General features: G+C 47.4%; 1 protein-coding gene and 2 long non-coding RNA genes across 4 annotated transcripts; all 3 read left to right on the top strand.

Annotated features, from left to right (window-relative positions):
- Nucleotides 1-43,758: 43,758 nt before the first annotated feature.
- LOC123492206 lies at nt 43,759-45,812 on the top strand. The gene is made up of 3 exons (XR_006661683.1): nt 43,759-43,918; nt 44,694-45,167; nt 45,350-45,812. It is a non-coding gene; the product is annotated as an uncharacterized LOC123492206 (long non-coding RNA).
- Nucleotides 45,813-47,989: 2,177 nt separating this feature from the next.
- Nucleotides 47,990-48,684, top strand: LOC121580121. The gene is made up of 3 exons (XR_006002973.2): nt 47,990-48,165; nt 48,283-48,354; nt 48,567-48,684. It is a non-coding gene; the product is annotated as an uncharacterized LOC121580121 (long non-coding RNA).
- Nucleotides 48,685-51,601: 2,917 nt separating this feature from the next.
- Nucleotides 51,602-106,283, top strand: c13h11orf1 (chromosome 13 C11orf1 homolog). 2 transcript variants are annotated; one of them, XM_045224536.1, is made up of 4 exons: nt 51,602-51,750; nt 75,708-75,960; nt 105,612-105,681; nt 106,152-106,283. In XM_045224536.1, the coding sequence occupies exons 2-4, from the start codon at nt 75,712-75,714 to the stop codon at nt 106,265-106,267; spliced, it is 435 nt and encodes a 144-aa protein (XP_045080471.1). In that variant the 5' UTR covers nt 51,602-51,750; nt 75,708-75,711; the 3' UTR covers nt 106,268-106,283. The 2 variants fall into 2 exon arrangements, with proteins under 2 accessions (XP_045080471.1, XP_045080472.1); XM_045224537.1 differs by having other exon boundaries at nt 75,708-75,939.
- The last annotated feature ends 3,802 nt before the right edge of the window (nt 106,284-110,085 follow it).

Below are 110,085 nucleotides of genomic sequence, written 5' to 3' on the forward strand. Positions count from 1 at the left end.
GCATTAGATGGCAACAAGATCATATTGTACAGAAATTTCATCAGGTAACATGAATACAAAGTCAGTGTAACCCATAGAGAGTCAGAGTCCCGATAGAGAGTCAGAGTCCCGATAGAGAGTCAGAGTCCCGAGTGTGGGAACAAACATAGTCTGTCCCATGGTGGGGTAAAATAGCCAGTTCATAGTCAACAAAGGAGGCAGGAGTCATGAGGCAAATAGCATAAAGCACAAGAAAAAAATATAACGACTTGGGGCTAGCCAAGTTCAGAGTCACTCGCTCCAACAGAGCTGTGAGAGTGTGCTGGAGGCGAGCGAAAGCTCGGGAGAGAGGGGGGAGTGTGGCGGGGGTACCTGTCCAAGACCGGGAGACAGGGGGAGACAGGGGGAGTGTGGCGGGGGTACCTGTACAAGACAGGGGGAGACAGGGGGAGTGTGGCGGGGGTACCTGTACAAGACAGGGGGAGACAGGGGGAGTGTGGCGGGGGGTACCTGTACAAGACCGGGGGAGACAGGGGGGAGTGTGGCGGGGGTACCTGTACAAGACCGGGGGAGACAGGGGGAGTGTGGCGGGGGTACCTGTACAAGACCGGGGGAGACAGGGGGAGACAGGGGGAGTGTGGCGGGGGTATCTGTACAAGACCGGGAGACCGGCCAGGGCAGACGGTGAACTGATCGCTATGTGGAATCCAAGCAGCAGGCAGCGAGAGTAGGTCTCACACCCACTTGGGAGAAGCTTTTTTCGGGAGGCAGATTCCTTGTAGAAAATCCCAGCTAGCTAGCTAACATCTTTACATCTTTAGTCATTTAGCAGACGCTCTTATCCAGAGCGACTTACAGTTAGTGAGTGCATAATTCTTTTTTAACATACTGGCCCCCCGTACACTCAAAAGGTTGGACACACCTAGTCATTCAAGGATTTGTCTTTATTTGTACTATTTTTTACATTGTAGAATAATAGTGAAGACATCAAAACTATGAAATGACACATATGGACTCATGTAGTAACCAAAAAAATGTTATTTTATATTTGAGGTTCTTCAAATAGCCACCCTTTGCCTTGGTGACAGCTTAGCACACTCTTGGCATTCTCTCAACCAGCTTCCAGGTGTGCCTTCTTAAAAGTTCATTTGTGGAATTTCTTTCCTTCTGAATGCGTTTGAGCCAATCAGTTGTGTTGTGACAAGGTAGGGGGGGTATACAGAAGATAGCCCTATTTAGTAAAAGACCAACTCCATATTTTGGCAAGAACAGCTCAAATAAGCAAAGAGAAACGACAGTCCATCATTACTTTAAGACATGAAGGTCAGTCAATACGTAACATTTCAAGAACTTTGAAAGTTTCTTCAAGTGCAGTCACAAAAACCATCAAGCGCTATGATGAAACAAGCTCTCATGAGGACCGCCACAGGAATGGAAGACCCAGAGTTAACTCTGCTGCAGTGGATAAGTTCATTAGAGTTACCAGCCTCAGAAATTGCAGCCCAAATAAATGCTTCACAGAGTTCAAGTCACAGACACATCTCAACATCAACTGTTCAGAGGGGACTGCGTGAATCAGGCCTTCATGGTGAAATTGCTGCAAAGAAACCACTACTAAAGGACACCAATAAGAAGAAGAGACCTGCTTGGGCCAAAAAACATGAGCAATTGACATTATACCAGTGGAAATGTGTCCTTTGGTCTGAGGTCCAAATTTGAGATTTTTGGTTCAAACCGCCGTGTCTTTGTGAGACGCGGTGTGGGTGAACGGATGATCTCTGCATGTGTATTTCCCACCGTAAAGCATGGAGGAGGAGGTGTTATGGTGTGGGGGTGCTTTGCTGGTGATACTGTCTGATTTATTTAGAATTCAAGGCACACTTAACCAGCATGGCTACCACAGCATTCTGCAGCGATACGCCATCCCATCTGATTTGGGCTTAGTGGGACTATCATTTGTTTTTCAACAGGACAATTACCCAACACACCTACAGGTTGTGTAAGGGATATTTTACCAAGAAGGAGAGTGATGGAGTGCTGCATCACATGACCTGGTCGTATAGGTGGTCCTCTGTAGCTCAATTGGTAGAGCATGGCGCTTGTAATGCCAGGGTAGTGGGTTCAATCCCTGGGACAACCCATACATAAAAATGTATGCACGCATGACTGTAAGTCGCTTTGGATAAAAGCGTTTGCTAAATGGCATATTAATTAATTAATTAAATGACCTGGCCTCCACAATCCCCCGGCCTCAACCCAAATGAGATGGTTTGCGATGAGTCGGACGGCAGAGTGAAGCAGCCAACAAATGCTCAGCATATGTGGGAACTACTTCAAGACTGTTGGAAAAGCATTCCAGGTGAAGCTGGTTGAGAGAATGCCAAGCTGTCATCAAGGCAAAGGGTGGCTATTTGTTTAACACTTTTTTGGTTACTACATGATTCCATATGTATTTTTTCATAGTTTTGATGTCTTCACTATTATTCTACAATGTAGAAAATAGTAAAAATTAAGAAAAACCCTTTTGACTGGTACTGTAGCTAACAAGTCTCTGTCCACTGTCTTTTTATCCCATCAGTTCCAGGTTGGATGGTGTTTTCAGACTAAACATTACTCACCCAGTTCCAGGTTGGATGGTGTTTTCAGACTAAACATTACTCACCCAGTTCCAGGTTGGATGGTGTTTTCAGACTAAACATTACTCACCCAGTTCCAGGTTGGATGGTGTTTTCAGACTAAACATTACTCACCCAGTTCCAGGTTGGATGGTGTTTTCAGACTAAACATTACTCACCCAGTTCCAGGTTGGATGGTGTTTTCAGGTTTCTGCTGTGCTTCTTTTGCTGGCCTTTGGTTTGCCAGAGCATTTGCTGTATAGTCCTTGGAAATAAGAATCTTTGGTAGTAGGAATCCTTCCAGGTAATTTTGTCCAAAAATCAGGTTGTATGTTCGGTATCACCTATATGATATGGTCATTATTTCAACTGGCTAGCCAGCTAACCTAACATTAGCTAGCTAACAAGCTAGAAATGAACCAAAACATTGTTTAGAAAGCTGCTTTTAGTTGCCTGGTTTGCTAGATTTTCATATACTAAATTCATTTTTAAACGGGTGGGTTTATTGGTGTTAATACATTAGTTATGCTATTTTGGACCACTAGGCTGCTGATGTCATGCAGCTTGTAGTTTTTGTGTTTATACTTTTTCATAACAACAACGTCATCAGACGACAATAGAATGTTCATGATGTCACTGCGACAACTGTCGATAGACGTAGTATAAACCAGCCTTTAGTCTTGAAATCTTTGGTTGTTTGATACACTACCTTACTCTGTTTAGCACATGGCCTCAGATGAATCCTTAAAGAGATGGGTGGGTCTAAGGCTTAAGAGGGTGTGAACGATGCTGAATGGGTGTAGACAAAGAAGAGCTCTCCAGTAGGTTTACCAAAACATTCAAGGTCCATTTTCTCAAAAGTGAGGTTACAAGTTTATCAACTTTCAAAGCAGAATTACTTTCCCATTGTTCCTCAACTGTAGTGTATGATATACAATTTTCTAACTCTGAGTCTCTACTTTTATCCAATGTAAAAAACACAATTTCAAACGTTGCTACATAAGACCGACTCGAGCCGGTCGGTCACATATGGTGTTGAGCTCTAGACTGGCCTTTATCCGGCTTCAGTACTGTTGGGCTGGGGAAGCTGAGAGTCCCGAATGGTCTTTATCCGGCTTCAGTACTGTTGGGCTGGGGAAGCTGAGAGTCCCGAATGGTCTTTATCCGGCTTCAGTAATGTTGGGCTGGGGAAGCTGAGAGTCCTTGTGTTTGTCCCGAATGGTCTTTATCCGGCTTCAGTAATGTTGGGCTGGGGAAGCTGAGAGTCCCGAATGGTCTTTATCCGGCTTCAGTACTGTTGGGCTGGGGAAGCTGAGAGTCCCGAATGGTCTTTATCCGGCTTCAGTACTGTTGGGCTGGGGAAGCTGAGAGTCCCGAATGGTCTTTATCCGGCTTCAGTACTGTTGGGCTGGGGAAGCTGAGAGTCCCGAATGGTCTTTATCCGGCTTCAGTAATGTTGGGCTGGGGAAGCTGAGAGTCCTTGTGTTTGTCCCGAATGGTCTTTATTCGGCTTCAGTAATGTTGGGCTGGGGAAGCTGAGAGTCCCGAATGGTCTTTATCCGGCTTCAGTACTGTTGGGCTGGGGAAGCTGAGAGTCCCGAATGGTCTTTATCCGGCTTCAGTAATGTTGGGCTGGGGAAGCTGAGAGTCCTTGTGTTTGTCCCGAATGGTCTTTATTCGGCTTCAGTAATGTTGGGCTGGGGAAGCTGAGAGTCCCGAATGGTCTTTATCCGGCTTCAGTACTGTTGGGCTGGGGAAGCTGAGAGTCCCGAATGGTCTTTATCCGGCTTCAGTAATGTTGGGCTGGGGAAGCTGAGAGTCCTTGTGTTTGTCCCCGAATGGTCTTTATCCGGCTTCAGTAATGTTGGGCTGGGGAAGCTGAGAGTCCCGAATGGTCTTTATCCGGCTTCAGTAATGTTGGGCTGGGGAAGCTGAGAGTCCTTGTGTTTGTCCCGAATGGTCTATATCCGGCTTCAGTAATGTTGGGCTGGGGAAGCTGAGAGTCCCGAATGGTCTTTATCCGGCTTCAGTAATGTTGGGCTGGGGAAGCTGAGAGTCCTTGTGTTTGTCCCGAATGGTCTTTATCCGGCTTCAGTAATGTTGGGCTGGGGAAGCTGAGAGTCCCGAATGGTCTTTATCCGGCTTCAGTAATGTTGGGCTGGGGAAGCTGAGAGTCCTTGTGTTTGTCCCGAATGGTCTTTATCCGGCTTCAGTAATGTTGGGCTGGGGAAGCTGAGAGTCCCGAATGGTCTTTATCCGGCTTCAGTAATGTTGGGCTGGGGAAGCTGAGAGTCCTTGTGTTTGTCCCGAATGGTCTTTATCCGGCTTCAGTAATGTTGGGCTGGGGAAGCTGAGAGTCCCGAATGGTCTTTATCCGGCTTCAGTAATGTTGGGCTGGGGAAGCTGAGAGTCCCGAATGGTCTTTATCCGGCTTCAGTAATGTTGGGCTGGGGAAGCTGAGAGTCCCGAATGGTCTTTATCCGGCTTCAGTAATGTTGGGCTGGGGAAGCTGAGAGTCCCGAATGGTCTTTATCCGGCTTCAGTAATGTTGGGCTGGGGAAGCTGAGAGTCCCGAATGGTCTTTATCCGGCTTCAGTAATGTTGGGCTGGGGAAGCTGAGAGTCCCGAATGGTCTTTATCCGGCTTCAGTAATGTTGGGCTGGGGAAGCTGAGAGTCCCGAATGGTCTTTATCCGGCTTCAGTAATGTTGGGCTGGGGAAGCTGAGAGTCCCGAATGGTCTTTATCCGGCTTCAGTAATGTTGGGCTGGGGAAGCTGAGAGTCCCGAATGGTCTTTATCCGGCTTCAGTAATGTTGGGCTGGGGAAGCTGAGAGTCCCGAATGGTCTTGTCCGTTCTGCGGTCTACGGTCAGCTGGATCAGAATACAGCTTATTCACCACCCCCTGCTTGGACCGCATGTCTCCTGTAAATACATGGTTGTGGTGTTAGCAGCTTATTCACCACCCCCTGCTTGGACCGCAAGTCTCCTGTAAAGACATGGTTGTGGTGTTAGCAGCTTATTCACCACCCCCTGCTTGGACCGCAAGTCTCCTGTAAAGACATGGTTGTGGTGTTAGCAGCTTATTCACCACCCCCTGCTTGGACCGCATGTCTCCTGTAAAGACATGGTTGTGGTGTTAGCAGCTTATTCACCACCCCCTGCTTGGACCGCAAGTCTCCTGTAAAGACATGGTTGTGGTGTTAGCAATTTTAATCTGAAACATTATCTGAGCCTATGCGCTTACACTAACTTGGGGAAGAAACATAGGGCAACACACCTTTGTTGACTCTCCTGAGTGGCGCAGTGGTCTAAGGCACTGCATCGCAGTGCTAGCTGTGCCACTAGAGATCCTGGTTCGAATCCAGGCTCTGTCTTAGCCGGCCGTGACCGGGAGACCCATGGGGCGGCGCGCAATTGGTCCAGGGTAGGGGAGGGAATGGCCGGCAGGGATGTAGCTCAGTTGCTAGAGCATGGCGTTTGCAACGCCAGGGTTGTGGGTTCGATTCCCACTGGGGGTATGAAAAAAAAAAAAAATGTAAGTCGCTCTGGATAAGAGCGTCTGCTAAATGACGTAAATGTAAATGGTAAAGGTGTCAACAGGATGGAACCTAAGTGATTAGAGACTGGATAGTGTATTATTCAGGGTTATTAGGGACATTGGGAGATGCTTTTGAGAGAAACAATCACAACAAGATCAATCACAGAAGATGTGAAAAGTCTTAGGAGGGCAGTTGTTAGACAGTAAGTATGTATTGTTGTGTATGACAGACATTGAGGAGAAATGGCACCTCACAATCTCTCATACACAACAATGCATTTCTTGTCTCTGCGAAAAAACCCATCTATGACGTTTACCAAGAACCCCATTCCTCATCTCAAAGAACTGTCTGTAAACCTCCCCAGCCCATCGACTTTGTCAATAGTAGCCCTTGGCAGGGAGCCTTTTGTAGACGTCTTTGTATTGAGAAAAAAATTACCTTTAAGTGTCCTTTCTTGTTTCCGTCCCACATTCTCGTTGTGTTTCATAACGCCACTGTGTGTCCGCTCCTTCATGCCCAGGTACCTAAAATTAATGATGATTGAAGACAGGTCATTAGAATGATTGAAGACAGGTCATCATACACAGCTGAGTCACTGGACAGCCACATCTTCTTGTCCCTGTCAACATTGCTTAGTTCAGTGTGGTGACAACTGACTTCCTCCCCATCCTTGGTCCAGCTATGGATGTCAGAGATGAAGAATTGAAGTCCAACGGCGCTTAAATTCCTCCAAAGACAAGACAAAAATGACAAGGTAGTAAAACACGTCAGCTGACTGATTGTTGACATTTACAAAAGTAGTCAGAAAGACATTGGAGAGTACAGGCCTTGGGGGTGGGGCTACACAAACCACGGACACAAACCACGGACACAAACCACGGACACAAACCCTTGTTCCCTCGCTTCTTGGACTTCAACACCAGCTTCTTTTGGAGACCTGTTGGAAAAACATTTAAAATCAAGACACTAAATAGCCTGTCTTGAAACATTGAATGAAACATTTTATTTATTTAGAAAGTAGACTAGTACTAACATTTTACTGTATGCCATACATCAATCAGAGAAGGTCTCGCGCATCATTTTGCGTCTGTTGTAACCGTATCCACTTGACAAGAAGTGGTTTTTTTTTACTCTTGTACCTGTATCAGCTCAGTGTGGACAATCTCGTTTGTGTTGTCTGTCATCAGGGTGTAGTTTGTAAACTTTGCATTGAAGCCAGGGGAGTCAGTCCAGGGGAATCAGTCCAGGGGAATCAGTCCAGGGGAATCAGTCCAGGTGAGTCAGTCCAGGGGAGTCAGGCCAGGGGAGTCAGTCCATCCCCGGACAGCTGTCCTCCAATGCCATGTAGCTGTCAATCATCAATCACATGTATTTAATGGCCTTTTTTACATCAACAAATGTCACAAAGTGCTTATACAGAAACCCAGCCTAAAACCCCAAACAACAAGCAATGCAGATGTAGAAGCACGGTGGCTAGGAAAAACTCCCTAAAAAGGCAGAAACAAGGCTCTGAGGGAAAAGTCCCTAGAAGACAGGAACCCAAGAAGAAACCTAGAGAGGAACCAGGCTCATCGCGCTCTAGCGACTCCTTGTGGCGGGCTGGGTGCCTGCAGGCTGACCTCGTCGTCAGTTGAATGGTGTTTCCTCCGACACATTGGTGCGGCTGGCTTCCGGGTTAAGCGATCGGGTGTTAAGAAGTGCGGTTTGGCGGGTCATGTTTCGGAGGACGCATGACTCGACCTTCGCCTTGCGAGCCCATTGGGGAGTTGCAGCAATGAGACAAGATCGACATTAGGGAGAAAAATTGGGTAAAATACAAAAAATAAAATAATAATAATTGTTTAAATGCACAACACACAATTTAACCACCTTGCCAAATTCCTTGGCCTCTATTTGGGTTGCATCGGCTACTTTAGCAAACCTAACCAGGCCATTGTTTCAACAGAGATATTATCAGCTTGCTGCTAGTTAGTTAGCTAGATAGCTCCACTAAACCTGTAGCAAGATTGCTATCCAGCTGATAAACCAACCAATCATTTATAAAGTTTCCAACACACAGAGTGGGTTAGCTAATATCAACCTGGCAATTCTTTTTTTTTTTAGAAACAGTGATTTACAGAGTGTAATAGATGGCTACATGCTACTATCATTTGCTGTTAGCTAGTCAAAGATGGAACCATAGAGATCCTAGTTCTAATTCCTAATTCTATGGATAGAACAAACTAGTCAAGTTACCATTCTAGCAGTGACTAAAAAGGTTAGCTAGCTAGCATGGCATAGGCAAAAATTATGGATAATGTGAATCCAAAATATAGCTATCTACGTGATTTAGCTGATGGCTTTCAGAGTTTAATACAAGCTAACTTTGGCTAGCTAGGCTTACCTCTGATCGAGATGTGGTTGGTTGGTCGGATGTTTTCCGTTTAGTTGTTTAGTAAAAAATGGTTGGTGTCACTTCACGTTTCAGGGGTCGAATTGGATTTCCTGGCATCAATTCAGACCGCAGATCCCTATCATAATCTTCTGGACAAAAATGCAGACTACAAACATGAACGTTTTGATGCTTGTGCACAGGTGTGTTGACATCATAACTGTTGTTTCTTGATAGCAGCAAGCCTCTGGAATATCACTACTTTTTGCAATCGTTTGTAACGACTATAGCCAGGCACAGAACACCACACTGGCATTTTTTATTTTATTTTTTCACCTTTATTTAACCAGGTAAGCCAGTTGAGAACAAGTTCTCATTTACAACTGCGACTTGGCCAAGATAAAGCAAAGCAGTGTGATAAAAACAACAACACAGAGTTACATATGTATAGGCCCTCTCCTATTCTCGCTATACACCAAGTCACTTGGCTCTGTCATATCCTCACATGGCCTCTCCTATCATTGCTACGCTGACGACACACAACTAATCTTCTCCTTTCCCCCTTCTGATAACCAGGTGGTAATCGCATCTCTGCATGTCTGGCAGACATATCAGTATGGATGACGGATCACCACCTCAAGCTGAACCTCAGCAAGACGGAGCTGCTCTTCCTCCCGGGGAATGACTACCCGTTCCATGATCTCGCCATCACGGTGGACAACTCCGTTGTGTCCTCCTCACAGAGTGCGAAGAGCCTTGGCGTGACCCTGGACAACACCCTGTCGTTCTCCGCTAACATCAAGGCGGTGACCCGATCCTGTAGGTTCATGCTCTACAACATTCGGAGAGTACGACCCTGCCTTACACAGGAAGCGGCACAGGTCCTAATCCAGGCACTTGTCATCTCCCGTCTGGATTACTGCAACTCGCTGTTGGCTGGGCTCCCTGCCTGTGCCATTAAACCCCTACAACTCATCCAGAATGCCGCAGCCCGTCTGGTGTTCAACCTTCCCAAGTTCTCTCACGTCACCCCGCTCCTCCGCACACTCCACTGGCTTCCAGTTGAAGCTCGCATCTGCTACAAGACCATGGTGCTTGCCTACGGAGCTGTGAGGGGAACGGCACCTCCGTACCTTCAGGCTCTGATCAGTCCCTACACCCAAACGAGGGCACTGCGTTCATCCACCTCTGGCCTGCTGGCTCCCCTACCCCTGCGGAAGCATAGTTCCCGCTCAGCCCAGTCAAAACTGTTCGCTGCTCTGGCACCCCAATGGTGGAACAAACTCCCTCACGACGCCAGGACAGCGGAGTCACTCACCACCTTCCGGAGACATTTGAAACCCCACCTCTTTAAGGAATACCTGGGATAGGATAAAGTAATACTTCTACCCCCCCAATAAAAAAATAGGAAAAAAAAGAATAAAAACATAGAAATAATGTTTTTTTGAAAAAATAAAATTAAAATTAAAAAAGCATCATAACAAAACAAAACAAAAACAACACATTGTAAAGTGGTTATCCCACTGGCTATAAGGTGAATGCACCTATTTGTAAGTCGCTCTGGATAAGAGCGTCTGCTAAATGACGTAAATGTAAATGTAAATGTAAATAAAGTCAAAAATACAAACAGAAAATATATATACAGTGTGTGCGAATGTAGTAAGTTATGGAGGTAAGGCAATAAATAGGCCATAGTGCAAAATAGTTACAATTTTGTATTAACACTGGAATGATAGATGTGCAAAAGATGATGCGCAAATAGAGATACTGGGGTGCAAATTAGCAAAATAAATAATATGGGGATGAGGTAGTTGGGTGGGCTAATTTCAGAATGGCTGTGTACAGGTGCAGTGATCGGTAAGCTGCTCTGACAACTGACGCTTAAATTTAGTGAGGGAGATAAGGGTCTCCAGCTTCAGAGATTTTTGCAGTTCGTTCCAGTCAATGGCAGCAGAGAACTGGAAGGAATGGCGGCCAAAGGAGGTGTTGGCTTTGGGGATGACCAGTGAGATATACCTGCTGGAGCGCAGACTACAGGTGGGTGTTGCTATGGTGACCAGTGAGCTAAGGTAAGACAGGGATTTGCCTAGCAGTGATTTATAGATGACCTGGAGCCAGTGGGTTTGGCGACGAATATGTAGTGAGGGCCAGCCAATGAGAGCGTACAGGTCACAATGGTGGGTAGTATATGGGGCTTTGGTGACAAAACGGATGGCACTGTGATAGACTACATCCAATTTGCTGAGTAGAGTGTTGGAGGCTATTTTGTAAATGACATTGCCGAAGTCAAGGATCGGTAGGATAGTCAGTTTTACGAGGGCATGTTTGGCAGCATGAGTGAAGGAGGCTTTGTTGTGAAATAGGAAGCCAATTCTAGATCTAACTTTTGATTGGAGATGCTTAATGTGAGTCTGGAAGGAGAGTTTACAGTCTAACCAGACACCTAGGTATTTGTAGTTGTCCACATACTCTAGGTCAGACCCGCCAAGAGTAGTGATTCTAGTCTGGTGGGCGGGTGCAAGCAGCGTTCGATTGAAGAGCATGCATTTAGTTTTACTAGTGTTTAAGAGCAGTTGGAGGCTACGGAAGGAGTGTTGTATGGCGTTGAAGCTCGTTTGGAGGTTTGTTAACACAGTGTCCAATGAAGGGCCAGATGTATACAAAATGGTGTCGTCCGCATAGAGGTGGATCCGAGCGTCACCAGCAGCAAGAGCAACATCATTGATATACACAGAGAAAAGAGTCGGCCCGAGAATTGAACCCTGTGGCACCCCCATAGAGACTGCCAGAGGTCCAGACAACAGGCCCTCCGATTTGACACATTGAACTCTATCTGAGAAGTAGTTGGTGAACCAGGCGAGGCAGTCATTTGAAAAACCAAGGCTATTTAGTCTGCCAATAAGAATGCAGTGGTTGACAGAGTCGAAAGCCTTGGCCAGGTCGATGAAGACGGCTGCGCAGTACTGTCTTTTATCGATCGCGGTTATAATATCGTTTAGAACCTTGAGCGTGGCTGAGGTGCACCCATGACCAGCTCGGAAACCGGATTGCATAGCGGAGAAGGTACGGTGGGATTCGAAATGGTCGGTGATCTGTTTGTTAACTTGGCTTTCAAAAACATTCGAAAGGCAGGGCAGGATGGATATAGGTCTGTAACAGTTTGGATCTAGAGTGTCACCCCCTTTGAAGAGGGGGATGACCGCGGCAGCTTTCCAATCTCTGGAGATCTCAGACGTTACGAAAGAGAGGTTGAACAGGCTAGTAATAGGGGTTGCGACAATTTCAGCGGCTAATTTTAGAAAGAAAGGGTCCAGATTATCTAGCCCAGCTGATTTGTAGGGGTAGTGGTAGCCAGGTGGAAAGCATGGCCAGCCGTAGCAAAATGCTTGTTGAAATTCTCTATTATTGTAGATTTATCGGTGGTGATAGTGTTTCCTAGCCTCAGTGCAGTGGGCAGTTGGGAGGAGGTGCTCTTATTCTCCATGGACTTTACAGTGTCCCAAAACTTTTTGGAGTTAGTGCTACAGGATGCATATTTCTGTTTGAAAAAGCTAGCCTTTGCTTTCCTAACTGATTGTGTATATTGGTTCCTGACTTCCCTGAAAAGTTGCATCTCGCGGGGGCTGTTCGATGCTAATGCAGTACGCCACAGGATGTTTTTGTGCTGGTCAAGGGCAGTCAAGTCTGAGGAGAACCATGGGCTATATCTGTTCTTAGTTCTGAAGTTTTTGAATGGGGCATGCTTATTTAAGATTGAGAGGAAAGTACTTTTAAAGAACAACCAGGCATCCTCTGCTGACGGAATGAGGTCAATATCCATCCAGGATACCGGGGCCAGGTCAATTAGAAAGGCCTGCTCGCTAAAGTGTTTTAGGGAGCGTTTGACAGTGATGAGGGGTGGTCGAAAAAGAAACATGACCGCACTGCTACGCCATCTTGGATTTTATATGCATGCATATCAACCAGGAATATATATACTACATTAAATTAATCCACCATTGTAATATTAGTAATGCCTTTCTCTCTCCAGGGGATTAGTCAGATGAACTGCAGACCCCAGACGGCCAAGCCTCAAAACCAAAACCGGGAGGAGACATCAACACCTTTCATTTTTAATAAACATTAAGACTTTTATTGGTTTTCCTGTATCTGTGCATGAATCCTTAGAACACAGTCCATTGTAAAAAATAAGTAATCCTCAAGTGGGCAACATCTCAAGGAGATGAACGTCCAACATTCAAAAGCTTGTTTTATACATGAGGGACATTTTAGTCATAACAGCCACAGGTGTTTTGTTTACACAGGACAGGAGTTTGCAGGTTTTTGTTCCAGCCCTTCACTAACACCTCATTCATCTAATTGTGGTCTCAGTTGTAGGGCAGTAGGTAGCGTAGCATTTAGTAGCTGTGGACCAGTAGCCGAAAGGTCGCTGGTTCGAATCCCCAAGCTGACTAGGTGAAACATCTGTCTATGTGCCCTTGAGCAAGGCACTTAATGTAAAAATGTAGACCATGACTAGTTTAACAAGGTGTTTGTGCTGGGCAGGAATAAAAACTTGCACACCATGCAGTACCCTGGGACAGAAATCACCTGTATTTTAGAAATGCTAATTCGAGGTGTTGAGAATCACAACTGCTTTTAATAATGTGCAACGGTGTGGTAAAATGTTTTGATCAAGTTGTCACCGATTTACTTTAATTGATCATTTCATAATTCAAAACATTTGCTTTATATGCAATGGGGAGGGGAAGGTCACAAGAAGCAAGTTAACGTTAACAGACACTGCATCCATGTATTGGCTGATCATGTTAGGTAAACAGACACTGCATCCATGTATTGGCTGATCATGTTAGGTAAACAGACACTGCATCCATGTATTGGCTGATCATGTTAGGTAAACAGACACTGCATCCATGTATTGGCTGATCATGTTAGAATGCACAAATAACTTGGCTGGCTAGCAAGTCTAGATTGAACAGAACACAGCCAGATATATTTCCTGCATTTTTAATCCGATGTTAAAATATCTTTCCTCCAAACCTGTCGGGCATGAGTGTTTTGTACTGCCAATGCCATGGAGTGAAATGAACACATCAGTTACCATGTCCCTGAAAAACAAATTGAAAAAACAACAACAATTTGCTACATTTGTCATTAGCTGGCTAGCAAGCTCACCAACTGTATTTAAAAAACAGTCCGGGTCTCCATAATTTACACCTTGCTGACTTAATGATTAGTTAGTTTAGTTGTTAATCTCTTAACAGCTGATAAGCAAGACAAGGTCACCTGCTAGCTAACGTTAGCTATCGCGTCTGTAGCTAGCCAGTAAGCTAACAAATCTAGGCTAGTGGGCTGATTAAAAACCAGTGACTCAACATTTGAATCCATAAATCATCTGAAAGTAATTTGTTGAACATTTCACCATAATTTGGTGAATAAATAAACGTGACAATTACATTTCACAAAGTTTTTCCTTATTACTTAGAAAAATATTTCTCCCAAGCGGGTACTTCTGTCCGCCATTAATTCAGAAGTTTTGGGGAATTTTCGCTGCGTCGCAAAGTGTTATGGAATGTGCTCCCCGGCGAAGGGTTTTGACTAGAAAGGATACATCTTTTGTCAAATGTGACTTTTCGTAGCAGGATAGAACTTACACAGCAGTTTAGGACAATTAATGTAGCAGGTTAGGAGAATTGGGTTAAGGTTAGGAATACCCCGGCGAAGGGAACAAAAAAGTGTGGTCCCTTGCGTGTTTTTGTTTTCCAAACCTCCCAAGTACGCTTGTAGGGTTAGGGTTGGGGTTATGTACATCTAATGTACATAAATGTGTGTACAGGAATATATGAAGATCAATGAAACTGAAAAATTAGTTGAATGCGTGCACCATGATTGACAGTCCATTCTGGAGTATGGATCATTAAGTATATTTTGCATTGCATCAACCTAACTTTTCAATCCATTTCTCCTTGCGCATGTAATATATTTTTGTGTACCCACACGGTCCCCTCGTGTTTTCCCAAGTGGGCTTCATCTGGGTTAAAGATAGAACATATAGTGAGACACATTATGGGTAGTAAGATGATGAACATGGGTTCAGTTTGTGCTATACCACCCCATTTCCTCCTCATGCAGGCCCTGTGTTTCAGGCTTTTCCTCCTCATGCAGGCCCTGTGTTTCAGGCTTTTCCTCCTCATGCAGGCCCTGTGTTTCAGGCTTTTCCTCCTCATGCAGGCCCTGTGTTTCAGGCTTTTCCTCCTCATGCAGGCTCTGTGTTTCAGGCTTTTCCTCCTCATGCAGGCCCTGTGTTTCAGGCTTTTCCTCCTCATCCAGGCCCTGTGTTTCAGGCTTTTTCCTCCTCATGCAGGCCCTGTGTTTCAGGCTTTTCCTCCTCATGCAGGCCCTGTGTTTCAGGCTTTTCCTCCTCATGCAGGCCCTGTGTTTCAGGCTTTTCCTCCTCATGCAGGCCCTGTGTTTCAGGCTTTTCCTCCTCATGCAGGCCCTGTGTTTCAGGCTTTTCCTCCTCATGCAGGCCCTGTGTTTCAGGCTTTTCCTCCTCATGCAGGCCCTGTGTTTCAGGCTTTTCCTCCTCATGCAGGCCCTGTGTTTCAGGCTTTTCCTCCTCATGCAGGCCCTGTGTTTCAGGCTTTTCCTCCTCATCCAGGCCCTGTGTTTCAGGCTTTTCCTCCTCATGCAGGCCCTGTGTTTCAGGCTTTTCCTCCTCATGCAGGCCCTGTGTTTCAGGCTTTTCCTCCTCATGCAGGCCCTGTGTTTCAGGCTTTTCCTCCTCATGCAGGCCCTGTGTTTCAGGCTTTTCCTCCTCATGCAGGCCCTGTGTTTCAGGCTTTGGTTTTTCCATTCATGTTTTGAGGTTGGACTTTAGCACGTATAGCTCATTAGCACGTAGGGCGCACTGATTGGTGTTACCTCGTTAGTCAGTATGTATTTGTATTTGTAACAAATATTACAACAAATATTATGGTTAAACTCAAATATACTAATTGATAAACCAATATATATTTTTTAATGGTATAATCTTTGTAAATTATATCATAAATAGGACTATTGGACTTGTCAAACATGCAGCTAACAAGAATATATGGAAACGTCTGCTCTGCTCAACATTACAACCAACTGTCTGCTCTGCTCAAAATTACAACCAACTGTCTGCTCTGCCCAACATTACAACCAACTGTCTGCTCTGCTCAACATTACAACCAACTGTCTGCTCTGCTCAAAATTACAACCAACTGTCTGCTCTGCTCAAAATTACAACCAACTGTCTGCTCTGCTCAAAATTACAACCAACTGTCTGCTCTGCTCAAAATTACAACCAACTGTCTGCTCTGCTCAAAATTACAACAGACTGTCTGCTCTGCTCAAAATTACAACCAACTGTCTGCTCTGCTCAAAATTACAACCAACTGTCTGCTCTTCTCAAAATCACAACCAACTGTCTGCTCTGCTCAAAATTACAACCAACTGTCTGCTCTGCTCAAAATTACAACCAACTGTCTGCTCTGCTCAAAATTACAACCAACTGTCTGCTCTGCCCAACATTACAACCAACTGTCTGCTCTGCTCAAAATTACAACCAACTGTCTGCTCTGCTCAACATTACAACCAACTGTCTGCTCTGCTCAACATTACAACCAACTGTCTGCTCTGCTCAAAATTACAACCAACTGTCTGCTCTGCTCAAAATTACAACCAACTGTCTGCTCTGCTCAAAATTACAACCAACTGTCTGCTCTGCTCAACATTACAACCAACTGTCTGCTCTGCTCAAAATCACAACCAACTGTCTGCTCTGCTCAACATTACAACCAACTGTCTGCTCTGCTCAAAATTACAACCAACTGTCTGCTCTGCCCAACATTACAACCAACTGTCTGCTCTGCCCAACATTACAACCAACTGTCTGCTCTGCTCAAAATTACAACCAACTGTCTGCTCTGCTCAACATTACAACCAACTGTCTACTCTGCCCAACATTACAACCAACTGTCTGCTCTGCTCAAAATTACAACCAACTGTCTGCTCTGCTCAACATTACAACCAACTGTCTGCTCTGCTCAACATTACAACCAAATGTCTGCTCTGCCCAACATTACAACCAACTGTCTGCTCTGCTCAAAATTACAACCAACTGTCTGCTCTGCTCAAAATTACAACCAACTGTCTGCTCTGCTCAAAATTACAACCAACTGTCTGCTCTGCTCAAAATTACAACCAACTGTCTGCTCTGCTCAAAATTACAACCAACTGTCTGCTCTGCTCAAAATTACAACCAACTGTCTGCTCTGCTCAAAATTACAACCAACTGTCTGCTCTGCTCAAAATTACAACCAACTGTCTGCTCTGCTCAAAATCACAACCAACTGTCTGCTCTGCTCAAAATTACAACCAACTGTCTGCTCTGCCCAACATTACAACCAACTGTCTGCTCTGCTCAAATTTACAACCAACTGTCTGCTCTGCTCAAAATTACAACCAACTGTCTGCTCTGCTCAAAATTACAACCAACTGTCTGCTCTGCTCAAAATTACAACCAACTGTCTGCTCTGCTCAAAATTACAACCAACTGTCTGCTCTGCTCAAAATTACAACCAACTGTCTGCTCTGCTCAAAATTACAACCAACTGTCTGCTCTGCTCAAAATTACAACCAACTGTCTAGTCTGCTCAAAATTACAACCAACTGTCTGCTCTGCTCAAAATTACAACCAACTGTCTGCTCTGCTCAAAATTACAACCAACTGTCTGCTCTGCCCAACATTACAACCAACTGTCTAGTCTGCTCAAAATTACAACCAACTGTCTGCTCTGCTCAACATTACAACCAACTGTCTACTCTGCTCAAAATTACAACCAACTGTCTGCTCTGCTCAACATTACAACCAACTGTCTGCTCTGCCCAACATTACAACCAACTGTCTGCTCTGCCCAACATTACAACCAACTGTCTGCTCTGCTCAAAATTACAACCAACTGTCTGCTCTGCTCAACATTACAACCAACTGTCTACTCTTTCCAACATTACAACCAACTGTCTGCTCTGCTCAAATTTACAACCAACTGTCTGCTCTGCTCAACATTACAACCAACTGTCTGCTCTGCTCAACATTACAACCAAATGTCTGCTCTGCCCAACATTACAACCAACTGTCTGCTCTGCTCAAAATTACAACCAACTGTCTGCTCTGCCCAACATTACAACCAACTGTCTAGTCTGCTCAAAATTACAACCAACTGTCTGCTCTGCTCAACATTACAACCAACTGTCTACTCTGCTCAAAATTACAACCAACTGTCTGCTCTGCTCAACATTACAACCAACTGTCTGCTCTGCCCAACATTACAACCAACTGTCTGCTCTGCCCAACATTACAACCAACTGTCTGCTCTGCTCAAAATTACAACCAACTGTCTGCTCTGCTCAACATTACAACCAACTGTCTACTCTTTCCAACATTACAACCAACTGTCTGCTCTGCTCAAATTTACAACCAACTGTCTGCTCTGCTCAACATTACAACCAACTGTCTGCTCAACATTACAACCAAATGTCTGCTCTGCCCAACATTACAACCAACTGTCTGCTCTGCTCAAAATTACAACCAACTGTCTGCTCTGCTCAAAATTACAACCAACTGTCTGCTCTGCTCAAAATTACAACCAACTGTCTGCTCTGCTCAAAATTACAACCAACTGTCTGCTCTGCTCAAAATTACAACCAACTGTCTGCTCTGCTCAAAATTACAACCAACTGTCTGCTCTGCTCAAAATTACAACCAACTGTCTGCTCTGCTCAAAATTACAACCAACTGTCTGCTCTGCTCAAAATTACAACCAACTGTCTGCTCTGCCCAACATTACAACCAACTGTCTGCTCTGCCCAACATTACAACCAACTGTCTGCTCTGCTCAACATTACAACCAACTGTCTGCTCTGCTCAACATTACAACCAACTGTCTGCTCTGCTCAACATTACAACCAAATGTCTGCTCTGCCCAACATTACAACCAACTGTCTGCTCTGCTCAAAATTACAACCAACTGTCTGCTCTGCTCAAAATTACAACCAACTGTCTGCTCTGCTCAAAATTACAACCAACTTTCTGCTCTGCTCAAAATTACAACCAACTGTCTGCTCTGCTCAAAATTACAACCAACTGTCTGCTCTGCTCAAAATTACAACCAACTGTCTGCTCTGCTCAAAATTACAACCAACTGTCTGCTCTGCTCAAAATTACAACCAACTGTCTGCTCTGCTCAAAATTACAACCAACTGTCTGCTCTGCTCAAAATTACAACCAACTGTCTGCTCTGCTCAAAATTACAACCAACTGTCTGCTCTGCCCAACATTACAACCAACTGTCTGCTCTGCCCAACATTACAACCAACTGTCTGCTCTGCTCAAAATTACAACCAACTGTCTGCTCTGCTCAAAATTACAACCAACTGTCTGCTCTGCTCAAAATTACAACCAACTGTCTGCTCTGCTCAAAATTACAACCAACTGTCTGCTCTGCTCAAAATAACAACCAACTGTCTGCTCTGCTCAAAATTACAACCAACTGTCTGCTCTCCCCAACATTACAACCAACTGTCTGCTCTGCCCAACATTACAACCAACTGTCTGCTCTGCTCAAAATTACAACCAACTGTCTGCTCTGCTCAACATTACAACCAACTGTCTACTCTGCCCAACATTACAACCAACTGTCTGCTCTGCTCAAAATTACAACCAACTGTCTGCTCTGCTCAACATTACAACCAACTGTCTGCTCTGCTCAAAATTACAACCAACTGTCTGCTCTGCTCAAAATTACAACCAACTGTCTGCTCTGCTCAAAATTACAACCAACTGTCTGCTCTGCTCAAAATTACAACCAACTGTCTGCTCTGCTCAAAATTACAACCAACTGTCTGCTCTGCTCAAAATTACAACCAACTGTCTGCTCTGCTCAAAATTACAACCAACTGTCTGCTCTGCTCAAAATTACAACCAACTGTCTGCTCTGCTCAAAATTACAACCAACTGTCTGCTCTGCTCAAAATTACAACCAACTGTCTGCTCTGCTCAAAATTACAACCAACTGTCTGCTCTGCTCAAAATTACAACCAACTGTCTGCTCTGCTCAAAATTACAACCAGCTGTCTGCTCTGCTCAAAATTACAACCAACTGTCTGCTCTGCTCAAAATTACAACCAACTGTCTGCTCTGCCCAACATTACAACCAACTGTCTGCTCTGCCCAACATTACAACCAACTGTCTAGTCTGCTCAAAATTACAACCAACTGTCTGCTCTGCTCAACATTACAACCAACTGTCTGCTCTGCTCAACATTACAACCAACTGTCTGCTCTGCTCAAAATTACAACCAACTGTCTGCTCTGCTCAAAATTACAACCAACTGTCTGCTCTGCTCAAAATTACAACCAACTGTCTGCTCTGCTCAAAATTACAACCAACTGTCTGCTCTGCTCAAAATTACAACCAACTGTCTGCTCTGCTCAAAATTACAACCAACTGTCTGCTCTGCTCAAAATTACAACCAACTGTCTGCTCTGCTCAAAATTACAACCAACTGTCTGCTCTGCTCAAAATTACAACCAGCTGTCTGCTCTGCTCAAAATTACAACCAACTGTCTGCTCTGCTCAAAATTACAACCAACTGTCTGCTCTGCCCAACATTACAACCAACTGTCTGCTCTGCCCAACATTACAACCAACTGTCTGCTCTGCTCAAAATTACAACCAACTGTCTGCTCTGCTCAACATTACAACCAACTGTCTGCTCTGCTCAACATTACAACCAAATGTCTGCTCTGCCCAACATTACAACCAACTGTCTGCTCTGCTCAAAATTACAACCAACTGTCTGCTCTGCTCAAAATTACAACCAACTGTCTGCTCTGCTCAAAATTACAACCAACTGTCTGCTCTGCTCAAAATTACAACCAACTGTCTGCTCTGCTCAAAATTACAACCAACTGTCTGCTCTGCTCAAAATTACAACCAACTGTCTGCTCTGCTCAAAATTACAACCAACTGTCTGCTCTGCTCAAAATTACAACCAACTGTCTGCTCTGCTCAAAATTACAACCAACTGTCTGCTCTGCTCAAAATTACAACCAACTGTCTGCTCTGCTCAAAATTACAACCAACTGTCTGCTCTGCCCAACATTACAACCAACTGTCTGCTCTGCTCAAAATTACAACCAACTGTCTGCTCTGCTCAAAATTACAACCAACTGTCTGCTCTGCTCAAAATTACAACCAACTGTCTGCTCTGCTCAAAATTACAACCAACTGTCTGCTCTGCTCAAAATTACAACCAACTGTCTGCTCTGCTCAAAATTACAACCAACTGTCTGCTCTGCCCAACATTACAACCAACTGTCTGCTCTGCCCAACATTACAACCAACTGTCTGCTCTGCTCAAAATTACAACCAACTGTCTGCTCTGCTCAAAATTACAACCAACTGTCTGCTCTGCTCAAAATTACAACCAACTGTCTGCTCTGCTCAAAATTACAACCAACTGTCTGCTCTGCTCAAAATTACAACCAACTGTCTGCTCTGCTCAAAATTACAACCAACTGTCTGCTCTCCCCAACATTACAACCAACTGTCTGCTCTGCCCAACATTACAACCAACTGTCTGCTCTGCTCAAAATTACAACCAACTGTCTGCTCTGCTCAACATTACAACCAACTGTCTACTCTGCCCAACATTACAACCAACTGTCTGCTCTGCTCAAAATTACAACCAACTGTCTGCTCTGCTCAACATTACAACCAACTGTCTGCTCTGCTCAAAATTACAACCAACTGTCTGCTCTGCTCAAAATTACAACCAACTGTCTGCTCTGCTCAAAATTACAACCAACTGTCTGCTCTGCTCAAAATTACAACCAACTGTCTGCTCTGCTCAAAATTACAACCAACTGTCTGCTCTGCTCAAAATTACAACCAACTGTCTGCTCTGCTCAAAATTACAACCAACTGTCTGCTCTGCTCAAAATTACAACCAACTGTCTGCTCTGCTCAAAATTACAACCAACTGTCTGCTCTGCTCAAAATTACAACCAACTGTCTGCTCTGCTCAAAATTACAACCAACTGTCTGCTCTGCTCAAAATTACAACCAACTGTCTGCTCTGCTCAAAATTACAACCAGCTGTCTGCTCTGCTCAAAATTACAACCAACTGTCTGCTCTGCTCAAAATTACAACCAACTGTCTGCTCTGCCCAACATTACAACCAACTGTCTGCTCTGCCCAACATTACAACCAACTGTCTAGTCTGCTCAAAATTACAACCAACTGTCTGCTCTGCTCAACATTACAACCAACTGTCTGCTCTGCTCAACATTACAACCAACTGTCTGCTCTGCTCAAAATTACAACCAACTGTCTGCTCTGCTCAAAATTACAACCAACTGTCTGCTCTGCTCAAAATTACAACCAACTGTCTGCTCTGCTCAAAATTACAACCAACTGTCTGCTCTGCTCAAAATTACAACCAACTGTCTGCTCTGCTCAAAATTACAACCAACTGTCTGCTCTGCTCAAAATTACAACCAACTGTCTGCTCTGCTCAAAATTACAACCAACTGTCTGCTCTGCTCAAAATTACAACCAGCTGTCTGCTCTGCTCAAAATTACAACCAACTGTCTGCTCTGCTCAAAATTACAACCAACTGTCTGCTCTGCCCAACATTACAACCAACTGTCTGCTCTGCCCAACATTACAACCAACTGTCTGCTCTGCTCAAAATTACAACCAACTGTCTGCTCTGCTCAACATTACAACCAACTGTCTGCTCTGCTCAACATTACAACCAAATGTCTGCTCTGCCCAACATTACAACCAACTGTCTGCTCTGCTCAAAATTACAACCAACTGTCTGCTCTGCTCAAAATTACAACCAACTGTCTGCTCTGCTCAAAATTACAACCAACTGTCTGCTCTGCTCAAAATTACAACCAACTGTCTGCTCTGCTCAAAATTACAACCAACTGTCTGCTCTGCTCAAAATTACAACCAACTGTCTGCTCTGCTCAAAATTACAACCAACTGTCTGCTCTGCTCAAAATTACAACCAACTGTCTGCTCTGCTCAAAATTACAACCAACTGTCTGCTCTGCTCAAAATTACAACCAACTGTCTGCTCTGCTCAAAATTACAACCAACTGTCTGCTCTGCCCAACATTACAACCAACTGTCTGCTCTGCTCAAAATTACAACCAACTGTCTGCTCTGCTCAAAATTACAACCAACTGTCTGCTCTGCTCAAAATTACAACCAACTGTCTGCTCTGCTCAAAATTACAACCAACTGTCTGCTCTGCTCAAAATTACAACCAACTGTCTGCTCTGCTCAAAATTACAACCAACTGTCTGCTCTGCTCAAAATTACAACCAGCTGTCTGCTCTGCTCAAAATTACAACCAACTGTCTGCTCTGCTCAAAATTACAACCAACTGTCTGCTCTGCCCAACATTACAACCAACTGTCTGCTCTGCCCAACATTACAACCAACTGTCTGCTCTGCTCAAAATTACAACCAACTGTCTGCTCTGCTCAAAATTACAACCAACTGTCTGCTCTGCTCAAAATTACAACCAACTGTCTGCTCTGCTCAAAATTACAACCAACTGTCTGCTCTGCTCAAAATTACAACCAACTGTCTGCTCTGCTCAAAATTACAACCAACTGTCTGCTCTGCTCAAAATTACAACCAACTGTCTGTTCTGCTCAAAATTACAACCAACTGTCTGCTCTGCTCAAAATTACAACCAACTGTCTGCTCTGCTCAAAATTACAACCAACTGTCTGCTCTGCTCAAAATTACAACCAACTGTCTGCTCTGCTCAAAATTACAACCAGCTGTCTGCTCTGCTCAAAATTACAACCAACTGTCTGCTCTGCTCAAAATTACAACCAACTGTCTGCTCTGCCCAACATTACAACCAACTGTCTGCTCTGCCCAACATTACAACCAACTGTCTAGTCTGCTCAAAATTACAACCAACTGTCTGCTCTGCTCAACATTACAACCAACTGTCTGCTCTGCTCAACATTACAACCAACTGTCTGCTCTGCTCAAAATTACAACCAACTGTCTGCTCTGCTCAAAATTACAACCAACTGTCTGCTCTGCTCAAAATTACAACCAACTGTCTGCTCTGCTCAAAATTACAACCAACTGTCTGCTCTGCTCAAAATTACAACCAACTGTCTGCTCTGCTCAAAATTACAACCAACTGTCTGCTCTGCTCAAAATTACAACCAACTGTCTGCTCTGCTCAAAATTACAACCAACTGTCTGCTCTGCTCAAAATTACAACCAGCTGTCTGCTCTGCTCAAAATTACAACCAACTGTCTGCTCTGCTCAAAATTACAACCAACTGTCTGCTCTGCCCAACATTACAACCAACTGTCTGCTCTGCCCAACATTACAACCAACTGTCTGCTCTGCTCAAAATTACAACCAACTGTCTGCTCTGCTCAACATTACAACCAACTGTCTGCTCTGCTCAACATTACAACCAAATGTCTGCTCTGCCAAACATTACAACCAACTGTCTGCTCTGCTCAAAATTACAACCAACTGTCTGCTCTGCTCAAAATTACAACCAACTGTCTGCTCTGCTCAAAATTACAACCAACTGTCTGCTCTGCTCAAAATTACAACCAACTGTCTGCTCTGCTCAAAATTACAACCAACTGTCTGCTCTGCTCAAAATTACAACCAACTGTCTGCTCTGCTCAAAATTACAACCAACTGTCTGCTCTGCTCAAAATTACAACCAACTGTCTGCTCTGCTCAAAATTACAACCAACTGTCTGCTCTGCTCAAAATTACAACCAACTGTCTGCTCTGCTCAAAATTACAACCAACTGTCTGCTCTGCCCAACATTACAACCAACTGTCTGCTCTGCTCAAAATTACAACCAACTGTCTGCTCTGCTCAAAATTACAACCAACTGTCTGCTCTGCTCAAAATTACAACCAACTGTCTGCTCTGCTCAAAATTACAACCAACTGTCTGCTCTGCTCAAAATTACAACCAACTGTCTGCTCTGCTCAAAATTACAACCAACTGTCTGCTCTGCTCAAAATTACAACCAGCTGTCTGCTCTGCTCAAAATTACAACCAACTGTCTGCTCTGCTCAAAATTACAACCAACTGTCTGCTCTGCCCAACATTACAACCAACTGTCTGCTCTGCCCAACATTACAACCAACTGTCTGCTCTGCTCAAAATTACAACCAACTGTCTGCTCTGCTCAACATTACAACCAACTGTCTGCTCTGCTCAACATTACAACCAAATGTCTGCTCTGCCCAACATTACAACCAACTGTCTGCTCTGCTCAAAATTACAACCAACTGTCTGCTCTGCTCAAAATTACAACCAACTGTCTGCTCTGCTCAAAATTACAACCAACTGTCTGCTCTGCTCAAAATTACAACCAACTGTCTGCTCTGCTCAAAATTACAACCAACTGTCTGCTCTGCTCAAAATTACAACCAACTGTCTGCTCTGCTCAAAATTACAACCAACTGTCTGCTCTGCTCAAAATTACAACCAACTGTCTGCTCTGCTCAAAATTACAACCAACTGTCTGCTCTGCTCAAAATTACAACCAACTGTCTGCTCTGCTCAAAATTACAACCAACTGTCTGCTCTGCTCAAAATTACAACCAACTGTCTGCTCTGCCCAACATTACAACCAACTGTCTGCTCTGCCCAACATTACAACCAACTGTCTGCTCTGCTCAAAATTACAACCAACTGTCTGCTCTGCTCAACATTACAACCAACTGTCTGCTCTGCTCAACATTACAACCAAATGTCTGCTCTGCCCAACATTACAACCAACTGTCTGCTCTGCTCAACATTACAACCAACTGTCTGCTCTGCTCAACATTACAACCAAATGTCTGCTCTGCCCAACATTACAACCAACTGTCTGCTCTGCTCAAAATTACAACCAACTGTCTGCTCTGCTCAAAATTACAACCAACTGTCTGCTCTGCTCAAAATTACAACCAACTGTCTGCTCTGCTCAAAATTACAACCAACTGTCTGCTCTGCTCAAAATTACAACCAACTGTCTGCTCTGCTCAAAATTACAACCAACTGTCTGCTCTGCTCAAAATTACAACCAACTGTCTGCTCTGCTCAAAATTACAACCAACTGTCTGCTCTGCTCAAAATTACAACCAACTGTCTGCTCTGCTCAAAATTACAACCAACTGTCTGCTCTGCTCAAAATTACAACCAACTGTCTGCTCTGCCCAACATTACAACCAACTGTCTGCTCTGCCCAACATTACAACCAACTGTCTGCTCTGCTCAAAATTACAACCAACTGTCTGCTCTGCTCAAAATTACAACCAACTGTCTGCTCTGCTCAAAATTACAACCAACTGTCTGCTCTGCTCAAAATTACAACCAACTGTCTGCTCTGCTCAAAATTACAACCAACTGTCTGCTCTGCTCAAAATTACAACCAACTGTCTGCTCTGCCCAACATTACAACCAACTGTCTGCTCTGCCCAACATTACAACCAACTGTCTGCTCTGCTCAAAATTACAACCAACTGTCTGCTCTGCTCAACATTACAACCAACTGTCTACTCTGCAAACATTACAACCAACTGTCTGCTCTGCTCAAAATTACAACCAACTGTCTGCTCTGCTCAACATTACAACCAACTGTCTGCTCTGCTCAAAATTACAACCAACTGTCTGCTCTGCTCAAAATTACAACCAACTGTCTGCTCTGCTCAAAATTACAACCAACTGTCTGCTCTGCTCAAAATTACAACCAACTGTCTGCTCTGCTCAAAATTACAACCAACTGTCTGCTCTGCTCAAAATTACAACCAACTGTCTGCTCTGCTCAAAATTACAACCAACTGTCTGCTCTGCTCAAAATTACAACCAACTGTCTGCTCTGCTCAAAATTACAACCAACTGTCTGCTCTGCTCAAAATTACAACCAACTGTCTGCTCTGCTCAAAATTACAACCAACTGTCTGCTCTGCTCAAAATTACAACCAACTGTCTGCTCTGCTCAAAATTACAACCAACTGTCTGCTCTGCTCAAAATTACAACCAACTGTCTGCTCTGCCCAACATTACAACCAACTGTCTGCTCTGCCCAACATTACAACCAACTGTCTGCTCTGCTCAAAATTACAACCAACTGTCTGCTCTGCTCAACATTACAACCAACTGTCTGCTCTGCTCAACATTACAACCAAATGTCTGCTCTGCCCAACATTACAACCAACTGTCTGCTCTGCTCAACATTACAACCAACTGTCTGCTCTGCTCAACATTACAACCAAATGTCTGCTCTGCCCAACATTACAACCAACTGTCTGCTCTGCTCAAAATTACAACCAACTGTCTGCTCTGCTCAAAATTACAACCAACTGTCTGCTCTGCTCAAAATTACAACCAACTGTCTGCTCTGCTCAAAATTACAACCAACTGTCTGCTCTGCTCAAAATTACAACCAACTGTCTGCTCTGCTCAAAATTACAACCAACTGTCTGCTCTGCTCAAAATTACAACCAACTGTCTGCTCTGCTCAAAATTACAACCAACTGTCTGCTCTGCTCAAAATTACAACCAACTGTCTGCTCTGCTCAAAATTACAACCAACTGTCTGCTCTGCTCAAAATTACAACCAACTGTCTGCTCTGCCCAACATTACAACCAACTGTCTGCTCTGCCCAACATTACAACCAACTGTCTGCTCTGCTCAAAATTACAACCAACTGTCTGCTCTGCTCAAAATTACAACCAACTGTCTGCTCTGCTCAAAATTACAACCAACTGTCTGCTCTGCTCAAAATTACAACCAACTGTCTGCTCTGCTCAAAATTACAACCAACTGTCTGCTCTGCTCAAAATTACAACCAACTGTCTGCTCTGCCCAACATTACAACCAACTGTCTGCTCTGCCCAACATTACAACCAACTGTCTGCTCTGCTCAAAATTACAACCAACTGTCTGCTCTGCTCAACATTACAACCAACTGTCTACTCTGCAAACATTACAACCAACTGTCTGCTCTGCTCAAAATTACAACCAACTGTCTGCTCTGCTCAACATTACAACCAACTGTCTGCTCTGCTCAAAATTACAACCAACTGTCTGCTCTGCTCAAAATTACAACCAACTGTCTGCTCTGCTCAAAATTACAACCAACTGTCTGCTCTGCTCAAAATTACAACCAACTGTCTGCTCTGCTCAAAATTACAACCAACTGTCTGCTCTGCTCAAAATTACAACCAACTGTCTGCTCTGCTCAAAATTACAACCAACTGTCTGCTCTGCTCAAAATTACAACCAACTGTCTGCTCTGCTCAAAATTACAACCAACTGTCTGCTCTGCTCAAAATTACAACCAACTGTCTGCTCTGCTCAAAATTACAACCAACTGTCTGCTCTGCTCAAAATTACAACCAACTGTCTGCTCTGCTCAAAATTACAACCAACTGTCTGCTCTGCTCAAAATTACAACCAACTGTCTGCTCTGCTCAAAATTACAACCAACTGTCTGCTCTGCTCAAAATTACAACCAACTGTCTGCTCTGCTCAAAATTACAACCAACTGTCTGCTCTGCTCAAAATTACAACCAACTGTCTGCTCTGCCCAACATTACAACCAACTGTCTGCTCTGCCCAACATTACAACCAACTGTCTGCTCTGCTCAAAATTACAACCAACTGTCTGCTCTGCTCAAAATTACAACCAACTGTCTGCTCTGCTCAAAATTACAACCAACTGTCTGCTCTGCTCAAAATTACAACCAACTGTCTGCTCTGCTCAAAATTACAACCAACTGTCTGCTCTGCTCAAAATTACAACCAACTGTCTGCTCTGCCCAACATTACAACCAACTGTCTGCTCTGCCCAACATTACAACCAACTGTCTGCTCTGCTCAAAATTACAACCAACTGTCTGCTCTGCTCAACATTACAACCAACTGTCTACTCTGCCCAACATTACAACCAACTGTCTGCTCTGCTCAAAATTACAACCAACTGTCTGCTCTGCTCAACATTACAACCAACTGTCTGCTCTGCTCAAAATTACAACCAACTGTCTGCTCTGCTCAAAATTACAACCAACTGTCTGCTCTGCTCAAAATTACAACCAACTGTCTGCTCTGCTCAAAATTACAACCAACTGTCTGCTCTGCTCAAAATTACAACCAACTGTCTGCTCTGCTCAAAATTACAACCAACTGTCTGCTCTGCTCAAAATTACAACCAACTGTCTGCTCTGCTCAAAATTACAACCAACTGTCTGCTCTGCTCAAAATTACAACCAGCTGTCTGCTCTGCTCAAAATTACAACCAACTGTCTGCTCTGCTCAAAATTACAACCAACTGTCTGCTCTGCCCAACATTACAACCAACTGTCTGCTCTGCCCAACATTACAACCAACTGTCTGCTCTGCTCAAAATTACAACCAACTGTCTGCTCTGCTCAACATTACAACCAACTGTCTGCTCTGCTCAACATTACAACCAAATGTCTGCTCTGCCCAACATTACAACCAACTGTCTGCTCTGCTCAAAATTACAACCAACTGTCTGCTCTGCTCAAAATTACAACCAACTGTCTGCTCTGCTCAAAATTACAACCAACTGTCTGCTCTGCTCAAAATTACAACCAACTGTCTGCTCTGCTCAAAATTACAACCAACTGTCTGCTCTGCTCAAAATTACAACCAACTGTCTGCTCTGCTCAAAATTACAACCAACTGTCTGCTCTGCTCAAAATTACAACCAACTGTCTGCTCTGCTCAAAATTACAACCAACTGTCTGCTCTGCTCAAAATTACAACCAACTGTCTGCTCTGCTCAAAATTACAACCAACTGTCTGCTCTGCCCAACATTACAACCAACTGTCTGCTCTGCCCAACATTACAACCAACTGTCTGCTCTGCTCAAAATTACAACCAACTGTCTGCTCTGCTCAACATTACAACCAGCTGTCTGCTCTGCTCAACATTACAACCAAATGTCTGCTCTGCCCAACATTACAACCAACTGTCTGCTCTGCTCAAAATTACAACCAACTGTCTGCTCTGCTCAAAATTACAACCAACTGTCTGCTCTGCTCAAAATTACAACCAACTGTCTGCTCTGCTCAAAATTACAACCAACTGTCTGCTCTGCTCAAAATTACAACCAACTGTCTGCTCTGCTCAAAATTACAACCAACTGTCTGCTCTGCTCAAAATTACAACCAACTGTCTGCTCTGCTCAAAATTACAACCAACTGTCTGCTCTGCTCAAAATTACAACCAACTGTCTGCTCTGCTCAAAATTACAACCAACTGTCTGCTCTGCTCAAAATTACAACCAACTGTCTGCTCTGCTCAAAATTACAACCAACTGTCTGCTCTGCTCAAAATTACAACCAACTGTCTGCTCTGCTCAAAATTACAACCAACTGTCTGCTCTGCTCAAAATTACAACCAACTGTCTGCTCTGCTCAAAATTACAACCAACTGTCTGCTCTGCCCAACATTACAACCAACTGTCTGCTCTGCCCAACATTACAACCAACTGTCTGCTCTGCTCAAAATTACAACCAACTGTCTGCTCTGCTCAAAATTACAACCAACTGTCTGCTCTGCTCAAAATTACAACCAACTGTCTGCTCTGCTCAAAATTATAACCAACTGTCTGCTCTGCTCAAAATTACAACCAACTGTCTGCTCTGCTCAAAATTACAACCAACTGTCTGCTCTGCCCAACATTACAACCAACTGTCTGCTCTGCCCAACATTACAACCAACTGTCTGCTCTGCTCAAAATTACAACCAACTGTCTGCTCTGCTCAAAATTACAACCAACTGTCTGCTCTGCTCAAAATTACAACCAACTGTCTGCTCTGCTCAAAATTACAACCAACTGTCTGCTCTGCTCAAAATTACAACCAACTGTCTGCTCTGCTCAAAATTACAACCAACTGTCTGCTCTGCTCAAAATTACAACCAACTGTCTGCTCTGCTCAAAATTACAACCAACTGTCTGCTCTGCTCAAAATTACAACCAACTGTCTGCTCTGCTCAAAATTACAACCAACTGTCTGCTCTGCTCAAAATTACAACCAACTGTCTGCTCTGCCCAACATTACAACCAACTGTCTGCTCTGCCCAACATTACAACCAACTGTCTGCTCTGCTCAAAATTACAACCAACTGTCTGCTCTGCTCAAAATTACAACCAACTGTCTGCTCTGCTCAAAATTACAACCAACTGTCTGCTCTGCTCAAAATTACAACCAACTGTCTGCTCTGCTCAAAATTACAACCAACTGTCTGCTCTGCTCAAAATTACAACCAACTGTCTGCTCTGCTCAAAATTACAACCAACTGTCTGCTCTGCTCAAAATTACAACCAACTGTCTGCTCTGCCCAACATTACAACCAACTGTCTGCTCTGCCCAACATTACAACCAACTGTCTGCTCTGCTCAAAATTACAACCAACTGTCTGCTCTGCTCAACATTACAACCAACTGTCTGCTCTGCTCAACATTACAACCAAATGTCTGCTCTGCCCAACATTACAACCAACTGTCTGCTCTGCTCAAAATTACAACCAACTGTCTGCTCTGCTCAAAATTACAACCAACTGTCTGCTCTGCTCAAAATTACAACCAACTGTCTGCTCTGCTCAAAATTACAACCAACTGTCTGCTCTGCTCAAAATTACAACCAACTGTCTGCTCTGCTCAAAATTACAACCAACTGTCTGCTCTGCTCAAAATTACAACCAACTGTCTGCTCTGCTCAAAATTACAACCAACTGTCTGCTCTGCTCAAAATTACAACCAACTGTCTGCTCTGCTCAAAATTACAACCAACTGTCTGCTCTGCTCAAAATTACAACCAACTGTCTGCTCTGCTCAAAATTACAACCAACTGTCTGCTCTGCCCAACATTACAACCAACTGTCTGCTCTGCCCAACATTACAACCAACTGTCTGCTCTGCTCAACATTACAACCAACTGTCTGCTCTGCTCAAAATTACAACCAACTGTCTGCTCTGCTCAAAATTACAACCAACTGTCTGCTCTGCTCAAAATTACAACCAACTGTCTGCTCTGCTCAAAATTACAACCAACTGTCTGCTCTGCCCAACATTACAACCAACTGTCTGCTCTGCCCAACATTACAACCAACTGTCTGCTCTGCCCAACATTACAACCAACTGTCTGCTCTGCTCAACATTACAACCAACTGTCTGCTCTGCTCAAAATTACAACCAACTGTCTGCTCTGCTCAAAATTACAACCAACTGTCTGCTCTGCTCAAAATTACAACCAACTGTCTGCTCTGCTCAAAATTACAACCAACTGTCTGCTCTGCTCAAAATTACAACCAACTGTCTGCTCTGCCCAACATTACAACCAACTGTCTGCTCTGCCCAACATTACAACCAACTGTCTGCTCTGCTCAACATTACAACCAACTGTCTGCTCTGCTCAAAATTACAACCAACTGTCTGCTCTGCTCAAAATTACAACCAAACGTCTGCTCTGCTCAAAATTACAACCAACTGTCTGCTCTGCTCAAAATTACAACCAACTGTCTGCTCTGCTCAACATTACAACCAACTGTCTGCTCTGCTCAAAATTACAACCAAACGTCTGCTCTGCTCAAAATTACAACCAACTGTCTGCTCTGCTCAAAATTACAACCAACTGTCTGCTCTGCTCAACATTACAACCAACTGTTTGCTCTGCTCAAAATTACAACCAACTGTCTGCTCTGCTCAACATTACAACCAACTGTCTGCTCTGCTCAAAATTACAACCAACTGTCTGCTCTGCTCAAAATTACAACCAACTGTCTGCTCTGCTCAAAATTACAACCAACTGTCTGCTCTGCTCAACATTACAACCAACTGTCTGCTCTGCTCAAAATTACAACCAACTGTCTGCTCTGCTCAAAATTACAACCAACTGTCTGCTCTGCTCAAAATTACAACCAACTGTCTGCTCTGCTCAACATTACAACCAGCTGTCTGCTCTGCTCAAAATTACAACCAACTGTCTGCTCTGCTCAACATTACAACCAACTGTCTGCTCTGCTCAACATTACAACCAACTGTCTGCTCTGCTCAAAATTACAACCAACTGTCTGCTCTGCTCAAAATTACAACCAACTGTCTGCTCTGCTCAAAATTACAACCAACTGTCTGCTCTGCTCAAAATTACAACCAACTGTCTGCTCTGCTCAAAATTACAACCAACTGTCTGCTCTGCTCAAAATTACAACCAACTGTCTGCTCTGCTCAAAATTACAACCAACTGTCTGCTCTGCTCAAAATTACAACCAACTGTCTGCTCTGCTCAAAATTACAACCAACTGTCTGCTCTGCTCAAATTTACAACCAACTGTCTGCTCTGCTCAAAATTACAACCAACTGTCTGCTCTAAATTAACAACTGTCTCTTGCTCAAAATTACAACCAACTGTCTGCTCTGCTCAAAATTACAACTAACTGTCTGCTCTGCTCAAAATTACAACCAACTGTCTGCTCTGCTCAAAATTACAACCAACTGTCTGCTCTGCTCAAAATTACAACCAACTGTCTGCTCTGCTCAAAATTACAACCAACTGTCTGCTCTGCTCAAAATTACAACCAACTAATTGCAGCAAAAATAGAAGAGGCCAGTGGAAGGGGGAGAAGGTATGGAACTTGTCTATCGGCCCTGCATTAAAGACCAAAATTGCCTAAAGAAAATTGTGATAAATAAAAAAGTATACCAGTTTAATTTAAGGACCAAAAAATTGACATCTGTGCCATATAGATTGGAAAATAGTTGGGAAGAGATTTTCAATGTGCCGATTCCATGGCACATGGTTTATGAACTGATACACAAAACTACGCTGGATTCAAACTTAGTTTTTCAATTTAAATTATTATACAAGATTCTTGCAACCAGTAGAATGTTACCTATATGGGTGATGCAACCATTCCAGCTCTGCAGATTTTTCTGCAACGAGACAATCATTAGATCATTTGTTTTGGTACTGTCCATATGTAGCTCGTTTTTGGTCGCAGGTTCAGCAATGGCGGAAGAATTAAAACATTTCAAATCAAATCACATTTTTTTGTCACATGCGCCAAATACAACAGCTGTGGACCTTACAGTGAAATGCTTACTGACAAGCCCTTAACCAACCATGCAGTTTTAAGAAAGAATACCCCAAAAAATCACAAAAAAATACAATATAAATTCATATGAAATAAAAGTAACAAATAATTAAAGAGCAGCAGTAAAAATAACAATAGCGAGGCTATATACAGGGGGTACCGGTACCGAGTCAATGTGCGGGGGCACCGGTTAGTCGAGGTAGCTGAGGTAATATGTACATGTATGTCAAGGCCGGGCGTAGGTGTGGTGTGGAATCAATTGCAGGATGCAGATGCAAGTCCAAAAACACTTTAATAAAGTCCACAGAAACAACGGCTATAAACAGAGCCGGTTGAACAAGGGAAAAATAAACGCACTCAGCGTAAAAGTACAACAAACGCACAACGTGCAGACTCTCTAATAACATAGAGCACAAACCAAACACACACAGACACAACGAACGGTGGCAGCTAGTACTCCGGGGACGACGACCGCCGAAGCCTGCCCGAACAAGGAGAAGGAGCAGCCTCGGCCGAAACCGTGACAGTACCCCCCCCTTGACGCGCGGCTCCAGCCGTGCGCCGACCCCGGCCTCGGGGACGACCAGGAGGACGCGGAGCAGGGCGCGTGGGATGACTACGATGGAACTCAGTCAGAAGAGACGGGTCTAAGATATCTCTCCTCGGCACCCAGCACCGCTCCTCCGGACCGTACCCCTCCCACTCCACGAGATATTGGAGACCCCCCATCCGGCGTCTCGAATCCAGGATGGACCGAACTGTGTACGCCGGAGCCCCCTCGATGTCCAGCGGGGGCGGAGGAGTCTCTGCTATCTCACACTCCTGGAGTGGACCAGCTACCACCGGCCTGAGGAGAGACACATGGAACGAGGGGTTAATATTCTTATACTCAATAGGAAGTTGTAATCTGTAACACACCTCGTTCAACCTCCTCAGGACTTTAAAAGGCCCCACAAACCGCCGACCCAGCTTCCGGCAGGGCAGGTGGAGGGGCAGGTTTCTGGTCGAGAGCCAGACTCGATCTCCCCGTGCGTACACCGGTCCCTCACTGCGGTGGAGATCGGTGCTCGCCTTGTGTCGACGGATGGCCCGCTGCAGATGTACGTGAGCAGCGTTCCACGTCTCCTCCGAGCGCCGCACCCACTCATCCACCGCAGGGGGCCTCGATCTGGCTCTCATGCCAAGGTGCCAGAACCGGCTGGTACCCTAACACACACTGGAAAGGGGTTAGTTTAGTGGAGGAGTGGCGGAGAGAGTTCTGTGCCATCTCGGCCCAGGGAACATATCTCGCCCACTCCTCCGGCCGGCCCTGGCAATACTACCTCAGAAACCTACCCACATCCTGGTTTACTCGTTCAACCTGCCCATTGCTCTCCGGGTGGTACCCCGAGGTAAGGCTCACCGAGACCCCCAAGCGCTCCATGAACGCTCTCCAGACTCGAGAGGTAAACTGGGGGCCTCGATCAGACACTATATCCTTGGGTACCCCGTAATGCCGGAAGACGTGAGTGAATAGTGCCTCAGCGGTCTGTAGGGCAGTGGGAAGACCCGGCATGGGAAGGAGACGACAGGCCTTCGAGAACCGATCCACAACGACCAGGATGGTGGTATTTCCCTGGGAGAGGGGAAGATCAGTAACGAAATCCACCGAGAGGTGAGACCAGGGTCGTTGTGGAACGGGCAGGGGTTGTAACTTACCCCTGGGCAAATGTCTGGGTGCCTTACACTGGGCACATACCGAACAGGAGGAAACATAAACCCTCACATCCCTGGCTAACGTTGGCCACCAGTACTTAGTGCTAAGGCAGTGCACCGTCCGGCCAATCCCTGGATGTCCAGAGGAGGGTGACGTGTGAGCCCAATATATAAGTCGATCCCGAACCTCGAACGGCACGTACGTCCGACCCACAGGACACTGTGGAGGGCTAGGATCGGTACGCAACGCCCGCTCGATTTCGGAATCGACCTCCCACACCACCGGTGCCACCAGGCAAGACGGCGGGAGTATGGGCGTGGGCTCAACGGACCTCTCCTCCGTGTCATACCGCCGGGACAGAGCATCTGCCTTACCATTCTGGGACCCAGGGATGTACGTGATCTTAAAAACGAACCGGGCCAGAAACATATTCCACCTAGCCTGGCGAGGGTTCAGTCTCCTAGCTGCCCGGATGTACTCCAGGTTTCGGTGGTCTGTCAAAATGAGGAAAGGGTGTTGAGCCCCCTCTAGCCAATGCCTCCACACCTTTAGGGCCTGGACCACGGCTAGCAGCTCCCTGTCCCCCACGTCATAATTTCGCTCCGCCGGACTGAGCTTTTTAGAGTAAAAAGCACAGGGGCGGAGTTTCAGGGGCGTGCCAGATCGTTGCGAGAGCACGGCCCCTATACCGGCTTCAGACGCGTCTACCTCGACCTGGAATGGGAGTGCGGGATCCGGATGCGCCAACACCGGCGCCGAGGTAAACAGGTCCTTCAGTCTCCCAAAAGCCCTATCCGCCTCAGCAGACCACTGCAAGCGCACCGGACCTCCCTTTAGTAGAGACGTTATGGGAGCTGCCACCTGTCCAAAACCCCGGATAAACCTCCTGTAGTAATTCGCAAAACCCAAGAACCGCTGCACCTCTTTAACAGTAGTTTGAGTTTGCCAATTACGCACGGCCGACACACGGTCAACCTCCATCTTAACCCCTGACGCAGACAACTGATAACCCAAAAAGGAGACAGACTCCTGGAAAAACAGACATTTCTCTGCCTTGACATACAGATCATGCTCCAACAATCTCCTCAACACTCGGCGCACCAGGGCTACATGCTCGGCTCGGGTAGAAGAATACACTAGAATGTCGTCAATGTACACGACCACTCCCTGCCCATGCATGTCCCGGAAGATCTCATCAACGAAGGATTGGAAGACTGAAGGAGCATTCATTAACCCGTATGGCATGACGAGATACTCGTAATGACCTGAGGTGGTACTAAATGCTGTCTTCCATTCGTCTCCCTCCCTAATACGCACCAAGTTGTATGCGCTCCTGAAAACTCGAGGACGCAGGGGAAGTGAAGGGCCGTATGTATCCCTGTCTCAGAGACCCGGCTATGTAAGTCTCCATAGCTCTCTTCTCCTCTTGAGACAGAGGATACACATGGCTCCGCGGAAGCGCAGCTCCTACCTGGAGGTCTATCGCACAATCCCCCTGTCTATGTGGTGGCAATTGCGTCGCCTTCGCTTTACTAAACACAATTGCTAAATCATCATACTCGGGGGGAATGTGCAATGCCGGCAGTTGGTTTGGACTTTCCACCGAGGTCGCCCCTACGGAAACGCCCAGACATCGCCCTACACACTGGACAGACCACTCCTTGAGAGCCCTCTGTTGCCACGAAATAGAGGGATTATGAGTAATCAACCAGGGAAGCCCCAGCACCACCGGATACGCAGGGAGAGTCTATAAGATATAGCTGAATAGTCTCCTCATGACCCTCCTGCGTCCCCATCCTAAGTGGAGCTGTGACCTCCCTAATCAACCCCGATCCCAACGGACGGCTATCTAAAGCATGTACAGGGAAGGGACTACTGACTGGAAGGAGGGGAATCCCTAACTCAGCACAAAATCGCCGATCTATAAAATTCCCAGCTGCGCCTGAATCTACTAGCGCCTTATGCTGGGAATGAGGTGCAACCTGTGGGAAGCAAACAGGTATGGTTAGGTGATCAACAGAGAGCTCTGGGTAAGTGGGGCGCCTACTCACCTGGAGGGACTCCCCAGAGCGTGGCCTGCCGTCTCTCCCCCTAGGAGACCCCCCAGCACCTGGCCGCAGTGTGTCCTCCACGGCCACAGTAGGTACAGGGGTTGGTTCCCCTGGGGCTCCTTCTCCTCTCCTCTCTAGCGCCAGCACCCCCCGAGCTCCATAGGACTAGGCTCGGAGGTGCTGGAGGGTGGAATGGACGACCCCCACTCAGGACGTCCGCGGGTGGCCAACAGGGTGTCGAGGCGAATGGCCATGTCAACTAACTGGTCAAACGTGAGGGTGGTGTCCCTGCAGGCCAACTCACGACGGACGTCCTCCCTTAGGCTGCAGCGGAAATGGTCTATGAGGGCCCGCTCATTCCACCCTGCGTCTGCCGCTAGAGTCCGGAACTCCAGTGCAAAATCCTGTGCGCTCCTCTTCCCCTGTCGGAGGTAGAATAGACGTTCTCCCGCCGCCTTCCCCTCAGGTGGATGGTCGAATACAGCCCTGAAGCGACGGGAGAACTCCGCATAGGTGATCGTCGCGGGGTCTATTCTCCTCCATTCGGCGTTGGCCCACTCCAACGCCTTGCCGGTGAGACAGGAGATGAGGGCGGAAACGCTCTCGTGTCCCGAGGGCACCGGGTGTACGGTGGCGAGGTAGAGTTCTACTTGTAGGAGGAAACCTTGACACCCGGCAGCGGTACCATCATACGCCCTCGGGAGCTAGAGCCGAATCCCACTGGGTTCCGGAGCGTGGACTAAGGGACTGACCGGTGCTGGTGGTACTGTGGGAGGAGGCGTGGGTGCCCAACTGGTCTCCAGGCGATGCAGGGTATTCATTACTCCTTGTAGAGCGTTGGTGATTTGGGCTATCCTGTCATCCTGTCCGCGGACGCGCTCCTCCCATGACTCGGTCGCTGCTGCTGCTCCTGCTGATTCCATGAGTGGGTGTGTAGTTCTGTCAAGGCCGGGCGTAGGTGTGGTGTGGAATCAATTGCAGGATGCAGATGCAAGTCCAAAAACACTTTAATAAAGTTGAACAAGGGAAAAATAAACGCACTCAGCGTAAAAGTACAACAAACGCACAACTTGCGGACTCTCTAATAACATAGAGCACAAACTGACTGGCAACACCTGCTGACATAGAACAACTACACACAACCACAAGACAGAAACAACGAGAACTTAAAGGACACAGAATCAAGACGAAATGAGCAACAGGTGTAACAAATCAGACCAAACCAAACACACACAGACACAACGAACGGTGGCAGCTAGTACTCCGGGGACGACGACCGCCGAAGCCTGCCCGAACAAGGAGAAGGAGCAGCCTCGGCCGAAACCGTGACAATGTAGGTCGAGTTCTTAAAGTGATTATGCATAGATAATAAACAGAGAGTAGCAGCAGCGTAAAAGAAGGGGGGGGGGAGGGGGCAATGCAAATAGTCTGGGTAGCCATTTGATTAGCTGTTCAGGAGTCTTATGACTTCGGGGTAGAAGCTGTTTAGAAGCCTCTTGGACCTAGACTTGGCGCTCCGGTACCGCTTGCAGTCTATGACTAGGGTGGCTGGAGTCTTTGACAATATTTGAGGGCCTTCCTCTGACACGGCCTGGTATAGAAGTCCTGGATGGCAGGAAGCTTGGCCCCAGTGATGTACTGGGCCGTCCGCACTACCCTCTGTAGTGCCTTGCGGTCGGAGGCTGAGCAGTTGCCATACCAGGCGGTGATGCATGCAACCAGTCAGGATGCTCTCGATGGTGCAGCTGTAGAACCTTTGGAAGATCTGAGGACCCATGGCAAATATTTTCAGTCTCCTTAGGGGAAATTTTTGTCATGCCCTCTTCATGACTGTCTTGGTGTGCTTGGACCATGTAAGTTTGTTAGTGATGTGGACACCAAGGAACTTGAAGCTCTCAACCTGCTCCACTACAGCCCCGTCGATGAGAATGGGGGCGTGCTGGGTCCTCTTCTTTTTCCTGTAGTCCACAATCATCTCCTTTGTCTTGATCATGTTGAGGCGCAGTGGTCTAAGGCACTGCATCGCAGTGCTAGCTGTGCCACTAGAGATCCTGGTTCGAATCCAGGCTCTGTCGTAGCCGGCCGCAACCGGAAGACCCATGGGGCGGTGCACAATTGGCCCAGCGTCGTCCAGGGTAGGGGAGGGAATGGCCGGCAGGGATGTAGCTCAGTTGGTAGAGCATGGCGTTTGCAACGCCAGGGTTGTGGGTTCGATTCCCACGGGGGGCCAGTATGAAAAATAAAAAAAATAATGTATGCACTCACTAACTAAGTCGCTCTGGATAAGAGCGTCTGCTAAATGACTAAAATGTAAATGTTGTTGTCCTGGCACCACACAGCCAGATCTCTGACCTCCTCCCTATAGGCTGTCTCGTCGTTGTCGGTGATCAGGCCTACCACTGTTGTGTCACCGGCAAACTTAATGATGGTGTTGGAGTCGTGCCTCGCCATGCAGTCATGAGTGAACAGGGAGTACAGAAGGGGACTGAGCACACACTCCTGAGGGGCCCCCGTGTTGAGGATCAGCGTGGCGGATGTGTTGTTACCTACCCTTATCACCTGGGGGTGGCCCGTCAGGAAGTCCAGGATCCAGTTGGAGAGGGAGGTGTTTAGTCCTAGGGTCCTTAGCTTAGTGATGAGCTTTGAGGGCACTATGGTGTTGAACGCTGAGCTGTAGTCAATGAATAGCATTCTCTATAGGTGTCCCTTTTGTCCAGGTGTGAAAGGGCAGTGTGGAGCGCAATAGAGATTGCATCATCTGTGGATCTGTTGGGGCGGTATGCAAATTAGGTGGGTCTAGGGTTTCTGGGATAATGGTGTTGATGTGAGCCATGACCAGCCTTTCAAAGCACTTCATGGCTACATATGTGAGTGCTACGGGTCGGTAGTCATTTAGGCAGGTTATCTTAGTGTCCTTGGGCACAGGGACTATGGTGGTCTGCTTGAAACATGTTGGTATTACAGACTCAGACAGTGAGAGGTTGGAAATGTCAGTGAAGACACTTGCCAGTTGGTCAGCGCATGCTCGGACTACACGTCCTGGTATTCCATCTGGCCCTGCGGCCTTGTGAATGTTGACCTGTTTAAAGGTCTTACTCACATCGGCTACGGAGAACGTGATCACACAGTCGTCCGGAACAGCTGATGCTCTCATGCATGTTTCAGTGTTACTTACCTCGAAGCGAGCATAGAAGTGATTTAGCTCATCTGGTAGGCTCGTGTCACTGGGCAGCTCACGGCTGTGCTTCCCTTTGTAGTCTGTAATAGTTTTCAAGCCCTGCCACATCCGACAAGCATCAGAGCCGGTGTAGTACAATTCAATCTTAGTCCTGTATTGACTCTTTGCCTCTTTGATGGTTCGTCGGAGGGCATAGAGGGATTTCTTATAAGCGTCCGGGTTAGAGTCCCGCTCCTGGAAAGCAGCAGCTCTGGCCTTTAGCTCAGTGCGGATGTTGCCTGTAATCCATGGCTTCTGGTTGGGGTATGTACGTACAGTCAAAGTAGGGACGACGTCATCGACGCACTTATTGATGAAGCCAGTGACTGATGTGGTGTACTCCTCAATGCCATCGGAAGAATCCCGGAACATATTCCAGTCTGTTCTAGCAAAACAGTCCTGTAGCTTAGCATCTGCGTCATCTGACCACTTCTTTATTGACAGAGTCACTGGTGCTTCCTGCTTTAGTTTTTGCTTGTAAGCAGGAATCAGGAGGATATAATTATGGTCAGATTTGCCAAATGGAGGGCGAGGGAGAGCTTTGTATGCGTCTCTGTGTGTGGAGTAAAGGTGGTCTAGAGTTTTTTTCCCCTCTGGTTACACATTTAACATGCTGGTAGAAATGAGGTAAAACAGATTCAAGTTTCCCTGCATTAAAGTCCCCGGCCACTAGGAGCGACGCCTCTGGATGAGCGTTTTCCTGTTTGCTTATGGCCGTATACAGTTCATTGAGTGTGGTCTTAGTGCCAGCATCTGTTTGTGGTGGTAAATAGACAGCTATGAAGAATATAGATGAAAACGCTCTTGGTAGATAGTGTTGTCTACAGCTTATCATGAGATACTCTGCCTCAGGGGAGCAAAACCTTGAGACTTCCTTAGATATCGTGCACCAGCTGTTGTTTATAAATATACATAGACCACCACCCTTTGTCTTACCAGAGGCTGCTGTTCTATCCTGCCGATACAGTCTATAACCCACCAGCTGTACGTTATTCATGTCATCGTTCAGCCACGACTCTGTGAAACATAAGATATTACCGTTTTTAATGTCCCGTTGGTAGGATGTACGTGCCTGTAGTTCGTCCACTTTATTATCAAGCGATTGTAAGTTGGCCAATAGTATCGATGGCAAAGGCAGATTAGCCACTCGTCGCCGGCTCCTTACCAGGCACCCCGATCTCCTTCCGCAATATCTCTTTTTCTTTCTACCGCGAATGACGGTATCCCTCTCGTCCGACTCATTAAAGAACAATAATTCGTCCGGTTCAAGGTGAGAAATCGCTGTTCTGATGTCCAGAAGCTCTTTTCGGTCATAAGAGACGGTAGCAGCAACATTATGTACAAAATAAGTTACAAACAATGCAGAAAAACACACAAAATAGCACGGTTGGTTAAGAGTCCATAAAACGGCAGCCATCCCCTCCGGCGCCATCTTTACACACCTGGAGCCAACTCTGCAAATTGCACTGCTGGGTGATTTAAAAAGTCATAGTCAATCGATATAATAATATAATAATACTCTTAGCAAAAATGTTTCTTTAATTTACAATCTGTAGAAACTATGAGAATAGAAAGGTTCAGAACTTTTGAGAAACATCACAGCACAGTTGAAAAATATGGCAAATAGAAAGCTAAACTGGATGGTGTTCAGAGATAGATGGGAGGGTTTGAGTGGAGCTGAAAGATGGGACTAAAAACAAACAAAAGATAACTATTGTAAACTACTAAATACACTGTGTCCGTAAAATGTATATAGTATGTATCAGCTGGAAGTAGAGGCCTAAGAGTTGTTGTCCATTAGTTTACTCCAATTAGGGGAGGGGTGGGAGGGTTAGGGGAAAATAATAAAGGAAAAATAAATATATATATATATACACACCAGTCAAAAGTCTGGACACACCTACTCATTCAAGGGTTTTTCTTTATTTTTACAATTTTCTACATTGTAGAATAATAGTGAAGACATCAAAACTATGAAATAACACATTTGAAATCATGTAGTAACCAAAAAAGTGTTAAACAAATCAAATATATTTGAGTAGCCACCCTTGCCTTGATGACAGCTTTACACACTCTCTCAACCAGCTTCATGAGATAGTCACCTGGAATGCATTTCAATTAACAGGTGTGCCTTGTTAAAAGTTAATTTATGGAATTTATTTCCTTCTTAATGCGTTTTTTCCAATCAGTTGTGTTGTGACAAGGTAGGGGTGGTATACAGACGATAGCCCTATTTGAAAAAAAGTCCAAATTATGGCAAGAACAGCTCAAATAAGCAAAGAGAAACGACTGTCCATCATTACTTTAAGACATGAAGGTCAGTCAATCTGGAAAATGTCAAGAACTTTGAAAGTTTCTTCAAGTCCAGTCGCAAAAACCACCAAGCGCTATGATGAAACTGGCTCTCATGAGGACCGCCACAGGAAAGGAAGACAGAGAGTTACTTCTGCTGCAGAGGATAAGTTCATTAGAGTTACCAGCCTCAGAAATTGCAGCCCAAATAAATGCTTCAAGGAGTTCAAGTAACAGACACATCTCAACATCAACTGTTCAGAGGAGACCTCGTGAATCAGGCCTTCATGGTCGAATTGCTGCAAAGAAACCACTACTAAAGGACACCAATAATAAGAAGAGACTTGCTTCTGTCAAGAAACACGAGAAATGGACATTAGACCGGTGGAAATATGTCCTTTGGTCTGATGAGTCCAATTTTGAGATGTTGGTTCCAACCGCCATCTACTTTGATTTGTTAAACTTTTTTTTGGTTACTACATGATTCCATATGTGTTATTTCATAGTTTTGATGTCTTCACTATTATTCTACAATGTAGAAAATAGTTTTAAAAAATATTCAATGAGTAGGTGTGTCCAAACGTTTGACTGGTACTGTGTATATATTTTCCTTTATTTTCCCCTAACCCTATAATCCCGCCCCTAATTGGAGTAAACTAATTGACACCAACTCTTCTGCCCCGTGTACAGTAGCACGTGTTAAATTGCGGTGTGCCGCTTCATTCGCCCAGAGTGGCTGCTTGTGGGCGTGCCGGCAGCATATAGCAGCACGTTCGACTGTGCGTCAAGAATTCAGCATAGCAAGTTTGTATGAAGGTCTGGTTATTCACAGGTAAATAGTAATATGCTCTAAACCGATCTGGTAACAACCAAACTTTGCTGCCCTGTTTCCAATCGTCCACATGGCTGGGAGAACCTATTCAAGAAAGTAAATACATTTCGAAACTAACATAGCTTGCTAGTTATCTAGCCAACTTTACATACTGTATAGATAGCTAGCTAAGTGAATTACAATTATTAGATAGCTAGCTATCTTGATATATTTATCACTGTAAAAAACAAACTCCAAATGCATTTGTAGCTAGCTAGCTAACAGCCATTGCATTTGTAGGTAGCTAGCTCTAGCTAACAGCCATTACATTTGTAGCTAGCTAGCTAACAGCCATTACATTTGTAGGTAGCTAGCTAACAGCCATGGAGGAGGGTGAAAGGATAGCAGCCCCAACTGTCAAAGTGAGAGAGTAGCCTGTTCTGGAGAGGGCAGGTTCTGTTGTGTTCCGGTCCCGAGAGGTGAGGAGTGAGAGAGCAGGCTGTTCTGGATAGGACAGGTTCTGTTGTGTTCCGGTCCCTAGAGGTGAGGAGTGAGAGAGTAGGCTGTTCTGGATAGGACAGGTTCTGTTGTGTTCCGGTCCCTAGGGGTGAGGAGTGAGAGAGCAGGCTGTTCTGGATAGGACAGGTTCTGTTGTGTTCCGGTCCCTAGGGGTGAGGAGTGAGAGAGTAGGCTGTTCTGGATAGGACAGGTTCTGTTGTGTTCCGGTCCCTAGAGGTGAGGAGTGAGAGAGCAGGCTGTTCTGGATAGGACAGGTTCTGTTGTGTAGTTCCAGTCCCTAAAAGTGAGGACAGAGATAATAGTAACATAATATTCAGTGCTGTCTAATTTGAGTATAGTGAAGTCTGTTTCTTGTGATGTTTTCTGTCCTCAGATACAGAGAGCAGTGAAAGCCTGTCTGCAGATGAAGAGGTCCCAATGAAGAGCGGTGGTTCTCAGTCCTGGTCCTGGGCGGTGGTTCCCAGTCCTGGTCCTGGGCGGTGGTTCCCAGTCCTGGTCCTGGGCGGTGGTTCCCAGTCCTGGTCCTGGGCGGTGGTTCCCAGTCCTGGTCCTGGGCGGTGGTTCTCAGTCCTGGTCCTGGGCGGTGGTTCTCAGTCCTGGTCCTGGGCGGTGGTTCCCAGTCCTGGTCCTGGGCGGTGGTTCCCAGTCCTGGTCCTGGGCGGTGGTTCTCAGTCCTGGTCCTGGGCGGTGGTTCTCAGTCCTGGTCCTGGGCGGTGGTTCTCAGTCCTGGTCCTGGGCGGTGGTTCTCAGTCCTGGTCCCGGGGACCCAATGGGGTGCACGTTTTAGTTCTTGCCTTAACACTACACAGCTGATTCAAAGGATCAACTCATCATCAAGCTTCAAGTGGTATTTATGTATTAATTTGTGATGCTATCCTTGATATGATCCTGCTATTGTCACATGCTGCACATGCATCTATCTAACCAATGTTATCATGATTTGCTATAAGAGATATTATACTTTAGTAATCCACAATGACCTGGTGATGTAAAAGTCTAATAATGACATTATCTTCCATATTCCTACAGATACCTTGGAACTGGAGATTCCTTCAAAACGATTGGCTACAGTTACCGTGTAGGGCACTGCAAGGTTGGGTGACCAGGGCCATCTGGGACTGCCTCCTGGGGGTATTCAGGCCTGTGAAGGCTTCCTGTGTCCTGCATAACTTCATGAGGATGGACATGAGGACCAGGAGGGGGTCTGCAGCTCACCACCGTGTGCCAGAGGAGAGGTCTGCTGCTCTGCAGGATGTTTCAAGGATGGGGGCCGACAACTCCATAGACTCCACTATGCACAACCAAAGGCTCTGTTAAGATCCATCCACATGGCAATATGAGTATTCTTCCATTTACTAGATATGTCAACTGCAGGTATTACATTCCCAGTTTCTCTCCTTTTGATTTCTACTTCTCAGGTGAGGGTGCTGTTCAGGTGAGGGTGCTGTTCAGGTGAGGGTGCTGTTCAGGTGAGGGTGCTGTTCAGGTGAGGGTGCTGTTCAGGTGAGGGTGCTGTTTAGGTGAGGGTGCTGTTTAGGTGAGGGTGCTGTTTAGGTGAGGGTGCTGTTTAGGTGAGGGTGCTGTTTAGGTAAAGGTGCTGTTTAGGGTGAACGCACCAATTTGTGAGTCGCTCTGGCTAAGAGCGTCTGCTAAATGACGTTAATGTGCCCTTGAGCAAGGCACTTAACCCTAATTGCTCCTGTAAGTCGCTCTGGATAAGAGCGTCTGCTAAATGACTAAAATGTAATGTAAAATGTAAAGGTGCTGTTTAGGTAAAGGTGCTGTTTAGGTAAAGGTGCTGTTCAAGTGAGGGTGCTGTTCAGGTAAAGGTGCTGTTCAGGTGAGGGTGCTGTCTGTACAAAAACAAAACAGGCTCTTTAAAGAGTCGCCCATATTGAAAACATTTAGAACAATTAGACACCCTATAACCCACACCTACACACTGGTGTATCAATCTGATTGATGGATTGTGTTGTGCAGTAAGCAGGCTCAGGTGTATAACTGTGGCTCCTTCCACCTTCAGAGAACAGGCCAGAGGACCAACCATGGAGAATAGTAACACACTCCATTATTTAGATTTATCTAACTACGTTCTCCGTGGTTCTCCGTGGCTAAGATGCAATAGATAGTACAGAATACAGTATATACAGTTGAAGTCAGAAGTTTACATACACCTTAGCCAAGTACATTTAAACTCAGTTTTTCACAATTCCTGACATTTAATCCTAGTAAAAATTCCCTGTCTTAGGTCAGTTAGGATCACCACTTTATTTTAAGAATGTGAAATGTCAGAATAATAGTAGAGAGAATGATTTATTCAGCTTTTATTTATTTCATCACATTCCCAGTGGGTCAGACGTTTACATACACTCAATTAGTATTTGGTAGCATTGCCTTTAAATTGTTTAACTTGGGTCAAACGTTTTGGGTAGCCTTCCACAAGCTTCCCACAATAAGTTGGGTGAATTTTGGCCCATTCCTCCTGACAGAGCTGGTGTAACTGAGCCAGGTTTGTAGGCCTCCTTGCTCGCACACGCTTTTTCAGTTCTGCCCACAAATTTTCTATAGGCTTGAGGTCAGGGCTTTGTGATGGCCACTCCAATACCTTGACTTTGTTGTCCTTAAGCCATTTTGCCACAACTTTGGGAGTATGCTTGGGGTCATTGTCCATTTGGAAGACCCATTTGCGACCAAGCTTTAACTTCCTGACTGATGTTGCTTCAATATATCCACATAATTTTCCTTCCTCATGATGCCATCTATTTTGTGAGGTGCACCAGTCCCTCCTGCAGCAAAGCACCCCCACAGCATGATGCTGCCACCCCCGTGCTTCACGGTTGGGATGGTGTTCTTCGTTTTGAAAGCGCCCCCCTTTTTCCTCCAAACACAACGATGGTCATTATGGCCAAACAGTTATATTTTTGTTTCATCAGACCAGAGGATATTTCTCCAAAAAGTAAGATCTTTGTCCGCATGTGCAGTTGCAAACCGTAGTCTGGCTTTTTTATGGCGGTTTTGGAGCAGTGGCTTCTTCCTTGCTGAGCGGCCTTTCAGGTTATGTCGATATAGGACTTGTTTTACTGTGGATATAGATACTTTTGTACCTGTTTCCTCCAGCATCTTCACAAGGTCCTTTGCTGTTGTTCTGGGATTGATTTGCACTTTTCACACCAAAGTACGTTCATCTCTAGGAGACAGAACGCGTCTCCTTCCTGAGCGGAATGACGGCTGCATGGTCCCATGGTGTTTATACTTGCGTACTATTGTTTGTACAGATGAACGTAGTACCTTCAGGTGTTTGGAAATTGCTCCCAAGGATGAACCAGACTTGTGGAGGTCTACAATTTTTTTTCTGAGATCTTGGCTGATTTCTTTTGATTTTCCCATGATGTCAAGCAAAGAGGCACTGAGTTTGAAGGTAGGCCTTGAAATACATCCACAGGTTCACCTCCAATTGACTCAAATTATGTCAATTTGCCTATCAGAAGCTTCTAAAGCCATGACATCATTTTCTGGAATTTTCCAAGCTGTTTAAAGGCACAGTCAACTTAGTGTATGTAAACTTCTGACCCACTGGAATTATGATACAGTGAAATAATCTGTCTGTAAACAATTGTTGGAAAAATTACTTTCATGCACAAGTAGATGTCCTAACCGACTTGCCAAAACTATAGTTTGTTAACAAGACATTTGTGGAGTGGTTGAAAAACAACTTTTAATGACTCCAACCTCAGTGTATATAAACGTCAGACTTCTAGTGTAGCTACGCTGTACTGTTTGTCCTCATGTGTCTGTTAATGTTTTTCAGTATAAAGTACTCTGCAGCCACTTAGTGTGGACACCAGGTGAGGCCACACACACAGATTCCTGTTGAACACTGTCTCTTTAACTACCTTATTTTCTCAATAACAGTCTCTCTCCTTCACTTCATCCCTCTCCCCCCTTCTCCCTAAATCCTCTAGGTTATATCAGCTGTGTTGGTGAACCCCTCCCTCATCTGAACTGGCTACACGGAGGGCACAGCAGGATCAGAGGTGAGAGGTCACTTGGTCGGGTCAACAGGAAGTATTATTAAAGAGATGCTTTACATTGAAATACAGAGAGATGTTGTAGTCCCAGAGTTAATGATACAAGGTCAGTTTTGCATTTCACCTCCTGATGATTATGATGACTGACAGTGTTAGCATGATTAAGCCCTGTGTTTTTTAAAATTCTATCTCTCTCTCCATCTGTCTCTCGTCTGCAGGTATGTTTTGATGTGCGAGAGGATGCCAACCCCCAGTCCCGTCATCACCATCTCACCCGCTCTACGATAACCTTCGGGCCAACTGGGGACCCAAGGCTCACCCGCTCTAAGATAACCTTCGGGCCAACTGGGGACCCAAGGCTCACCCGCTCTAAGATAACCTCCGGGCCAACTGGGGACCCAAGGCTCACCCGCTCTAAGATAACCTTCGGGCCAACTGGGGACCCAAGGCTCACCCGCTCTAAGATAACCTTCGGGCCAACTGGGGACCCAAGGCTGTTAGGAGACACCGCTAGAGACACTATTATGTAACTGTGATGAACTGAGAGAATATTAGGATAGCACTGTAGTTCATTAATCATATGCTGTGTTCCCTAGTAGCACTGTAATTCATTAATCATATGCTGTCTTCCCTAGTAGCACTGTAATTCATTAATCATATGCTGTCTTCCCTAGTAGCACTGTAATTCATTAATCATATGCTGTCTTCCCTAGTAGCACTGTAATTCATTAATCATATGCTGTCTTCCCTAGTAGCACTGTAATTCATTAATCATATGCTGTCTTCCCTAGTAGCACTGTAATTCATTAATCATATGCTGTCTTCCCTAGTAGCACTGTAGTTCATTAATCATATGCTGTCTTCCCTAGTAGCACTGTAATTCATTAATCATATGCTGTCTTCCCTAGTAGCACTGTAATTCATTAATCATATGCTGTCTTCCCTGCTCCTCTGTTCTTCCCTCTTTCCCTTTCTGTCTTTTACACTCTTTCTCACACCTCTCTCCCCACCTCCTCTTTCTCACACCTCTCTCCCCACCTCCTCTTTCTCACACCTCTCTCCCCACCTCCTCTTTCTCACACCTCTCTCCCCACCTCCTCTTTCTCACACCTCTCTCCCCACATCCTCTTTCTCACACCTCTCTCCCCACCTCCTCTTTCTCACACCTCTCTACCCACCTCCTCTTTCTCACACCTCTCTCCCCACCTCCTCTTTCTCACACCTCTCTCCCCACCTCCTCTTTCTCACACCTCTCTCCCCACATCCTCTTTCTCACACCTCTCTCCCCACCTCCTCTTTCTCACACCTCTCTCCCCACATCCTCTTTCTCACACCTCTCTCCCCACCTCCTCTTTCTCACACCTCTCTCCCCACCTCCTCTTTCTCACACCTCTCTCCCCACCTCCTCTTTCTCACACCTCTCTCCCCTCCTCCTCTTTCTCACACCTCTCTCCCCACCTCCTCTTTCTCACACCTCTCTCCCCACATCCTCTTTCTCACACCTCTCTCCCCACATCCTCTTTCTCACACCTCTCTCCCCACCTCCTCTTTCTCACACCTCTCTCCCCACCTCCTCTTTCTCACACCTCTCTCCCCACCTCCTCTTCCTCCCACCTCTCTCCCCACCTCCTCTGTCTTCCTCTGTTTTTATAATGCACACCAGATGTGCATTGAAGTACAGATTGAACTTGTATTTAGAATATAATATTACAATTATAATATAATGCATGTATTATGTATTTATAACACTTGGATAATTAACTTCTTTCAATAAAGCGTTTCACGTTCTCTACTGGTTGAAATTAAGTCAAATTGGATGAAATACTACACCTGTCCTCAGATTAGGGCAGAGGAAGGGAGTTAGATAGTGAGATGAACCGGTTTTAGAGTATTTACATGATGCATAGGAAGTGTAGTGTACTGTTTTTAAATTCTGTTTATATGAAATACAAATCAGCCTTTAACTAGTTAAATCATGTTTTGTAGTCTATTGCATAGTTACAATGTGTAACCATCGATGTCCCAGGACTAGGATTGGTCAACACTGTTGAAGTGTATAATTGTAATACATACATGCAGACTAGCATCATTCAAAGACTGGAGTTTGATACTCCTGGTATTGGATATGACTGAAAAAGACTGTCTCACAGGCATTAATACCTGAACCGCACCTTTATTTGCCAAGGTATAGTACATGATCAGTGAATAAATTCAATGTACAGGCTACAATATGGGATCTCATGCATGGTCATAACTACATGTAGATACGACTTGCAACCTTGGCACAAAGTTATATTATATTCTACTCAATCCATAGGCTTCATTAATGTCATTCAGACTGTTTCGAAGTTGATACAACCGGCTATGATAGCTGAGGTTCATAGCTAGGTTCTGAACTAATATTTATGCCAAACGTTTTAGGGTCCATTCACAGATCAGCTACATAGCTAGCTACACATCCATAGGCATACAGGTATATTTATCCTCCACTACACAATAAGCAAGAAAATAGTTAACTAGCTACGTTACTTCAGCTGCATTGCATAGAAAATATCAGCAAGGCAAGTTTACAAAATTGTACATTCAACATGCAGTAAATGCTTTAGCTTGCTAGATTCTTTACATCCACTGTTTCACAAGACGACAGCCTGGTTAGCTGGTTCTCAGGAGTCCCTAAAACATGAAACAACCAGAATTACAATTTCATACTCATGTCACAACGCCAATAAAGCTAGCTGGCTAAATAGCGATTTTCGTAAATTAACTTTATGACAAAAAAATATGCATAATCGTTTGTCTCTACATTAACTAACATATTCCTCTAAACTGTAAATGTTTTGCATGATTCGTTATGACGTTATAATTACTTAAATGTGCTTCCCTCCCAATATTTCTGTCAGACATCTGCTGAAGAAAGTCTCGTCCAAGTCGTCATGGGAACCAGTCGACGATATGATTGGTCGTCGCCCAGCGGTCATCGCAGGTGATTTGCATCCAAAAAGTCCCCCGCCCTCTCCGCTTCTCACCGCGTTCCTTCCATTGAAAATGAATGGGAAGCGGTGTTTCACCGCGCGGCACCGGGGCGTCAGACGAGAGAGCTCTGAAATCGAAGTAGAATGGCGGAGTTAATATGACGTACGGGGTCCGGTGTGGCTCAGTTGGTAGAGCATGGCGCTTGCAACGCCAGGGTTGTGGGTTCGAGTCCCACGGGGGGCCAGCATGAAAACATGAATGCACTCACTAACTGTAACTGGATAAGAGCGTCTGCTAAATTACATACATAAATGTATAGACGGATCCGCTGTTTGCGCACAGAGCGGCTGTCTTTATCACCAAGGAAACGCTTGACAATAAAGGAGCCTGCAGGAGTTCTGTCCTCGAGTCAAGCTCAGCTGTCAGCAGGTAAGAAGTATTTAGATATTTACCTCAGGCCATTACCAACTAAATACATCACGTTATACCGTTTATCCCAGTCAAAAGGGACCTTTATACATTCCGGGGTGGAAATGAGTAGAACTGTTTGGAAAATATGTTCCAGTTTCTACCGGGGCCTGCGCCATGGTTCCTGTATGTGTCCTCTTCTCCTTGCCATTGAGATGTGAATTATAGCAGCACTTAAAGGAATACGTACAAAGGTTATTGGATAGTAGGATAGATAGTGAATTATTAGGTGAAGTTGAAGGACAAGGAGTCAGCTAACTGTATCCATGTTATGGTAGGAGAGGTCTGACTGTTATCCAGGTTATATTTCTCTACAATGTAGGCCTGTTCTATTCAACATAATAATACACTGCTCAGATATTCAGATGCTCAGCTCTTGCTGTCGCTCTCAATTCAATTAAAATGTTCTTTATTGGCATGGGAAACATATATATATATATATATTTACACTTTTACAGTAGCGGTGCATGGGTAACATCACTGGGGAAGCCAAGCCAGAAAAAAATAAACATATTACAACCTACAGTATGTGTCGTTGATAATTGCGTTGTTTGGTCTATAAGTCCTGTTAGTTCATATGCCTTGCCACCGTGATATATAGGCCTAAGGCCTAGACAATAAGAAGACACAGTGACCGAATAAATTCAACCACACCTTTGTTTCATCACAAAACCGGAGAGCAACCTCTGTCCGGTGAAGTCCACAAAACATATTACATGTAACAAACAGTTACATGACCTACAGCACGGTCAAGCAAGTTAATGTTTCTGACGTTTTCGGACCACAAAACAACTATTGATTTAGAGCCACATAGAATTACCGCAAGTCAAAAAAAAAACAGGAGCTGCCTCCACTATTCCAGCACCATTTCAACTTCAACATTTTAACATCATCAAATCACCTCTGCTTGTAATAGAGTGACAAGTAGAAAAAACTGGTTACTAAGTGACCGGTCAGGAGTAGGACTAGGTTACTAAGTGACCGGTCAGGAGTAGGACTAGGTTACTAAGTGACCGGTCAGGAGTAGGACTAGGTTACTAAGTGACCGGTCAGGACTAGGACTAGGTTACTAAGTGACCGGTCAGGAGTAGGACTAGGTTACTAAGTGACCGGTCAGGAGTAGGACTAGGTTACTAAGCGACCGGTCAGGAGTAGGACTAGGTTACTAAGTGACCGGTCGGGAGTAGGACTAGGTTACTAAGTAACCGGTCAGGAGTAGGACTAGGTTACTAAGTGACCGGTCAGGAGTAGGGCTAGGTTACTAAGTGACCAGTCAGGAGTAGGACTAGGTTACTAAGTGACCGGTCGGGAGTAGGACTAGGTTACTAAGTGACCGGTCAGGAGTAGGACTAGGTTACTAAGTGACCGGTCAGGAGTAGGACTAGGTTACTAAGTGACCGGTCGGGAGTAGGACTAGGTTACTAAGTGACCGGTCAGGAGTAGGACTAGGTTACTAAGTGACCGGTCAGGAGTAGGTTACTAAGTGACCGGTCAGGAGTAGGACTAGGTTACTAAGTGACCGGTCAGGAGTAGGACTAGGTTACTAAGTGACCGGTCAGGACTAGGTTACTAAGTGACCAGTCAGGAGTAGGACTAGGTTACTAAGTGACCGGTCAGGAGTAGGACTAGGTTACTAAGTGACCAGTCAGGAGTAGGACTAGGTTACTAAGTGACCAGTCAGGAGTAGGACTAGGTTACTAAGTGACCGGTCAGGAGTAGGACTAGGTTACTAAGTGACCAGTCAGGAGTAGGACTAGGTTACTAAGTGACCGGTCGGGAGTAGGACTAGGTTACTAAGTGACCGGTCAGGAGTAGGACTAGGTTACTAAGGGACCAGTCAGGAGTAGGACTAGGTTACTAAGTGACCGGTCAGGAGTAGGACTAGGTTACTAAGTGACCAGTCAGGAGTAGGACTAGGTTACTAAGTGACCAGTCAGGAGTAGGACTAGGTTACTAAGGGACCAGTCAGGAGTAGGACTAGGTTACTAAGCGACCGGTCAGGAGTAGGACTAGGTTACTAAGTGACCGGTCAGGAGTAGGACTAGGTTACTAAGTGACTGGTCGGGAGTAGGACTAGGTTACTAAGTGACCGGTCAGGAGTAGGACTAGGTTACTAAGTGACCAGTCAGGAGTAGGACTAGGTTACTAAGTGACCAGTCAGGAGTAGGACTAGGTTACTAAGGGACCAGTCAGGAGTAGGACTAGGTTACTAAGTGACCGGTCAGGAGTAGGACTAGGTTACTAAGTGACCGGTCAGGACTAGGACTAGGTTACTAAGTGACCAGTCAGGAGTAGGACTAGGTTACTAAGTGACCAGTCAGGAGTAGGACTAGGTTACTAAGTGACCGGTCAGGAGTAGGACTAGGTTACTAAGTGACCGGTCAGGAGTAGGACTAGGTTACTAAGTGACCGGTCGGGAGTAGGACTAGGTTACATAGTGACCGGTCGGGAGTAGGACTAGGTTACTAAGTGACCGGTCGGGAGTAGGACTAGGTTACTAAGTGACCAGTCAGGAGTAGGACTAGGTTACTAAGTGACCAGTCAGGAGTAGGACTAGGTTACTAAGTGACCGGTCAGGACTAGGACTAGGTTACTAAGTGACCGGTCAGGAGTAGGACTAGGTTACTAAGTGACCGGTCAGGAGTAGGACTAGGTTACTAAGCGACCGGTCAGGAGTAGGACTAGGTTACTAAGTGACCGGTCGGGAGTAGGACTAGGTTACTAAGTAACCGGTCAGGAGTAGGACTAGGTTACTAAGTGACCGGTCAGGAGTAGGGCTAGGTTACTAAGTGACCAGTCAGGAGTAGGACTAGGTTACTAAGTGACCGGTCGGGAGTAGGACTAGGTTACTAAGTGACCGGTCAGGAGTAGGACTAGGTTACTAAGTGACCGGTCAGGAGTAGGACTAGGTTACTAAGTGACCGGTCGGGAGTAGGACTAGGTTACTAAGTGACCGGTCAGGAGTAGGACTAGGTTACTAAGTGACCGGTCAGGAGTAGGTTACTAAGTGACCGGTCAGGAGTAGGACTAGGTTACTAAGTGATCGGTCAGGAGTAGGACTAGGTTACTAAGTGACCGGTCAGGAGTAGGTTACTAAGTGACCGGTCAGGAGTAGGACTAGGTTACTAAGTGACCGGTCAGGAGTAGGACTAGGTTACTAAGTGACCGGTCAGGACTAGGTTACTAAGTGACCAGTCAGGAGTAGGACTAGGTTACTAAGTGACCGGTCAGGAGTAGGACTAGGTTACTAAGTGACCAGTCAGGAGTAGGACTAGGTTACTAAGTGACCAGTCAGGAGTAGGACTAGGTTACTAAGTGACCGGTCAGAAGTAGGACTAGGTTACTAAGTGACCAGTCAGGAGTAGGACTAGGTTACTAAGTGACCGGTCGGGAGTAGGACTAGGTTACTAAGTGACCGGTCAGGAGTAGGACTAGGTTACTAAGGGACCAGTCAGGAGTAGGACTAGGTTACTAAGTGACCGGTCAGGAGTAGGACTAGGTTACTAAGTGACCAGTCAGGAGTAGGACTAGGTTACTAAGTGACCAGTCAGGAGTAGGACTAGGTTACTAAGGGACCAGTCAGGAGTAGGACTAGGTTACTAAGCGACCGGTCAGGAGTAGGACTAGGTTACTAAGTGACCGGTCAGGAGTAGGACTAGGTTACTAAGTGACCGGTCAGGAGTAGGACTAGGTTACTAAGTGACCGGTCGGGAGTAGGACTAGGTTACATAGTGACCGGTCGGGAGTAGGACTAGGTTACTAAGTGACCGGTCGGGAGTAGGACTAGGTTACTAAGTGACCAGTCAGGAGTAGGACTAGGTTACTAAGTGACCAGTCAGGAGTAGGACTAGGTTACTAAGTGACCAGTCAGGAGTAGGACTAGGTTACTAAGTGACCGGTCAGGAGTAGGACTAGGTTACATAGTGACTGGTCAGGAGTAGGACTAGGTTACTAAGTGACCAGTCAGGAGTAGGACTAGGTTACTAAGTGACCAGTCAGGACTAGGACTAGGTTACTAAGTGACCGGTCAGGAGTAGGACTAGGTTACTAAGTGACCGGTCAGGAGTAGGACTAGGTTACTAAGTGACCAGTCAGGAGTAGGACTAGGTTACTAAGTGACCAGTCAGGAGTAGGACTAGGTTACTAAGTGACCGGTCAGGAGTAGGACTAGGTTACATAGTGACTGGTCAGGAGTAGGACTAGGTTACTAAGTGACCAGTCTGGAGTAGGACTAGGTTACTAAGTGACCAGTCAGGAGTAGGACTAGGTTACTAAGTGACCGGTCAGGAGTAGGACTAGGTTACTAAATGACTGTCGGGAGTAGGACTAGGTTACATAGTGACTGGTCAGGAGTAGGGCTAGGTTACTAAGTGACCGGTCAGGAGTAGGACTAGGTTACTAAGTGACCGGTCAGGAGTAGGACTAGGTTACTAAGTGACCGGTCAGGAGTAGGACTATGTTACTAAGTGACCGGTCAGGAGTAGGACTAGGTTACTAAGTGACCGGTCAGGAGTAGGACTAGGTTACTAAGTGACCGGTCAGGAGTAGGACTAGGTTACTAAATGACTGTCGGGAGTAGGACTAGGTTACATAGTGACTGGTCAGGAGTAGGACTAGGTTACTAAGTGACTGGTCAGGAGTAGGACTAGGTTACTAAGTGACCGGTCAGGAGTAGGACTAGGTTACTAAGTGACTGGTCAGGAGTAGGACTAGGTTACTAAGTGACCGGTCAGGAGTAGGACTAGGTTACTAAGTGACTGGTCAGGAGTAGGACTAGGTTACTAAGTGACCGGTCAGGAGTAGGACTAGGTTACTAAGTGACCGGTCAGGAGTAGGACTAGGTTACTAAGTGACCTGTCGGGAGTAGGACTAGGTTACTAAGTGACCGGTCAGGAGTAGGACTAGGTTACTAAGTGACCGGTCAGGAGTAGGACTAGGTTACTAAGTGACTGGTCAGGAGTAGGACTAGGTTACTAAGTGACCTGTCGGGAGTAGGACTAGGTTACTAAGTGACCGGTCAGGAGTAGGACTAGGTTACTAAGTGACCGGTCAGGAGTAGGACTAGGTTACTAAGTGACTGGTCAGGAGTAGGACTAGGTTACTAAGTGACCAGTCAGGAGTAGGACTAGGTTACTAAGTGACTGGTCGGGAGTAGGACTAGGTTACTAAGTGACCGGTCGGGAGTAGGACTAGGTTACTAAGTGACCGGTCAGGAGTAGGACTAGGTTACTAAGTGACCAGTCAGGAGTAGGACTAGGTTACTAAGTGACCGGTCAGGAGTAGGACTAGGTTACTAAGTGACCGGTCAGGACTAGGACTAGGTTACTAAGTGACCGGTCAGGAGTAGGACTAGGTTACTAAGTGACCGGTCAGGAGTAGGACTAGGTTACTAAGTGACCAGTCAGGAGTAGGACTAGGTTACTAAGTGACTGTCGGGAGTAGGACTAGGTTACTAAGTGACCGGTCAGGAGTAGGACTAGGTTACTAAGTGACCGGTCAGGAGTAGGACTAGGTTACTAAGTGACCGGTCAGGACTAGGTTACTAAGTGACCGGTCAGGACTAGGACTAGGTTACTAAGTGACTGTCGGGAGTAGGACTAGGTTACTAAGTGACCAGTCAGGAGTAGGACTAGGTTACTAAGTGACCGGTCAGGACTAGGACTAGGTTACTAAGTGACCAGTCAGGAGTAGGACTAGGTTACTAAGTGACCGGTCAGGAGTAGGACTAGGTTACTAAGTGACCAGTCAGGAGTAGGACTAGGTTACTAAGTGACCAGTCAGGAGTAGGACTAGGTTACTAAGTGACTGTCGGGAGTAGGACTAGGTTACTAAGTGACCGGTCAGGAGTAGGACTAGGTTACTAAGTGACCGGTCAGGAGTAGGACTAGGTTACTAAGTGGCCAGTCAGGAGTAGGACTAGGTTACTAAGTGACCGGTCAGGGAGTAGGACTAGGTTACTAAGTGACCGGTCAGGAGTAGGACTAGGTTACTAAGTGACCGGTCAGGAGTAGGACTAGGTTACTAAGTGACCAGTCAGGAGTAGGACTAGGTTACTAAGTGACCGGTCAGGACTAGGACTAGGTTACTAAGTGACCAGTCAGGAGTAGGACTAGGTTACTAAGTGACTGTCGGGAGTAGGACTAGGTTACTAAGTGACCGGTCAGGAGTAGGACTAGGTTACTAAGTGACCGGTCAGGACTAGGACTAGGTTACATAGTGACCAGTCAGGAGTAGGACTAGGTTACTAAGTGACCGGTCAGGAGTAGGACTAGGTTACTAAGTGACCGGTCGGGAGTAGGACTAGGTTACTAAGTGACCGGTCAGGACTAGGACTAGGTTACTAAGTGACCAGTCAGGAGTAGGACTAGGTTACTAAGTGACTGTCGGGAGTAGGACTAGGTTACTAAGTGACCGGTCAGGAGTAGGACTAGGTTACTAAGTGACCGGTCAGGAGTAGGACTAGGTTACTAAGTGACCAGTCAGGAGTAGGACTAGGTTACTAAGTGACTGTCGGGAGTAGGACTAGGTTACTAAGTGACCGGTCAGGAGTAGGTTACTAAGTGACCGGTCAGGAGTAGGACTAGGTTACTAAGTGACCGGTCAGGACTAGGTTACTAAGTGACCGGTCAGGACTAGGACTAGGTTACTAAGTGACCGGTCGGGAGTAGGACTAGGTTACTAAGTGACCAGTCAGGAGTAGGACTAGGTTACTAAGTGACCGGTCAGGACTAGGACTAGGTTACTAAGTGACCAGTCAGGAGTAGGACTAGGTTACTAAGTGACCGGTCAGGAGTAGGACTAGGTTACTAAGTGACCAGTCAGGAGTAGGACTAGGTTACCAAGTGACCAGTCAGGAGTAGGACTAGGTTACTAAGTGACTGTCGGGAGTAGGACTAGGTTACTAAGTGACCGGTCAGGAGTAGGACTAGGTTACTAAGTGACCGGTCAGGGAGTAGGACTAGGTTACTAAGTGGCCAGTCAGGAGTAGGACTAGGTTACTAAGTGACCGGTCAGGAGTAGGACTAGGTTACTAAGTGACCGGTCAGGAGTAGGACTAGGTTACTAAGTGACCGGTCAGGAGTAGGACTAGGTTACTAAGTGACCAGTCAGGAGTAGGACTAGGTTACTAAGTGACCGGTCAGGACTAGGACTAGGTTACTAAGTGACCAGTCAGGAGTAGGACTAGGTTACTAAGTGACTGTCGGGAGTAGGACTAGGTTACTAAGTGACCGGTCAGGAGTAGGACTAGGTTACTAAGTGACCGGTCAGGACTAGGACTAGGTTACATAGTGACCAGTCAGGAGTAGGACTAGGTTACTAAGTGACCGGTCAGGAGTAGGACTAGGTTACTAAGTGACCGGTCGGGAGTAGGACTAGGTTACTAAGTGACCGGTCAGGACTAGGACTAGGTTACTAAGTGACCAGTCAGGAGTAGGACTAGGTTACTAAGTGACTGTCGGGGAGTAGGACTAGGTTACTAAGTGACCGGTCAGGAGTAGGACTAGGTTACTAAGTGACCGGTCAGGAGTAGGACTAGGTTACTAAGTGGCCAGTCAGGAGTAGGACTAGGTTACTAAGTGACCGGTCAGGAGTAGGACTAGGTTACTAAGTGACCGGTCAGGAGTAGGACTAGGTTACTAAGTGACCGGTCAGGAGTAGGACTAGGTTACTAAGTGACCAGTCAGGAGTAGGACTAGGTTACTAAGTGACCGGTCTGGAGTAGGACTAGGTTACTAAGTGACCAGTCAGGAGTAGGACTAGGTTACTAAGTGACCGGTCAGGACTAGGACTAGGTTACTAAGTGACCAGTCAGGAGTAGGACTAGGTTACTAAGTGACTGTCGGGAGTAGGACTAGGTTACTAAGTGACCGGTCAGGAGTAGGACTAGGTTACTAAGTGACCGGTCAGGACTAGGACTAGGTTACATAGTGACCAGTCAGGAGTAGGACTAGGTTACTAAGTGACCAGTCAGGTGTAGGACTAGGTTACTAAGTGACCAGTCAGGAGTAGGACTAGGTTACTAAGTGACCGGTCAGGAGTAGGACTAGGTTACTAAGTGACCGGTCAGGAGTAGGACTAGGTTACTAAGTGACCGGTCAGGAGTAGGACTAGGTTACTAAGTGACCGGTCAGGAGTAGGACTAGGTTACTAAGTGACCGGTCAGGAGTAGGACTAGGTTACTAAGTGACCGGTCGGGAGTAGGACTAGGTTACTAAGTGACCGGTCAGGACTAGGACTAGGTTACTAAGTGACCAGTCAGGAGTAGGACTAGGTTACTAAGTGACCGGTCAGGAGTAGGACTAGGTTACTAAGTGACCGGTCAGGAGTAGGACTAGGTTACTAAGTGGCCAGTCAGGAGTAGGACTAGGTTACTAAGTGACCGGTCAGGAGTAGGACTAGGTTACTAAGTGACCGGTCAGGAGTAGGACTAGGTTACTAAGTGACCGGTCAGGAGTAGGACTAGGTTACTAAGTGACCAGTCAGGAGTAGGACTAGGTTACTAAGTGACCGGTCTGGAGTAGGACTAGGTTACTAAGTGACCAGTCAGCAGTAGGACTAGGTTACTAAGTGACCGGTCAGGACTAGGACTAGGTTACTAAGTGACCAGTAAGGAGTAGGACTAGGTTACTAAGTGACTGTCGGGAGTAGGACTAGGTTACTAAGTGATCGGTCAGGAGTAGGACTAGGTTACTAAGTGACCGGTCAGGACTAGGACTAGGTTACATAGTGACCAGTCAGGAGTAGGACTAGGTTACTAAGTGACCAGTCAGGTGTAGGACTAGGTTACTAAGTGACCAGTCAGGAGTAGGACTAGGTTACTAAGTGACCGGTCAGGAGTAGGACTAGGTTACTAAGTGACCGGTCAGGAGTAGGACTAGGTTACTAAGTGACCGGTCAGGAGTAGGACTAGGTTACTAAGTGACCGGTCAGGAGTAGGACTAGGTTACTAAGTGACCGGTCGGGACTAGGACTAGGTTACTAAGTGACCGGTCAGGAGTAGGACTAGGTTACTAAGTGACCAGTCAGGAGTAGGACTAGGTTACTAAGTGACCAGTCAGGAGTAGGACTAGGTTACTAAGTGACCGGTCGGGAGTAGGACTAGGTTACTAAGTGACCAGTCAGGAGTAGGACTAGGTTACTAAGTGACCGGTCAGGAGTAGGACTAGGTTACTAAGTGACCGGTCAGGAGTAGGACTAGGTTACTAAGTGACCGGTCAGGAGTAGGACTAGGTTACTAAGTGACCGGTCAGGAGTAGGACTAGGTTACTAAGTGACCGGTCAGGACTAGGACTAGGTTACTAAGTGACCGGTCAGGAGTAGGACTAGGTTACTAAGTGACCGGTCAGGAGTAGGACTAGGTTACTAAGTGACCGGTCAGGACTAGGACTAGGTTACTAAGTGACCGGTCAGGAGTAGGACTAGGTTACTAAGTAACCGGTCAGGAGTAGGACTAGGTTACTAAGTGACCAGTCAGGAGTAGGACTAGGTTACTAAGTGCCCGGTCAGGACTAGGACTAGGTTACTAAGTGACCGGTCAGGAGTAGGACTAGGTTACTAAGTGACCGGTCAGGAGTAGGACTAGGTTACTAAGTGACCAGTCAGGAGTAGGACTAGGTTACTAAGTGACCAGTCAGGAGTAGGACTAGGTTACTAAGTGACCAGTCAGGAGTAGGACTAGGTTACTAAGTGACCGGTCAGGACTAGGACTAGGTTACTAAGTGACCGGTCAGGAGTAGGACTAGGTTACTAAGTGACCGGTCAGGAGTAGGACTAGGTTACTAAGTGACCAGTCAGGAGTAGGACTAGGTTACTAAGTGACTGTCGGGAGTAGGACTAGGTTACTAAGTGACCGGTCAGGAGTAGGACTAGGTTACTAAGTGACCGGTCAGGAGTAGGACTAGGTTACTAAGTGACCAGTCAGGAGTAGGACTAGGTTACTAAGTGACTGTCGGGAGTAGGACTAGGTTACTAAGTGACCGGTCAGGAGTAGGTTACTAAGTGACCGGTCAGGAGTAGGACTAGGTTACTAAGTGACCGGTCAGGACTAGGTTACTAAGTGACCGGTCAGGACTAGGACTAGGTTACTAAGTGACCGGTCGGGAGTAGGACTAGGTTACTAAGTGACCAGTCAGGAGTAGGACTAGGTTACTAAGTGACCGGTCAGGACTAGGACTAGGTTACTAAGTGACCAGTCAGGAGTAGGACTAGGTTACTAAGTGACCGGTCAGGAGTAGGACTAGGTTACTAAGTGACCAGTCAGGAGTAGGACTAGGTTACTAAGTGACCAGTCAGGAGTAGGACTAGGTTACTAAGTGACTGTCGGGAGTAGGACTAGGTTACTAAGTGACCGGTCAGGAGTAGGACTAGGTTATTAAGTGACCGGTCAGGAGTAGGACTAGGTTACTAAGTGGCCAGTCAGGAGTAGGACTAGGTTACTAAGTGACCGGTCAGGAGTAGGACTAGGTTACTAAGTGACCGGTCAGGAGTAGGACTAGGTTACTAAGTGACCGGTCAGGAGTAGGACTAGGTTACTAAGTGACCAGTCAGGAGTAGGACTAGGTTACTAAGTGACCGGTCAGGACTAGGACTAGGTTACTAAGTGACCAGTCAGGAGTAGGACTAGGTTACTAAGTGACTGTCGGGAGTAGGACTAGGTTACTAAGTGACCGGTCAGGAGTAGGACTAGGTTACTAAGTGACCGGTCAGGACTAGGACTAGGTTACATAGTGACCAGTCAGGAGTAGAACTAGGTTACTAAGTGACCGGTCAGGAGTAGGACTAGGTTACTAAGTGACCGGTCGGGAGTAGGACTAGGTTACTAAGTGACCGGTCAGGACTAGGACTAGGTTACTAAGTGACCAGTCAGGAGTAGGACTAGGTTACTAAGTGACTGTCGGGAGTAGGACTAGGTTACTAAGTGACCGGTCAGGAGTAGGACTAGGTTACTAAGTGACCGGTCAGGAGTAGGACTAGGTTACTAAGTGGCCAGTCAGGAGTAGGACTAGGTTACTAAGTGACCGGTCAGGAGTAGGACTAGGTTACTAAGTGACCGGTCAGGAGTAGGACTAGGTTACTAAGTGACCGGTCAGGAGTAGGACTAGGTTACTAAGTGACCAGTCAGGAGTAGGACTAGGTTACTAAGTGACCGGTCTGGAGTAGGACTAGGTTACTAAGTGACCAGTCAGGAGTAGGACTAGGTTACTAAGTGACCGGTCAGGACTAGGACTAGGTTACTAAGTGACCAGTCAGGAGTAGGACTAGGTTACTAAGTGACTGTCGGGAGTAGGACTAGGTTACTAAGTGACCGGTCAGGAGTAGGACTAGGTTACTAAGTGACCGGTCAGGACTAGGACTAGGTTACATAGTGACCAGTCAGGAGTAGGACTAGGTTACTAAGTGACCAGTCAGGTGTAGGACTAGGTTACTAAGTGACCAGTCAGGAGTAGGACTAGGTTACTAAGTGACCGGTCAGGAGTAGGACTAGGTTACTAAGTGACCGGTCAGGAGTAGGACTAGGTTACTAAGTGACCGGTCAGGAGTAGGACTAGGTTACTAAGTGACCGGTCAGGAGTAGGACTAGGTTACTAAGTGACCGGTCAGGAGTAGGACTAGGTTACTAAGTGACCGGTCGGGAGTAGGACTAGGTTACTAAGTGACCGGTCAGGACTAGGACTAGGTTACTAAGTGACCAGTCAGGAGTAGGACTAGGTTACTAAGTGACCGGTCAGGAGTAGGACTAGGTTACTAAGTGACCGGTCAGGAGTAGGACTAGGTTACTAAGTGGCCAGTCAGGAGTAGGACTAGGTTACTAAGTGACCGGTCAGGAGTAGGACTAGGTTACTAAGTGACCGGTCAGGAGTAGGACTAGGTTACTAAGTGACCGGTCAGGAGTAGGACTAGGTTACTAAGTGACCAGTCAGGAGTAGGACTAGGTTACTAAGTGACCGGTCTGGAGTAGGACTAGGTTACTAAGTGACCAGTCAGGAGTAGGACTAGGTTACTAAGTGACCGGTCAGGACTAGGACTAGGTTACTAAGTGACCAGTCAGGAGTAGGACTAGGTTACTAAGTGACTGTCGGGAGTAGGACTAGGTTACTAAGTGATCGGTCAGGAGTAGGACTAGGTTACTAAGTGACCGGTCAGGACTAGGACTAGGTTACATAGTGACCAGTCAGGAGTAGGACTAGGTTACTAAGTGACCAGTCAGGTATAGGACTAGGTTACTAAGTGACCAGTCAGGAGTAGGACTAGGTTACTAAGTGACCGGTCAGGAGTAGGACTAGGTTACTAAGTGACCGGTCAGGAGTAGGACTAGGTTACTAAGTGACCGGTCAGGAGTAGGACTAGGTTACTAAGTGACCGGTCAGGAGTAGGACTAGGTTACTAAGTGACCGGTCGGGACTAGGACTAGGTTACTAAGTGACCGGTCAGGAGTAGGACTAGGTTACTAAGTGACCAGTCAGGAGTAGGACTAGGTTACTAAGTGACCAGTCAGGAGTAGGACTAGGTTACTAAGTGACCGGTCGGGAGTAGGACTAGGTTACTAAGTGACCAGTCAGGAGTAGGACTAGGTTACTAAGTGACCGGTCAGGAGTAGGACTAGGTTACTAAGTGACCGGTCAGGAGTAGGACTAGGTTACTAAGTGACCGGTCAGGGAGTAGGACTAGGTTACTAAGTGACCGGTCAGGAGTAGGACTAGGTTACTAAGTGACCGGTCAGGAGTAGGACTAGGTTACTAAGTGACCGGTCAGGAGTAGGACTAGGTTACTAAGTGACCGGTCAGGACTAGGACTAGGTTACTAAGTGACTGGTCAGGAGTAGGACTAGGTTACTAAGTGACTGGTCAGGAGTAGGACTAGGTTACTAAGTGACCGGTCAGGAGTAGGACTAGGTTACTAAGTGACCGGTCAGGAGTAGGACTAGGTTACTAAGTGACTGGTCAGGAGTAGGACTAGGTTACTAAGTGACCGGTCAGGAGTAGGACTAGGTTACTAAGTGACCGGTCAGGAGTAGGACTAGGTTACTAAGTGACCAGTCAGGAGTAGGACTAGGTTACTAAGTGACCAGTCAGGAGTAGGACTAGGTTACTAAGTGACCAGTCAGGAGTAGGACTAGGTTACTAAGTGACCGGTCAGGACTAGGACTAGGTTACTAAGTGACCGGTCAGGAGTAGGACTAGGTTACTAAGTGACCAGTCAGGAGTAGGACTAGGTTACTAAGTGACCAGTCAGGATTAGGACTAGGTTACTAAGTGACCAGTCAGGAGTAGGACTAGGTTACTAAGTGACCAGTCAGGAGTAGGACTAGGTTACTAAGTGACCGGTCAGGAGTAGGACTAGGTTACTAAGTGACCAGTCAGGAGTAGGACTAGGTTACTAAGTGACCGGTCAGGAGTAGGACTAGGTTACTAAGTGACCAGTCAGGAGTAGGACTAGGTTACTAAGTGACCGGTCGGGAGTAGGACTAGGTTACATAGTGACCGGTCAGGAGTAGGACTAGGTTACTAAGTGACCGGTCGGGAGTAGGACTAGGTTACTAAGTGACCAGTCAGGAGTAGGACTAGGTTACTAAGTGACCGGTCAGGAGTAGGACTAGGTTACTAAGTGACCGGTCAGGAGTAGGACTAGGTTACTAAGTGACCGGTCAGGAGTAGGACTAGGTTACTAAGTGACTGGTCAGGAGTAGGACTAGGTTACTAAGTGACCGGTCAGGAGTAGGACTAGGTTACTAAGTGACCGGTCAGGAGTAGGACTAGGTTACTAAGTGACCAGTCAGGAGTAGGACTAGGTTACTAAGTGACCGGTCGGGAGTAGGACTAGGTTACATAGTGACTACGAGTGAAGAGCAAAAATAATCCTAACATTTCCACAGCCTAATTATAGGCTAAGCAATACCCAAACGGAGATTCTGTGAAAATAAAAATCAGATTGATTTATCAAGACCAGTCCCCATGCTTGTCTCAAAGCAGCGCGAAACAGTGCTGAAATAGTTGACCACACGCAGGTAGGCTATTGCTTCAAATCCTATTATAACAACTGGATGGCTTTGGGTGTTTCAGTAAGCAACAATTTGTTGCCTTCAATAGTCTACTTTATTACAATGTATCTGTCATCCAGTGATATTTATTCCCGTAGTAATACGTTATGGATCCATCCAGATGTGGTTAGAAAACAGTGCATGTGTTGGGCTATAAAAGAGATGGGTGAAGAGACATGCCTCACAAACTCCATGAATACATTTAAAGTCCCGAAACTCAGCAAGAGTATATTGTCCTGCTGATAGCCCATCAATAGTATATTGTCCTGCTGATAGTCCATCAATAGTCTATTGTCCTGCTGATAGCCCATCAATAGTCTATCGTCCTGCTGATAGTTCATCAATAGTACACTGCTCAAAAAAATAAAGGGAACACTTAAACAACACAATGTAACTCCAAGTCAATCACACTTCTGTGAAATCAAACTGTCCACTTAGGAAGCAACACTGATTGACAATACATTTCACATGCTGTTGTGCAAATGGAATAGACAACAGGTGGAAATTATAGGCAATTAGCAAGACACCCCCAATAAAGGACTGGTTTTGCAGGTGGTGACCACAGACCACTTCTCAGTTCCTATGCTTCCTGGCTGATGTTTTGTTCACTTTTGAATGCTGGCGGTGCTTTCACTCTAGTGGTAGCATGAGACGGAGTCTACAACCCACACAAGGGGCTCAGGTAGTGCAGCTCATCCAGGATGGCACATCAATGCGAGCTGTGGCAAGAAGGTTTGCTGTGTCTGTCAGCGTAGTGTCCAGAGGATGGAGGCGCTACCAGGAGACAGGCCAGTACATCAGGAGACGTGGAGGAGGCCGTAGGAGGGCAACAACCCAGCAGCAGGACCGCTACCTCCGCCTTTGTGCAAGGAGGAGCAGGAGGAGCACTGCCAGAGCCCTGCAAAATGACCTCCAGCAGGCCACAAATGTGCATGTGTCTGCTCAAACGGTCAGAAACAGACTCCATGAGGGTGGTATGAGGGCCCGACGTCCACAGGTGGGGGTTGTGCTTACAGCCCAACACCGTGCAGGACGTTTGGCATTTGCCGGAGAACACCAAGATTGGCAAATTCGCCACTAGCGCCCTGTGCTCTTCACATATGAAAGCAGGTTCACACTGAGCACATGTGACAGACGTGACAGAGTCTGGAGACACCGTGGAGAACGTTCTGCTGCCTGCAACATCCTCCAGCATGACCGGTTTGGTGGTGGGTCAGTCATGGTGTGGGGTGGCATTTCTTTGGGGGGCCGCACAGCCCTCCATGTGCTCGCCAGAGGTAGCCTGACTGCCATTAGGTACCGAGATGAGATCCTCAGACCCCTTGTGAGACCATATGCTGGTGCGGTTGGCCCTGGGTTCCTCCTAATGCAAGACAATGCTAGACCTCATGTGGCTGGAGTGTGTCAGCAGTTCCTGCAAGAGGAAGGCATTGATGCTATGGACTGGCCCGCCCGTTCCCCAGACCTGAATCCAATTGAGCACATCTGGGACATTATTATGTGTGAAATTAGTTTAGGTGTAGTTTAGGTGTAGTTTAGGTGTAGTGTCGATGGGCCGGCTGTGAAGGCTGACTGGCATCATTTGTTTCCCGCTCATCATCTTGGAGTCAAGGATATGTTTTGCATTATTCTAAAGGCCTACTGCAACACGTAGCATGTTTTCGTTTCCCTGACAATACATGTGATTAGCAATAGAGTTATAGTACATAAAACAGTCCCATAACAGCTTGTTTTTACAAAGTAAAATGTAAAAGAAAATAGTATCAACCTGCAAGATGCGGCAGTCAAATGATTTGCTGCTGATAAATAGGTATAACACAAACTCATCATTACACTATTGTCTTTCTAAATTAAATCCACCTCTTCACCCTCCTTATCATTGTTAGGCCTAATTTAAATTAAATTGTGAAGTAAGGTGCACAATTATGGCCCATTCACCCATTTGTCATTAATTCAGTGAGGAGAAAGAGACGTTAGCACCTGGCTGGGTACCAACGTCCTACAGCACATTGTCTTGGCGGGGTAAGTTGGGAATAGGTGAAAAGGCTCTAAATACTTTTCTGTTTGTGATTAAAAAATTTGGACAAATGAGGTAAAATACAAACAATTAGGAAAAGTCAGGAAAGGAGCAGGACACAGCTTTTTTTTAAATTTTTTTTTTTACAAAGTCAAACATCAGTCGCCATTGGCCTATGGCGGTTCTAGTGTTAAACAGACAGCTTGGCGCATTCAATATGTCAATACCTCTCACAAAGACAAGAAGGGATGCAGTCGATCTCTCCTCCATCCTGAGCCAGGAGAGATTGACATGCATGTCAGCTCACCCTGTACATGGCCAGCCGTGCTGCCCTGTTCTGGGCCAACTGTAATTTACCTATGTCCCTCTTTGTGGCACTTGACCATATGACTGGGCAGTAGTCCACGTGCGACAAAACTAGTGCCTGTAGGACTTGTTTTGTTGATAGCGATGTCAAGAAAGCAGAGTTGCGCTTTATTACAAACAGACCTCTCCCCATTTTAGCTACCGTTCCATCAATATGTTTTGACCATGACAGTTTACAATTTACAATCCAGGGATATACCAAGGAGTTTAGTCACCTCAACTTGCTCAATTTCCAAATTATTCATTACAAGATTTAGTTGAGGTTTAGGGTTTAGTGAATGATTTGTCCTAAATACAATGCTTTTAGTTTTTGAAATATCTAGTACTAACTTAATACTTAACATGTTTTGCTCTATGATCCTCACTGGCTACACAAGAGTCGTTAGAAGGTAAGGAGAGTTCTATAATACTGTAAGGAGAGTTCTAGAATACTGTAAGGAGAGTTCTAGAATACTGTAAGGGGTTCTTCTACATAGAAGATCATAGGAAATCCCAGGACATAGTGTCTATAATACTGTAAGGAGAGTTCTTCTACATTTACATTTACATTTGAGTTATTTAGCAGACGCTCTTATCCAGAGCGACTTACAGGAGCAATTAGGGTTAAGTGCCTTGCTCAAGGGCACATCGACAGATTTTTCACCTAGTCGGCTCGGGGATTAGAACCAGCGACCTTTCGGTTACTGGCACAACGCTCTTAACCACTAAGCTACCTGCCGCCCCTCCTTCTACATAGAAGATCATAGGAAATCTCAGGACATAGTGTCTATAATACTGTAAGGGGTCCTTCTACATAGAATATCATAGGAAATCCCAGGACATAGTGTCTATAATACTGTAAGGGGTCTTCTACATAGAAGATCACAGGAAATCCGAGGACATTGTCACGGAATCTGCCGAGGCTGCTCCTCCTCCTTGCTCGGGCAGGTTTCGGCGGTCGTCGTCCCCGGAGTACTAGCTGCCACCGTTGTATGTTTCTATGTTCGTTTGCTTTTGTCTGATTGTTGTACACCTGTGGTTAGTTAGCGTTGATTATGTGTCCTATAAGTTCTTGTTTTGTTAGTCATGTGTTGTGTGTTATTGAGCTTCCTGTCTTTCGTGTCGGTGTTGGTTTTCCCTCCTTGTGTTTAGGAGAGGTTTTCGCACTTGTTGTGCTCGTTTGTATTTTTCCTGTTTGTTTACGCCTGTATGCGTATCGCTCGTCTCCGGGCACTTTTGCCCGTATTGATTCACTAAAGACTGTTGAACGAAGCTTCTGTGTCCTGCGCCTGATTCCCGCACCTTCCACATACAGCACATCTGACAGAATAACACACCAAGATGGAATCAGCAGGAGCAGCACCAGCATCCGAGTCCCTGGAGGAGCGCGTCCGCGAGCAGAGCGACCAGATCAACCGCATCGGGACCGCCCTTCAGGACGTAATAAACACTCTGCACCGATGGGAGAACAGAGGGGCACCCATATCTCCCCCTACCTTGCCATCACCATCGGCCAGTCCGCCCATCCAAGCTCCGGAACCCAGTGGGATTCGGCTCTCGCTCCCGAGGGCGTATGATGGCACCGCTGCCGGGTGTCAGGGGTTCCTCCTGCAGGTGGAACTATACCTGGCCACCGTACACCCGGTGCCCTCGGGACACGAGAGCGTTTCCGCCCTCATCTCCTGTCTCACCGGCAAGGCGTTGGAGTGGGCCAACGCCGAATGGAGGAGGATAGACGCCGCCACGATCACATACGCAGAGTTCTCCCGCCGCTTCAGGGCTGTGTTCGACCATCCACCTGAGGGGAAAGCGGCGGGGGAGCGTCTATTCTACCTCCGGCAGGGGAGGAGGAGCGCCCAGGAATTTGCGCTGGAGTTCCGGACTCTAGCGGCTGACGCGAGGGTGGAATGAGCGGGCCCTCATCGATCATTATCGTTGTAGTCTTCGGGAGGACGTCCGTCGAGAGCTGGCCTGCAGGGATACCAGTCTCACGTTCGACCAGTTGGTGGACATGTCCATCCGGCTGGACACCCTGCTGGCCACCCGCGGAGCGTTCGAGTGGGGTTCGTCCATTCCACCCTCCAGCACCTCCCGAGCCGAGCCCTATGGAGCTCGGGGTGCTGGCGCTAGAGAGAAGAGGGGAAGGAGCACGAGGGGGCCATCCCTGCACCAACTGTGGCCGTGGAGGACACACCGCGGCCAGGTGTTGGGGAGGGTCTCCTAGGGGAGAGGACGGCAGGCCCTGCACTGGGGAGTCCTTCCAGGTGAGTAGGCGTCCCACTTACCCAGAGCTCTCTGTTGTGCACTTCTGTATCCCTGTGCGATTTCCACAGGTTGCAACTCATTCCCAGCATAAGGCGCTAGTAGATTCAGGCGCAGCTGGGAATTTTGTTGATCGTACATTTTGTTTAGAATTAGGGATTCCCCTACTTCCTGTTGACATCCCATTTCCTGTTCATGCCCTAGATAGCCGTCCGTTGGGATCGGGGTTGATCAGGGAAGTCACAGCGCCACTTAGGATGTGTACGCAGGGGGGTCATGAGGAGACTATCCAGCTATATCTTATCGACTCTCCTGCGTATCCGGTGGTGCTGGGAATTCCCTGGTTGAGTACCCATGATCCTTCTATTTTGTGGCAAGAGAGGGCTCTTAAGGAGTGGTCTGCCCAGTGTGAGAGGAGATGTTTGGGTGTTTCCGTGGGGGCGACCTCGGTGGATAGTCCAAACCAGGTGTCCTCACTGCGCATTCCCACTGAGTATGAGGATTTGGCACTTGTGTTCAGTAAATCGAGGGCGACGCGTTTGCCTCCTCATAGACAGGGGGATTGTGCGATAGACCTCCAGGCAGGAGCAGCGCTTCCACGGAGCCATGTGTATCCTCTGTCCCAAGAGGAGAAGAGGGCTATGGAAACTTACATAGCCGAATCTCTAAGACAAGGATACATACGGCCCTCCACTTCTCCTGCGTCCTCGAGCTTCTTTTTTGTGAAGAAAAAGGATGGAGGTTTGCGCCCGTGCATAGATTACCGTAGTCTCAATCAGATCACTGTGAAGTACAGTTATCCACTCCCTCTGATTGCGACTATGACTGAGTCTTTGCACGGAGCCCGTTTCTTCACGAAACTGGATCTCAGGAGCGCGTATAACTTGGTGCGCATTAGGGAGGGCGATGAATGGAAAACGGCATTTAGTACCACCTCGGGTCATTACGAGTATCTCGTCATGCCATACGGGTTGATGAATGCTCCTTCAGTCTTCCAATCCTTCGTGGATGAGATTTTCAGGGACATGCAGGGGCAGGGTGTGGTCGTGTACATAGATGACATCCTGGTTTACTCGCCTACCCGAGACGAGCATGTAGCCCTGGTGCGTCGTGTGTTGGGTAGGCTGTTGGAGCACAACCTGTATATCAAGGCAGAGAAATGTCTGTTTTTCCAGGAGTCGGTCTCCTTTCTGGGTTATCAGTTGTCCGCGTCAGGGGTGAAGATGGAGGTTGACCGGGTGTCAGCCGTGCGTAATTGGCAAACCCCAACCACCGTGAAAGAGGTGCAGCAGTTCTTGGGTTTTGCGAATTACTACCGGAGGTTTATCCGGGGATTTGGACAGGTGGCAGCTCCCATAACGTCTCTTCTGAAGGGGGGTCGGTGCGATTGCAGTGGTCAGCGGAGGCGGACAGGGCATTTGGGAGACTGAAGGCCCTGTTTACCTCGGCTCCAGTGCTTGCGCATCCGGATCCCGCCTTACCATTTCAGGTAGAGGTAGACGCGTCTGAGGCCGGTATAGGGGCCGTGCTATCACAACGGTCCGGTACGCCACCTAAACTCCGCCCCTGTGCCTTCTACTCTAAAAAGCTCAGCCCGGCGGAGCGGAATTATAACGTAGGAGCTGTTAGCCGTGGTTCAAGCCCTAAAGGTGTGGAGACATTGGCTTGAGGGGGCTCAACACCCTTTTCTCATTTTGACTGACCACCGTAATCTGGAGTACATTCAGGCAGCTAGGAGACTGAACCCTCGCCAGGCTCGGTGGAACATGTTTCTAACCCGGTTTTGTATTTAAAATCACGTACATCCCTGGGTCCCAGAACGGTAAGGCAGACGCCCTGTCCCGGCGGTATGACACAGAGGAGAGGTCCGTTGAGCCCACTTCCATACTGCCGGAGTCTTGTCTAGTGGCACCGGTAGTGTGGGAGGTCGATGCTGAAATCGAGCGGGCGTTGCGCCCGACCCTAGCCCTCCACAGTGTCCGGTGGGTCGGACGTACGTTCCGCTCGAGGTTCGGGGATCGACTTATTTATTGGGCTCACACGTCACCCTCCTCTGGACATCCAGGTATTGGCCGGACAGTGCACTGCCTTAGCGCTAAGTACTGGTGGCCAACGTTAGCCAGGGATGTGAGGGTTTATGTCTCCTCCTGTTCGGTGTGCACCCAGTGTAAGGCGCCCAGACATCTGCCCAGGGGTAAGTTACAACCCCTGCCCGTTCCACAGCGACCCTGGTCTCACCTCTCGGTGGACTTTGTTACAGACCTTCCCCCCTCTCAGGGGAATACCACCATACTGGTCGTTGTGGATCGGTTCTCTAAAGCCTGTCGTCTTCTCCCAAAGCCAGGTCTTCCCACTGCCTTGCAGACCGCTGAGGCACTATTCACCCACGTCTTCCGGCATTACGGGGTACCCGAGGATATAGTGTCTGATCGAGGTCCCCAGTTCACCTCCCGAGTCTGGAGAGCGTTCATGGAGCGCCTGGGGGTCTCGGTGAGCCTTACCTCGGGGTACCATCCGGAGAGTAATGGGCAGGTAGAACGTGTGAACCAGGATGTGGGTAGGTTTCTGAGGTCGTATTGCCAGGGCCGGCCGGAGGAGTGGGCGAGGTATATTCCCTGGGCAGAGATGGCCCAGAATTCTCTTCGCCACTCCTCCACCAACCTAACCCCTTTCCAATGTGTGTTAGGTTACCAGCCGGTTCTGGCACCGTGGCATCAGAGCCAGATCGAGGCCCCTGCGGTGGATGAGTGGGTAAGGCGCTCGGAGGAGACGTGGAACGCTGCACACGTCCATCTGCAGCGGGCCATCCGTCGACAAAAAGCGAGCGCCGATCTCCACCGCAGTGAGGGGCCGGTGTACGCACCAGGAGATCGAGTCTGGCTCTCGACCAGAAACCTACCCCTCCGCCTGCCCCCTGCCGGAAGCTGGGTCGGCGGTTTGTAGGGCCCTTTAAAGTCCTGAGGAGATTGAACGAGGTGTGTTACAGGTTACTACTACCTATTGAGTATAAGAATATTAACCCCTCGTTCCATGTGTCTCTTCTCAGGCCGGTGGTAGCTGGTCCACTCCAGGAAGGTGAGATAGCAGAGACTCCTCCGCCCCATTGGACATCGAGGGGGCTCCGGCGTACACAGTTCGGTCCATCTTGGATTCGAGACGTCGGATGGGGGTCTCCAATATCTCGTGGAGTGGGAGGGGTACGGCCCGGAGGAGCGGTGCTGGGTGCCGAGGAGGGACATCCTAGACCCGTCTCTCCTGACTGAGTTCCACCGTAGTCACCCCTCACGCGCCCTGCACCGCGTCCTCCTGGTCGTCCCCGAGGCCGGGGTCGGCGCACGGCTGGAGCCGCGCGTCAAGGGGGGTACTGTCACGGAATCTGCCGAGGCTGCTCCTCCTCCTTGCTCGGGCAGGTTTCGGCGGTCGTCGTCCCCGGAGTACTAGCTGCCACCGTTGTATGTTTCTATGTTCGTTTGCTTTTGTCTGATTGTTGTACACCTGTGGTTAGTTAGCGTTGATTATGTGTCCTATAAGTTCTCGTTTTGTTAGTCATGTGTTGTGTGTTATTGAGCTTCCTGTCTTTCGTGTCGGTGTTGGTTTTCCCTCCTTGTGTTTAGGAGAGGTTTTCGCACTTGTTGTGCGCGTTTGTATTTTTCCTGTTTGCTTACGCCTGTATGCGTATCGCTCGTCTCCGGGCACTTTTGCCCGTATTGATTCACTAAAGACTGTTGAATGAAGCTTCTGTGTCCTGCGCCTGATTCCCGCACCTTCCACATACAGCACATCTGACAGACATAGTGTCTATAATACTGTAAGGGGTTCTTCTACATAGAAGATCATAGGAAATCCCAGGACATAGTGTCTATAATACTGTAAGGAGAGTTCTTCTACATAGAAAATCATAGGAAATCCCAGGACATAGTGTCTATAATACTGTAAGGGGTTCTTCTACATAGAAGATCATAGGAAATCCCAGGACATAGTGTCTATAATACTGTAAGGGGTTCTTCTACATAGAAGATCATAGGAAATCCCAGGACATAGTGTCTATAATACTGTAAGGGGTTCTTCTACATAGAAGATCCCAGGAAATCCCAGGACATAGTGTCTATAATACTGTAAGGGGTTCTTCTACATTGAAAATCATAGGAAATCCCAGGACATAGTGTCTATAATACTGTAAGGGGTTCTTCTGCATAGAAGATCCCAGGAAATCCCAGGACATAGTGTCTATAATACTGAAAGGGGTTCTTCTACATAGATTATCAAATAAAATCCCAGGACATAGTGTCTATAATACTGTAAGGGGTCTTCTACATAGAAGATCATAGGAAATCCCAGAACATAGTGTCTATAATACTACTTTTTAGCTCATTTGCAACTACTTAGCATGTTAGCTAACTCTAACCTTAACCCTTTAACCTAACCTTAACCCATAACCCTAACCCCTAGCCTAGCTAACGTTAGCCACCTAGCTAACGTTAACCACAACAAATTGGAATCTGTAACATATACGTTTTGCATATTCGTAACATATCATACGAATTTGATTCGTAACATATCATACGAAATGGATGATGGTCATCCAAAAATTAATACATACCATATGAAGTGTCCCGGATTTAGTTTACTATGCTACTTCTAACCCTGACTCCAGGTTGCTCTCAATAGCAAGGCTATGCTCACTGAGTCTGTACATAGTCAAGGCTTTTCTTAATTTTGGGTCAGTCACGGTGGTCAGGTATTCTGCCACTGTGTACTCTCTGTTTAGCACCAGATATTATTCCAGTTTGTTCAGTTTTTTGGGGTTAATTCTTTCCAATGTGTCAAATAATTATCTTCTGTTTTCTCATAATTTGGTTGGGTCTAATTGTGTTGCTGTCCTGGGGCTCTGTGGAGTCTGTTTGTGAACAGAGCCCCAGAATCAGCTGGCTGAGGGGACTCTTTTCCAGGTTAATCTCTCTGTAGGTGAGGGCTTTGTTATGGAAGGTTTGAGAATCGCTTCCTTTTAGTTAATTGTAGAATTTAACATCTCTCTTCTGGATTTGGATAATTAGAGGGAATTCTGCCCTGCATGCATTATTTGCTGTTTTACGTTGTACACGGAGGATGTTTTTGCAGAATGTCTAAATTTGGTATTTGTCCCTTTTTGTGAATTATTGGTTGGTGAGTGGACCCCAGACCTCACAACCATGAGGGGCAATGGTTTCTATAACTGATTTGCGGATTTATAGGCAAAACATTTATTCCCCCCCCCAGCAGGATGTCATTCCCATGGACCTTCTGCTCTCCTCCGTTCCACTACATGCTGCGTGCGTCTGGGCAGAGTGAGGTATGGAGCGACGCTCGGCCGGAGGACAAGTTCCATCAGTACGGCTGGCGCTGCGGAACCAGCGAGGACGGATATGGTACCGGGACTCTGATCGGTAACTGGGTCGAACAACAAAAAGACAGCACTCAATACCGGAAAGCCAGACCCCTACCTTCACAGGTTAGACCCCTACCTTCACAGGTTAGCCCCTACCTTCACAGGTTAGACCCCTTCACAGGTTAGACCCCTTCACAGGTTAGCCCCGTTCACAGGTTAGCCCCCTTCACAGGTTAGACCCCTTCACAGGCCAGACCCCTACCTTCACAGGTTAGACCCCTACCTTCACAGGTTAGACCCCTACCTTCACAGGTTAGCCCCCTTCACAGGTTAGACCCCTTCACAGGTTAGCCCCCTTCACAGGTTAGCCCCGTTCACAGGTTAGCCCCGTTCACAGGTTAGCCCCCTTCACAGGTTAGCCCCGTTCACAGGCCAGACCCCTACCTTTACAGGTTAGACTCCTATTTTCACGTCAGACTCCTACCTTTACAAGTTAGACTTCTCAGGTTAGTGGGGGGGACTTAACCTGGCGGGGGTCTGGGGGGCGGGGGGTCTGGGGGAGGGCGGGGGAGGGCGGGGTCTGGGGGAGGGCGGGGGGAGGGCGGGGGTCTGGGGGAGGGAGGGCGGGGCGGGGGTCTGGGGGGTGGGCGGGGCGGGGGTCTGGGGGAGGGCGGGGTCTGGGGGAGGGCGGGGTCTGGGGGAGGGAGGGCGGGCGGGGTCTGGGGGAGGGCGGGCGGGGGTCTGGGGGGAGGGCGGGCGGGGGTCTGGGGGAGAGCGGGGGTCTGGGGGGTCTGGGGGAGGGCGGGGGGTTAGGGGGGAGGCGGGGGTCTGGGGGGAGGGCGGGGTCTGGGGGGTCTGGGGAGGGCGGGGGTCTGGGGGAGGCGGGGGTCTGGGGGGGTCTGGGGAGGCGGGGTCTGGGGGAGAGCGGGGGTCTGGGGGGGTCTGGGGGAGGCGGGGTCTGGGGGAGGCGGGGTCTGGGGGAGGGAGGGCGGGCGGGGTCTGGGGAGGCGGGCGGGGGTCTGGGGGGGGAGGGCGGGCGGGGGTCTGGGGGAGAGCGGGGTCTGGGGGGGTCTGGGGGAGGCGGGGGTTAGGGGGAGGCGGGGGTCTGGGGGAGGCCGGGGGTCTGGGGGGTCTGGGGGAGGCGGGGGTCTGGGGGAGAGCGGGGTTAGGGGGAGGCGGGGGTCTGGGGGGAGGCGGGGGTCTGGGGGGTCTGGGGGAGAGCGGGGTCTGGGGGAGGCGGGGGTCTGGGGGGTCTGGGGAGGCGGGGGGTCTGGGGGGTCTGGGGGTGGAGGGCGGGGGGTCTGGGGGAGGCGGGGTTAGGGGGAGGGCGGGGGTCTGGGGGTCTGGGGGGGTGGAGGCGGGGGTCTGGGGGAGGGCGGGGGTTAGGGGGAGGCCGGGGGTCTGGGGGGTCTGGGGGGTGGAGGGCGGGGGTCTGGGGGGTGGAGGGCGGGGGTCTGGGGGAGGAATTATTTTGGGCATCTAAAGCTCATTTCCTGCATTTTTACACAATCCAATATGGCGTCTCCATTTAGAACAAAAAGGAATCAACTCTTTAAAAACGACAAAGACTTTTGATTTATTAAGACATCCTCTATAACCAGCCAGACTGACCAGCCAGACTGACCAGCCAGACTGACCAGTCAGCCCGAGCCGCCTTCCAGCCAGACTGACCAGCCAGCCCGAGCCGCCTTCCAGCCAGACTGACCAGCCAGCCCGAGCCGCCTTCCAGCCAGACTGACCAGTCAGCCCGAGCCGCCTACACACCCGACCCCCACCTGTCTAGTCAATAACTCAACTCTCTCCCAATACAATTTCCTTCCTATTTCACACCTTAAAAATGTTTTATTCCCAAGGGAAAGGTTTAAAAAATATATATATATATATATACACATGCAGTACACCTCAAATATACATGAACACACAGAAACAGCAAATCCACCATATAATTAATCTCATAGGTCTAATAGTACTGTAGAGCTTTTTACTTCCACCCAATACAGCTGGGTCGCCCCTTCCTGCCCCTAGGGGTCCACGGCCCTGCAGCGCCCCAACCCAACACACCCCACTCAGCTTTAGGATCTTAGTGAAACATGAATTATTGGTTTCAGGTGTGTTAGGCCAGAGTGACAACCCACAGGACGGCAGACCCCCAGGGCCAGGACTGAGCAGCCCAGCAGCTAGGGATTGCCTTAAGAGGGATCTCCCCTGACGTGGGCCTGTTTTCAATACAGACTCCTTTAGTCGTACTGTATTCCATATAAGGCATTATTGCCCAGTATACCCTTAATGCAAATAGTCCAGGTAGCCATGATTAGCTGTTCAGGAGTCTTATGGCTTGGGGGTAGAAGCTGTTAAGAAGCCTTTTGGACCTAGACTTGGCGCTCCGGTACCGCTTGGCGTCCAGTATCAACATTTCCAAGTGAACAAAAGCAGGGAGAAGGGAGAATCTGTAGACATGCTGAGATAAAATAACATACTCTTTGCCAGAATTCAGTCAGCCTTCACAAGACCATAACATGCAAATATGTCCCTTTTGTGTTTTACACCTCTAGCAGAGGAATGACATTTCTGAGTGCATGTTATTCAGTTTCACTGGCATATAGTACGTTCTATGGATGGCCTTAAACTGCAGTAATTTATGTCTGAGATTATGTGAAGATGACTGGGCATTCTGACATCTCTGTATCCATTCATCATCATCAATAGCGTCTCCCAGGTCTTCCTCACATTTTAGTTTGACATGTTTTGTGTCACCGGGAAATGCCTCTATCAACGCTTGATACAGTTTGGAAATCAACTTTAGAGGTTTGTCAGACTGCCTTTAAATAGTTTCAATCTTTGAAGCATCTTGCTTGTCCAGTGTTTGCTGCACAGAGAGAATAAAGTGTTGTATCTGCAAACAATCACCTCAGCTCCATCACAGACGGGTCTTCCCTGGCTGCCTGACCCTGACGGGTCTTCCCTGGCTGCCTGACCCTGACGGGTCTTCCCTGGCTGCCTGACCCTGACTGGTCTTCCCTGGCTGCCTGACCCTGACGGGTCTTCCCTGGCTGCCTGACCCTGACTGGTCTTCCCTGGCTGCCTGACCCTGACTGGTCTTCCCTGGCTGCCTGACCCTGACGGGTCTTCCCTGGCTGCCTGACCCTGCTGAGATCCCCGTCACCATCTGATCCTCCAAAAATGAGGCATGACAAAGAATTACCTTGGTGTACATTTACACATTATATTATCCAAGAATAGAATCAATGGTTCAATAATTAAAATGACCATTATTCCCAGATCCCAGACTGTAGCTTTAAGCTTAGACTGCTGTCTTGTGGCTACTGTAGGTCGACCCATCAACTCAAGATGGAACTTTGTAACATTCACTGATATTGTTAATATACTGTCAAATTCCCCTGAGCTCCGTAGACTGGTCTTCCCTGGCTGTCTGACCCTGCTGAGACACCTGTCCCCATCTGATCCTGCTAAGACATGATGAGCATAGTGTTGTGTACTGACGGCACTAGAGGGCTGTGGCTCCGACAGAGATCACTGCGGCGCGATCTGCATTTTTCATGCTGCAGGCAGTCAGACAGATGACTTTGAGATGAAAATATTTTTGTTATCCCACAGATTTTTTGGAAACGGGCCTCTTTCTGTTTTGTATGCGTTAGCCTGACTATTGTATTAAAACACATCTTTTTCACATTACTCACACACTCAGAATTCTCTGCTTCAACTTCAGTATCCTCCCTCTCCTAGTTGGGCGGGAGAGTTCAAGTGAACCTAGTATGTGTGGTCTCTTTGAAATAGAGTAGGCTGCCTACATGGGTGGAGAATCACCTGGCAGTTAACTGGAATATGAGATAGAGTAGGCTGCCTACATGGGTGGAGAATCACCTGGCAGTTAACTGGAATATGAGATAGAGTAGGCTGCCTACATGGGTGGAGAATCACCTGGCAGTTAACTGGAATATGAGATAGAGTAGGCTGCCTACATGGGTGGAGAAACACCTGGCAGTTAACTGGAATATGAGATAGAGTAGGCTGCCTACATGGGTGGAGAATCACCTGGCAGTTAACTGGAATATGAGATAGAGTAGGCTGCCTACATGGGTGGAGAATCACCTGGCAGTTAACTGGAATATGAGATAGAGTAGGCTGCCTACATGGGTGGAGAATCACCTGGCAGTTAACTGGAATATGAGATAGAGTAGGCTGCCTACATGGGTGGAGAATCACCTGGCAGTTAACTGGAATATGAGATAGAGTAGGCTGCCTACATGGGTGGAGAAACACCTGGCAGTTAACTGGAATATGAGATAGAGTAGGCTGCCTACATGGGTGGAGAATCACCTGGCAGTTAACTGGAATATGAGATAGAGTAGGCTGCCTACATGGGTGGAGAATCACCTGGCAGTTAACTGGAATATGAGATAGAGTAGGCTGCCTACATGGGTGGAGAATCACCTGGCAGTTAACTGGAATATGAGATAGAGTAGGCTGCCTACATGGGTGGAGAATCACCTGGCAGTTAACTGGAGTATGAGATAGAGTAGGCTGCCTACATGGGTGGAGAATCACCTGGCAGTTAACTGGAATATGAGATAGAGTAGGTTGCCTACATGGGTGGAGAAACACATGGCAGTTAACTGGAATATGAGATAGAATAGGCTGCCTACATGGGTGGAGAATCACCTGGCAGTTAACTGGAATATGAGATAGAATAGGCTGCCTACATGGGTGGAGAATCACCTGGCAGTTAACTGGAATATGAGATAGAGTAGGCTGCCTACATGGGTGGAGAATCACATGGCAGTTAACTGGAATATGAGATAGAGTAGGCTGCCTACATGGGTGGAGAATCACCTGGCAGTTAACTGGAATATGAGATAGAGTAGGCTGCCTACATGGGTGGAGAATCACCTGGCAGTTAACTGGAATATGAGATAAAGTAGGCTGCCTACATGGGTGGAGAATCACCTGGCAGTTAACTGGAATATGAGATAGAGTAGGCTGCCTACATGGGTGGAGAATCACATGGCAGTTAACTGGAATATGAGATAGAGTAGGCTGCCTACATGGGTGGAGAATCACCTGGCAGTTAACTGGAATATGAGATAGAGTAGACTGCCTACATGGATGGAGAATTACCTGGCAGTTAACTGGAATATGAGATAGAGTAGGCTGCCTACATGGGTGGAGAATCACCTGGCAGTTAACTGGAATATGAGATAGAGTAGGCTGCCTACATGGGTGGAGAAACACCTGGCAGTTAACTGGAATATGAGATAGAGTAGGCTGCCTACATGGGTGGAGAAACACATGGCAGTTAACTGGAATATGAGATAGAGTAGGCTGCCTACATGGGTGGAGAATCACCTGGCAGTTAACTGGAATATGAGATAAAGTAGGCTGCCTACATGGGTGGAGAATCACCTGGCAGTTAACTGGAATATGAAATAGAGTAGGCTGCCTACATGGGTGGAGAATCACCTGGCAGTTAACTGGAATATGAGATAGAGTAGGCTGCCTACATGGGTGGAGAATCACATGGCAGTTAACTGGAATATAAGAGAGAGTAGGCTGCCTACATGGGTGGAGAATCACCTGGCAGTTAACTGGAATATGAGATAGAGTAGGCTGCCTACATGGGTGGAGAATCACCTGGCAGTTAACTGGAATATGAGATAGAGTAGGCTGCCTACATGGGTGGAGAATCACATGGCAGTTAACTGGAATATGAGATAGAGTAGGCTGCCTACATGGGTGGAGAATCACCTGGCAGTTAACTGGAATATGAGATAGAGTAGGCTGCCTACATGGGTGGAGAATCACCTGGCAGTTAACTGGAATATGAGATAGAGTAGGCTGCCTACATGGGTGGAGAATCACCTGGCAGTTAACTGGAATATGAGATAGAGTAGGCTGCCTACATGGGTGGAGAATCACATGGCAGTTAACTGGAATATGAGATAGAGTAGGCTGCCTACATGGGTGGAGAATCACCTGGCAGTTAACTGGAATATGAGATAGAGAAGGCTTCCTACATGGGTGGAGAATCACATGGCAGTTAACTGGAATATGAGATAGAGTAGGCTGCCTACATGGGTGGAGAATCACCTGGCAGTTAATTGGAATATGAGATAAAGTAGGCTGCCTACATGGGTGGAGAATCACATGGCAGTTAACTGGAATATGAGATAGAGTAGGCTGCCTACATGGGTGGAGAATCACCTGGCAGTTAACTGGAATATGAGATAGAGTAGGCTGCCTACATGGGTGGAGAATCACCTGGCAGTTAACTGGAATATGAGATAGAGTAGGCTGCCTACATGGGTGGAGAATCACCTGGCAGTTAACTGGAATATGAGATAAAGTAGGCTGCCTACATGGGTGGAGAATCACCTGGCAGTTAACTGGATTATGAGATAGAGTAGGCTGCCTACATGGGTGGAGAATCACCTGGCAGTTAACTGGAATATGAGATAGAGTAGGCTGCCTACATGGGTGGAGAATCACCTGGCAGTTAACTGGAATATGAGATAGAGTAGGCTGCCTACATGGGTAGAGAATCACCTGGCAGTTAACTGGAATATGAGATAGAGTAGGCTGCCTACATGGGTGGAGAATCACATGGCAGTTAACTGGAATATGAGATAGAGTAGGCTGCCTACATGGGTGGAGAATCACATGGCAGTTAACTGGAATATGAGATAGAGTAGGCTGCCTACATGGGTGGAGAATCACATGGCAGTTAACTGGAATATGAGATAGAGTAGGCTGCCTACATGGGTGGAGAATCACCTGGCAGTTAACTGGAATATGAGATAGAGTAGGCTGCCTACATTGGTGGAGAATCACATGGCAGTTAACTGGAATATGAGATAGAGTAGGCTGCCTACATGGGTGGAGAATCACCTGGCAGTTAACTGGAATATGAGATAGAGTAGGCTGCCTACATGGGTGGAGAATCACCTGGCAGTTAACTGGAATATGAGATAGAGTAGGCTGCCTACATGGGTGGAGAATCACCTGGCAGTTAACTGGAATATGAGATAGAGTAGGCTGCCTACATGGGTGGAGAATCACCTGGCAGTTAACTGGAATATGAGATAGAGTAGGCTGCCTACATAGGTGGAGAATCACCTGGCAGTTAACTGGAATATGAGATAGAGTAGGCTGCCTACATGGGTGGAGAGTCACCTGGCAGTTAACTGGAATATGAGATAGAGTAGGCTGCCTACATGGGTGGAGAATCACCTGGCAGTTAACTGGAATATGAGATAGAGTAGGCTGCCTACATGGGTGGAGAATCACCTGGCAGTTAACTGGAATATGAGATAGAGTAGGCTGCCTACATTGGTGGAGAATCACATGGCAGTTAACTGGAATATGAGATAGAGTAGGCTGCCTACATGGGTGGAGAATCACCTGGCAGTTAACTGGAATATGAGATAGAGTAGGCTGCCTACATGGGTGGAGAATCACCTGGCAGTTAACTGGAATATGAGATAGAGTAGGCTGCCTACATGGGTGGAGAATCACCTGGCAGTTAACTGGAATATGAGATAAAGTTGGCTGCCTACATGGGTGGAGAATCACCTGGCAGTTAACTGGAATATGAGATAGAGTAGGCTGCCTACATGGGTGGAGAATCACCTGGCAGTTAACTGGAATATGAGATAGAGTAGGCTGCCTACATAGGTGGAGAATCACCTGGCAGTTAACTGGAATATGAGATAGAGTAGGCTGCCTACATGGGTGGAGAGTCACCTGGCAGTTAACTGGAATATGAGATAGAGTAGGCTGCCTACATGGGTGGAGAATCACCTGGCAGTTAACTGGAATATGAGATAAAGTAGGCTGCCTACATGGGTGGAGAATCACCTGGCAGTTAACTGGATTATGAGATAGAGTAGGCTGCCTACATGGGTGGAGAATCACCTGGCAGTTAACTGGAATATGAGATAGAGTAGGCTGCCTACATGGGTGGAGAATCACCTGGCAGTTAACTGGAATATGAGATAGAGTAGGCTGCCTACATGGGTGGAGAATCACCTGGCAGTTAACTGGAATATGAGATAGAGTAGGCTGCCTACATGGGTGGAGAATCACATGGCAGTTAACTGGAATATGAGATAGAGTAGGCTGCCTACATGGGTGGAGAATCACCTGGCAGTTAACTGGAATATGAGATAGAGTAGGCTGCCTACATGGGTGGAGAATCACATGGCAGTTAACTGGAATATGAGATAGAGTAGGCTGCCTACATGGGTGGAGAATCACCTGGCAGTTAACTGGAATATGAGATAGAGTAGGCTGGCTACATGGCTGGAGAATCACATGGCAGTTAACTGGAATATGAGATAGAGTAGGCTGCCTACATGGGTGGAGAATCACCTGGCAGTTAACTGGAATATGAGATAGAGTAGGCTGCCTACATGGGTGGAGAATCACCTGGCAGTTAACTGGAATATGAGATAGAGTAGGCTGCCTACATGGGTGGAGAATCACCTGGCAGTTAACTGGAATATGAGATAGAGTAGGCTGCCTACATGGGTGGAGAATCACCTGGCAGTTAACTGGAATATGAGATAGAGTAGGCTGCCTACATAATAATATAATAATAATAATAATAGTATGCCATTTAGCAGACGCTTTTATCCAAAGCAACTTACAGTCATGCGTGCATACATTTTTGTGTATGGGTGATCCCGGGGATCGGACCCACTACCTTGGCGTTACAAGTGCCGTGCTCTACCAGCTGAGCTACAGAGGACCACATGGGTGGAGAATCACCTGGCAGTTAACTGGAATATGAGATAAAGTTGGCTGCCTACATGGGTGGAGAATCACCTGGCAGTTAACTGGAATATGAGATAGAGTAGGCTGCCTACATGGGTGGAGAATCACCTGGCAGTTAACTGGAATATGAGATAGAGTAGGCTGCCTACATGGGTGGAGAATCACCTGGCAGTTAACTGGAATATGAGATAGAGTAGGCTGCCTACATGGGTGGAGAATCACCTGGCAGTTAACTGGAATATGAGATAGAGTAGGCTGCCTACATGGGTGGAGAATCACATGGCAGTTAACTGGAATATGAGATAGAGTAGGCTGCCTAAATGGGTGGAGAATCACCTGGCAGTTAGCTGGAATGTGAGATAGAGTAGGTTGCCTACATGGGTGGAGAATCACCTGGCAGTTAACTGGAATATGAGATAGAGTAGGCTGCCTACATGGGTGGAGAATCACCTGGCAGTTAACTGGAATATGAGATAGAGTAGGCTGCCTACATGGGTGGAGAATCACCTGGCAGTTAACTGGAATATGAGATAGAGTAGGCTGCCTACATGGGTGGAGAATCACCTGGCAGTTAACTGGAATATGAGATAGAGTAGGCTGCCTACATGGGTGGAGAATCACCTGGCAGTTAACTGGAATATGAGATAGAGTAGGCTGCCTACATGGGTGGAGAATCACCTGGCAGTTAACTGGAATATGAGATAGAGTAGGCTGCCTACATAATAATATAATAATAATAATAATAGTATGCCATTTAGCAGACGCTTTTATCCAAAGCAACTTACAGTCATGCGTGCATACATTTTTGTGTATGGGTGATCCCGGGATCGGACCCACTACCTTGGCGTTACAAGTGCCGTGCTCTACCAGCTGAGCTACAGAGGACCACATGGGTGGAGAATCACCTGGCAGTTAACTGGAATATGAGATAAAGTTGGCTGCCTACATGGGTGGAGAATCACCTGGCAGTTAACTGGAATATGAGATAGAGTAGGCTGCCTACATGGGTGGAGAATCACCTGGCAGTTAACTGGAATATGAGATAGAGTAGGCTGCCTACATGGGTGGAGAATCACCTGGCAGTTAACTGGATTATGAGATAGAGTAGGCTGCCTACATGGGTGGAGAATCACCTGGCAGTTAACTGGAATATGAGATAGAGTAGGCTGCCTACATGGGTGGAGAATCACCTGGCAGTTAACTGGAATATGAGATAGAGAAGGCTTCCTACATGGGTGGAGAATCACATGGCAGTTAACTGGAATATGAGATAGAGTAGGCTGCCTACATGGGTGGAGAATCACCTGGCAGTTAATTGGAATATGAGATAGAGTAGGCTGCCTACATGGGTGGAGAATCACATGGCAGTTAACTGGAATATGAGATAGAGTAGGCTGCCTACATGGGTGGAGAATCACCTGGCAGTTAACTGGAATATGAGATAGAGTAGGCTGCCTACATGGGTGGAGAATCACCTGGCAGTTAACTGGAATATGAGATAGAGAAGGCTTCCTACATGGGTGGAGAATCACATGGCAGTTAACTGGAATATGAGATAGAGTAGGCTGCCTACATGGGTGGAGAATCACCTGGCAGTTAATTGGAATATGAGATAGAGTAGGCTGCCTACATGGGTGGAGAATCACATGGCAGTTAACTGGAATATGAGATAGAGTAGGCTGCCTACATGGGTGGGGAATCACCTGGCAGTTAACTGGAATATGAGATAGAGTAGGCTGCCTACATGGGTGGAGAATCACCTGGCAGTTAACTGGAATATGAGATAGAGTAGGCTGCCTACATGGGTGGAGAATCACCTGGCAGTTAACTGGAATATGAGATAAAGTAGGCTGCCTACATGGGTGGAGAATCACCTGGCAGTTAACTGGATTATGAGATAGAGTAGGCTGCCTACATGGGTGGAGAATCACCTGGCAGTTAACTGGAATATGAGATAGAGTAGGCTGCCTACATGGGTGGAAAATCACCTGGCAGTTAACTGGAATATGAGATAGAGTAGGCTGCCTACATGGGTAGAGAATCACCTGGCAGTTAACTGGAATATGAGATAGAGTAGGCTGCCTACATGGGTGGAGAATCACATGGCAGTTAACTGGAATATGAGATAGAGTAGGCTGCCTACATGGGTGGAGAATCACATGGCAGTTAACTGGAATATGAGATAGAGTAGGCTGCCTACATGGGTGGAGAATCACATGGCAGTTAACTGGAATATGAGATAGAGTAGGCTGCCTACATGGGTGGAGAATCACATGGCAGTTAACTGGAATATGAGATAGAGTAGGCTGCCTACATGGGTGGAGAATCACATGGCAGTTAACTGGAATATGAGATAGAGTAGGCTGCCTACATGGGTGGAGAATCACCTGGCAGTTAACTGGAATATGAGATAGAGTAGGCTGCCTACATGGGTGGAGAATCACCTGGCAGTTAACTGGAATATGAGATAGAGTAGGCTGCCTACATGGGTGGAGAATCACCTGGCAGTTAACTGGAATATGAGATAAAGTTGGCTGCCTACATGGGTGGAGAATCACCTGGCAGTTAACTGGAATATGAGATAGAGTAGGCTGCCTACATGGGTGGAGAATCACCTGGCAGTTAACTGGAATATGAGATAGAGTAGGCTGCCTACATGGGTGGAGAATCACCTGGCAGTTAACTGGAATATGAGATAGAGTAGGCTGCCTACATGGGTGGAGAGTCACCTGGCAGTTAACTGGAATATGAGATAGAGTAGGCTGCCTACATGGGTGGAGAATCACCTGGCAGTTAACTGGAATATGAGATAAAGTAGGCTGCCTACATGGGTGGAGAATCACCTGGCAGTTAACTGGATTATGAGATAGAGTAGGCTGCCTACATGGGTGGAGAATCAACTGGCAGTTAACTGGAATATGAGATAGAGTAGGCTGCCTACATGGGTGGAGAATCACCTGGCAGTTAACTGGAATATGAGATAGAGTAGGCTGCCTACATGGGTGGAGAATCACCTGGCAGTTAACTGGAATATGAGATAGAGTAGGCTGCCTACATGGGTGGAGAATCACATGGCAGTTAACTGGAATATGAGATAGAGTAGGCTGCCTACATGGGTGGAGAATCACATGGCAGTTAACTGGAATATGAGATAGAGTAGGCTGCCTACATGGGTGGAGAATCACATGGCAGTTAACTGGAATATGAGATAGAGTAGGCTGCCTACATGGGTGGAGAATCACCTGGCAGTTAACTGGAATATGAGATAGAGTAGGCTGCCTACATGGGTGGAGAATCACATGGCAGTTAACTGGAATATGTAATAGAGTAGGCTGCCTACATGGGTGGAGAATCACCTGGCAGTTAACTGGAATATGAGATAGAGTAGGCTGCCTACATGGGTGGAGAATCACCTGGCAGTTAACTGGAATATGAGATAGAGTAGGCTGCCTACATGGGTGGAGAATCACCTGGCAGTTAACTGGAATATGAGATAGAGTAGGCTGCCTACATGGGTGGAGAAACACATGGCAGTTAACTGGAATATGAGATAGAGTAGGCTGCCTACATGGGGTGGAGAATCACCTGGCAGTTAACTGGAATATGAGATAGAGTAGGCTGCCTACTTAATAATATAATAATAATAATAATAGTATGCCATTTAGCAGACGCTTTTATCCAAAGCAACTTACAGTCATGCGTGCATACATTTTTGTGTATGGGTGATCCCGGGATCGGACCCACTACCTTGGCGTTACAAGTGCCGTGCTCTACCAGCTGAGCTACAGAGGACCACATGGGTGGAGAATCACCTGGCAGTTAACTGGAATATGAGATAAAGTTGGCTGCCTACATGGGTGGAGAATCACCTGGCAGTTAACTGGAATATGAGATAGAGTAGGCTGCCTACATGGGTGGAGAATCACCTGGCAGTTAACTGGAATATGAGATAGAGTAGGCTGCCTACATGGGTGGAGAATCACCTGGCAGTTAACTGGATTATGAGATAGAGTAGGCTGCCTACATGGGTGGAGAATCACCTGGCAGTTAACTGGAATATGAGATAGAGTAGGCTGCCTACATGGGTGGAGAATCACCTGGCAGTTAACTGGAATATGAGATAGAGTAGGCTGCCTACATGGGTGGAGAATCACCTGGCAGTTAACTGGAATATGAGATAGAGTAGGCTGCCTACATGGGTGGAGAATCACATGGCAGTTAACTGGAATATGAGATAGAGTAGGCTGCCTACATGGGTGGAGAATCACATGGCAGTTAACTGGAATATGAGATAGAGTAGGCTGCCTACATGGGTGGAGAATCACATGGCAGTTAACTGGAATATGAGATAGAGTAGGCTGCCTACATGGGTGGAGAATCACCTGGCAGTTAACTGGAATATGAGATAGAGTAGGCTGCCTACATGGGTGGAGAATCACATGGCAGTTAACTGGAATATGTAATAGAGTAGGCTGCCTACATGGGTGGAGAATCACCTGGCAGTTAACTGGAATATGAGATAGAGTAGGCTGCCTACATGGGTGAGAGAATCACCTGGCAGTTAACTGGAATATGAGATAGAGTAGGCTGCCTACATGGGTGGAGAATCACCTGGCAGTTAACTGGAATATGAGATAGAGTAGGCTGCCTACATGGGTGGAGAAACACATGGCAGTTAACTGGAATATGAGATAGAGTAGGCTGCCTACATGGGGTGGAGAATCACCTGGCAGTTAACTGGAATATGAGATAGAGTAGGCTGCCTACATAATAATATAATAATAATAATAATAGTATGCCATTTAGCAGACGCTTTTATCCAAAGCAACTTACAGTCATGCGTGCATACATTTTTGTGTATGGGTGATCCCGGGGATCGGACCCACTACCTTGGCGTTACAAGTGCCGTGCTCTACCAGCTGAGCTACAGAGGACCACATGGGTGGAGAATCACCTGGCAGTTAACTGGAATATGAGATAAAGTTGGCTGCCTACATGGGTGGAGAATCACCTGGCAGTTAACTGGAATATGAGATAGAGTAGGCTGCCTACATGGGTGGAGAATCACCTGGCAGTTAACTGGAATATGAGATAAAGTTGGCTGCCTACATGGGTGGAGAATCACCTGGCAGTTAACTGGAATATGAGATAGAGTAGGCTGCCTACATGGGTGGAGAATCACCTGGCAGTTAACTGGAATATGAGATAGAGTAGGCTGCCTACATGGGTGGTGTCACACTCTGGCTCCAGGACTTGTGTATTTGAGCCAGGGTGTATGTTGTTTTGTTGGGTTTTGGGTGATTGTTTTTGTTTGCATGTCTGTCACGTTTATTTCTAGGTTGGGAGTTCTGGGTGTCTATTTCTAGGTCGTTGATTGGTGTCGTGTGACTCCCAATCGGAGGTAACGAGTGTCAGCTGTCGGCTCGTTATCTCTGATTGGGAGCCATATTTAAACTGTTGTGTTTCACTGTTTGTTTGTGGGTTTTTGTTCCAGTGTTCCAAGTTCAGGCTTTGTCTCTGTGGGACTTCACTTTCGTCTTTTGTTTGTATTGACGTGCTTTTCGTATTAAAGTCATCATGTTCACTCGCAACGCTGCGCATTGGTCTGCTCATTTTCAAGACGATCGTGACAGAAAAACCCACCATAAAAGGACCAAGCAGCGTGTCAAGCGGCAACAGGATCCACCTACACAGGATTTATATCCACCCATAAAGGATTCATGGACATGGGAGGAGATACTGGATGGTAAGGGTCCTTGGGCACAACCGGGGAGAATATCGCCTCCCTCGTGAAGAGCTGGAGGCAGCTAAAGCCGAGAGGAGGCGATATGAGGAGGCAGCACGGAGGCAAGGCTGGAAGCCCGGGAGTACAACCCCAAAAATTTTTTGGGGGGGGCACATGGCTTGGGCGCCTGGGCAGCAGGAGGCTGCCACAGGGAGATGTGGAGAGAAGGCTATCGGATTACGGGAGCCATTGGCGAGTAGAGGGAGGGAAGTTGTTGTCGCACGGCATGAGAGACTGAAGTGTGTTACCAGTCCGGTCCGGCCCGTTCCTGATCCCCAGTTAAGGCCAGTGGTGTGTGTTCCCGGTACGGACCGGCCTGTTCCTGCTCCTAGCACGTATCCTACGGGGTGCGTCACCAGCCCAGCCCGGCCTGTTCCTTCAGAGCCGTCCGCCAGACCCGGAGCCGCTAGAGCCTTCCGCCAGACAGAATCATACACCTGCTATGGAATCAGCAGGAGCCGACGCAGCCTATGCTGGACTGGAGGCTCGGGTTCGTGACGGGCAGGAGCGGCTCATGCGGATGGGAGCCGCCCTGCTGGAGGTGATGACTGCAATCCGAGGCTGGGGTCCGCCTCACCGCTAGCCGCCCAGCCAGCACCATCACCCAGCCATGAGCAGCCAGATCCGTCAGCCAGCCACGAGCAGCCAGATCCGTCAGCCAGCCACGAGCAGCCAGATCCGTCAGCCAGCCACGAGCAGCCAGACCCGTCAGCCAGCCATGAGCAGCCAGATCCGTCAGCCAGCCACGAGCAGCCAGATCCGTCAGCCAGCCGCGAGCAGCCAGATCCGTCAGCCAGCCATGAGCAGCCAGATCCGTCAGTCAGCCATGAGCAGCCAGATCCGTCAGCCAGCCACGAGCAGCCAGATCCGTCAGCCAGCCATGAGCAGCCAGATCCGTTCAGCCAGCCACGAGCAGCCAGATCCGTCAGCCAGCCATGAGCAGCCAGATCCGTCAGCCAGCCATGAGCAGCCAGATCCGTCAGCCAGCCATGAGCAGCCAGATCCGTTCAGCCAGCCATGAGCAGCCAGACCCGTCAGCCAGCCACGAGCAGCCAGATCCGTCAGCCAGCCATGAGCAGCCAGATCCGTCAGCTAGCCACGAGCAGCCAGATCCGTCAGCCAGCCATGAGCAGCCAGATCCGTCAGCCAGCCATGAGCAGCCAGATCCGTCAGCCAGCCGCGAGCAGCCAGATCCGTTAGCCAGCCATGAGCCGTCCAGCCAGGATCCGCCAGAGCCGTCCAGCCAGGATCCGCCAGAGCCGTCCAGCCAGGATCCGCCAGAGCCGTCCAGCCAGGATCCGCCAGAGCCGTCCAGCCAGGATCCGCCAGAGCCGTCCAGCCAGGATCCGCCAGAGCCGTCCAGCCAGGATCCGCCAGAGCCGTCCAGCCAGGATCCGCCAGAGCCGTCCAGTCAGGATCCGCCAGAGCCGTCCAGCCAGGATCCGCCAGAGCCGCCCAGCCAGGATCCGCCAGAGCCGTCCAGCCGGGATCCGCCAGAGCCGTCCAGCCGGGATCCGCCAGAGCCGCCCAGCCGGGATCCGCCAGAGCCGTCCAGCCGGGATCCGCCAGAGCCGGCCCAGCCGGGACCCGCCAGAGCCGTCCAGCCGGGACCCGCCAGTGCCCGTCCAGCCGGGACCCGCCAGAGCCGTCCAGCCGGGATCCGCCAGAGCCGCCCAGCCGGGATCCGCCAGAGCCGTCCAGCCGGGATCCGCCAGAGCCGTCCAGCCGGGATCCGCCAGAGCCGACCAGCCAGGAGCCACCAGAGCCGTCCAGCCAGTATCCGCCATTCAGCCTGGTACTGCCCCTTAGTCCGGTACTGCCCCTTAGTCCGGTACTGCCCCTTAGTCCGGTGCTGCCCCTTAGTCCGGTGCCTCCCTTAACCCAGTGGGGTTTAGTTGGGGGGTGGTCATGTGGAGGAGGCTAGGGAAGCGGGTGGTGACTAAGGTGGGATGGGGACCACGACCAGGGGCAGAACCGCCACCGTGGACAGACGCCCACCCAGACCCTCCCCTAGACTGTATGCTGGTGCGCCCGGAGTTCGCACCTTTAGGGGGGGGTACTGTCACACTCTGGCTCCAGGACTTGTGTATTTGAGCCAGGGTGTATGTTGTTTTGTTGGGTTTTGGGTGATTGTTTTTGTTTGCATGTCTGTCACGTTTATTTCTAGGTTGGGAGTTCTGGGTGTCTATTTCTAGGTCGTTGATTGGTGTCGTGTGACTCCCAATCGGAGGTAACGAGTGTCAGCTGTCGGCTCGTTATCTCTGATTGGGAGCCATATTTAAACTGTTGTGTTTCACTGTTTGTTTGTGGGTTTTTGTTCCAGTGTTCCAAGTTCAGGCTTTGTCTCTGTGGGACTTCACTTTCGTCTTTTGTTTGTATTGACGTGCTTTTCGTATTAAAGTCATCATGTTCACTCGCAACGCTGCGCATTGGTCTGCTCATTTTCAAGACGATCGTGACAGATGGAGAATCACCTGGCAGTTAACTGGAATATGAGATAGAGTAGGCTGCCTACATGGGTGGAGAGTCACCTGGCAGTTAACTGGAATATGAGATAGAGTAGGCTGCCTACATGGGTGGAGAATCACCTGGCAGTTAACTGGAATATGAGATAAAGTAGGCTGCCTACATGGGTGGAGAATCACCTGGCAGTTAACTGGATTATGAGATAGAGTAGGCTGCCTACATGGGTGGAGAATCACCTGGCAGTTAACTGGAATATGAGATAGAGTAGGCTGCCTACATGGGTGGAGAATCACCTGGCAGTTAACTGGAATATGAGATAGAGTAGGCTGCCTACATGGGTGGAGAATCACCTGGCAGTTAACTGGAATATGAGATAGAGTAGGCTGCCTACATGGGTGGAGAATCACATGGCAGTTAACTGGAATATGAGATAGAGTAGGCTGCCTACATGGGTGGAGAATCACATGGCAGTTAACTGGAATATGAGATAGAGTAGGCTGCCTACATGGGTGGAGAATCACATGGCAGTTAACTGGAATATGAGATAGAGTAGGCTGCCTACATGGGTGGAGAATCACCTGGCAGTTAACTGGAATATGAGATAGAGTAGGCTGCCTACATGGGTGGAGAATCACATGGCAGTTAACTGGAATATGTAATAGAGTAGGCTGCCTACATGGGTGGAGAATCACCTGGCAGTTAACTGGAATATGAGATAGAGTAGGCTGCCTACATGGGTGGAGAATCACCTGGCAGTTAACTGGAATATGAGATAGAGTAGGCTGCCTACATGGGTGGAGAATCACCTGGCAGTTAACTGGAATATGAGATAGAGTAGGCTGCCTACATGGGTGGAGAAACACATGGCAGTTAACTGGAATATGAGATAGAGTAGGCTGCCTACATGGGGTGGAGAATCACCTGGCAGTTAACTGGAATATGAGATAGAGTAGGCTGCCTACATAATAATATAATAATAATAATAATAGTATGCCATTTAGCAGACGCTTTTATCCAAAGCAACTTACAGTCATGCGTGCATACATTTTTGTGTATGGGTGATCCCGGGGATCGGACCCACTACCTTGGCGTTACAAGTGCCGTGCTCTACCAGCTGAGCTACAGAGGACCACATGGGTGGAGAATCACCTGGCAGTTAACTGGAATATGAGATAAAGTTGGCTGCCTACATGGGTGGAGAATCACCTGGCAGTTAACTGGAATATGAGATAGAGTAGGCTGCCTACATGGGTGGAGAATCACCTGGCAGTTAACTGGAATATGAGATAGAGTAGGCTGCCTACATGGGTGGAGAATCACCTGGCAGTTAACTGGATTATGAGATAGAGTAGGCTGCCTACATGGGTGGAGAATCACCTGGCAGTTAACTGGAATATGAGATAGAGTAGGCTGCCTACATGGGTGGAGAATCACCTGGCAGTTAACTGGAATATGAGATAGAGTAGGCTGCCTACATGGGTGGAGAATCACCTGGCAGTTAACTGGAATATGAGATAGAGTAGGCTGCCTACATGGGTGGAGAATCACATGGCAGTTAACTGGAATATGAGATAGAGTAGGCTGCCTACATGGGTGGAGAATCACATGGCAGTTAACTGGAATATGAGATAGAGTAGGCTGCCTACATGGGTGGAGAATCACATGGCAGTTAACTGGAATATGAGATAGAGTAGGCTGCCTACATGGGTGGAGAATCACCTGGCAGTTAACTGGAATATGAGATAGAGTAGGCTGCCTACATGGGTGAGAGAATCACATGGCAGTTAACTGGAATATGTAATAGAGTAGGCTGCCTACATGGGTGGAGAATCACCTGGCAGTTAACTGGAATATGAGATAGAGTAGGCTGCCTACATGGGTGGAGAATCACCTGGCAGTTAACTGGAATATGAGATAGAGTAGGCTGCCTACATGGGTGGAGAATCACCTGGCAGTTAACTGGAATATGAGATAGAGTAGGCTGCCTACATGGGTGGAGAAACACATGGCAGTTAACTGGAATATGAGATAGAGTAGGCTGCCTACATGGGGTGGAGAATCACCTGGCAGTTAACTGGAATATGAGATAGAGTAGGCTGCCTACATAATAATAAATAATAATAATAATAGTATGCCATTTAGCAGACGCTTTTATCCAAAGCAACTTACAGTCATGCGTGCATACATTTTTGTGTATGGGGTGATCCCGGGGATCGGACCCACTACCTTGGCGTTACAAGTGCCGTGCTCTACCAGCTGAGCTACAGAGGACCACATGGGTGGAGAATCACCTGGCAGTTAACTGGAATATGAGATAAAGTTGGCTGCCTACATGGGTGGAGAATCACCTGGCAGTTAACTGGAATATGAGATAGAGTAGGCTGCCTACATGGGTGGAGAATCACCTGGCAGTTAACTGGAATATGAGATAGAGTAGGCTGCCTACATGGGTGGAGAATCACCTGGCAGTTAACTGGATTATGAGATAGAGTAGGCTGCCTACATGGGTGGAGAATCACCTGGCAGTTAACTGGAATATGAGATAGAGTAGGCTGCCTACATGGGTGGAGAATCACCTGGCAGTTAACTGGAATATGAGATAGAGTAGGCTGCCTACATGGGTGGAGAATCACCTGGCAGTTAACTGGAATATGAGATAGAGTAGGCTGCCTACATGGGTGGAGAATCACATGGCAGTTAACTGGAATATGAGATAGAGTAGGCTGCCTACATGGGTGGAGAATCACATGGCAGTTAACTGGAATATGAGATAGAGTAGGCTGCCTACATGGGTGGAGAATCACATGGCAGTTAACTGGAATATGAGATAGAGTAGGCTGCCTACATGGGTGGAGAATCACCTGGCAGTTAACTGGAATATGAGATAGAGTAGGCTGCCTACATGGGTAGAGAATCACATGGCAGTTAACTGGAATATGTAATAGAGTAGGCTGCCTACATGGGTGGAGAATCACCTGGCAGTTAACTGGAATATGAGATAGAGTAGGCTGCCTACATGGGTGGAGAATCACCTGGCAGTTAACTGGAATATGAGATAGAGTAGGCTGCCTACATGGGTGGAGAATCACCTGGCAGTTAACTGGAATATGAGATAGAGTAGGCTGCCTACATGGGTGGAGAAACACATGGCAGTTAACTGGAATATGAGATAGAGTAGGCTGCCTACATGGGGTGGAGAATCACCTGGCAGTTAACTGGAATATGAGATAGAGTAGGCTGCCTACATAATAATATAATAATAATAATAATAGTATGCCATTTAGCAGACGCTTTTATCCAAAGCAACTTACAGTCATGCGTGCATACATTTTTGTGTATGGGTGATCCCGGGGATCGGACCCACTACCTTGGCGTTACAAGTGCCGTGCTCTACCAGCTGAGCTACAGAGGACCACATGGGTGGAGAATCACCTGGCAGTTAACTGGAATATGAGATAAAGTTGGCTGCCTACATGGGTGGAGAATCACCTGGCAGTTAACTGGAATATGAGATAGAGTAGGCTGCCTACATGGGTGGAGAATCACCTGGCAGTTAACTGGAATATGAGATAGAGTAGGCTGCCTACATGGGTGGAGAATCACCTGGCAGTTAACTGGATTATGAGATAGAGTAGGCTGCCTACATGGGTGGAGAATCACCTGGCAGTTAACTGGAATATGAGATAGAGTAGGCTGCCTACATGGGTGGAGAATCACCTGGCAGTTAACTGGAATATGAGATAGAGTAGGCTGCCTACATGGGTGGAGAATCACCTGGCAGTTAACTGGAATATGAGATAGAGTAGGCTGCCTACATGGGTGGAGAATCACATGGCAGTTAACTGGAATATGAGATAGAGTAGGCTGCCTACATGGGTGGAGAATCACATGGCAGTTAACTGGAATATGAGATAGAGTAGGCTGCCTACATGGGTGGAGAATCACATGGCAGTTAACTGGAATATGAGATAGAGTAGGCTGCCTACATGGGTGGAGAATCACCTGGCAGTTAACTGGAATATGAGATAGAGTAGGCTGCCTACATGGGTGGAGAATCACATGGCAGTTAACTGGAATATGTAATAGAGTAGGCTGCCTACATGGGTGGAGAATCACCTGGCAGTTAACTGGAATATGAGATAGAGTAGGCTGCCTACATGGGTGGAGAATCACCTGGCAGTTAACTGGAATATGAGATAGAGTAGGCTGCCTACATGGGTGGAGAATCACCTGGCAGTTAACTGGAATATGAGATAGAGTAGGCTGCCTACATGGGTGGAGAAACACATGGCAGTTAACTGGAATATGAGATAGATTAGGCTGCCTACATGGGGTGGAGAATCACCTGGCAGTTAACTGGAATATGAGATAGAGTAGGCTGCCTACATAATAATATAATAATAATAATAATAGTATGCCATTTAGCAGACGCTTTTATCCAAAGCAACTTACAGTCATGCGTGCATACATTTTTGTGTATGGGTGATCCCGGGGATCGGACCCACTACCTTGGCGTTACAAGTGCCGTGCTCTACCAGCTGAGCTACAGAGGACCACATGGGTGGAGAATCACCTGGCAGTTAACTGGAATATGAGATAAAGTTGGCTGCCTACATGGGTGGAGAATCACCTGGCAGTTAACTGGAATATGAGATAGAGTAGGCTGCCTACATGGGTGGAGAATCACCTGGCAGTTAACTGGAATATGAGATAGAGTAGGCTGCCTACATGGGTGGAGAATCACCTGGCAGTTAACTGGATTATGAGATAGAGTAGGCTGCCTACATGGGTGGAGAATCACCTGGCAGTTAACTGGAATATGAGATAGAGTAGGCTGCCTACATGGGTGGAGAATCACCTGGCAGTTAACTGGAATATGAGATAGAGTAGGCTGCCTACATGGGTGGAGAATCACCTGGCAGTTAACTGGAATATGAGATAGAGTAGGCTGCCTACATGGGTGGAGAATCACATGGCAGTTAACTGGAATATGAGATAGAGTAGGCTGCCTACATGGGTGGAGAATCACATGGCAGTTAACTGGAATATGAGATAGAGTAGGCTGCCTACATGGGTGGAGAATCACATGGCAGTTAACTGGAATATGAGATAGAGTAGGCTGCCTACATGGGTGGAGAATCACCTGGCAGTTAACTGGAATATGAGATAGAGTAGGCTGCCTACATGGGTGGAGAATCACATGGCAGTTAACTGGAATATGTAATAGAGTAGGCTGCCTACATGGGTGGAGAATCACCTGGCAGTTAACTGGAATATGAGATAGAGTAGGCTGCCTACATGGGTGGAGAATCACCTGGCAGTTAACTGGAATATGAGATAGAGTAGGCTGCCTACATGGGTGGAGAATCACCTGGCAGTTAACTGGAATATGAGATAGAGTAGGCTGCCTACATGGGTGGAGAAACACATGGCAGTTAACTGGAATATGAGATAGAGTAGGCTGCCTACATGGGGTGGAGAATCACCTGGCAGTTAACTGGAATATGAGATAGAGTAGGCTGCCTACATAATAATATAATAATAATAATAATAGTATGCCATTTAGCAGACGCTTTTATCCAAAGCAACTTACAGTCATGCGTGCATACATTTTTGTGTATGGGTGATCCCGGGGATCGGACCCACTACCTTGGCGTTACAAGTGCCGTGCTCTACCAGCTGAGCTACAGAGGACCACATGGGTGGAGAATCACCTGGCAGTTAACTGGAATATGAGATAAAGTTGGCTGCCTACATGGGTGGAGAATCACCTGGCAGTTAACTGGAATATGAGATAGAGTAGGCTGCCTACATGGGTGGAGAATCACCTGGCAGTTAACTGGAATATGAGATAGAGTAGGCTGCCTACATGGGTGGAGAATCACCTGGCAGTTAACTGGATTATGAGATAGAGTAGGCTGCCTACATGGGTGGAGAATCACCTGGCAGTTAACTGGAATATGAGATAGAGTAGGCTGCCTACATGGGTGGAGAATCACCTGGCAGTTAACTGGAATATGAGATAGAGTAGGCTGCCTACATGGGTGGAGAATCACCTGGCAGTTAACTGGAATATAAGATAGAGTAGGCTGCCTACATGGGTGGAGAATCACATGGCAGTTAACTGGAATATGAGATAGAGTAGGCTGCCTACATGGGTGGAGAATCACATGGCAGTTAACTGGAATATGAGATAGAGTAGGCTGCCTACATGGGTGGAGAATCACATGGCAGTTAACTGGAATATGAGATAGAGTAGGCTGCCTACATGGGTGGAGAATCACCTGGCAGTTAACTGGAATATGAGATAGAGTAGGCTGCCTACATGGGTGGAGAATCACATGGCAGTTAACTGGAATATGTAATAGAGTAGGCTGCCTACATGGGTGGAGAATCACCTGGCAGTTAACTGGAATATGAGATAGAGTAGGCTGCCTACATGGGTGGAGAATCACCTGGCAGTTAACTGGAATATGAGATAGAGTAGGCTGCCTACATGGGTGGAGAATCACCTGGCAGTTAACTGGAATATGAGATAGAGTAGGCTGCCTACATGGGTGGAGAAACACATGGCAGTTAACTGGAATATGAGATAGAGTAGGCTGCCTACATGGGGTGGAGAATCACCTGGCAGTTAACTGGAATATGAGATAGAGTAGGCTGCCTACATAATAAATAATAATAATAATAATAGTATGCCATTTAGCAGACGCTTTTATCCAAAGCAACTTACAGTCATGCGTGCATACATTTTTGTGTATGGGTGATCCCGGGGATCGGACCCACTACCTTGGCGTTACAAGTGCCGTGCTCTACCAGCTGAGCTACAGAGGACCACATGGGTGGAGAATCACCTGGCAGTTAACTGGAATATGAGATAAAGTTGGCTGCCTACATGGGTGGAGAATCACCTGGCAGTTAACTGGAATATGAGATAGAGTAGGCTGCCTACATGGGTGGAGAATCACCTGGCAGTTAACTGGAATATGAGATAGAGTAGGCTGCCTACATGGGTGGAGAATCACCTGGCAGTTAACTTGAATTTGAAATGAACTTAAATATGATTAGATTGTTGTTTACTACAGTGTCTGTAAAAAAATATTGATAATGGAAAGAAGTGGAGGTCACTCAACCAACGTGAGTCGAAGTACAATCTATATATTTTTTTTATCTTTGTTGAAAAGGAAAAGGCACAACGTGCACATAGGTTAGGTTACTATGGTGAGCATAGGTTAGGTTACTATGGTGAGCATAGGTTAGGTTACTATGGTGAGCATAGGTTAGGTTACTATGGTGAGCATAGGTTAGGTTAATATGGTGAGCATAGGTTAGTCTACTATGGTGAGCATAGGTTAGGTTACTATGGTGAGCATAGGTTAGTTACTATGGTGAGCATAGGTTAGGTTACTATGGTGAGCATAGGTTAGGTTACTATGGTGAGCATAGGTTAGGTTACTATGGTGAGCATAGGTTAGTCTACTATGGTGATCATAGGTTAGTCTACTATGGTGAGCATAGGTTAGGTTACTATGGTGAGCATAGGTTAGTCTACTATGGTGAGCATAGGTTAGGTTACTATGGTGAGCATAGGTTAGGTTACTATGGTGAGCATAGGTTAGGTTACTATGGTGAGCATAGGTTAGTCTACTATGGTGATCATAGGTTAGGTTACTATGGTGAGCATAGGTTAGGTTACTATGGTGAGCATAGGTTAGGTTACTATGGTGAGCATAGGTTAGGTTACTAGGGTGAGCATAGGTTAGGTTACTATGGTGAGCATAGGTTAGGTTACTATGGTGAGCATAGGTTAGGTTACTATGGTGAGCATAGGTTAGGTTACTATGGTGAGCATAGGTTTGGTTACTATGGTGAGCATAGGTTAGGTTACTATGGTGAGCATAGGTTAGTCTACTATGGTGAGCATAGGTTAGTCTACTATGGTGAGCATAGGTTAGGTTACTATGGTGAGCATAGGTTTGGTTACTATGGTGAGCATAGGTTAGTCTACTATGGTGAGCATAGGTTAGTCTACTATGGTGAGCATAGGTTAGGTTACTATGGTGAGCATAGGTTAGGTTACTATGGTGAGCATAGGTTTGGTTACTATGGTGAGCATAGGTTAGGATACTATGGTGAGCATAGGTTAGGTTACTATGGTGAGCATAGGTTAGGTTACTATGGTGAGCATAGGTTAGGTTACTATGGTGAGCATAGGTTAGGTTACTATGGTGAGCATAGGTTAGGTTACTATGGTGAGCATAGGTTAGGTTACTATGGTGAGCATAGATTAGTCTACTATGGTGAGCATAGGTTAGTCTACTATGGTGAGCATAGGTTAGGTTACTATGGTGAGCATAGGTCAGGTTACTATGGTGAGCATAGGTTAGGTTACTATGGTGATCATAGGTTAGTGTACTATGGTGAGCATAGGTTAGGTTACTATGGTGAGCATAGGTTAGGTTACTATGGTGAGCATAGGTTAGTCTACTATGGTGAGCATAGGTTAGTCTACTATGGTGAGCATAGGTTAGGTTACTATGGTGAGCATAGGTCAGGTTACTATGGTGAGCATAGGTTAGGTTACTATGGTGATCATAGGTTAGTCTACTATGGTGAGCATAGGTTAGTCTACTATGGTGAGCATAGGTTAGTTTACTATGGTGAGCATAGGTTAGTCTACTATGGTGAGCATAGGTTAGGTTACTATGGTGAGCATAGGTTAGGTTACTATGGTGAGCATAGGTTAGGTTACTATGGTGAGCATAGGTTAGGTTACTATGGTGAGCATAGGTTAGGTTACTATGGTGAGCATAGGTTAGTCTACTATGGTGAGCATAGGTTAGGTTACTATGGTGAGCATAGGTTAGGTTACTATGGTGAGCATAGGTTAGTCTACTATGGTGAGCATAGGTTAGGTTACTATGGTGAGCATAGGTTAGGTTACTATGGTGAGCATAGGTTAGGTTACTATGGTGAGCATAGGTTAGGTTACTATGGTGAGCATAGGTTAGGTTACTATGGTGAGCATAGGTTAGGTTACTATGGTGAGCATAGGTTAGTCTACTATGGTGAGCATAGGTTAGGTTACTATGGTGAGCATAGGTTAGGTTACTATGGTGAGCATAGGTTAGGTTACTATGGTGAGCATAGGGTTAGGTTACTATGGTGAGCATAGGTTAGGGTTACTATGGTGAGCATAGGTTAGGTTACTATGGTGAGCATAGGTTAGGTTACTATGGTGAGCATAGGTTAGGTTACTATGGTGATCATAGGTTAGGTTACTATGGTGAGCATAGGTTAGGTTACTATGGTGAGCATAGGTTAGGTTACTTTGGTGAGCATAGGTTAGGTTACTATGGTGAGCATAGGTTAGGCTGCTATGGTGAGCATAGGCTAGGTTACTATGGTGAGCATAGGTTAGGTTACTATGGTGAGCATAGGTTAGGTTACTATGGTGAGCATAGGTTAGTTACTATGGTGAGCATAGGTTAGGTTACTATGGTGAGCATAGGTTAGGTTACTATGGTGAGCATAGGTTAGTCTACTATGGTGAGCATAGGTTAGGTTACTATGGTGAGCATAGGTTAGGTTACTAGGGTGAGCATAGGTTAGGTTACTATGGTGAGCATAGGTTAGGTTACTATGGTGAGCATAGGTTAGGTTACTATGGTGAGCATAGGTTAGGTTACTATGGTGAGCATAGGTTTGGTTACTATGGTGAGCATAGGTTAGGTTACTATGGTGAGCATAGGTTAGTCTACTATGGTGAGCATAGGTTAGTCTACTATGGTGAGCATAGGTTAGGTTACTATGGTGAGCATAGGTTTGGTTACTATGGTGAGCATAGGTTAGTCTACTATGGTGAGCATAGGTTAGTCTACTATGGTGAGCATAGGTTAGGTTACTATGGTGAGCATAGGTTAGGTTACTATGGTGAGCATAGGTTTGGTTACTATGGTGAGCATAGGTTAGGATACTATGGTGAGCATAGGTTAGGTTACTATGGTGAGCATAGGTTAGGTTACTATGGTGAGCATAGGTTAGGTTACTATGGTGAGCATAGGTTAGGGTTACTATGGTGAGCATAGGTTAGGTTACTATGGTGAGCATAGGTTAGGTTACTATGGTGAGCATAGATTAGTCTACTATGGTGAGCATAGGTTAGTCTACTATGGTGAGCATAGGTTAGGTTACTATGGTGAGCATAGGTCAGGTTACTATGGTGAGCATAGGTTAGGTTACTATGGTGATCATAGGTTAGTGTACTATGGTGAGCATAGGTTAGGTTACTATGGTGAGCATAGGTTAGGTTACTATGGTGAGCATAGGTTAGTCTACTATGGTGAGCATAGGTTAGTCTACTATGGTGAGCATAGGTTAGGTTACTATGGTGAGCATAGGTCAGGTTACTATGGTGAGCATAGGTTAGGTTACTATGGTGATCATAGGTTAGTCTACTATGGTGAGCATAGGTTAGTCTACTATGGTGAGCATAGGTTAGTTTACTATGGTGAGCATAGGTTAGTCTACTATGGTGAGCATAGGTTAGGTTACTATGGTGAGCATAGGTTAGGTTACTATGGTGAGCATAGGTTAGGGTTACTATGGTGAGCATAGGTTAGGGTTACTATGGTGAGCATAGGGTTAGGTTACTATGGTGAGCATAGGTTAGTCTACTATGGTGAGCATAGGTTAGGTTACTATGGTGAGCATAGGTTAGGTTACTATGGTGAGCATAGGTTAGTCTACTATGGTGAGCATAGGTTAGGTTACTATGGTGAGCATAGGTTAGGTTACTATGGTGAGCATAGGTTAGGTTACTATGGTGAGCATAGGTTAGGTTACTATGGTGAGCATAGGTTAGGTTACTATGGTGAGCATAGGTTAGGTTACTATGGTGAGCATAGGTTAGTCTACTATGGTGAGCATAGGTTAGGTTACTATGGTGAGCATAGGTTAGGTTACTATGGTGAGCATAGGTTGGGGTTACTATGGTGAGCATAGGTTAGGTTACTATGGTGAGCATAGGTTAGGTTACTATGGTGAGCATAGGTTAGGTTACTATGGTGATCATAGGTTAGGGTTACTATGGTGAGCATAGGTTAGGTTACTATGGTGAGCATAGGTTGGGTTACTATGGTGAGCATAGGTTAGGTTACTATGGTGAGCATAGGTTAGGCTGCTATGGTGAGCATAGGCTAGGTTACTATGGTGAGCATAGGTTAGGTTACTATGGTGAGCATAGGTTAGGTTACTATGGTGAGCATAGGTTAGTTACTATGGTGAGCATAGGTTAGGTTACTATGGTGAGCATAGGTTAGGTTACTATGGTGAGCATAGGTTAGTCTACTATGGTGAGCATAGGTTAGGTTACTATGGTGAGCATAGGTTAGGTTACTATGGTGATCATAGGTTAGGTTACTATGGTGAGCATAGGTTAGGTTACTATGGTGAGCATAGGTTAGTCTACTATGGTGAGCATAGGTTAGTCTACTATGGTGAGCATAGGTTAGTCTACTATGGTGAGCATAGGTTAGTCTACTATGGTGAGCATAGTTTAGGCTACTATGGTGAGCGAGCGTTGCGCCTTTTCATTTTCAATAAGTATTGATTATCCAGACCATTATTCCTCCTCCACCAAACTTTACAGTTGGCACTATGCATTGGGGCAGGTAGCGTTCTCCTGGCATCCACCAAACCCAGATTCGTCCTTCAGACTGGCAGATGGTGAAGTGTGATTCATCACTCCAGAGAACACGTTTCCACTGCTCCAGAGTCCAATGGCGGCGAGCTTTACACCACTCCAGCATGGGGATCTTAGGTTTGGCTGCTCGGCCATGGAAACCCATTTCATGAAGCTCCCGACTAACAGTTCTTGTGCTGACGTTGCTTCCAGAGGCAGGTTGGAACTGGTTAGTGAGTGTTGCAACCGAGGGCAGACGATGTTTACGCGCTACGTGCTTCAGCACTCGGCGGTCCCGTTCTGTGAGCTGGTGTGGCCTACCACTTCACGGATGATCCATTGTTGCACCTAGGCCAGGGTTCCCCAACTGGCAGCCCACAGGCCGAATTTGGCCCGCTGGTGGTTTTATTTGCCCCCCAGTTTTCTGAGCAAAAAAAAACAATGGAACTGTTTGTTGGACCTAAAAGACTGTAAAAAAAACACCAGGAAATCAGCTCCAAGTGATTTTAATTTGAGAAATCTGTTCCCAAGTATTCCCACACATAGTAGAGAGACAAGTGATAGAATACAAATGTAAGCAAGGTTTGAAATGTTTATGTTTTAGTCAAACATTGTATATGTTTGGGCTTCTTGCGGTCAATTTGCAGTCTACAAATTATTTGTAATTATGTTCCGGCCCCCCGACCATCTGCTCCAGAAGAAATCGGCCCGCGGCTGAATTTAGTTGATGATCCCTGTCCTAGACGTTTCCACTTCACAATAACAGCATTTACAGTTGACCGGGGCAGCTCTAGCAGGGCAGAAATTTGATGAACTGACTTGTTGGAAAGGTGGCATCCTATGACGGTGCCATGCTGAAAGTCACTAAGCTCTTCAGGAAGGCCCTTCTACTGCCAATGTTTGTCTATGGAGATTGCATGGCTGTGTGCTGGATTTTATACACCTTTCAGCAACGGTTGTGGTTGAAATAGCCGAATCCACTAAGTTGAAGGATGTCCACATACTTTTGGCCATATAGTGTATATGTACCTATTCCACCTCCCTGATATCTGTCCTCCTCCTCTTTCACAGTTCTCTCACTACTTCGACTCCACCTACTCCTCCTCCTTTAACCGTGAAGAGAAGAGACCCATCTACAGCTGTGAATAATACTACTGCATATTACTGAGTATTACTGAGTATTACTGAATATTACTGAGTATTACTGAGTATTACTGAATATTACTGAGTACTACTGAATAGTACTGAGTATTACTGAATATTACTGAATATTACTGAGTATTACTGAATATTACTGAATATTACTGAGTTTTACTGAATATTACTGAGTATTACTGAATATTACTGAGTATTACTGAATATTACTGAGTATTACTGAATAGTACTGAATATTACTGAGTACTACTGAATAGTACTGAATATTACTGAGTACTACTGAATATTACTGAGTATTATTGAATAGTACTGAATATTACTGAGTATTACTGAATATTACTGAGTATTACTGAATAGTACTGAATAGTACTGAATATTACTGAGTATTACTGATGTTAATAGTATTTTGTCATAATATTACTGATAATGTAGTAATAATGTATGTGTGTGTTCCAGTGAGGAAGGAGTCCAAGAGTTTCCCGGGCCACCAGCTGGAGTTAGACCCCCCTGTGAAGCTGCAGGATGCTAGGGTACAACAGGAGAACACCGCAGGCAGAGCAGCCCCCTTCTGACCCCTCAATAAACACTGATCAGTCTGGTTCACTTACAATGTGTGTGTGTTTACTTTATTTGCAGCCCTTGGAGCCAAACATACTTTTGGATCAACTCCCCCTGTTCCCTCTCTTCCCCCATTCCCCCTTGTCCCATCCCTCCCTCCCTCCCTCCCTCCCTGCCTCTGTATCTCTCTCTCTCCACCTCCCCCCTCCCCTAACTGTCTCTCTCTCTCCACCTCCCCCTCCCCTGTCTCTCTCTCTCCACCTCCCCCCTCCCCTAACTGTCTCTCTCTCTCCACCTCCCCCTAACTGTCTCTCTCCACCTCCCCCCTCCCCTGTCTCTCTCCCTCTCCACCTCCCCCTAACTGTCTCTCTCCACCTCCCCCCTCCCATGTCTCTCTCTCTCTCTCCACCTCCCCCTAACTGTCTCTCTCCACCTCCCCCTAACTGTCTCTCTCTCCACCTCCCCCTCCCATGTCTCTCTCTCTCTCCACCTCCCCCCCTCCCATGTCTCTCTCTCTCTCCACCTCCCCCTCCCTGTCTCTCTCTCTCTCTCCACCTCCCCCCTCCCATGTCTCTCTCTCTCTCCACCTCCCCCTCCCATGTCTCTCTCTCTCTCTCCACCTCCCCCTAACTGTCTCTCTCCACCTCCCCCTAACTGTCTCTCTCTCTCCACCTCCCCCTCCCCTGTCTCTCTCTCTCCACCTCCCCCCCCCCTGTCTCTCTCTCTCCACCTCCCCATCCCCTGTCTCTCTCTCTCTCCACCTCCCCCTAACTGTCTCTCTCCACCTCCCCCTCCCCTGTCTCTCTCTCTCTCCACCTCCCCCTAACTGTCTCTCTCCACCTCCCCCTCCTGTCTCTCTCTCCACCTCCCCCTAACTGTCTCTCTCCACCTCCCCCTCCCCTGTCTCTCTCTCTCCACCTCCCCCTAACTGTCTCTCTCCACCTCCCCCTCCCCTGTCTCTCTCTCTCTCCACCTCCCCTAACTGTCTCTCTCCACCTCCCCCTCCCCTGTCTCTCTCTCTCTCCACCTCCCCCTCCCCTGTCTCTCTCTCTCCACCTCCCCCCTCCCTGTCTCTCTCTCTCTCCACCTCCCCCTAACTGTCTCTCTCCACCTCCCCCCTCCCTGTCTCTCTCTCTCCACCTCCCCCCCCCCTCCCTGTCTCTCTCTCCACCTCCCCCCTCCCTGTCTCTCTCTCACCTCCCCCTAACTGTCTCTCTCCACCTCCCCCCTCCCCTGTCTCTCTCTCTCCACCTCCCCCCCTGTCTCTCTCTCTCCACCTCCCCCTCCCCTGTCTCTCTCTCTCTCCACCTCCCCCTAACTGTCTCTCTCCACCTCCCCCCTCCCCTGTCTCTCTCTCTCCACCTCCCCCTCCCCTGTCTCTCTCTCTCTCCACCTCCCCCTCCCCTGTCTCTCTCTCTCTCCACCTCCCCCTCCCGTCTCTCTCTCTCTCCACCTCCCCCCTCCCTGCTCTCTCTCTCTCCACCTCCCCCCTCCCTGTCTCTCTCTCTCCACCTCCCCTCCCCTGTCTCTCTCTCCACCTCCCCTAACTGTCTCTCTCCACCTCCCCCTCCCCTGTCTCTCTCTCTCCACCTCCCCCTCCCCTGTCTCTCTCTCTTCACCTCCCCCCTCCCCTGTCTCTCTCTCTCCACCTCCCCCTCCCCTGTCTCTCTCTCCACCTCCCCCTCACTGTCTCTCTCTCCACCTCCCCCTCCCTGTCTCTCTCTCCACCTCCCCCTAACTGTCTCTCTCCACCTCCCCCCCCTGTTTCTCCCTCTCTCTCTCTCTCCACCTCCCCCTAACTGTCTCTCTCTCACCTCCCCCTCCCCTGCTCTCTCTCTCTCTCCACCTCCCCCCTCCCCTGTCTCTCTCTCCACCTCCCCCTAACTGTCTCTCTCTCCACCTCCCCCCTCCCCTGTCTCTCTCTCCACCTCCCCCTAACTGTCTCTCTCCACCTCCCCCCTCCCTGTCTCTCTCTCTCTCCACCTCCCCATCCCCTGTCTCTCTCTCCACCTCCCCCTCCCTCCCTGTCTCTCTCTCTCACCTCCCTCCCTCCCCCTCTCTCTCTCTCTCCACCTCACCCCTCCCCTGTCTCTCTCTCCACCTCCCCCCTCCCCCTGTCTCTCTCTCCACCTCCCCCTAACTGTCTCTCTCCACCTCCCCCCTCCCCTGTCTCTCTCTTTCTCTCCACCTCACCCCTCCCCTGTCTCTCACTCTCTCTCCACCTCCACCCTCCCTGTCTCTCTCTCTCTCCACCTCCCCCTCCCCTGTCTCTCTCTCTCTCACCTCCCCCTAACTGTCTCTCTCCACCTCCCTCCCCTGTCTCTCTCTTTCTCTCCACCTCACCCCTCCCCTGTCTCTCTCTCTCTCTCCACCTCCCCCTCCCCTGTCTCTCTCTCTCCACCTCCCCCCTCCCCTGTCTCTCTCTCTCTCTCCACCTCCCCCCTCCCCTGTCTCTCTCTCCCCCTCCCCCTAACTGTCTCTCTCTCTCCACCTCCCCCCTCCCCTGTCTCTCTCTCCACCTCCCCCTAACTGTCTCTCTCTCTCCACCTCCCCCTCCCCTGTCTCTCTCTCCACCTCCCCCCTAACTGTCTCTCTCCACCTCCCCCTCCCCTGTCTCTCTCTCTCTCCACCTCCCCCCTCCCCTGTCTCTCTCTCTCTCCACCTCCCCTAACTGTCTCTCTCCACCTCCCCCTCCCCTGTCTCTCTCTTTCTCTCCACCTCACCCCTCCCCTGTCTCTCTCTCTCTCTCCACCTCCCCCCTCCCCTGTCTCTCTCTCCCCCTCCCCTCCCCTGTCTCTCTCTCTCTCTCCACCTCCCCCCTCCCCTGTCTCTCTCTCTCTCTCCACCTACCCCCTCCCCTGTCTCTCTCTCCACCTCCCCTAACTGTCTCTCTCTCTCCACCTCCCCCCTCCCCTGTCTCTCTCTCCACCTCCCCCTAACTGTCTCTCTCTCTCCACCTCCCCCTCCCCTGTCTCTCTCTCTCCACCTCCCCTAACTGTCTCTCTCTCTCCACCTCCCCTCCCCTGTCTCTCTCTCCACCTCCCCCTAACTGTCTCTCTCCACCTACCCCCTCCCCTGTCTCTCTCTCCACCTCCCCCTAACTGTCTCTCTCTCTCCACCTCCCCCTCCCCTGTCTCTCTCTCCACCTCCCCCCTCCCCTGTCTCTCTCTCCACCTCCCCCTAACTGTCTCTCTCTCTCCACCTCCCCCTCCCCTGTCTCTCTCTCCACCTCCCCCTAACTGTCTCTCTCTCTCCACCTCCCCCTCCCCTGTCTCTCTCTCCACCTCCCCTAACTGTCTCTCTCCACCTCCCCCTCCCCTGCTCTCTCTCTCTCTCCACCTCCCCCTAACTGTCTCTCTCCACCTCCCCCCTCCCCTGTCTCTCTCTCTCTCTCCACCTCCCCATCCCCTGTCTCTCTCTCCACCTCCCCCTAACTGTCTCTCTCCACCTCCCCCCTCCCCTGTCTCTCTCTCCACCTCCCCCTAACTGTCTCTCTCCACCTCCCCCCTCCCCTGTCTCTCTCTTTCTCTCCACCTCCCCCCTCCCTGTCTCTCTCTCTCCACCTCCCCCTCCCCTGTCTCTCTCTCTCTCTCCACCTCACCCCCTCCCCTGTCTCTCTCTCTCTCCACCTCCCCCTCCCCTGTCTCTCACTCTCTCTCCACCTCCACCCTCCCTGTCTCTCTCTCTCTCCACCTCCCCTCCCCTGTCTCTCTCTCTCTCCACCTCCCCCTCCCCTGTCTCTCACTCTCTCTCCACCTCCCCCTCCCCTGTCTCTCTCCACCTCCACCCTCCCTGTCTCTCTCTCTCTCCACCTCCCCCCCCCTGTCTCTCT

This window comes from Coregonus clupeaformis, chromosome 13 (genome assembly GCF_020615455.1).
Source record: "Coregonus clupeaformis isolate EN_2021a chromosome 13, ASM2061545v1, whole genome shotgun sequence".
Taxonomy (NCBI): Eukaryota; Metazoa; Chordata; class Actinopteri; order Salmoniformes; family Salmonidae; genus Coregonus; species Coregonus clupeaformis.

Excerpts from the sequence above, each read along its gene's own strand:
- c13h11orf1 (XM_045224536.1), top strand. The coding sequence starts at position 75,712 with ATGTCATTCCCATGGACCTTCTGCTCTCCTCCGTTCCACTACATGCTG. Across the intron at positions 75,961-105,611 it reads TTAGACCCCTACCTTCACAG|TTCTCTCACTACTTCGACTC; the intron begins GTTAGCCCCTAC and ends CCTCTTTCACAG. Across the intron at positions 105,682-106,151 it reads GAAGAGACCCATCTACAGCT|TGAGGAAGGAGTCCAAGAGT; the intron begins GTGAATAATACT and ends TGTGTGTTCCAG.